This window comes from Fundulus heteroclitus, chromosome 9 (assembly GCF_011125445.2).
Source record: "Fundulus heteroclitus isolate FHET01 chromosome 9, MU-UCD_Fhet_4.1, whole genome shotgun sequence".
Classification (NCBI taxonomy): Eukaryota; Metazoa; Chordata; class Actinopteri; order Cyprinodontiformes; family Fundulidae; genus Fundulus; species Fundulus heteroclitus.
Window position 1 is genome coordinate 37,212,050 of NC_046369.1, and position 123,174 is coordinate 37,335,223.

Here is a 123,174-nt window from a genome sequence, read left to right on the forward strand (position 1 = left end):
GACCTGAACCTTTGACCTCCCCTTGGTCTCTGATGATGCTCCAATGGTTCCCTGCTCAAGGCTGCCAAGCGGTCTGTATAGCAGGGTCCATTCCTTGTAATTCCCAGGCTTCTAGATCACCTGCCAGAGTGTATTGATTTTTGTTTCCCCAATCTCCAGCCGAGAAGCAAAGAAAAGATTAAAAACACTGTCAGTTTGAGGTTGAATAAGAATCCTGCGTGGGGGAGATACCTTGGAGACCAAGGGGTCAACGCTGAGGCATGGATATCTCTTTACTGGTTTAACCCTTTCTTGGTCTGTCGTTTAACCCAGTGTTGTGCCACACAGATATTACTTTAAGATCTTAAATGCACACTGACATATAGCAAAGCCAACAATCGTCAGGTGTTAACTAGTACCAGTATCACCAGCAACAGTAATCTGGATTTGGTTATGGATCAACCTTTATTGGTGTCTGTCAATAGTACCGTCTGTTCATGTGACATCAGGAGGTAGAGAAAAGTGTTATAGGACATAATAAATGGATCATTTTGTCCAGTCAAACAGAGGTTACACAGGATATTTCAGCTAGGCGAAGTTCTTTGACATCCCTGCCACAACATTCTAACATTCATGAAAAAAACTGTATTTTTTTAATTATTTGGTCTTAAACCAATCCCCGTCCACTAAAACCAGTCCAGGACAGGGTTAGGGTCATAGTTAACTGTTGCAGGGCAGTCCAGAGAGTGGAAGAACATAAGCCCCATTTACACTACCCTTTTTTAACCGTGCCGAGAACAGTCCGAGCTCGGTAACTGAGATAACTATCAAGTGTAAATGGAACGCAACTGAACTGCACCGTGCCAGACACAACCGAACCGTGCTAAATCTAGTACTAGTTTGATAGTAGGGCTTGGCCCGGTTCATCCGTGGCTCGGTTCTCAGATAACAAAGAGCATGAGCAGACCGCGTCACCTCCTTACAGTCAGCTGACTAAACAGTTCTCTAAGCACAACAAAAGTAAGGAAGACTTAAATAAAACCGAAAAATATATAATAAAACATGAACAACTGATGAAAGCAGTTGAAACAGTTGATAAGCCTCCGTAATCATGAAATTTCAGACATTCAGAAAAATACTCGCTTCCCTACCATGCCACACGATTTCCAGTGATGATTCTGCTTAGCAGTGTGATTAACCTCAACGTCTGTCGTTGTTTCCTGCGTGTGTAAGCCCTGATTAGACGTTCATTTGTCTCATCCACTTCCCAAAAGCCGACTCTGTCAAATATATTTACCAAAGGTTGCCTTCTTCGCCTGACTCCACAAACAATGAAATATCACAATTATAACCAAACATAACTCCCTGAATGTTACGGGCGCTGCCATTTTTATCTGCTTGATTTCCTCCTTCAATCCTAGAGAGCAGTAGTACCGTAGATCGTAACTAGGAGGCGAGGAACCGTGCTAGCATGATGCGTAAATGGTCGTAAGAACCAAGCTCGGCACGGTTAACTGATCCAAGCTCGGTCCTAACTCGGCATGGATCGGTTTAACAGGCTAAATGTAAATGGGGCTGTAGAAGAGATAATCACTGTTCACAGTTGCAAGCACATTTGTTTCTAAAGAAAATTAGCATTCTTGCACAGCTTTGTCTTGTTTTGCTGTTGATATCGTCATCTAAACATGTTGCAGACAAAAAGCTTCCAGGAAAGCTGGACTCCAAAGTCCTGTGGCTGCAACACAAGCTCAAATAATCATCTCTCCACTCTAATGCTTGACAGTTGGTATGATTTAATGTTGCTAAATCGCTGTGTTTAGTTTCCTACTGACATGGTGCTCAGCAGCACGGCCAAGCATCTGTACTTTGCTCTCATCTGTCCAAAGGATGTTGTTCCAGAAGTCTTGTGGTTCATTTAGATGCAACTTGATGAGCCAAATTTATCTTCTGGAGGAGAGGCTTTCTCTTCTCAACCCTGCCAAACAAGTCATGTTTGTTCAGTCTTTTTCCAACTGTACTTTGACATAATCTGTGTCCTTTAACAGGCTAAATAAGGCCTGTAGAAAATCAAATCTAGCTCTTGTTTTTTTTTTGTTGTTTTTTTACTTTTTTGAGCGTAGCAGATTCTGAACTCTAGGCTTGGATTTTCACTCAGTTTGAGGGAAATGTTTTATTTTTTATTTTTGCTCTAACATGAAATATTTTTTGGGAATGGCCTCATAAGCCCTCTCAGGTTGATTAACAGAAACCTTGAAGTGTCGAGGGTTATTGTTGACTATGACCTTGGCATTGTGATAGCAAAAACGTTCTAGAGCATCACACTGCAGAAGCTCCTGCTTCCACAGAGCTGCTCTCACTCACTGATGACCTATTTATCAAGTGCATCTGTTTAGCAGCACCTGGCTCCTGCTTTCTATCTTAGAGCAGTGAGTCTTTTGCTTAGTTTTCCCACATACAGCTTTTTCAGTTTGGTTTTATACTTGTTAGATAAATAATGGCATGGTTCAGGCTGTTGTGTTTCTGGAGAAAATTTGCTTCATCCGCTCACGTGGTGATATGTGAACCGCTAGAATTTAAAGGGTGCACTTTCTTTTAGCCATGACTTTTCATGATGTAGCCGGGGGGGAAGAAAAAGTGTAATTCTGAGTCACTCTTGCTTCTGCGTCTGTTTAACATTACAATAAAGCTACTTCTAATTACTGTTCCTATTGTTTTCCATCCCAGGGAGTTTGGAATGTGTGCTCGTCTGGGTTGTGTGTGTGTGTGTGTGTGTGTGTGTGAGCTTGGCATTTTGATCATGTCACTCAGGCCCTGTTCATCTCCGTGGTGTTGAAAAGGCTCCTTATTGGCCCTGACCCTTCATGAAATATTGTGTTATCAGCGGGGCCCGACTTGCCATAAGGCATTAGGGCCGGCACATTTCTCCTGCTCCCCATCTCAACAACTCCCATGTGCTGGAAAAAGATCACAAATGCAGCGCTGTCACTGCCTGTCTGCTCTGTTTACTTGATTTCTATCCATCTATGGTCGAAGCAAGAATTTGCAATCAAATCAGACTCCGTTGATGCCTATCAGATATCACGATGGTTTTTAATATATTTACTTCCCTTCCAGTCTAAACAGCTCTGACCTAATTACAGTGCAGTGAATTTTTTTTGTATGGGAAAAACACAATCCCAATCAACCTTGCCCTACATGTAAAAGTATACCCCCCCTCCCCCAAATTATTAGAGACTGAACAACTGTTTTAACCTGATGCTACATCATTTCAGTCAGATTTAGGTCCACCCTTTAACTTTAAACCTTAATTTTGAGAAGTACCGCTGGTGTGCTGTAGTGCATGACCCAAGTGTAATGCTTCTGTAGATCACAATCCGATGCCTGGTCATTCTTCTTCAGCATTTTCTGCTAAGGAGCCGAATTTATTGTTTCATCAATTACAGCAAGTTGTGGAGGTCCAGAAGCAGCAAAGCAGACCCAGACCATCATATTACCACCACCATGTTTGACTTTCTGTATGTTTTTTTTAAAGCTGTACTAATTATACAACAGATACAACAGGACACAAACCTTCCCAAAGTACCTCTTCAGTCTTGCCAGTCCACAGAATACTTTCGTCATAGTCTTTGAGATAGTGAAGGTGGACTTTTGTGTTCTTCTTGGTCAGCAGTGGTTCTGGCCTTGGATCTCTCCCACATAATCCTTAACTATGACCTTAGCTGAGTCATCCCAAGCCTGCAGAGCGTAAACTGTTTCTCTGGGCTCTTTTCTAAACCTCCTGGCTGTGTTGTTGATGCGCTGTCAGAGAAATTTTAGTACGGCAGCTACTCCTGGGAAGATTCTCCACTATTCCATGTTTATTCTGTTTGTGGATAATGGCTCTCACTGCGCTTCACTGGAGTCCTCAATGCTTAAAACGGCTTTGTAACGGAAATTGATCCAGCAATGTTGTTAATCACAGGTAATTCATGAATCAATAGGGGGTTTTAGTTTTTCACATTTCTCCCTGAACAAACGAAGCCATCAGTCGTGACCTGCTTTTTGAATTTATTCAGGTTATCGCTGTCCGATGCTTTAATTGGTTTAATGATCTAAACATTTTAGAGTGACACAAAAAGCTAAACCAGACGAAGTCTGTTAGGGGCAAACACTTTTTCATAGCAGTGTAAGTCTCAATATACTCGGATGAAAGGCTAGTGCATGTACAGACTTTCTGTTCTTGGGACTTGAATTACAGGTGAAAACTGTAATCAAAGATGGCAGTAGACATAAGAAAACAAATTACACTCTGACTATTTCCTCAGATGCTGTCACAAAAGGTTCAAATGGCAGACATGGTGTTCAATTATTTATTGAGTTAGTTGATGAAATGTCATCTTTGATGATGGGATGTTCACAAGGTAGGCTGACGTCTAAGAAGTTTAACTGACACGTATCACCGTAGCATTGCCAGAAACGTGCACTCTTCTTTAAATATTCAAGGCCTACATAAGGAGGAACATGGAGTTCCTTTGTGCTGCCTGTCATTGTTATACACATGTCATCTGGGGCAAATTAACTGGCTAGATAGCACTTTCCTTCAGCTCACTGATTAAAGAGAAACAGCATACCTAAAAGAAAAGGCTCCTATTCTTCTTTTATGTAGCCACAGCCCAGAATGCAACGGTACAACTCTATTTTTTGTGTGTGCGTTGCATTGTTATGTGTGGTTTTATGGTGTGTGTCAATGTCACTCCATTAAAGCTTTATGGGTCACAGGATAGTGCATGGGATCAGAGTAGAAAGCCCTTCACAGTGAGCATTTAACATGATCATTTATTGTCTCATGATCACTGGAGGTGTTACATTATACCGTCAATTTGTGAAATATGCGGTAACTGTTGCAGATATTGGCATCGAGACTGAATTAAATGTACCTGACAGGATGCATAGCACCATGAAAATCCTACAATTTGCAGAGCATAATATTGCGCTTTCTGTTATTCACAGGAATTTGCCCTCAGGCAGCTTCACGCGCTTACAGTCTCACACAATATGCCAGGCCTCCTCAAAGGGCATATTAGTGTTTGCTGCCGCATATTAATTTCACATCCTAAAATGAGTGAGTGGAAACAGCCCACCATGTTTCTTCATGCTTTTCACTCTTACCCTGGAGGGGTAATATTACAGGAACTATGAGTCCTGTGTGTTATTTTTATGTATTGGACATGTTTCTCTCCCTCTTTATCCCGAGTAATTGTGTATTTCTCCCCATCAATCTGTCACTGAATACCTACAGTGCCTTGCAAAAGTATTTATTTCCAGAAATTTGTCACATCACAACTGCAAAAATTAATGCATTTTGGGGTGGGGAGGAGGGGGGGGGGGATTTTATGTGGTAGACCAGTACAAAGTAATGCGTAATCAGGTATAGGAAGACATACTACGTGGTTTTCGGCACTGTTAAATAAAAAGTTAAAATCTTTTGCACACATCTATGTTCTGCCCATTTGTTTAAGAGAGCTCAAGTTCAGTTAGACTCGACGGAGAGCGTCTGTGAACATAGACTGTCAATTCTTGCCACAAATTCTAATCAGGACTTTGACTAGGCCAATCTGACAGATGCACAGGCTTTAATCTAAACTGTTCTGCTGGAGCTCTGGCTGTATAGATAAGCATGAGAAGTTAATGTCTGCACGCTGTGAGCGCTGCAACATTATCAAACTCCGTGATCGGGCAAACAATCCTGGTCCAATAAAAGGATTCCGATCCGATTCTGACTAAACGATTAAAACTAGCGAATACGTTGGTATGGTCTGATTTACATGAGCAAAAAAATATGCAGAAGCCCCTATTTTCTTCTGAGTAGACCGTAGATTTATCCAGTGTGCGTTCCTGCCCCGGCAGTCCCACTGAAAAGTTATTTTTTGCTACACTGACGTGTCTCCATATGGCTGTACAGGTGTGAGGGGAAGGTATGTGAGGAATCTATCACTGCTGCACCACAGCGGCTCCAGCTAATTTTGTTTGTGCCATCCTCTTCGTTAGAACGTCGGGGGCTCAGGGAGTCCGTGGAGCAGAAAACGCGCACGTAGAGGATCAATGGGGGGAAAAAAAACATGCAAGCCCGTGTGCACAAAAAGACGAGAGAGTGCCAAACAGAAACACACATCACAAACCCACATACACATGCAAACATTATAAATACACAGCTCAAACCCAGGTGGAGTTGGTGCAAGCTGTTTTTACTGGCAGCGGCCCCCCCCCCCCCCCATCACCAGCTCCCTCCCTCAGCCCAGCCCTGTTCAGCAAAGCTGTCACAGCAGCAGCTCTCATAATGAAGGGTAAAATATTTTATTCAGATTTATTAATTTGAAAATGAAGCATGCCTGTCGACGGAGGGACAGTTCTTCTCAATCTGTCAGCGCGGAGCCACTCTGCGCTGACACCAGGATTCATTTGTCTTGTCGGCTCTGACAGTCGGATTCTCCCAGTGCTCTGCGGAGAGGGATCGCCCAGGGATTTTTTGAGCTGGATAAAACACATTCCGACAAGGAACAGCCTCTTTATTAATGCAAATTAGGCCAGAAAAATTCCAGTAACAGCTACTTGGCTCCAGAGTCCTGGCTCCATTCTCTGTTTTTTTTTTTTTTCCTTCTTCTCTTGTTTTTCCTGTTTGGAGGAGGTGGTGGCGGGGTGTTATTAAAAGCAGCCTCAGTGTGTTTGTGAGAGCCAGGCCTGCACAAGGACCTGTCACACCACAGCTGTGACACTCTCCACACATGGGACCTAGACCAAATTTTCTACCCTTTCCTACACCCTCTTGAGGCCTTTCCAGGTATATTTGCACACACATCCTAACAATGCATTCCTTCTTATGAAAACCAGATATGCAGCAGCAGATTCTGAACCAGAAGTTAGCAAACTTAAATAAAAGGTCCTCCTGAAGAACTAATGATGAGCAAATCATTTTGATAATAGCAGGAAATAGCACTTTAATTTGGCTAACTTATTGTAATGATTTTTTAAAGTACCTTTCGTTACACATAATAATTAAGGAAAGTAAAGAAAACATCCAATTACTGAGGTAAAGGTCACAGATTCAAAATACACTTAGAATACACACCAATAACTATACACACCGTCATGTGATAAAAGGCAGTGTATGTAATCAATTATTTACTAGTTAGTTGGTAAAATCAGGGTTGTATGATTTTTTTTTTTGTTCACAATTTCCTGTAGATTGGCTTTTGTCCATTTACTAACAATAAAGTAATTTGCTTTGTTCAGATGATATATATATATATATATATATATATATATATATATATATATACAGTATATTTTCTGCAGATTTACACAATTAATACAATAACACAACTAATAACTAAAGATGAAATTAGTTTACAATTCTAAAACAAATGAGTTTGGGTTTAATTTTTTGCATTGTTTATGAACTTTTTTCATGGACCGTACAAAAGTATAATTTTAAATTCAAGCTTAAAATATAGCAAGTTTGCTTTGCTTTAAACTAGATGGAATCTATAGATCTAAATCAGAGCTAGAACTGAAACATTGACTGGTCTACAGCCCTTTTTACACAGGCTCTGTTTGGCCCGACTCTACTCGGCTCCCCCTGCTTTGTGAGTATATCAATTACAGTTTTCTCAGCGCCAGCCCAGATTTTTTGCCCCTGTTCAGGAGTAAGGCTGATCAGAGTAGGGCCGAAATGTGACGTAAACAGACTGCTGTTCACTGAAGGAGCAAGGAGAGACAAGCAGCTATTCCCCAATGAAGTTCAGAGAAAAGATAAACCGAAGAGTAACAACATTAATATGAAAGGAGTGGTTCTAACCGAAATATAATTTTACTATTTACAAACTACATCCATACAAATATCCAACATCCAACCAATAAGAATTATTTCACTGTGGTCAAAAGTTCGAGGTTTTGCGTCTTAAAGTTCTTATCATCGTTGTCACCATGGCAATGACAAACCTCCTTCACAATGCCCTAAATTTTAACTCGGAGCAGATCGGACAGACTTGTCACCCCTTCCTCTTTGCTTCTGTCACCCACAACCACTGCTTGTTTTTTTATTTTAATAGGTTTATTAATCTAAGCTACAAACAGGTTGACATTTAGACTTCTAAGAAATATTTAGGAAAACTTCAGAAAAGAACTTTTTAGACCAAACATACTCTGTCAGCCTAAACATCTATGGATATTGTTTACAGGTATTTTCCTCCCAAAAAAAAAGCCTCATGCAGTGGTAACAACTCACACCTCCTAATGAAAGGCGAGCTGACTCAGCATAAATGACTACAAAAGGCCGTTTGTAGATGTGAATCTCACTCTGCTGAGGATCTTTGCCTGCTGATAAGTGTCTAAGGATGAGTTTACAGCTAGCTTACCTCCTCTCTGTTGTGATACTGGTTTCAGTTTATGACATGTGGACCAAACTTACGGAAAGAGCTGATCTCCTGCAAACGTTTAGCTTTGAAACATGGCTCCTGCGTCTAGCTCTCTCTCACTCTCTCTGTCGATTGAGCTCAGTATGCCCTGAAATCACAGTGTGAGCTGGGTCCAAGTTGATTGGTTTGGATCCGGATCGCAGGTTGGACATTAGGAATTGCTGCCCTCATGTTCATTGTTGTTTACTGTGTTAATACTTCTTTATTTTATTTTTCTAGGTTGGGTTTGCCTCTTTGGACCAGAGGCCAGAGGACTTATGACCCATGGCTGACTTGTGCTTCTCTTGATGAGTGCAGGCGAGTTGTTGTTTTATTTCGCCGAGAGTCCTTTGACATTTATCTCTCTTCACCTGCTCTGTAATGGTGATGCAAAGTGACAGGGTCCTCTCTTCTTTCTGCTCAGTTCCCCCCATCCCCACCCTCCCCGCCATATCCTCGTCTTCTTCATCACTCTCTCTCGTTTCCTCTTGCACCAGACCCTCTTCCCCACCTCCTCTGCACTCATCTTTCACTTCCCTCCAAACCTCGTCTCAGCTCCAGATACGCGTCTCCCAGCCCAGACCGTTATTGGTGCAATGGCTAAGTAAATTGAAGCCAGTGAGCGGGGGACCCTTAAAAAGGTAAAGCCTTGTCAGTCAGAGACATTTGACGGGAGACAGCTCAGGATGGGGACCAGAGGGCGAAGACGTGCATGATGGGATTGCCTCCTTATAACATTTAAAATCGGGACAGGCTCGCCGATTCTTCAATTACTTAAATGGCCGAGATGGGATGGGATCGTGTGCTGCCACTGTAGCTTTACTGTAATGCTCAGATTAGTTAATTGGTTATCCTCAGGAACAAGGTAGAGGCTGTATTTCACTCAAGCCGACAGGAGGCATCACTTATTCTAAGTCTTCTTGTCGTCAATATACTGTAACCCAGCAGGGCTCCTCTCTGGCCTCCAGCCCGTTGGCTTTATGCTTCCTGGAAGACAGATGAAAACTCACTCTGGCCAAAACACGCTATTGCTATTCAAGAGATCTTCTGCTGTGGAACAAAATCTGACCAAACACGACTGTGAAAGAGGAAGATGTTTTGATATGATTAATATTTCTAAGATCTCCAGTGTCCGGATGTCCCTATCTGGGTTGTTTTGTTCCTCAATAACAAGCCAGGTCACATGACACATTTAGAGACAGGAATAGAAGAGCTTTCTAAAGGGCTAAAAACACACATTAGACAAAAAAAAATCCAGTTTCAGCAGATTAGTAAAACTAGTGTGCACAGCCAGTTCTAAAAGCCCTGTGCATAAAAACTGGCCTTTATTTTATTGGCAGCACATATTGCATGGCTCACTGGTGGTGCAGCAGACATGAAACCACAGACAGAATGGCGACAACTATAAGTTCAGGATCCATCTGGATAGATCAGGATAATTGGAAGTGGACATCCTTATCCACTGTATTAGCCAGAGGATTTTAAATATTTGACCTCCATCAGTTCATTAACACGGTATTGGAAGTTGCCCCCATCCTGCCACCTAGTTTCCCAACTGAAAGCCATCGTACGTCTACAAACCTGCTTTCTCCCACAGAGTCCGCTGCTCCTCGAGCCACCCACTTCATCAATTGCCTTCATAATTTTAAAAGCCTTTTTTATGTTGTTGTTTTTCTCTCGTATAGTAAATGAAGCCATAATTTAATATTTTAATGCATGTTAATGTGTTGTTTAACCTTCTACCAACAATCAGGCGTCCCTAAAAGGTTAACCTTGAACGTGAGCCAGTGCAGACAGCAGCACAATAACTCGTCAGTATTCAAAAAAAAAAAAAAAAGAAGAAGAAGAAGAAAGAAAATGCCTCTGTCTAATGGATTAGTGGTTGATTGCCCAGCTGCCTAGCCCCATCTCGAGGTAGATGCTGTATATATTGGATAAGCATTAAAACCAGCATTTCTCAATTTTCCCATCGCTGGCCCCCAGGGTCAATGGATTTCCTGGTCAACAAAATGCTGAGTCAACATTTGCCTCTTAATTCATCCCGGCCTTCATTAAAGCGCCATTTATGTTGCCTGCAGCCCACCGGCGCAGAAGTTAGACACGTTGGATGTAAACTAAAGGGAAGATCCTCAGAACGAAGTCAGGCGACCTTTTCATTGGCTTAACATGTGACTGGTGACACTGTCCTGTAAGCTGCTACATAAACACGGCAGATATGCTCTGAGGTGAGGATTACAATTCATAGAAGGTGAAAAGTCAAACGGCATGCGGCTGCTGCGGTGTGAAGTGGAACAAGTCGGCCGGTAACCTTTTTATAGAATAAAGTAATCAGGTGGAAAAGCAAAGAAGAAACACAACCTAATTTTGGCTAAAAGGGGAAACCAGGAACTGAATCTCTCCTGTAAATTCTGACAGTATCACCTTAGATATTTGAAGTTGATATTTCTGAGTCAGTATGCACTTTGTGACAACATAATTCCTCTATTTAGGATGGTTTAATGATTTTAACTCATTAGTTACTAAAGTTTATAATAAAGGAACCAACTAGGCTTTCCACAAAAGCTTTTAATTCGTCAAACAGCTAATTTCTCCCCCGCTTGCAATCAAATGCATCAGGAATTGTTTTTTTAGAAAAATGCCACACAGTGTGCGCTCCCAATTTGTGTGATTAATTGCACTGAGCGTAGAAAGGCGCACGCTTGAGATACAGTGGAGGAACTGGGACACCATGAGGAGATTTAACTAAATCTGAGCCCATGTATAAACCATATGTAGTGTTTGCTGTTTGCTCCAACTCAAAATGTTTGGTCATGGTAAGCCTGGAAGAAAAAACTAGAAACTAAGGTAAAGTTTCATTTTCCAGCAGGACAACCAAGCAAAATTTAGAGCCAGTGCTACAATGGAATGCTGCAGATCAAAGCATATTCATTTGGCCTATGGCCTGGTTAAGTATTGAAGCAGGGTCACTGGATTGATTCCATTTATGCTGCCATCAGCTCTGATCAGCTTCTCTTTCTCTGCTGAAGAAAAGAATCCCTACAATGTGATGCACTGACTTTGGAGTGGTATGGACTCATAAGCAGACTAGGAATCAGGAAGATTGTTGATGTTAAGGACTATAGGAACGAGAACGGAAATGATTCAATAAATTTCACTTCTTCATACCCCTTTTCAGACATAATCACTAAACTATACATACAATATCATTCATTTCATTTATCAATATTTTTACATAATGTTTTTATGTGTTAAATTTATAATTTTGCTGGATTCTCTTAAAATAACTAAATTAATCATTAATTCATTCATTCATGCTTCCACCACCCTGTGTTTCACCAGGGGAATGGTGAGATCCAGGTTATATAGTGCACAAGTTTGATGAGAGTTTATTAAGGGGTGTCAGAGTAAAGGGGGTTGAATACATATACATGTCAGATTTTCAAAATTCTGCTGTGGGGGTTTTCAGACCCATTCGTCATTTTCCTTCTGTCTCACAACCATGCTCAACTTTGTGTTGGTCTAGCACATGAAATCTCAATAAAGTTCTAGTTATAACCTGTGGAAATGTGGAAAAGTTGAATAATTTTAAAAGACACTGTAGTTGCATTGGTTTTACATGCGTACGATATCAGCAACACTGCTGTGGGATAGTCTGACTATTAACAGTAAAGCTCACAGATTCCTTCCTACAGTTTTAGTAAACTTCTGTAAACACTGCAATATAAGAAAACATTAGTAGTGGTGGCTCTGTCTCTCTCTTTATCTGCAGTGGATTATGTGTCTATCTGCTGGTTGTTCCCCAGTTTATCCTCCCGTCCTCACATCTGTCTTTGTCCCTGCTCTATAACCGCGGGCCCCAGCTCTAAAAAGGTGCATGTGAGATGCCTGTGATACACTACTATGACAGAAGTTGAGCAATGGGCCTGTCTTGTTCTGGGGCCCCTGCCGAAGCACAGTCCCCCTTTGTTCTGTGATGTATCGATCCATTCAGACCTCCTCCCGAATGTACTCCGCTGGCACTCGCTCTGCTCAGCTAAGCTTGTGCCATGGATCTTCCTCTAATGCTCACTCTCATGTGGCAGCCAGATACAGAAAAATAGAACTGCCACCGCAGACTTAAGGTCCTCTCCGGGTTCCTCCTGAGCAAGAACAACTTTTGTGGGCAAATCAAAACACGCAAGAGAGAAAATCTGTTAAACCTTTTCATCCGCCCTTTAGATAATTCAGGCAGATAAAGTTAATGGCTCCTCAATGTCTCCGCGAGAATACATAGTGTTCTTGTAGAAATTAAGGTTTGTGGGGAGACTGCTGGTTTTAAAGCCTTCAGGCTTCAGCTTGTGTAATTCTGCTTGGTCACTCGTTAATATCAGCAACCCTTCTCCCTATAGGTAATGCCGACTCATTAAAAGAGTTGCAAAGAGTCCTTTTTAAATAATAAAAATGTGAATGTCTTGACACTAATGTGCACCCTGTTCCCATCTAATAGTACTTGGAAAAACACCTCTTGGTAAGTTGAAGAGAAACATGCTTTTTATAACCATAACCATGTGCTAGTGTTTAAATGTGTTGGTTTCGTGGCACAGCCCTGGCTTTGCAGCCTATTTTCAGCATAGTTAGGGTCAGGGCTTTCCAAAAGTTTAACCCAAACTTTGTCCACTCTACAGAGGGATAAATCATATTTTTGGAGCACCCGTTTGTGTTCAAGTTTCAACCACCTCACCCAAACCATCCCCTTCAGATCAAAGGAGGTTGATTAGAAAGGTGAGCAGGAGTTACAGTGAGGCTTTTTAAACTTAGGCCCACTGTATCAACTGAGAAGCATGGTGGTGGGCGCATCATGCTGTGCAGTGGTGGAAATCCTCGCCTGGGGCATCAAACAATAGAAAGTTTTCTAAGGGCGTGACAGAAAGATTGTAATTGTATCCTGTGCTTGTGAACACCCCTGTCTGATACAGCCCTGGGCAACTGCCCCTGTGTCTCAGATGCCGTGGGTCTTTTTGACCAGTTTCACCGCCACTAGTGCATTGCACACAGTGAATGGAATAATGGAGAAAGAGGGTTTCAATTTTTCAAATTCACTTCAAATCAACAGCTATGTGGTTGAAATCCTTTGATTTGACTGGATGTTTCAACTTGGCAATATTTCCAAATTCTAACAAAAATCTGTGACTTTGCTTAAAAGTTAGATACATGTCAGGAAGCCAACCAGTTTAGATGAGCTCTGTCATTTCTAATGGGAAGAGAGATAAATTCCCCGGACAGAACTATGTCAGGACCTTGTTGAAGGCTACAAAAAGTGTGTAGTTTTTCTTCAGCTTGCTGAAAGACATCTGTATGAGTGGGGCTGTATGTATGCACAGTGGCCTGCAAAAGTGCTGCTGGAAAACCTCTCCACAGCATGATGCTGGTGTTCTTGGGTTGATGGGAGGTGTTGGGTTTGTGCCTGCAATAACATTTTCCTTGGTGGGCAAAAGTTTAGTCTCGGTCTCATCTGATCAGAGCAACTTCCTTCATACATTTGGGGAATCGGCCCCCTGCCTTTTGGCAAACTGAAAATGTGTCTTCTTATTTTTAACTCTAAGTAATGGCTTTTATCTGGACCCTATTCCATAAAACGCAGCACTATGAAGTGCACGGCTTATTGTGGTTCTATGGACAGATCCTCCAGTCTCTGATGTGGACCTTTGGTCTCTGTGCTGCCTCCCTGATGAACGCCTCCTGATCTGGTCTGTGAGTATGAGTTCAGGCAGGTTTGTTGTGATACCATGTGCTTTCTATTTGAAGATGAGGGATTTGATGGAGTAAAGATTTGGAGGGTTTTTTTTAACCCTAACCTGACTTGTACTTCTCAACAACTTTGTCCCTAACTTGTCTGGAGAGCTCCATGGTCTCCATGGTGTAATGCCTCTTGCTAAGTGGTGCTGTAACCTCTGGGGCCTTTCAGAAAAGGTGTGTTTGTACTGATAGATCATGTGGACTTCATTTACCTAATTATGGGACTTTTGGAGGTCATTAGTAGCACCAGAACTTTTTTTTTTCTGCTGCACCAGAACTTTTAAAGGGCTTCATAGCAAAGGCAGTGGATATTTATGCACACAGGAATTTTCACACAGCAAAAAAAAAGCGTATGAAAACGCTAAATCTGTGAGAAAGGCTACTCAAAACCAATGAAATTATCTCCCCGTGCAGCAAGATAATTTCACTTGACAAGATTTTTTGATTTAAGATTATAGTGTTGAACAGTTAAAATAAAAAAAATAGCTCAACAAATAAGACAAATTGTCTAACAATTTCTATAGTTATGTTTATTTTGTCTTGGCAAGAACCAAATAATTTGTAGGGCAGAGGTTTTTCCTTTTTTTATTTTCATTTACCCAAGGCACTTGACTTTTCACTAACTCATTCATTGCCCTTTTTCTTTGTAAAGTGACTTGAAAAGACACCTGTGTGTGTGTGCGTGCGTGCCTGCGTGCGTGCGTGCGTGCGTGCATGTGTGTGTGTGTGTCTGATCTGATCCTATTTAAATGAGTTCAATTCTGTGTGTTTTCCACACTAAAACCATCTGGCCAGGTACATCGTTGCCACAAATAAATTCCTAATTTATGGCCATGGTAGGTGTGCATTCCTCTGTATGTTTTGATCCATTTTTATAGCTAAAACAGGGGAGCGTCCATGAAGTGGCTTTAAGTCCTAATTTATTACAATCAAAGGAACTGTATGAATTTGTTCCATTAGTCTATCCTCCAGACAGGCTAAAAGGCGCTTGGGATGAAAGGGGGGATTTATCTGCAGACACTCATCACATGACGTGACCCATGGCCTGGAGCAGAAAGGTCCTCTCACTCTCAGGTACCATGGAAACCAGCCCACCTCTGTCCCTTTGTCCTCCACTCGTCCTCTGCACTGTTCTAGTAGAGGCTTATTAGTCCTGTTGAATGTCTGGGTTGTTGTTATACAAGCTGTTAGAACTCTTGCTTTCTGGCTCATTCCCTTGTATACTTTATGTAATAAACTGGAGTTTGTTCATGTTTGCTTTGATTATCCCTTAAATATGTCAAAGAAAAAAGGACTGGCCCCAGAATGGAAAGATGTAATGTTGTAAAGAAAGTGTTTTTGTCACATAGAAATGATTCAGATCATCAAACATATTTGAAAATCAGTAGAAGATAATCAAAATAAATATAAAAAACTGTTTCGAAATGATTTGATATATCAAGGAAATAACTATAAAAATGCAATTTTTGGACATACCTCGGCCTCGGTCAGACATGTACAATCAAGACCTTACCTAAACAGAACCGGCTAAAAGAAATCAAGCAAGATATCCTGCCCCAATCTAAAGAAATTTCACATCAGATAATAAACCAAGTCATTTATATTTATCAGCCTGGAAAGGCACTTTGGGTCTCAAGAGAACCACAGTGAGAGAGTCATTATTCAAAATGGAGAAAAGGTGGAACAGTGGAGAACCTTTGCAGTAGAGGCCAGTCAGCCTCCCAAAATGAGCCCAAGAGGGCATCACTGATTCATCCAGGAGGTCAGAGAAGCATCCCGAACAACATTGAAGCACCGCAGGCCTCGCTTGTGTCAGTTGAGATCAGAGTTCATGATGCAACACAGAGCACACACAGCATTCCTTTTATAAATGTTTCAAAATCAACTAAAACATTACAGATGGACAGGTCAGGATTATCTGCAGGTGTGGCTGATGTGAATATAGATATAATGAATGTAAAAAAGAAAAAAAAACTTGTAAGAAGAGTGGATCAAAATTCCTCTACAGAGATGTAAAAGACTCGACAGATGTCAGAAGTGATTTCCTGATTGTGCATGGCAGATAGTAATCAGGCCATGCCCAGGCCTGATTACTGTTGTTTTTGATCCAACAATGTGGCTAATCACAGTTAATTCATCATTTAACATTTGTTAACATCTGAAATATTTAAGGAGTGACAAAAAACAGGAAGAAATCTGTAAGAGGAAATACTTCTTAACAGCACTACATTTACTCTGCTGTGGGTGAGCCTGTTAAAGAGGGAAAGGAGACAGGCTCAAAAGGCTGGGCATTGTACATACAGGTATCTGTTTAAAAGTCACACTGGGTACCTTGTAGTTAATGTTATGTTTCTAACAGGTGTATATCCAGCTGTTGTCACTGCTGGTGTTCCTCACAGCTGTCTACACGTTTAAACATTAGCTGTTGGGATCAATTCCAGGAAATGCGGTGAATTGCGTACTTTTAAAAGGCTGTTGTCATGTTTCAGTGTTGATCATGTCCCAAATACAGAGAAAAGGACAAAAAATGCATGATGACTACTTTTAATGATAAGCAGAACTCAAGAAATCCAGCACAGACAGGCCTCAGGAACAGACTGATGATAACAGTCTCAACCATGGACTCCATCTGAATACCCTTATAGAGTAAGGACTCCTTAGCCAACGTGGAAATGCGTCCATGATAAATGAACAATTTTAAACATTATTTCATCCCATTGTCTATAAGACGTGTTAATGATCACATGGTTTGGAATGAGAAGATTAACAGGGGAAGGACAAGGACCCCTAGGTAGCCACATCTATGGTCTCTTATGATCTACAGCAACAAACTAGGAAGCAGTGGTGTTTGAAATTATTATATTCTTCAAAGTTGATTTGCACGGTTTAATGTGATCGTTTTAGTCAAACTGTGATTTATGAACTGTTGTTATTATTGTATATTTATTTAGTTTACTGAGACTCCTTCTATTAGTGATTGAATATAAGGTACTGTACAATGCAGCTGATCCTTGTATCCAAGGCAAAGTTTTTTCAAGGGAGATTAATAAAGATATTTTGACTTTAAATTCTTTCCGAATAGTGCAGTCCATAAGGAAGAAGGTATAAAAGTAGCCTGCATGCTTCCTTCCGCTGCTCGTTTTGCCTAGGAGCCCCGTAAGAAGCCTTAGGGTCTCCCACAATCCTTTGTGTGACATGTCGTATCTGCACAGCACTCTCACGAAAATCAATGAAAATGTCTGAGAGAAGTAAGCGGGCACTTTGTAGTTCATTTTGGACGGCCAAAGGTCTGGATTTGACTCGCATCATCCACACGCAATGATGTCCGAGATAAAGGCTGTCCGAAATTGACTCCCCCTGATAGAGTTCTTACTGTTGACCTCAAGAAAGATCAAGTAACAGGAGCTAGGATCAGGAGCTAGAAGCTATCAGGGTATTCAGATGGAGCTATGGACTATTTATTAATTATTTAATAATAATTTATTATTATTATTATTTTATCATTATTGAATCCTTCATTTACATTCGGGTGAGTAAATGACGAGGACTAAATGAAACTGTGGGAAAGTACTGACTAAAACCAGATAACAGAGAAAAACAGAACACTAGAATAAATAAAAATGAAAACATAGGAAAATAGCCGTAAGATCACTATTACCCCGTAATTCCACATCCTCCGCTCATCCTCCGCTCATCCTCCGCTCATCCTCCGCTCATCCTCCACTCCTGTACATGTCTGCTCCGTTCCAGACCACCTCCATGAATCTGGGAAAAGCAAAGCCTACTACATCTGCTGTTATGCCGTCTAGCTCCAGTCCAAAGATTCTTGGAGCCAGAGGAGAGCATGTGTGATCATCATCAATACAAGCAGAATGCAAATCTATTTGGAGAAGATTACCACGTTTCAAATTAATTGTTAAATGACAAATTTGCTTCTTTATTTGCTGCTAAAAGAGTGGCTTACATGCAATATTTAAATAAAACAGTTAATGTTATTGTGACTATTTTAAAAAATGTATTTTGTGGTTAACAATTTCTATTTACACCATTTAACTTTGACAAACCGGAGGTTGTTGACATTCTTTTTCCTGTTTGCAACGATTGCATTTGTGGAGCTTGACCTGGCTGGAGCCAGATGGACCGGAACCGAGCAGAAAAATGGACTTGTTCCGCATTTTTATGGTGAACGACAGAGAGCATGTCTACTGATGGTGACGTTCGGAGTAGTCACGGAGAATGTGGAACCTTTCTCATTAATTAAAACAACAACATAGTCGGTCAGACGTGCACGTACGTGAACAGAACGGAGCGGTCACAGAGGATGTGGAATCTGAGGGTTACTAAACTAAACTCCAGGTCCAACAGATGGTGACAGCAGCGTTTACAGTAGAGAGGCCATGTGGGAAAAAGATCTGCAGAAAAAAAATGAAATCTGTTTTTGAGATTTCTCAGATGGTATTTATATGATTAGACTGGAATGAAACATATGCACTACATGTGCCAAATGCTACTAAATACTAAATTGTGCATATAAACTGGTTACCATTACAAGAGTGAAAGATTGCAGTCAGATCAGGGTTTTAAGGAGGTGGTACTCACCAGGAGAGACAGGGACACTTGCCAGATGAAATTAGTGGAACTACTCAAAACCAGTTTCCTGATGGAAGGCTATGTTACCGACAATAAAAACGTCCTAAGTGTGGTGGAGGACCTGTGATTATGTGGGCTTGTATCTCTGATGAAGGCCCTGAGAGGCCTTCTTTGAAGTGGATGTCATCACAAGCTCTTTAAAAATAACAGGCTTTAAACAAACAACTGCTTTCCTCTGCTAGAAGACTGAAAATGAGTCATCATTGGGTCTTTAGATAGTATGGCGATGTAAAATCTATGGTCAAATCAACACAAGAAAGGGTTCTCTAGCTACAAAATAAACATTTTACTGGCTTTTTACACATTGTTGAAAGGAGTGCCAATCAATGTCTTTGTCTGTAATATTAGCAGTACTTGTTGACACATCAACTTTATACCCGCTGTGACTCTTCTTAATTCACCTAATACCGCTTCCATTCTTAAAGGGGACATGTCAACTCACTTGTACTCGAAGCCCAGTTGAATTTAGCCTGTCCAGGAGTTGCGTAAGCACTGTTGTCTTGCAGCTTAAAGGTCCTGGGTTCAAACCCCGGGTTCGACCTGGGGTCTTCCTGCATGGAGTTTCCATGTTCTCCCTGTGCATGCGTGGGTTCTCACTGGGGACTCTGGCTTCTTCCCACCATCCAAAGACATGACTGTCAAATCAGTGGTTTTCAATCTCGGTCCTTGAGATCCACTGTCCTGCATGATGGAGAGGCCTCTGCAGCTCTTGATGGCTGTTGAGACATTAATGAAATCATTTGATTTAGGTATAATTGACCAAAGACACATCTAAAACACGGAGAACAGTGGGTCCTGAGGACCAGGATTGAAAACAACTGATCTGAATGGCTCTCAGTCGGTCCCTGTGTTGCCCTGTGATAGACGGGTGACCTGGCCAGGGTGTACCCCGCCTCTCGCCCGCTGACTGCTGAAGATAGGCACCTCAGAAATTTGGACAGACAGATCAAGCTTTTTTGTAAACAGTTTGGGCTGAAAGAGTAATGGAGGCTTTGGGAGAAACGGCTGGGCTGCGTCTGGAGGAGGAGGAGCAGTTAGTGAATTGACAGAGAGAATAATGATGGATCTTTCCTGAATGATGCGCTTGGAAAGAAGACGTACTATGCCAATGGCAATAGCTGAAACAGGAGGGGAAAGGTGATCCAGCGATGCGAGTCATTCTGAGGAGTTGGTTTGGGGAAAATTTGACTAGGTAGAGTTGTATTGTTGACGGTCTGAGATTGAGTCATTGGCTGAGTAGAGAGCGGTGGATAGCAGACAGCTACTGGAGAGGAAGGAGCTGTGGGAACCAACCGTGGATGGCTTTCTAGGAGGTTATTGTCACAAAGGTTTTCTCGAAGGTAGAATAGAAGGAGGTATGGAGCCCAGAGGAGAAAACTAAAACTAATTTAAGCTAGTAGAAACTAGGGCTGCTGGAAGATATGGAAAAAAACTAAATCAATAAAATAGAAATCCTATTGGTCAATATCGATAATTATCAACAAATTCAAAACATCGATTTTAAGTGCAGCCCTGGCCGTTTTATGCTGTTGCTTAGCAACCTATTTTTATATACAGGACACTGAATTCAAACTCAACCAATTACTTTTTTACCAAAACTGCAAGTTTAAAAAAAAGAAAAGAAAAAGAACGCATGCTCTCTGAACTCTTTGAAGGGGGCGGAGCTTGGTTCCTGGGTCTGCAGTTTGTGACTGGTTGGAAGGGAATAATGACTGTAATATTAACTAACATTATAGGCTAGAATGCAAAAGGAAGAAAATCTGTTATTCCACTGAACGTTCCATTGACCCTTTTTCTAACATCAATATACGTCTATCGATCAATATATATTGATATTGAATTACCGACTGTGGGAAGGTACTTCTGGTTCAATTCTAATTAGGTAGTAGGTTGATCATCAGGCAAAGAAGTGTCTTCTCACAGCTTCTTGTATCTCCAACAGGTTGATGAGAAGATCCCCATCAGGTGTGAGCTCTGCAGCTGGCGGTCGCACCCACTAACAAAGATCCTCTGCTCATGAAAGACCTCACTCTCACACACAAACAAAGTCACACCCCAAGATGGGGACAGCTCCACACACTAACTGCTGCAAATATATAGAAATTACAACCCAGGTCAGAAACAGCTTGCAAAAAATGTCACACAGCATAAACCAAAATGTAAATCTGGCTTTCCGTTTTAAGAACATCTAATTTTCACCTACTTTTCAGGCAGACTTTCCTTTACTCGTGTTCATTTAACATGATTAACACGTCTGATCTGATCCATAAATTTTAAGGGCTCTGAAGAGGTGAGACCAGTGCTGTAAAATCTAGTCTAACTCAAATTCAAGAATCAAGAATCTTTATTGTCAAAATGAGACCATAATGACATTTTGTTGAGACTGATTATCAGTAGAAGTCTTTCATGAGTTCATTAAGGTTTGAAAAAATGTATTCTATTTGTTTAGTTTTATTCACGGCAGGTTTTGTCCATTGCTTGTGTCCTTGAGCTTCTGCAGAGCAGAGGTGTTAGAGCCATGGCTGCTGTTGTGTCCCACACCGGGGTGCTATATTTGTCACCACAGTTAGAGCTCCCTCTAGATACTTTTATTAGTTGTGATCGTTTCACAGAATCCCACTTGGGTAGGTGGCATCATGCTATGGAACATTCATATATTCAGCTCTACCCTCCGTATCGTATCGCTGATATTCCTGAGACAAATTACAGGTTTATAGGAAATCGATTAGAATTTCCTGTTTTATCACCGGTGAGCGGCCGATCATGCATCAAGCAGGCGGTGAACTGTTGAAGATCACCGCCAGTCCTGTGATTTGTTTGGCTTCCTGCGTAGCCTTGAGGAACCAGCGTATATATTTAGATTTCTAAACGCCCTGCTAACATAACTTAGCAGATGTTGGGGTAGTCATATGGATGTTGGTGTAACAGAGACCCCCTCAGGTATTCTCATTATTCTACTGCTGAGCAGATGGCAGGGAAACTTACCACACTCGCTATTATCCATCATACATATTCTGCACCCAATTTACATAGCCGGTGCTTTGCAGGAGCTCCTGGAGGGAGAGTCACTAGCTCCAAGATAGCACTGCAGCTCCACCTGAGGCTTGGGGAGACAGTCTGAGAGATGTCACTGCCGCTGCACCTCAAACTCAAATATGCTAATGGCGGTACAGAGGAACTCCAATGGGTGCATTCCAGCTGTATGCTTTGGAAGGAAATCAGCAGCCTCGTGATTCTTACATTACAGGAATTGTTTTAGCATAAAACTACCTTCATAAAAAAACATTCAGACATGTTTCCAAAGGAAGGTGTATCGCTTCTTTTTCAACTTTTCAGCTAGACAATTTTGCTCACCCTGTCATTGATAAGGAGGAAAAGTTGATATTATCTAAGTTAATGGAATAAATATCAGATAATAATTTGGGGTCTTTAAGTATTAATTTTTTGTAATTCTGACTGCATGTTTGATCACTCCTCTTGGCAGAATTGGTGGTCTTTATTTTAATAGGTTGCTTTTCCTGTACAGAAAACTTTCAAGCAGAGTCCATGGATCTGCAACGGGGTAAAGACCAGGGCTTTTACAGAAGCTTAATGTTAGCTTGTGTTTTCATACCAAAATCAGTTTCTAAACTTTGTTTGGCATAATTGTCCTGTTCCTGCCATTATCTCATTCCAGGTTTCACCCATCTAGCCTGTCTGCAATGGCCTTGTAATGAGCCATTCGTTTAATTCAGGTATACGTTACCAGCGTAACATCTAAAACAAAAACTCTAGAGAACTGGGGATGGCCGCCTCTGATCTAACTGTTGATTTGAGGAGAAGATGAAGGATCTGGAGGACGTTTTCTATCTTAATAATTGCATCCACTTTGTGCAATTCATCTGTATTACTGCCAGTAAAACAGGCCCTCAGCATGATGCAACTACCACCATGCTTGACAATTGGTGCAAGGCAAGCCAAGTTTATTTATATAGCACTTTTCAGTAACAAGACAATTCAAAGTGCAGTATTCTTAAGTTTGAAACCTATTTTTAAATTCTTTAAAGGTTATTTTTGTCCCTGAGGCCAAATACCTCAATATTTTCTCAATAATATCTCTCATTTAGCTGCCTGTATTGTGCAAGTGGGCAGCTAAAAAGTTCAGCCCATCTTGGAGGCATTGATTTAGGAGCAGGGGCTCTTTCTCGGCCAGCACCTGCTCAAGCCACGCTGATGTAAAACTCACTTCTCCATGAACACTGACCCTTGCTCAATTTGTGGGTTTTTGGTCCCTGTGTTGTTCTGGAACATCATAATGATTTTTCTCTCATCTGAGGGGTGCGGTCTGGATCAGCCGCTGGTGGAAACCTGGCCACAATTGGGTGTTTCTGACAGAACAATGACTCATACACACCAAAACTGATTCTGGGATGGGTAAATCAGACTGATATTAAGATCCTGGAATGGCCCCAATCACAACCCTATTAAAAATGTATGAACTAGGCTTAAAAGCCGTCTCCACTCCAGTCAACCAACCAATTTAAATGAACTATCTCTTTTTATGATGAGAGGAGTGGTCAGATATTCATGGTGGATTATGCCAGGACCTTTATTTCACAGTCTATACTGAGCTGCACTGTGTCTAGGAATACTGTTCAGTCAGTCATCTGGCTGCTAGATTTGAAACAAAGGACCAAACAGTATCAGGTCATCTGAGTTTACATTACTGCATGTCTGACCTATCAGTCCAAGCTGGAACATAGCTATGTAATATACTTTTGTTCCTCAATGAGTCATCGCCACCATCTTCATCAAATTTTCTAAATATGCATGTGTTTATGTGAGGCTGAGTTCAAGCAAAACCTGTTAAATTTTCCCACTCCTGATTTCTATGTATTGTGGATCCTTGCTTTAATTGTTTGGATGCATGCACAATGTAACAGACTCAATTCCCTCTCCTTGGCAGATATTTTACATTTTTATCAGAGGACTAAAGGGAGAAGTAACATAACTAAAAATAGAAACATGTAACATTTGGAGGATGGAAATAGTCAGAAAAAAACTCCTCTAGAAACCGCGTAACTGAAGGAGTTTATTTTTTTCACACTATGGTAGCACTGAGGTGAGGTAAGAGTCAGTACAATTCCCATTGTAATTATTTTGTTTAACACAGGGTTTATAAACCCTGAGGTTATGTTCTTGCTGAATTGTTTTTTCTAAAGCCTTATTTTGAGAGCTCAGTAATGTTCAAAGTATGGTTGCTCCAGCACCTGAGGAACAGTTTTATTACAAAGTGTAACTATAGCTAAATGTAGGGTTAGGACTGTACAGTACAGTGTTAAAAAGTCAAACCCAACTCAGATAGCCTTTATAGGCTCTTGAAGAAGTCTTCCTGTGCATAATGCAAGTCCAGTATCATGCATCCTGGACTCCCCGGGATGTATGATAGTCCAGGACAGTTCTCAGGCTGCACAAAGCTTCCACAGGAGGGTTGGGGCTGTTTGAGTTTTGTTGAGGTAGCACCTCAGGTTCCTTGGTGGGGTTGATGCACACCTGTGTGGCTTTGTTACTAGATAATTAAATTCTTGAATAGCAATGCTTTCCTTGTGGCAAGACTAATACTGCAGCATGCGCACACTGGCTCGCATTGCTCCAAGAAAATACCTGCAAAACTCTCTACATCCAGCTCCCCGTTGGTGTAGGGCTTCCCAGCTGGGGAGGGGTGCCCACTACCCTGAGCTGTGACCTGGCCTGGCTGTGCTGATTGCTGGGAGACTGAGGAAAGCTGGGAGTTTTCCAGGTTTTGGTTTAAATGCAGAATAGTGGAGAATAAACAGAAATGATAAGAAGGAAAAATGAAAGGATTGAGCAGTGGCTCATAGGGTTTACATACTTTTTATAATGGCTGTTCAAATAATCCCCCCCACCACCACCTCTCTCACCCCTCCCCCGATACGGCGCCCCTGAACAGATGTGATAGCAGCAGCTGCACGTCCACAACTATCGCCATTGCTTCTTCCTCCATTTGATGTCGAGAGGTTTTGCGAGATTTCTCGTCAGACATCTGAATGTTCATGAGAGTGAAATCTGTTTGTGTGTGTTGTGCTCACCATGTCTCTGTGCACCACACACTAAAACCAAACCTGTAAGAGCTATGATTTTTCATCGTCATGTCACTGCGGGGTCACTCAGGTCTTAAAAATCCACCAACAATTTTAAAATCTTTCCGTGTGAACCAGGCATAAAAGCGAACAAGTGAAAAATCTTTTTAAAAAGTTCAATGCAAATTTAAAAAAATTCTATATTTTGAGATCTGAATTGTGTGTGAGAGGCCAAGTGCCCTTGGGAGCCCCCTGCTGGCCTGGGTCCCTCAAGCAGTTAGCTTCTGTCTTGGACTCCCTGGGGTCAAAGAGGGGAGCTGGTGGGGTGAGGCCAAGGACGTTCGTCATTGTGTATTTTTTATATATTTGTGCTGTCCAGAGCAGTTTGTAAAATCCTCGCATCAAAATGAATCCATATTGAGACGGCTAAAATCCCCAGCAGCGTGCGTTGAGGCTTCTTCTAGCCCCGCACACGTGCAAAGCACCGTTGCCTGTCGTACATGTGTAGCTACCCAGCCCAGTGATTTGCAGAAGTGTTCAGACTTTGGTTTTACACTGGAGCTTATGTTTTCCCATCCAACCCTCCTCCTTCTCCTCCTCTTCCTTCTCTGAATGGTTCTTGGCGGAGGGGAGCAGCGGTGGCGAGGCAGCGCTGGGCCTGAAGGGCACTTTTCAGCCTGGCCAGGCACACTCGGGTCTTGCTGCTTGGCTGCGCCACATGGGTCACCGCCTTACATTAGGACCCTGCCAAAGTCAGCCAAGCGGAGCCCTGCCACGTACCTGGAAACTAACAAACAAAATCTATGCGGCCCCTCCAACAAAGCAAGCTCTCCTGACTGTGGGATTGTCTGTAATGTTTATATCATTGATATCAGAATGGTGTCTTTCCTCTGTTACGTGTCTCATTAGTTGATTGATTTTCTGAGCCGTGCATTTCTATGCGCATTATCTAGCTAATATTCATAAGATAATTGGAGGGTGGCCAACAGTTGTGATTGGAGCGCCTCATCTTGGCACGGCGTAGAAATTAAATGGCCTCCTGTGGAGAGAGTGTGGTCTCCTGCTGAGGTCTGAAAGAGGGTCGCTGTTATTCGGAGTTCAGGCTCTATCCATCAACAAGCTCTTCTTCTCCCTGGTCGCGACGAGGCTGCTGCCACACCAGAGCGTCTCCTCTGCATCCTACATTCCGATGATCTCGAGGCTCCTCGAGGCGGGGCCAAGTCCAGCGCGTTCCCAATCGTGTCGCGCGGGCGGAGCCTGACTCTCGCGCTCTCTACGCTACGTCGCCGCCCGCCTGGCCAGCCAGCCAGCCAGCCAGCACTGAACATGACAAAAAGCGAGAGGATGGAGCGAGTCGAGTAAATCCCCGCTGTTTTATTTCTCCCAGCAGCCACTTTTTATTTTTTTATTTCTGGTGTTGCTTATTCTGGAAGGACAGCGCGGGGCTTTGGGTACAGGGAAGCGTGCGCATTAGTGGTTGACAGCCGCTGTGTGTGTCGTTTCCAGCGCGCGGCAGTTCAGGTCAGATTTCACATTCGGCTCCGACCAGCAACCGGAGAGGGCTCGGCGCTCCGCTCCGCTCTGCCACCTTTCTCTTTTCGCTGTTCGCGGAGCGTCTCCGGAACGCTCCGACGAAGAAAACCCCGGAATTTATTTCTCCAACCCCCTTCCTCTCCTCCGTCCTCCCTTCTCCTCTTCTTCTTACTCTATATATTAGTGCAGGAAATTAGCAGCCTGGGCGCCGCGGAGAGTTAGACAGAAAACGCAGGGTGGCCGAAGACATGGACGAGCAGCCCAGGTTGATGCACTCTCACACGGGGGTAGGCATGGCGGGGCACCCCGGCCTGCCGCAGCACTTGCAGGAGGGCACCGGAGGAGCCGACGGCGACGGGAGGAAGCAGGACATTGGAGACATTTTACAGCAAATCATGACCATCACGGACCAAAGTCTGGACGAAGCCCAGGCCAGGTAAGGGACGGGCTCTGGGTGTCAGAGGGAGGCGGCGGGAAGCTGGAGCTCATTTTTATTTATTTATTTATTTATTATATGCTATATCTATATATAAAAAAGAAAGAAAAAAAAAACAGTTTAATAAATTGAAAACAGTTAATTTAAAGCTCAGAGTCTCAAAACCCGACCGTTGAGTCGGGCTCAGACCCGTAATTAAAAAGATAAAAATATGGCGTTTATCGCCGACGTGTCGTCAACTTTTAAAAAATCTCTTTTATTGGGGCACATTCAGCGGAGACGGCTACACAGCGCTACCGAGAACCAACCGAGCCTCCACGGCTAGTTACAACTTTGTTACGAAGGACAGAAAAATGGGTTTAAAAATGTCATCCGTCGTGTATTTCCTTTTTTATTCTTCCTAAAAGTGGGAGAAGCAGGAGGAGCCAGGTGGAAACAGCGATTTAAGTGGCTGCGCGGCTGCATTAAAACCAGCACAAATCACTACCTGTCAGTTTTTTGGTACTTTTTACTAAATACACGACGAGCATGTTTGAGAAAGGTGGACAGATTAAAACATGTTTATTTCATCCGATCAACCTAAATAAAAGTAAAGCGATCCCACTTTATTCCGGGATCCTGCACTATAGTTCCTTTATATTCACCAGCTCCCATTTCACTATTCATCATGTGTTCAGAAAATATGAATTAATTCTACACAGATCCACCGATCCAATGCTTTACCCCCATGATCTGCGTGTTTTAATATTTTCTGTAGTTTCCATACTAAACCAAACCTGTCAAAACGATCCTCTTAAAATAACTGCCATGCAGTCGAACCCATATATATATTCCTCCAGACAAATGTTGACCTTTATTGGCGTCCAATTTCATCCCTGCATATTTATTCATATTGACAACACTGTAAAAAAAAAAAGGAAGACAAAAAAAAAAGACAACCGGGAGGAGCTGATTATTGTAGGTTAACATTTCTGTGCACACTTAGTTTTTCCCGTCGTCAACTACTTACATCACAGGGTCGCATTTTAATCCGGTTGAGCTCACGTGTTATTTATGATATTTCCATTTTTCCGACCTGTGCTGTTATTTCTTTTCTTTTAGGTAATAAGACGAGTATTACCGCAACACAAGGCTAGATTCAGCAGCTCAGATGATGTTGAAACTCTCCGTGTATCTCAGGGATCAGAGGTTGGAGCTGTTTGCACAAGATTTTCTTCAGTGCAGCCCTACGCTTAAAACTGATGGCATTAGGGAATGATAACTGTAGGCACTGCTGTGCCTACAGCATAATTTAATAACAATGCTTTTATTGTTTTAAAACAGAATTAATACCGTGCTCTGTTCCATCCCCGTGCTGGGCTCTCTCTCTCTTAACGCTTTTCCTGCCCTTTGGTTTGCTCATGAATGCCACTTCTCTGTTTCAGGAAACACGCTCTCAACTGTCACAGAATGAAGCCAGCCCTTTTCAACGTCCTGTGCGAAATCAAAGAAAAGACAGGTAGGTCCGTCCAGCTTCCACATCACCAGCGGGCAGACTCCACCCGGCTCACGCCGCTGTTTGAGGGCCCACGCAGCGTGTCAGACGTGTGTGTGTGTGTGTTGTTTTTGTGTGTCTCTTAAGCCGTCTCACACCGGGAACGTTGGACCATGGCCTCCGACGGCCCTCGGTAAATACTGCGCCTTGATATGAAGGCAGTTTGTGGGGCAGAGTAGCAGAAAGTAGGGAGCCGGGTTGTCACAGGCGCGCTGCCGTCTCCCCTCGCGAGTTAACTGTCAAGTCGGCTCAATACGTCTGTCTCTATTATGTTTTGTGTCTCTCTATTAAAGCGGCTGTGAGGCAGCGTGTCAGCAGAATAATTGCTTAGAGAGTAGAAACAAAACGTAAGTCGTGTTTCCGGGGGGGGGGGGCTTTCTCCGCCCTTCGGTCTGACCGCGGCTTTCTTCGACGCCGGCAGAAAACTTGCCGCTGCCGGGATGCTGAGGTGCTCCAGTGTGCTGGCTCGCTCGGAGGGCCGCGCGCTCGCTGCGTTTCACACTCATTAGTGCGTGAAATCAAAGCGAATGGGCGGCAGGGGTGAGAAGAAGTTTTTCATGGCGGGGGAACGCTGCCCTCGCACACGCGTGACCTTACGGGGGTCGTCGGTGGCTGTGGTGTGGTTTCTTTTGTTCGGGACCCCTCTGTCACCTGCCGCTGACACGGATGCTTTCATCAGAGCTTATTTCACTGCCGAACCCACTCCCCCCCTCCCCTCCACCCAGGCAGGCACTTTATCTCGACTTGGCCGCAGCCTCAGGAGAGAGAGCAACAAGCGGAGGAGGGGGGGGGGGCTGCCTTTTGAAGCCTGCTGGCTCTCGCTTCTTTCTGTTGTCTTGGTATGTTTTTGGAGGGGGAGTGACACAGATACGCGGGATGTTTCACTCCCCTCAGCTCGCCGGAGTTCATCCAAAGTTCGGCTGAGCCGCGCGTACGAGGTAACTTGGACCTCTTCCTGCCTGCGCAGCCCGTCTCCTTCCCTTTCAGCTGGTAAGCTATTAATGCGAGGTGCGGCTAATGGGGCTCCGCGCGGGAGACCGGCGGCTTGTCGTCGTGTGGGAGGCTCGTCGCAGGAGCTGCGTCCTGGCTGGAATGACGTTCAGACCTGCTGCGCTTTGAGTCAGGTTCCCGCTGCTTGGATACGGCTTCTGTTTTCAGAACCTCCTCCGTCCACTTCTGTTACTGTTTTTGGTGCCGCTGTTTAGATTCGATGTCGGTCCTGCGAGAGTGAAATGATGTTCTCAACATCTTAGCTTGAAAGTCGTCTAATTGTTGAATATAAATCCCTTTGTTTGAAAGAAACACAAACGAGACGGTTCTTGTGTCTGCTACACGTTTGGAGAACAAGTCACCAAACAAATCTTCACTTTTAGAGACCAAATGACAGACCTGAAAATGAAAAGGCAGATTAGCATCGCTTACAGGCGTGGATTTGGCTATAATTGGAAATATTAGGATCCCTCCCTTTTTTTTAAAGTAAAATATATTTTTATGCATTTTTTTTCTCCAAGATGAAGGCCAGATGTTGCTACATCTACTTCTCTTTGTTTTCTTTATTTTCTCACATGGACATTTTAGCGTAGTCCTTATTTATTGGTATGATTTGAGTGTTGTGTCTTTGCTGCTTCCTTTATTTTTACGCCACCAGGTAGCCGTGAAGAAGTCAGGTTCTTGCTGATCGGTTCAGATCTGCGTGCAGCTTTGCCTGCGACTTAAACGGGGACACGGGTGCGTTTCGGCACGTCCGCGTTAAAGCTTGAACCTCGCTGCTTTGCCTCGCCACAGTCCGGTGGGTTGCCACAGTCCGGTGGGCTGTCACAGTCCGGTGGGCTGCCACAGTCCGGTGGGCTGCCACAGTCCGGTGGGCTGTCACAGTCCGGTGGGCTGCCACAGGCGGCGCCAAAGTGCCCGGACTTTTCTCCCTCCGTTTGGCGCGGGCTCTCTCTCTCTCTCTCTCCCCACCTGTTGCTGCGCTCTGCCTGTCAGCTGGCTACACTTTGCCCTCACTTACAAGAAGGGCAAATTGGGCTGTTTGGAAATGATTGCCGTCGTCACGTGTGCTGTCGCTCTGATGAACATAACGCTGCTTTAAACCTGCGGGCAGTCAGCTTGGGATTTATTACGCAGTTTTGCTTCAGTTTGTGTATCAAAACCAAGCCAATGATTAAATACCTCAGATGCAATATTGTAAATATTTGAGCAGCTGTAAGAGTAATTGTTGCTTTTCTGTTTTAAATAAAATGATTAGGTCACGGCGTGAGTTTCTGCGTTGCCGTTTTTGGGCTGAGTGCCGTGATATTGTGAAACCGTGGCGTTTTCGCTGAAGGCTGTCCTGCCTCATGTCGGCCCGTGCCTCGGCGACGCGGCGGACACAGCGAGCGGAGGCAGACCTCGCCGTCTCGGCCGTGGCGGCTCCTTGGAGCTGCGGCTTCAGGACAGCCTGTCCTCCTCTCTGTCCTGCCTGCGTGTATTTTCCATCGCCGGCTGTCCCTGCAGCAGCTGACAGCACCTGCAGCACACAATGCCAGCGCTGATCTAGAGCCTGAACTTCTGACCCGCCCTGTGTATTTTTTTATTCGGAATGGCCGACAGAACCAGGAGGCGGTGTAAACAAGCACAATAGGGGAGGACAGGGGAAGGAAGGAACGCTTTATTTAAACTATTGCCTTCCCTGCGCGCATGTGTGTGTGTTTCTTTCCTTTTCGTTACAGTACATCTAGCCAGCTTCATTGCACGCCTGTCTTGAAGGCTGTTTTGTGTTTTGTGGCGTGGGGCAGCGATAAGAGGTGGACGAACACTCCAAACGGGAAGCTTAGAGCCGCGGCTCTCGTCCGGGACCGTTCTGTGAATGCCGGTGTGTTGTGCTTCTGTCAGACACGTTCCAACAACGTTAAACTTCTTCCCCAACGCTTTTAACGAACTGTCAGCCCTGCACTAATCAAACAATCCCTCCGTCGCTTATTCTCCAGTTGTGTTTCGTCCGGGCTTCTCCCCTCACTTTTCTCATGATTGATGAAAAGGGCCCTTTAGATAAGCAAACGGCTGACAAACTGATTTGGAAAATGAGCCGCTTTGACCTCTGTAAACACTTCGTCAACATCATAAATCTCGGGCCGTGTCAAACAAAGCCCCTCGCTGACCGAGCCTGCTCTGCTTTGACTCTCTGTTTAACTTCTTGCCTCTCAACCTCAACAAAAGGCCGGTGTTCTGGAGCGGCGTGTTTGTGCAGTGCACGGTTTCAAGCCTAGGGGATCGTGCATTAAGAGAAGGGACTAGCCGAGTGATGTAATGTTGTTTTTGGAAGGGTGAAAATGGGGTGTTTTACAGGGGCCACTCCAGCGGTGTTTGACAGCATGAAATGAGCCAGGGGTCTGATTGCGGACGGCGCATGGAAGCCCTGTACTGCTACAGCTTGTCAGACATGCTTGGCATCTGCCTGTTTGCGTGACAGCCGCTGATCTCAGGTCAGTAACAAGTTGCCTACACGGGGATCAGATGTGAAGCTACGTCCAAGACGCCGTGCAGCCTGGGGACTTCATTGGGAGAGTGATTGATGGAAAAGAAGTTGGTGTTAGCAGCATTAAGTAAGGAAGCATTTGTTTTGAAGCAAACCTGCTTTTTTTTCCCCCCTCCGTGGTTGGAAATGTAGTTTTTGTTCCTTCTGTTGCTGTTCCAGACCAACCTGAAGCTGCTGTTAAAGGCTTTTGCCAATGAAATAAAACTAAATAATCCTCCCATCACTCAGTCAGCTAAACAAAGCAGAAGGTCACGCTCAACACTTATTTCCTGATGAATTATTTTGATAAGTCATCAGCACTGATTATAATTTTACTCCTGATTGTCAGTCTTTTTTTTAAATAAAGCTTTAGCCTGACAATAAATATCAAGTTTAGCCACTTCTGATTTGACTGTTAGAACTATAATATAAGCGGTCTCACTCTCTCTCGCCCTGTCGCAGCCTCAAAGAACCATAAACCTGCCTCGACGTGTCATAGAGACACGTCTGACTTTACCTTGAACGCCTCACTGATTCAGCAATGAGCCAACATTGCTGAATCAGTGACAGCTTCCGCACACTAGAGTTTGGGAAAAATGGACTTTTATGGTTCTTGACAGAGTGGATCAAGAGAAAAGTCTGGTCACCAGCTGATTTCAGAGCGTGCGTATCAGATGTCTGATCTGTTGACTTATTTTCACTAAATGGCCAATAGTCAGTGGTGTTGTGTTGCATATGTAACGTCAAGTGAAGTGGGCCATGACAGAACCCAGGTCCAGCCGTGCGTTGGCAGGTTCCTCTTGAACAAGGTGTTCTTCGCTGTGCTGTTGGATCGATGCATTGGCTGGTTGGTGAATCTTGATAAAACCAGCTAAGTGACAGAATCACCTCGGGTGGTACAAATCCACTTAGGGAAGTCACTTGCAGACTATTAGACAGGGAAGAGAGGAAAGCCTCGTGTCTTCTGAAAGGATTCAGTGAATAAGTATCAGTGATGGAACCAGGATGGCGATCTGGTCACATCCACACAGAGCGGCCGTGTTTGCGTGAAAAACAGCCGCATCTGCACGGCCCGCCACCGGGAAGCCACAGGTACGTTCCGGCGTGCTGTATGGCAAACCGACAGAGAGACGGCGTCTGGGCACTTTCAGCTTTTGTCTGCCCCATACACCCCCCCGCTCCCCCGCTCCCCCGCTCCCCACCCCTCCACCCCTCCAGTTGTCTCTGCCGATCCAGCAGCGGGTAGGACAGGCTGCAGCTGCTTCCCCGGCCGTCCGCTGGGCGAGAGGAAGAGCCGAAGTCCAACTGCGCGCTGCGGATGGAGACAAAGGGTGTCAGTAAAGCCACAGAATTGTTTTATTATTTTGTAGAGTCAGAATCACAACACTATCAGTCAGTGACAGCGCTGGAAACGGTGAGCTAATGCCATTACAGTACAGAACAATGTGCTTACATTATACATTATGCAAATTGTCAGTCCCCTAATTGATACGTGTTAATCATGTTAAGGAGCTTAATTAGAGGAATCTTTCTGTGCTGTGAGTTGGTAATTAACACTGACATCAAGGGAAGTAATGCTGGGCTTCTTTTGCCCTCATTTGAGTAAGAGGAGGTACATTTCATTTATGAGATGTAGTATTTGCTGGCCTGATGAAGGATGCTCCTCTTCTCTCCTGAAGGCCACTGAAGTGCACTTTGTAAAAAGAATTTCCTTGCCGCTGTGAGCAGCTCTGGGCGGCTGTAGCAGCGCGGAGATTATCCAGTGAAGGTAAGATCCACTTAGACTGGTAAAGGAGCGCAGGTCCCAGTCCTTTGGCTGAACGGCGCCTGGCGCTGTCGCCGGCTGCCATCCGCCTCAGTCCTCAGTCTCAGCGCAGCCTCGCTCCCTGCAGCTTTCTTTTTTTTATTATTATTATTACCATCACACCGACCTGCTTAATATGTCGCCAATTTAATCAAGTCTGCAAATTTGTTATGCACGTTAAATTGAACATGCGACGGCGCATGGGAAGGCGGTTGCCATACCAACCCCCCCAGGAGTTCATTTTCTATAATGCAGTGTTTGGAATCTCATTTCCTCCACTCCCCCCCCCCCCCCCCCCCCCCCCCCCTGCTGCGGCTTGCAGACGCCACCTCCAGGCTCACGCTGTATGCTCCCTCCCCCCCCCCCTCACCCACCGAGGCGGCTGGGCTACAGCAGCTCTCACACACTCGGAGGCAGGGAGACGGTGCGGGGGAGAGGGAGGGAGAGCTTTCTCTCCACGTAGTGGAAATGACACAAATTAATATATGCCGCTTAAACCAGACCAAGATTAATGGTTCCCTTTCGCTGCAGCTTAGTCCCACTGTCAGTTGCCGGGTGCTCGTTGGACAAAATCAACACTAATCAACATTTATTCCACTTTTGCCCTGGGCTCTCAGGAGTCTGGCAGCACTACCTTAGCCGCCCTCCCACCCTCCTCGCAGCCCCTTCCCACCTAGCAATCCACCCCTGCCGTGGTCCGTCTCGCTACGCTTTTCACCTCTCATCCAGCTCCTCCATACATCATCCTCCTCGCACCGTTCAGCTCCTCAGAGGAGAGAGCGCCCCCTCCTATCAGGCCACATTAGAGTCATGATAGATTTTCTCTTTTCATTTGCATCTGATATTTAACACAGCAGAGCGGTTGCGCTGTCACCTCACAGCACCGGCACGGGCCCGTTTTGTTTCTATCTCTGTTTGTAACGGGATCTGCACTCAGTTCCCACTGCATTATGAGAAACAGGATATGCACTTACCCCACGCGGGTGCCAGCAGTGTGTTCGTACGGCACTTCATTCTCCAGGAGGTATTATTTCAGATTTCCCACCAGCAGGAAACTGAGCTCCTGCAATAATATAGAGCCGTCACACGAGTGTTTGCTGAGTTCCTGGAGAGCTTTCTGTAAAACCACGCCATGATTGTGTGCCATAAATTTCTCTGACTGGCAGCAGTGGCAACCAAAGATCCAACTCCCCGCTCCCATTACAGCGCTGCGATAAGAACCCCGCGAAGGCTCATAACGGGTCGAGCTGATGCAGGTGGCAGGGCCGCCGCCGCCGCTGCTCGTCTCGTTCTCATTCCACCAGCTCTGATTTAAAAAAAAATGATAGTGGCAAACAGAGCTGGGAGGAACGGTATATTGAGTTTTAAATTCATATTAACTTCAAGCAACCTGTTTGAGATATGAAAATGCTCACAGCCTTTTGATTTGTCTCCCGTTGCAGCGCTCACTGTAGTTTGCTGGTGCCACAATGAGCTTCAGCCTCGCTTAGGATCTGTTTCTCTTTAATGCCGGCGCCGGTGTTAAGTGGGAAGAACCACCGCTGCTTTCCTCTCCGATCCGAGCCAAGAAAGCTGACTTTGTGAGTCAGGGGGGTAGGAATTAGGCAACGGTCCGTAGGAGACAACCAGCATGTAAATACCGCGGGGTTAAAGTTCCTGCCCAGACACTTCAAACAAAAACGTATGACATGATCTAATTCATGATTATTCCAGGTGTAATAATGTTATAGTTGATTTTTATGGTGATGGACAAACTAAATCCGTAAGGACTGGCTACTGAACGTAGAAGGGTAAATAGTCAGGCTATCTGCTCTGGTAGAGCCTGCACTTGGCTCTTTCATCACATTCCTCTCAGAGCTCGACAACTGAAAACCGCATTACATCCGTAGCAGTGATGGGTGGAGCTCCTTTAGCTCCCACACCATGACCCAGCATGCTTTGTGCACCCAGAGGGATTCCCAAGCAGCTGAGTTTGTCTTTCTTGCAGGCGAACTGGACGAGTAGTGGCTTTCTTTCAGCCGGCTGACCATCAGTGCACAGCAACACTGTGGAGAAGAAGAACACTTTCTCTGATATATTTCAATCGTAGGAACGGTAGGATGGAACGTTCTAGCGGTTTTTGGAACAGTACATATTTTAGACCCTAGGTAGTGAGTATAATAAGAAATGTGGCCCAAGTGGACCTGGTGGTTGTCCTCTGCTGATACACATACAGTCAGAGGAGGGGTGATAGGCAACCATCGTGCAAATAGGACATATATGCATGGTTTATTTAAAGAGAAAATTCAGTTTACTAAATTTGAACTAAACTCCATTAGATTGTAGTTATTTATTCACCAAGGTGTCCTGAGCAGTGATGTATCAAACAATCGTACGGTGATTGATAAATGGTGACAGTGGCTGCTCATAATCCATTTTTTTTTGGTTGCAGAGTGAAAAAGTTTCTGTGGAAAAATAAATAAAATGTGTTGTTGCTTCAGCCACCGACTCCTGCTAAGAGAGGCTGCTTTGCTGCATCTGTTTGCAGAGTGTTGCATGAAAGCCATGACAGACAAAGCGCCTCTCGCTGCAGGTCAGATTTATTCAACGTCCACAAAGGTGGTCTCCGTCCTGTTGCCGTATCCCCCTCTGAAGCTGAAAAGTGTGCGAGCAGCTGAAGCCTCTCTTCCTGCTTTGCAGAGATATTTAGCACGGTGTTGTCCATCTTGTCGGACTTCATGGCCAGAGGCATTGTCACGGCACCAACTGGCCTCATTGAAGTGACACGGAGTGCTTTGTCAGCTCCGTGTCTCAGGTGCCAACGTGCGCTTCCTAAAATAAACTGTCACGCCGCGTGGCAGGACAGAAAGATGTAATAGGAGTGTGTTGGGGCCCCCGTGCCCCCCTGAAAGGAAGCAAATGTTCCGTAGCAGAAATGTCTTGTGGCTTTGGACGCCTTCCCAGCCTCGTCACCAACAATGTGGTGAGGAACCTATAGCAGGGAGCGGGATAGTTTGCAGCATCAGCAGGGGTCACAACATGCTTCTCTGAGTGGATAACGCCTTTTATGTAGACACAGTCGTACTGCAGACCTGTTAGATTGTGACAGCTCCTTCTTATCTGCAGACATCCTCTTCCAGAAATAGCTCATGCTTGCTGTTGTTAGCTCCTCTTCCTGTTTTATAAACGTCTGTCATAAACGGAGGATGTGCACTCGGTCGGAGTTACTTTCAGATGTCCGGAGGCTGGAAATAGTGAGCATGTGTGGCAGCTCCAGGCCTGTGTGCCTGATCCCTGCTTGCAACCTGTGTGTTCTTAACTTCCTGTAGCGTTTATAGGACCAGTGAAGTAAAATCAAAAAATGGCTGAAATAGTCTTCATTAAAGAAGACAGACAAACAGAAGGATCCTGCAGGCTGACAGCTAGAGGTATAGTGATATTTTACTAAGAACAGACTGGTGTTGGATAACTCTCCATCTAAGCAGGCTTTTGGCCAGTAAATGCTGAACTCGGTTCATTAGGTGCTGAACATCTAAACTGTTTTTTCTTTTTTTGTTTGTTTTTTTAGATATTGTTACCAACTTATACCATGTTTTAGTATTTTATTTTTTAATGGTATGGTAATTGATTTTTTTTTGTGTTATTTTTTTTTATCACAAAGTCATCCAGAATTATATATATATTTTTTTAATTCTGCTTTCCTATAGACAGCCAAAAGCAAAAAACTGGAAGCATGGAATAAAAAAGGAGTGAGAACAACCAAGGTTGGCGTTCTGGGACTAGACAAAAATATGGCACGTGTAGGGGGTGGAAGTGTTTCTATCTGTCCAGCACTAATGGGGAAATTGGAAACTGTTTTATTTTATTATAGTTGTCTGTGTTCAGCGTGCCACTGCATGCTTTAATTTGCCTGTCAATTTGCTGATGATACTAGCTTTTACTACTGAGGGACAAATAAAGAATCTTTCTAAACTAAAGTAAATGAGTTTTAAAACAGACTATATTTTTCCTGTGTGAACAAGGATCTGGTCCTTGCAGATGTAATCAGCAGCAGCAGTCCTGTACAGTTTCTGTCTTTTAGCTAATTTTGCATTACATTTTCTTTAGTGATCTATTAGGAACAGGGTAGGTTGATATGAGTTCCTACTTTTTCTGCTGGTTGCTTTTCATTGCTTCACTACTTTTTTGGTTTATTGAGCTGTCAGCTTTCTTTATTCTTACCGCAGTAGAACGGAGCATTGCATGGTTTGGAACCTGGCGCACCTGGAAAACACATGTTTATGTGTGAGCTCAGACCAACAGAAAAAGAGATAGCGCTAGCTTATGTCATCCTGGAGGTTTACTACATCACTGTTTACTTCACTGGTGCTTTTTGTGTTGGTCTCAAACACCAGTGTTGTAGCTTTAGCTTGTAGCATTAGCTTGTAGCATTAGCGCGGCTAGCGTTAGCGTGGCTAGCATTAGCGCGGCTAGCATTAGCGCGGCTAGCTTTAGTGCGGCTAGCATGTGGGATCGTTCATTTCTTTTTTTGCTAGGGAAAGGTCCTCCTAACAATGCTTGTGTTTTTCCTGTCGATAAAGAGCATCGCATGTTTTATTTTCTGGATGTTCTCGACAAGTTAGCAGAGTTTACAGGTGTGTGTCAACACAGTGATAGGTGGAAAAGACATCTACAGTGACCTCAGGGAAGGAACTGTTGTTACTTGTCAGTCTGGGAAAGGTTACACAGCCAGTTCCAAACATTTTGAAGTCAATTATGCTACATTTAAAAAGATTAATTACAAGTGAAAAAACACTGACTATCAATCTTACCAGGAATAGGGGTACCATGTAATTAACCCTAAGGTCAAATGGTGTACTCCTTAGAAGAAGTGTAGAAAACTTAAAGAGTTCCATTTTAGACTCTACAGACCTTCGTTAGCATATGAAATGTTCCTAATATTTAATTACAGAACAACAGAACATGTATAGCTGTTTCAATTTGTAGTACTTGGGCAGATATATTTATCTATCCATCCATCCCCACTTATGTGTACGGTCTTGTGGGTCTGGTTGAGAGGCGGGGTACATCCTGAACAAGTCGCCAGTCCATCACAGATACACACAGGACAAAACAACCATGCACAGACACACTCACATCTAAGGGCAATGTAGAATAACCAATGACGATGTCTTTGGACTAGGAGAGTACCTGGAGAGATTTGAACCCAGGACCTTCTTGCTGCATGGCAATAGTGTTACCCGCACCACCATTGTAACACCGTGCGTCAGAAACAATGCTATGCTGGGGAGGTTAGAGAGCCAGAAAGAAGAGAGAATCAAAATGAATTCACAGACCTGTGAGACTCATAGGCAAAGTTCACACTGCAGGGAGATGTGACCCAAATCCCATCTTTTTCTTGGCAGTTTGAACAGTCCAATTCTGATCTTTTCAGCACCCCAGCCCCAAATCGGATACGTATTAGATATTTTTCATGCATTCGCAGTCTGAACGGTCATGTCGCAGTTTATCCATCTGTTTACGTCCCTCTCCTGTCTCTCTACACATCCACACACAGCAGCAGCAGTTAGCGCTCCATAAACGACCGCTGTTAACAGATGTGCTGCTTTCGTCTTAACTTACTTCGTCTTGCTAAGACGTGATCTTATTATTGTTGTAGGCTCCCATCGCTCAACAGCTTTCTAATAATAAGAAGGAGGGACGGCGGCCGGTATCCGAGTTTTTTTAAATGGGTTTACCAGATTTTTGTTTGTGTTTTTTAAACAAAACTTTATTGAACACTTCTAACAACAATTACATTCACCATTACTACTGTAATCAGCGGCCTGCTGTGTGATGTCTCCTTCAGACTGAGGTATGATGCATTTAATAGGAGTGAGAACGACCACCCCAAAAAAAATCAAATTTCAGTGAAACATCAGAATTGAGCTTCCAGACCTGCAGTGTGAACGTAGCCCCAGTCATGCAGAGTATTATTGACTTTTGTTGTGTGTTTTCATACATTTCAGGTTAGCTTTAAGCTATTTTAGAAGCTGGTGCGGTCCTGAGCATTTTCTGATGTCCTGATACGTAAAAGCACAGATTCAGACCGGGTGCAGGCTGTGTCGTTTATACCATGGCACCACAGTGTCGTGGACCCGTGGGTTTCAGACATCAGTTAACAGCCAGCTAGAAGCTCCTCAGAAAGCAGCTCCGTTGGGTTAATGTTGAAATAAGTGACCTATTTTTGCACTGCAAGCTTATAGCGTTTTAGTTTATGCTCGAACCAAAAGCACAAATAGTCCATGGACGTAGAAAACAACTGTTCATTACTCTGCCTATGCTTGCATACTTCTCGTTAGATGAAACGAGACAGCAAGAGCATCATCACCAGCTCAGGGAATTTCAGAATTTTTCACCATTCTCTTGGGTTTCAGCACCAAATGATTATCTATTTTATCAAGACAGCCAGGAGAATAACTGGTGATGAGATGAGTTGCTTTTCTGGAAGCCAGCTGGCCAACGTGTCGCTCCTCTCCTAGCGGCTAAATCCCTTCAGTCCTTCCACTTGTGGAAAAAAGATTTTGTTGATAAGTTAATATTCTGACAACAGAGATGAGATAAAGAGGTTTTAGGAGTTTGGAGGATAGTGTAACCTTGATAAAACGCTCATCTCACTGACACTGATTTTCTCCATCCATCTTCATCTGATAGGAGGTATGCAAATGGTGCCATCGGCTGGGAGTGGAGTACGGGGCTGTTAAATGGGCCATTTCAAATGTTCTTTGTACCACGCCGACTCTACCCCCCACCCCCCAAGAAGAAAAAAAAAAGAAACCTGTCAGCTCGGCACAACTGAAGTCTTTTTTGGCAACATTTTCTCCACCTTTATCTTACATCTCCTTCTGTACCCCCCCCCCCCCCCCAACACACGTTCAATTTTCCTCCCATCTCCAGCTTCTCCCCTCGCCTCTCCTTGCGCGCCATACAAATTAGGCAGACGCTGACAGTGTCAGAGCGGCTAGTCATGAAATATTAACAGCTGCTAGAGGATTTTACATTGCTACATTTCTCTTCAGACTGTGAAACATTTATTTGTGTGAGTTCAGGAAGGCTATTACCCTAACAGCCCCCACCCCCACGTTGTAGATGACATCTATCAAGCTCTCTTTCCCCCATCCATGGGCTCTGTTTCACTTCAACCATATTTGCCTCACAAATGAAAGTGACGGCGGTGTTTTGATCCGCGCCCACCAAACACCATCCTGGCTACACCACCTCTGGGTAGAAGGTTTTATTACAGCCGGGTGCTCATTGCCCTGGAATGCTTGCAATGATGTGTTTGTGAGTTGGGTGAGACTTGCAACATAAGGATCATTCTTTCAATGTTTGCATGCAAGGTGAAGCCGGCTGTTCTAAATAATAAATGCAGCGCAGTAGAATCTCAGAGCTGTTTCTAAGTGGCTACCACGCTGTTGAGCTTCCTTTCACACACGGTCTCCAAGCACATTTGGCTTGGTGGGCGGGGATGGCCCCTGTCTTCCTGCCCTTTTTGTTGGATGGCCTCTGTGAAGATGGAGCTGTCAATCATCCTGGCGGCTCGCTGAATCCGGGGAGAGGCAGCAGCGCTTCTCTGTGAAGGACTGGAGCGATGACTTCAGTTGTCTCGTGTGGAGCCTTCTGTGGGCGCAGCGTTGGTCTTTAATTAAAAGCTGCCTTTCAGTTTGGTGGGGAGGGACACAGATGATAATGTCCAGATAGTTATTCTGAACAAAGCATAGGATCCCCATAACAACTAGAGACCCACCAGTCACAGGTTTAATTTTTTTAAATTACATTTAAAAAAGATGTATCTATTTCTCTTTTACTTAATCTTGTCTGGTTATGTGATTGTTTTGTTATTATTTTAATACAAGGCTGTTTTATTTATTTTTAGGTCAGGGATTTTACTATAAGTTTACTTATGTCGTTATAGCCTCCAGGCTGTGGGACAGAGGGCTTTTGCACGAATTAAAACCCAACTGAAAACAGTCGTCACATTTGTAATGTACCCGTTTGCTCAAGTGAAAATCTAGAATGGTACTAAATAAGAAGATATTTACAAGTTTTCTAAAAATGCCATAAGAAATACAGCTGGGTGTTTCTTAATATTTTAGAGGGAAATGATCAGATTGAACTGTTAGCTGTGTATTTTCAGGTTTCTGAATGTCTGAGTTAACTATAATAATAATAACGTTTGGTCAATGTTGTAATTGAAAATAGGAAAATGATTCAAGGAGACTTTTATAGGTGAAAGAAAAGCCTCCAGATTGACCTGAAGGACTTCACTCTAAAAGTGCTTTGTCTCGTAGCCGCAGTGTTGCCACAAAGCAGTCTCATTATTTGCAGCGTCGCCCTCAGGGCCTTAATGTACCGCTTCACAAATGAAATCTGCTACGTATTCGCACGGCTAGAGGAAGCTGATAAATGCTTTTTAGGCTGCAGGACAAATTTGTGCCATCTAATGGGATATATATACTGTCTTACTCTCCAGCCAACTCCTGAGACTAAGAAGGAAATCAGATATACATTTCTGAATCTCTTTTCTTTTTTAATGTTGAAAGAAAGCGTAGGAAGTGAGGTAATGAGGTGCGTCCTCCTCTCTTATTACGTGTGGCTGGGGCTTCCTCTCGCGCTGACTGATGATGATGTGTGGCACAGGTAGCTGTCAGCACGGCGTGATTAATTAAAGGGAAAACTGGGCCAATTTGTCACGTTGTTCTAACTGTGGTCAGAGAGCAGGGCGACCTACACAGCTGATGCCTCCCTTCCCACAGCTGGCGAACTGGTCGGGTCCTGCTGTGGGAAGTCTAGTCGGCTCCCAGGGAGCTCCTGTGAGCTTGTTGCTGCTCAGTGCAGACTTGCTAACTGTTAGGAGGTGTGTGCTTTGGTAAATGGTGCTTTGCACTGGGCCTCAGCAATGGAAGCGTGCTGAGCAAGGCAGACTTAATGAACAAGAGGGAGATCCTTTGAGTAGGCCTGACACCATAACAAATGTTGCTGGACGATACATTTTTCTAAAACTTATTGCGATACATCATATTATTGTCATTTGGAGACCTTTTTCAACTAATATGATAATGGCATAATAACGTAATTATGTCCTCTCGACCTAGCGGCTCAGACAAAAACTCCCAGCCAGCAGCGGTCGTGTTGGGCTTTGACACCGATTCCATTTTCTTCAAACCAGCGTTTCTCTGACTCTCCTTCCCGAGGCTCTCATGTTAACTTTGAGCATGTCTACCTGACACAAGCGGGGTTTCCCCACCCTATTATGAGTCACGCCCCCCACCAGGCTATGCATTGTTTAGTTTTACAGCCTCGATGTTTGAGAGCAACATAAAAGGTCAGTGAAGTTCCCGTCTGGAAGAAAACCTCCCGCTCAACTAAGCTAGCCGTTATTAGCTTGACGCAGACTACGGCTAAGGGCTGCACCCCTCCTTCGAGCTGATGCATCACACAACGCTCCTGGCGTTTCAAATTTCCCATTCCACAGCACCTCCCACAGCCCACCAGGATTACCCCATTTTCTGTGGAACCCTGGCAATATTTAAGTCCTCCTACACCGAGGAAACGAGAAGGTAGGGATGAGCAGACACCAATGCACCGTACTGAAACCTTTTTGTTATCCAGTCTCAGAGAAAGGAGGCAAAAACACAAGAGGACACAAGCAAGCATGCGTACGCAAATTATTTTAATTTATCATGTGATTAAAATTTATCGTGCGATTAATTGGTTTATGGATTATCGTGACAGGCCTACCTTTGAGTACTGGATTTGAAACCTCAGAGAAACAGTAGAAGCTACATTTGGCTTTGTGTGTTTGCAAAGCAATGCCTTCCTCGTAGACTCGGTGAGACCTCTCAGCTGCTGGCCGTAACTCCCGCTGCAGGCCCATGGAGGAGAGCAGAAGCCTTGTTTGTGTTGGCCTGCACCGTTGCTCCCGGCGTGCAGCCTGGTCCGCGTCTGCAGCTCTGTCAGACCCATCTCCGGCCGGGTCCACGTCACAAAGGCAGGCTCGCCATGGGAGAGACAGGTGTCAGCAAGGCGCGCTCCTGCCCATTCTGGCCACACGCTCATCTGGCTGCAGCGGAAGGGAGAAGGGCCATCTTGGCAGGAGTGGTGGCTTGCTCCCCAATAGTCCCAGTGCTGAACCATGACTGGCGCTGGAGCTATTTCTGAACTGCTCTGTTAGAAAACCGGTTTGGGTTTCCACAGCCAGAGAACCAGCTTGGTGGCAAGTCAAGACGTCTCTAAAACTGTCCCTTCCAGTCAAAGTTGGATCCTCTTTCCTCTGACATATTCTGGCTTCTGTTGATAATAACGCCACAGATGACATCTTAATTACTCAAAAATATAATCTGGCTTTAATTAGTAATATCTCTACCAATCAATGCTCTAATATCCCTATCATAATTCAGTAACCCCCAAATTCCACATCCTCTGTGACTGCTCCGTGGTGTTCACGTACGTCCACGTCGGTCCGACTCCAGCCAGAGAGAAAGAGCCCACTGTTTCATACTGAAAGTCCTATAAAATAATGGTGAGGTGTGGGTTTGAAATATCTATTAACGTAGGATAAAACACTATTCAACTATTTTAAAACCATATAAGGTTTTGGTGGCCAGTGTACTCACCCATACTTGATTGAAGTAAAAATATGCCGAGTCAATGTATAATCAGCACCAAAGAACTTTTCAGACGCTGTTCAAAGGATGAATGAGAAGTTTGTTTTGTTTGCGACTCCTTTATATCCCATTTTTTATGCCGTGAACTCGTACCTCTCGCTCTGGCTCTCCTCGAACTCAAAGAAACTCAGAGTGGAGCAAGATGGAGTAACCGCGGATGCAGTGGGCGTTGCCTTTGACGGACTCATGGACAAGTACAGGAGCGGAGGATGTGGAATCTGGGGGTTATACTATTTACAGCCACATGTAGCGTTTGTGAACGCCTCACCAGCTGATCCCAGGTTGGTAACATAACTGCAGCAAACTGGAGTTAAACATGGCAGTAGCAGCATTTATCCACTCTACCTGGCCTCTTTACAAACCCAACCATGGTATAGAACCGAGTCAGATATGGTGTTTATGGACTCAGCTAAAAACAGTGGCTACCTTAACTACAGTGTGGATGGATGATATCAAAACAAACAGCTGGAGCTCTTGTTGTTCCAGTGCCGACCCAGCATCGGTTTTTATATAGTAGCTCTGTGGGTTTTGTATTAAATGAGGTCAAACTAACTCTAGTTTCCAACAAGCCGTTCACAACATTAGAATTTGTTGTCTTGTCTCCTGACAAGAGCAGTTCTTTCCTTTGGCCCGGCTCAGAGTTGGAACCAGTTAGAACCATGGTCTCATCTGGGCTTGCAGCAGTGGAACAGAAGAAACTGGGCTAAACGCCTGAGTTTAGCACTAGCACCGGTTTAGTGGATGGAGCGTCCTGATGTAGAAGTGTTGCAGAGTGGGGCCGCATCCTGACGGGCTGCTGCAATGACTGACAGGTTTATTGTGTTCTTTGAGGAACACAAATAAAAGAGACTCATAAAAAACGCCTTCCAAACAGACCCCACTCATCCATACTCAGAGAGCATCACTTGTTCCTTTCTTTGCACAGAGGCTCTGCTTCAGCTAACAGTGCCCTCTGTTATTTCTATGATGGAGCTTATGCAGGAGTTTTCAGTTTGGGGAGTTAACAAGATTTCTGTTTTGAAAGATTTGCATGACAGGGTAAGCAGAGGTGTGGCGTGTCAAAAGAGCTAGATGAAGAGTCACCCGTTATTCAAACTACTAGATTTGTACTGCTAGTTTGCTGACAGCTTGTTGCACTGTGATATAACCACCATGGTACTGCAGGTCAACAGTGTATCAACAGGGTATTTTCATAGCATGAAGGGCTAATTTTTTTTACAATATATACAATATATGATCAGGTCATATTTATATCGTATTTAAATGGTAATTCATATTAACCAGTATGAACCAAGGAGTAAACATTACCGTCTATAGCCACAAGAGGGCTCGCTAGGCTTGTGAAAACTATTCTGCTCCTGTACCACTTAAACATTAATTGAACATTAACTTATAGACAACAAAGACTGAACAGATGTTTGTATGTTGTTTCACTGTTTCAGTCTGCGTTCACACTGCAGAGCGTTGCGAGGTCCAGCTCAAAGGGCCCAGACCACGACAGAACTGTTATCGGAATGTCTGTGAAGCTAATAACAGCTAGCGCTAGCTTACAGCTCTGTTGTCCTGGCAGGTTACAACTTGGCTGATGGACGTGAGCTTTATGTTGTTCTGAAACATAAAGCGGTGCTACAAAGCATGTAGCACCGCTACGCTCACAGTCTAATTTAGGCGTAATTTAGATAAAATCTTGCTGGTCGGAGCTGCTAAAAAATGGTGGTGTGGTCAGGACAAGGGAAAGTGACAGCTAGCTTGATTTGACATGCTAAAACATGCAGACTGACCAAGGCGACACTTGTGGTTTCATCATGGATCGGTCTTTGAGGTGGAGGATTTGTCACCCCCTTCATCATCAGAGGTTGAGGGAAGCTTTGAGGAGCACAGCGGGCTTGAGCCTTTCCAGTTCTAGCTGCTGGTTCAGCCATGCCCGAAGCCGGTGCTGCTAAGGCAGTGGAGGACATAAAGCCTTTCTGATTGGTAAAGTGATGTAAGCAGTATCACTGTCACATTTGACAGTTAATCGTAAGTTGATTGTTTTCATCCTTAAAAGGAACGGTCCTGAATATAGAACAGAAAAGGTATTTGAGAACTTGTTTAGTTTTATACCTGCAAGAGGTGCAGCAAGATCTTTTGCCATCAGATCTTCCTAGGAAAGGAAAAAGTTCTTGAGCTGTCCCATTGTGTTGAGCCGACTCGTAGTCAGGCTGCCACATAACAGCCAGTTATAGCAGCGCTGCTGAAGCCTCCTGCGCTGGTAGCCATTTGGGTCATACGTAGAAAGTAGAAACTGTGACAGACAAGGTACGACTGATTTGCTGGGAGTACCACGAGTTGCTAACTGTTAGCCGCTAACAACTGCTCCTGCTTAGGAGCTTCCTGCTGTTGCTAAACCATAGGGCTAGTTCACAGTTTCTTATGGTGTATTTGATCATCTCCAGTTCAAAATGTAGAATATTTCCACTGATCAAGCCACAACTAGACAAGCTCTCTGTGAATAAAGATCCGATAAACACAGTTCAAGATTCACTTCATGCTTCTTTGAGTTATGCCGTCGTCAACCAAAAGCATGGTTTCTTATGGTTCGATTAATGTTTAGGGAAATATACCTTGTCTTCTGGAAAAAGAATTGGAATCTGCATGTCAGACCCTAAAGGAAACCAGAAATTAGCATTGGCCAGGGAAAACCCGATCGGTCCAATACATACAGGATGTATGCCACTAAGGGTGCTGAAGGCTTCTTTCCAAAGCAGAAAAAATGTGCAAACTTTCTAGGAGTGGTGTTTGTAGCCGACTTTGTTAGAGCAGGAGCAACAAAGCATGTGTTCCTTTGTGGGACGGTTGCTCTGGTATGTACACAGCGGAGCTCAGATATGACTGGATGCTGAGCACAATCTGTCAACCTGGCTTTATGGATGCTTTTTAGAGCAGACAGACGAAGGTAGAACAAGATATAGTCCAAGAAGACGTTTTCCTAGAATGTTCCTGCATATACTGTGTGGGATCTGGCTGCCACTGAGGTACATTTTAATTCCGTTCAAGTCCTGGAAGCCGAATGTCATCGTTGTGTTCCCATCCTGCACCCTGTTTTCTCTCTCCCTGTTATTTTTGCAGTCATCTAACTTCATCTGGGCTGAAGCGCAGACAGAGATCGCTGTATTCTTAATGTCTTTCAGCAGCCATATTAAGAGTGCAGTTTGTACGGTGGCTGCGGGGTGCAGAGGTTGTGGGGTGCTGTGGCATTAATAATTTAATTGCAGCCCCACGTCTGCATGCCGCAGGAGCTCCAAGTGATGGATATTTTTAATGATACGAGGAGCGAAAGCCTGGGAAGATCAATGCGTGCGCAGACTTGCACCAGCGTGCGGCGCGCTGTGTCTGTCAGAGCCAATGCGAGGACGATTTTGATCCCCCCTCCAATATTGTTTCTGCTCTGATCTTTGGGGCTGAAGGTCTCCGGCCCAAACGAGTCTGTCCCTTTCGCTGCCGCTGTCAGCGCTGACAATCCTCATGTTTATTTCATTTTGCGTCTGGGCTGTCTCGTTTCCCTATCCTCCAATGTCATTAACGCTCCGAGCCAGGACCCCGCGCTGCTGCGCCTAATGAATTCCTCTGCGGCTCCTCTCTCCCCTCCTAGTTACCCCAGCTCAAGGTGTCAAATTAAAGCCGGCTGAGAAAAGAGCCGCGCAACGGTGTTGGTGAGTGGCTGTTTGTTGGAGGTGGTGACTACCACCGCTTTAGTGGCCATCTCCTGACCGGTGAGGGAAAAATGAACTTTTAATCTTTCAATTAAGAACCGAGCCAACGACAGACAGAAGGTCTTGTGCGGCGCGGCGATGAGCTTAAAGCTGCAGCCCATGTCGGCACGCTGCTTTCACCTCCGTCCTGTTTATGCTCGCTGGCATTGTTCTGCACTTGATCATGAGTGGTTTGCTGTTAGCGCGGTGGCTCTCCGGGATAATTTGGGGAATGAAGTCAGCAGTGAGCATGCCTGGGTGACTGCTAATTGCGCTTTATTTAGCTGTCATCGTGAGGAGTGTAACGAGCCTCGACGTGTTATGGAGCTGTGAGGCTGCAGAGGGGAAGCAGCTTTCCTGCGTTCCTCCCGCTCTCAGCGAGCATTTATCACGGGTGTTTGTATTTTACCGACTGTACAGCAGAGACGCACCAATCAGTTAGCCAGGAAGAGGAGTGGATCAGTCTTGGCTCGTTTGGCTCGTATTAGTGATCAGTGGGTTAAAGACTTTAAGATCTGCTCATTGAATGCATCAAATTAAAAAGTTGCTGCGTTTTCAGTCTAAAGGCTCCAACCAACAAGATTTACTTTGATTCATGTTGTTTTCTGCTTAAGAAATATCTGACAAAGGCTATACACATGCAGTTTGATGCATCAGTGTGAATATTCTTGTTACTCCAGGACTCAAAGGCCCATTATTTCTCTTCATGATTTTTAGGAAAAATGTCAAAACCCAAGCTCGGTATTTGGTGCATCTGTACTGAACAGCCTGATTTTGATGATACATAGCAAACGTATGCTGTGTGGATTTTCACTGTAGGCGAGGCCACAACTGCTTTGTGTGTAGATTTCCCAGTGGAGATCCTTAGGAAGTGACCGCGGCGTGGTCAGTGCTGGGACATTAGAGATGCAGGCCCTCCTGTGTGGCTCCCTCTGCTTCTGTGACAGCCCTGCTAGATGGAAAATTGTCAATCAATTCATCAGAGCAGCGCGGGTGGCTTCTGTGGTGAGGAGCGGGAGTTGGGGGGCTGGGGTGGGGGGGGCTTACAAGAGTGCGGTGCATGATTATGGCTCCCTACTGCAACTGTGGCTGATGCTGCAGAGCGCTAAAGGAGTGAGCTACTGCACACCTGTCATCCAGCATCCCCCCTCAGACCACAAAGGAATTCCTGGCATGAATCCTGTGGGATTCTTTAAGCAGCCTCCTTCCTCGCGTTCCTCGCCACAGACCATCGTCGGCGCTTGGAAGTCCACGGCTTGTTAGGCTGAAGGAATGTGCCGCGTTAATTAAAGACGCGTTAATAGGCTCCAAAAGGCCGCGTCTCCACTTTAGGGGAGATTTGTGGAATCAGCTTGGATATATTTTAATTAAAGATCAATTAAAACATAATGAGGATGTTATTGAAAATGCCCGGCAGGCCTCTGGATCCGGACCGCTTTTCAGGAGCAGAGGGAGATTCCTGACTCCTTCCTGTTTCCAGGTTTTGGAGAAAAAAGAAGAAAGGGAAAACAGACATTCGCTTTGGGAGGGAGTGGCCGACGTGTTGGCTTAATTAAATTTCTTTTCTCCCACACACACCCCCCTCCACCCTCACCCGTCCTCTCCTCTGTTTTCAGCTGGCAGAGCAGCAGAGTGGCTCGGAGACACGGAACACTAGTTGTGCTGGCAATTATGTTAATGGGATGCTATTAGGCCATGATTCCGTATGAGCGATCGGGGAGAAGAAGAGCCCCGGCGGCGGAAGATGATAACGGAGCGTGCGCCTCGTTGATACGGCTCCAGCAGGATGATTTGCATAATGAACCCTCCCCGCTAACGAGGGGTGTGGCCTCGACACCGAGCCACTTAGGAAGCTCCGGAGTCGCAGCGTGAGGCGAGCCGACACTGAGAGCACGATGTGACAAAAAGATTCATGGACTTCTCTGGTGGCTGTGAAAGCCATTTTGGCACAAATGGAAGGGTAGCATGCATATCCTCCTGCACGCTGCTTTTCCAACTTCCTCTACATGCTCTGCTCAGTGTCTCCTTCAGGGAGACATGACAGGGCTTTTTCTTTGTAATGCACTCTGATCTTGAAAAATAAATGAGGACGTCTCCATACTGCTGGCTCTTGGTCACATTTAGCCACCTAGCTTGGTCGCAGTAACACCCGAGGTGATTTTCTTTTTCATCTGCGAAGTATTGACTCCTATAGAATATTGTTATTTCTGGCAGCTCTTCTCTAAAATGCCTTCAGCTTCCATAAATAGGAACAAATCAAATATTCATTATGCTGCCATTGTCAATTTATTCATGTTCTTTTTTTACTTTCAACCTTTCTCTTGAGAGTCATTTTGCATTTTATGCGCGGCGCGCACACATCCGTGCTAGCCTTCTTCCTTTCTCTTTTTGCTGTATGATTCACGGAGAGCGAGGCAGGAAACCACCCAGGGGCACCAAAGCCCTGCGGATTCCCTCGGCAGCAAAGAGGAAACAAGCAGAGCTCGTTGATGCCGCAATGTTTGATCGCTCATTTTGCCTAATTTAGAAAACCTGGGCTGCACGCTGATACCGTTGACCCAGATCCTAACAAGTTCTCATTAATGTGATCCCACAGAGTGGCGTGGTCCTCCTTCCCCTGCAGCCTCCATACACTATCTGTAGGTCCGCGCGCGTGGCGTGGCGTGGGTGTGCGTGGCGCCTGTAGACGTGGCCTCGGGATGCGACGGCGCTGATCTGGAAGCCCAGGGGAGGACATTAAACACCCAGAGAGCCCCCTCAGGCTGCTCTCCCCTCCGCTCGTTCTCAACCTTTCGTTCCTCCTTAATGAGAACTCCTCCTAATTATTTCGGTGGCTGGAGCGTGGGGACACAGCCAGAGTCGCCGCCGCCCGCCTCCACCCGCCTCCACCCGCTCTTAGACGTGACCGCTATGCTGATGAAGGCGGGGGATCAATAATTTAGGCCCCGTTCCCGATGATGGGATGGAGGGGGGGGGGAAGTGATACATGGGAGTGGGACACTGGATGTTAAAGGCACATCTCCAGCTCCAGTCAGAGTTAAGTAGGAGCCCCTAAATGTGTTTGCTGTAAGCAGCTGACACATTTCTGTTTACTGGAATCCTTATTGCTCTCTCTCTCTCTCTCTCTCTCTCTGAGCTAAGCCTGCATCTAAGTGCTTGTTTACCTTGCTTTCTATATCCTGTGTGTGATTATTGTAGTCTGCAGAATCACTCCCAGAGCATTCGGTCCGCCAGATGATTTGCATTTGAAATATATGTGGATATAATTGATTTAGAGGCATGAATATTGATAGCATCTTATCAGCTTGGTGCCTGTGCCTCAGAGCGCTGCCAGGAGAATAATGGTCCTCGGAGCATTTTTCTGGTCATCTTGCTCTAGTGAACGCACACATAATCTTTAAGTGTAGAGAGCCTCGGCTCCACGGAGCCTTTCCATCTCCCTCTGGGGAGGCTTCCATGCATCTTTTAAGGACTCCTCACATCAAGGAGGCCTTAGCAGAGTACCCTGCAGTCTCCGCCTCAATTATTAAAGCTGGGATTCTGATGCTCTTCATTTTCAACTTAGCCTCGGAGGAGGAGAAGAAAGACAGGCTCCACATGCAAAGGACCCTAACCATCCCCATCCTCAGTTCCCATCCCTCTCCTCAAAGGGAGAGCAAGATGTCGACGATTTTCAATCGCAGTTTATTAGAAGGTTCTCTGTTCTTAATGGAAACTTGGAGGAGGTTCTAAAACATTCATATGGAGCTCATATCGCAGACATTTCTGCTTCAAACAGAATGATTCACCGCAGTTTTCCAGCGCCGCTCTCACTGTCACTGTGGGAGAGAAAATGGGTCTGCATCCAATTATAAGCCGGGACCCGTTCGCTCACAGTGTTTCCTTTGATTGATGCGTTGCGGCCTGTGATCGCAGCTCTAACGAAGTCCAAATGGCCTGGATTGAAATGTTACTTATTGACTCAGCCTGACAAACAATAACATCAACAACAGACGGCAGTGTCCTCTGTGCTGGGTGCCATAAGCCTGGTAGAGATGAGAGATGAATCCACTTTAACACAGGCCAGGGTCTCTTCTTCACACGTTATATAAGAAGATTTAGACGTTAGCTTTAGTTTGGCTGATTGCAATTGTACTTTTCATAAACTTCATCTGTTGTCTGTGTGAATTTTGACTGCCTTTAACTCTGATTAAATATTGATAGCTTTGTGAAGCCGTGTGCTGTCCTGGGTACTTTATTCTGAGCCACAGTCTCCCTCAGCAGAGAGAAAGAACTCCCATTGATTTGGAGATCTTTGTTGATTTATGCCACGAAACAAGAAAGAATTCTGACATTGAGCTGATTTCCAGCTGAGGTGTGAGAGAATCTGAAAAAGTACATCTGTGAGTGTGAGATAGCTTGCCTGTCCGACATCTGTCACACTCAGTTAATATCGTCCTCCAGGAGCATAAATATCCTGTGGTTGGGAAAGGACGGGGGACTAGGATGGCCTAATTGGAGAAAGATGTATTCAGTATCAACAATCAATCACAACCGCAAGACAGACATGGGGTTGGAAAGCAACTTGACATGTTTTTACATGCCTACAAACGCAGATGAGAAAGACACTAAGTGTAATGTCTGTTTGCTGTCACTGTTCAGTCCATCCATCCATCCATCCATCCATACATACATCCATCCATACATCCATCCATCCATCCATCCATCCATCCATACATCCATCCATCCATCCATCCATCCATCCATCTTTCAATTCAGCCAGATCCAGTCCCTTAATATTCTAATTCACCTTATTTTGTTGAATCTTGTCATTACTCCTGTATGAGCTGCCTTTTGTGCCAATATGTTTTTTAATTATGATTATGAACATTCTAATAAAAATATAAATAATAATTTGAAACCCCAACCAAATATCATCCACAACAAATACTTCTATTCAAAGTACACTAGGGTTTTGTGATGATTGTGCTAGTATTACTTAATAATTCATTAATATTTGGAATTGAGAATTATTTATCATTAACAAAAATTACCAGAAGCATTTGGATGTTCAAACTTGTAGCAGAATTTCAGATTTGCCAAGTCCTAGTTACTGTTAATAATTGTGATTTATAACTGCAATTAGTAATTTATAATTATTGACCTATCCACCATACAATGTAACTTCTCAACTGTTAACCCAAAAAGGCGTAATTCAAGCACTAACCTTCGGACAGCAAATATCTCCTATATAAGCACAAAAGACTTTCTCTTTATCGATGGGAATTTATCAAACCAAATCGGCCCAAAATGATCAAAACTGTTAGGGTCACAAACTCCCTAAGTAACAAGAAAGACAAATGAGCAACTAAAAGTGTAAACATTTAGACCAGCTCTTTCTGGACAATTACGCAGGTAATCAGTTCGGTTCCAGCATGAAAATCACACAGAGGTACGTGAATGGCAGCCCTGATTAGCAGGAATAACCGTAAGGAATTTAGGTGAAATAAACAAATCTTTGGATCAACTTGGAGTGTCAGCAGGAATGGAACATTAATCTGATAATTAATGCTTATGATTGATGCTGGGCCAGAGGGGGAGAGAGAAACCAGGCAGGAGAGAGTTGAGAGGAATGCTGCGTGGCTGTAGTTTCTTATCCGCTAACAGTTAGCTCCCCAGACAAAGGTCATAAATCTGAATTGCAACGCAGGAAAACAGCACAAGGGAAGAGAGAACCAAAGAATGATCAGCTCAGCAGCCCCAAGACCCAGCTACAGGACTAGGTACATTCAAAACGGACTCTTTGTCGGCCAGTTGCTATGGGTTACCGTAAGCAAAACACAGTAATAGTCACATTCACTAACTTTGCATATAAAACTCGGCTCGTAGTGTGAGGCAATAAGTTCATACTCCAAGCTCTAAGTTAGTCCTGGACCATCGTACTTCTGAAACCTACTCCATCCTGCCCAAGCTAGAAAGAAAAATAACAAAATAAAAGGCATTTAATTTGTCAGCATCTTCTGCCAGCTGGGGATGGACTTCTGAGGTTGGATTTTTGGAACCACAGCGTGTCTGCTAGGACTTAAGGCAGTACAGCTTTACTTCAGTTCACAAATGAAAAATGATGAAAACCGCAGTTAGTCGACTGGAAAACACATGAAGGTTGGTCCTCAGGAAAATCTGTGATTTATTTTTGCCACCAGGATCGCAAACTGCTTTGATCCACTGGACTTCAATCATAGAGGGGTTGGGAATCAGCTGGTTCCACACAGTTAGACTTAGGGCTGGGCGATAAATCGATTTAATCGATTAATTCGAATTAACAATTCTTTAAGATTTCATTTTTGGACAATCTGGATTTTATTTTGCCAATACACTCATTGGGTTTCCATGAAGAGAACAGCATGTGATGCTGGATATATGTTTAGGCAAATGTATTGTCAAAATATTGTTAAGTGGAAGCTTTTTTTTAACATAATACGAGGTACTTCATTTACTTATTTACTTTTTTTTTTAACTTTGTTTGATGTTCACAAGTGCAGTGAAGCCTGTTCTTAGCTCAATGTGTAATACCACTAGCAGCAGATGTTTTGTTATATTTTCATTGTTTATAATGGCATGGCTGCCATCTTGTTTTACAAGCATGTTTCACAGCTTGTTTTTAGTTGCACTTTGAATTCAGGTCAACTCCCTGACGAAATGCTTGACATAAAAGCAAGGTTTTAAAATAATTTCTTTAATTTCTTTTTATGAAACAAAAAGGAGGAAAAAAATCGATTAATCAGATTTGGTATGATAAAATCGGAGATTTAATTTTTAATCCATATCGCCCAGCCCTAGTTGGACTAGTTGGACATCTAAGACTCCTGGGACATGTAGTCCCAAATGTTTCTTTGCTCGTAGATCCAACAAGCCCAACTCTTAAGAATAAATATTTAAAGGCATTGTTCTTTTTCATTTTTTTTACTTATTTAAGATAACCGCTACTTCTATTTCAATATAGGTACGATGCTAAAACAAATGACATAACTAAGGCTGTGTTAAGGTATAAAGTATATTGTAAATGTACTGTGCTTGTTAATGAGAGGATATTTATTTATTTATAGTGTTGAAAATCGACTTCACTGAACCAACAGAAATTGCGAGGGAATCAGCAGACGCCATCTTTCTGGATTGCATCCACAAATGAGCTTGAGCTCACCACCACCTGCGTCTTTCATCCAGCACTGCAATAGTTGCCACATACTGAGATAGCACCACTCAATCCCTCTCTCTCTGGTTCTTCCCTCGTCTTTTCTCTGAACAATTGATCTCCTGCTAGTGGAGTTTTTTTCTTTTATTATTTTTTGCCCCTCTTTCTGTGATTTCCTGATATCTTAGGGGCAGATCAGCATCTGTCTGAAACAGAAACATCTTAGACTATAGGATGGGTTGAGTGTGTGTGTTCTGACAGTATACCACAGAGCAGGTCTGAAACGCTTTGCTCTTGGGAGAAGGAAGCTATCCGCATATAAGAAATGAATGAGGTAATGTGCTGGGAGGTAATGGGTTTATGCAACATACTGGAACACAGAAGCTCATTAGAAGAGTTGAGCCTAAACGCTTTTGCTGCTAGCCTTATTCTCTTTGTCATAACCGACCGGTAGAAGCCTGGAAACTCAGTGCTGGAGGAGGGGGAGCTGGGTAGGCAGGGGACATTTTGGGAGGTGGAATCTAATGCTGGGAACCACCAGGCAGGGCAATGGGTGACTTACTTAATGTATGAACTGGCCTGGATCCAAGCTACAAACAAGCCATGTCGTTTCTACTGGCAAAGAAGGACAATCAATAAGAAAGCACTCAGTATTAATAGAACATAAGTGAACTGTGTTAAATGTGTAGACATGTCTGGGTCAGTAGGGACTCATCTACATTTCTTAAAATGCGCATCAAAATATGTGCTTGATACTAAAAGGTAAGCTCCAAGTACAGTGTTGTTTTTCCCGTTTCAGTTCAGACAAGGTGCTTATACAACCTCTCAGTAATTCAGAATTATTCCATGAAAACGCATCTTACAACACCTCGCAATGCAAACAAGTCTGTTTTATTCTGGTATACACTGCAAAAAGGGAACAAAAAGTAAGTACGGTAATATTTTCTCGAAATTTGTGTATTTTTCCTTGATTTAAGCAGGTAAATAATCTTATCTGCAAATGGAATGAGTATTTTAACCCCTTGAATAAGATAATTACATATAATGCACGTTAAATAAGATGATGGAGATGAGTTGTTCCTATTTTAAAAGCAAAAACATTGTTCCATTGGCAGATAAGCTTATTTACATGCTCAAATCAAAGACAAATATACTCATTGCTTTCTGTTCCCTTTTTGCAGTGTAGACAATCCAGTTTAATCCTAATTCATTTCAACACAATCCAATTCCAGTATAATCTGATTTAGATTCTAATCCATTTATATGTAGTCCAGTTGTAACACATTACAGACAGCAGATTATTTTGAACACACTCTGGCTTCTTGAGCAAGCACAGGACAAAGATGGAAAGGAAAAACTGCTTTAACGAGTAGAAACCAGGTTCAGGATGAAAGGCCATCTGCTGATGATGTTGCGGAACGGGGTAGGAGTGCAGAGCATCATGCTTGAAGGAATGTAGTGAATGTAGTGTCTGTCGAGCTAATAACAGCTAGCACATTAGCTTGTTTACACCAGACCGTTTAATGTCAGTCTCAAATATCGACACATTTGACGTAGACAAACAACGCTTAGCCTGGCATGGGGGCGAGTAAATTACATCGTCATATTAGGATCATCAACATAATTGACTCGTAGGTAATTCATTCTTTCAAGATAGAGATTTGTTAAAAGTGTTAAAATTAAAATAAACTGAGTAATTTTCATCTTCCCAAGTTGCCCCAGAAGTTTATTCAGCAGTGCTGCTGACACGTTGACAATCAGCCACTCCTAAGCTAACGTTAGCAGGTAGGGTTAGTGGGTAGAATTGTCTTGTTACTGAAAAGTGCTTTATAAATAAACTTGCCTTGCCTAAACAGGGTTTGAAATGGTGAAGTGATGAAAACACCAGCCCACACCCATCCGCTCATTGTTCAGTAGTATCAGATTTTGAGGCTAATGATAAAATAATTGAACGTAAAAAAATGGAGGACTCAGACTGAAGATGACTAGTAGAGCAGTGTCTCTGCTCTGTCTTCTCTATCCCCCAGTTGGTCGAGGCAGATGACCGCTCACACTGAGCCTGGTTCTGCTGGAGGTTTTCCTCCCTGTTGAAGGAGAGTTTTCCTCTCCACTGTCGCTTCATGCTTGCTCAGTATGAGAGATTGCTGCAAAGCCATCGACAATGCAGACGACTCTCCCTGTGGCCATAAGCCCTTTCAGGAGGAGTGAATGCTGCTTGTCAAGACTTGATGCAATCTGCTGGGTTTCCTTAGATAGGAAACTTTTTGATCAATCTATATGCTTTGATTGAATCTGACTTTGTAAAGAGCCTTGAGTTGACATGTTGTGAATTGGCACTATATAAACAAAATTCAATTGAATTTAATAGAGCAGGAACTACCGTATTTTAAGACCATAAGGTGTACTGTAAATGAACGTGTTTACGTGTGTCTATGTCCACACATAAGGCGCCCCGGGTTATAAGGCTACTAAATATATTACCGAATCACTCCGCCTCTTCACCTACACAGCTCTCTCCTGGGAGGGAGAGCTATGCGTCTCTGTCTGGAGGACAGAGTAGTTGGACCACGCTGCCCTGTTTCTAACATAAGGCCAAAATAAACGTAACCTTTAAAGTTTACATTGAATTAACTTACTTGGTCTATTGTTGCTTGCGCGTACTCAGAGCACGGGCTGCCTTATATGAATGCACTTCTAGTTTCGACATTACGGTCAGGCAGTCTTGTAGACAGCTCAGGGGACCCATCAGGTAATGACACAGTGGCGGCTTTGTTGCTTACTAAAGTCGTACTTACACATTTTAACAGATTTTTGAGCGCATTGTACCACATCAAATCAGTCAGTAAGTACAGGGGTAATCATATACTGTATAAAGCACACCGGATTATAGGGCACACCATAAATTTTTGAGAAAATTTAAGGATTTTAAGTATGCCTTACAGCCCGAAAATATGGTAGTCAGAAAGCCTAGCAAGCTACCCTGCTGACAGAAGCACAGAAACTGAACAGAGCTGCTGCTGTTTACGGTTTCACAGACCAGACTCTGTTTTACACTCTAAAATGTTTTTTTACTGTAATCAAGACAATGAAAAATTGTCACTGAGACCACAAACAGCTAAGCATGTGATCACACTGCGTCAGTATCACCATGTCAGAGTCCCTTCAGTCAGGAATTTTTTTTTTTTTTACGTCATTTCAGCCTTTTGGGAATTTACACGGCACTCAGAATGTGGCGAGGGTGAGCTAGGTTAAGAAAAAGAGATTTTATGTTTAGGTTGCAAAGTCAACATAGTGGTATGCTGTTGAAGAGAAAGATGTGTAAAGCCACTGGTTTATTTGCAGCGACACATTTTGAGTCTTAAGTGCATCAAAGTCTGTGTGGTTGGATGAGTCACAGCATCAGAGCATGGCCACAACATTCCAGTTTGGACTCAGTGAAAGTAAGAATTGCTGTACATCATCATAACACAAATCCTATCTGTCTAGTTATTGATTCAGTCGTCAACCAAATATGGTGGGTTGTTTAAAATATCCCCTTTGGTTAGAATGAGATCAATGGGGTCACAGCACAGGAAATGTTCTGAACAGAATTGAAAGGCTGAGGTTCACACCAGTGGGCAGAGCATCATCTGAGGGAATCTGTCAGGATTTTGTTTACCGATGAACTTCAGGACACACACACGGGACTAAAAGTTTGAGAGTCTTTATTGCAAGGTTGATGGGTGGAGGTCTGATGAGGAGCTGGTTGCACCGAAACTGAGTGAAGGTGATGGCAGGAGCTGACGGACCGGAGACAGAGAGTCCACCCTTGCTTGGTGTAGCTCGGCTAGTAGGCCTCGTAGCACTCAGGTTAGCAGTTCATAGAAGACACCAGGGCACAGAGCTGAGCTTCACCAGGGCGGCTAGTCAGGTTAGCAAAACTTGAGAGACACCAGGGCACAGAGCTGAGCTTCTCCAGGGCGGCTAGTCAGGTTAGCCGAACTTGAGAGACACCAGGGCTCAGAGCTGAGCTTCTCCAGGGCGGCTAGTCAGGTTAGCAGAACTAGAGAGACACCGAGGCTCAGAGCTGAACTTCTCCAGGGCGGCTAGTCAGGTTAGCAGAACTGAGAGACAACAGGGCACAGAGCAGAACTCCTCCAGGGCGGCTAGTCAGGTTAGCAGAACTTGAGAGACAACAGGGCACAGAGCAGAACCTCTCCAGGGACAAACAGAGAACAAACAGTCTTTAGAGTGACTGACTGGACTAACCTTAACAGGAGCAAAAACAAAGCTTCCAAGGCAATCGGGGACTGGCATGGAGAGGTGTGGAGTGATGATGACGGCCCAGTGCTGAACTAAAGACAGAGGGAGGTTTAAATAGAGAACTGACAGGTGACACCAGGGTCTGACTAATTAACCAGCAAATGATATCAGGTGTGACTGACTGCTGAGGAGGAGAAGTGAAAATTGACAGAAAATAACTGATGACTGAAAACTAACAATAAATAAAGTCAAACCTAACCCAAAAGAGATGAAAAAATGAAAGTAACAGAAAAACAAAGCCAAACCAAAACTCAACCATGACATTACCCCCCCCTCAAGGCCGGACTCCGGACGGCCTAAAATCAAACAAAACAAACTACAAAGTGACGAACCAGGGTGGGTGGAGGGACGGCAGGATGGCGGGCAAGAGTCATAACCAAGCTGATCTAACCTGGGTGGGTGGAGGGAAGGTAGGATGGTGGGCTAAAATCAAACCAAAACTACCCACTAGGGCGAACTAAAAAGGATGTCTAACAGATGCTGGTAGGCAAAACAAAAGATGTCTAACCGACGTTGAAAGGCGAACAATCGCCACAAGGCAGAACAGGCGTACGACAACGCCAGAGGGCAGAACAGGCGTACGACAACGCCAGAGGGAAGAACAGGCGTACGACAACGCCAGAGGGAAGAACAGGCGTACGACAACGCCAGAGGGAAGAACAGGCGTACGACAACGCCAGAGGGAAGAACAGGCGTACGACAACGCCAGAGGGAAGAACAGGCGTACGACAACGCCAGAGGGAAGAACAGGCGTACGACAACGCCAGAGGGAAGAACAGGCGTACGACAACGCCAGAGGGAAGAACAGGCGTACGACAACGCCAGAGGGAAGAACAGGCGTACGACAACGCCAAAGGGAAGGAACGGGCGTACGACAGCGCCAAAGGGAAGGAACGGGCGTACTTAACGCCAAAGGGAAGGAACGGGCGTACTCAACGCCAAAGGGAAGGAACGGGCGTACTTAACGCCAAAGGGAAGGAACGGGCGTACTAGCGCCAAAGGGAAGGAACGGGCGTACTAGCGCCAAAGGGAAACCCGCCGGGGCGTGAGGAAAACGCCGGGGCTGGGGAAGAGAACGTCGGGATATGAGGGAAGCAGGAACGTCTAAAACACCTAGGAACAAGAACGGAGGGCGTACTACACGCCGGGGAACCGAGAACAAAGGGCGTCCTAACACGCCGGGGAACCGAGAACAAAGGACGTCCTAACACGCCGGGGAACCGAGAACAAAGGGCGTCCTAACACGCCGGGGAACCGAGAACAAAGGGCGTCCTAACACGCCGGGGAACCAAGAACAGAGCGTGTCTAAACACGCCGGGAACACTAAATCTAACGCTAGAAATCTAAACACCAGGGAAACAGGAACAAAGGGCGTTCTAATATGCCAGGAAACAAGAGCGGAGGGCATCCTAAAATGCCAGGAGACAAAGGGCGTTCTAACACGCCAGAAAAACATGAAATCTACAGAGGTCAGAGGGCGTCTTAATTCCGGAGAATGGAGAGCGTCAAACACGCCAGGGGACTAAGAGCTAGGGGGCCAAAACAAAACTAAGAAGCGCTGGGACCTAAAGAGCGCTGGGAAACTACAGATCTAAACCATAAACTAGAAAACCAGGCATGAACTAACCTATAGAACAAAACCTGAAGAACTAGGGTAGGGATAACTAAAGAAAAACCGAAGCAAAAAACTAGAAAATCAAAATAAAACAAAAAAACTAGGAAAAAGATCAAGACATTCAAGAAAAACTATAAAACTAATGCAAAACCAAAACAAAATACTAAGCAGAACTATGAGACTAAGGCTAAACTAGAAATAAAGGCAAAACAAGAAAACTAGAACATGAATAAGTAAACTAATGAGAAAACCAGAGAACTAAGGCTATAAATGAGGAAACAAAGCAAAGCTTGGAAACTAAGGCAAAACCTAGAATCCTAAAACGGAGCAGGAAAAACAAAAGTAAAACAGAGACTAAGAACTCTAAGAAAACAAGAACCCCTAAATAACTCTAAAACCCCAAAAATCCTAAGTAAATCAAAAACTGAAATCGAGCCCAAAAAATAACAGAAGGCACTGGCCTTAAGGGCTCAGGCAAGAACGGCTGCTAAGCAAAAAAGAAAAAGTCTTCGTGGAGGTCGTCCAGGACGAGGCAGGCGGCGGAGCAGCATCGCCCGACTAAACCCTCGAGGAGGGCGGCCCCGACGAGGCAAAGTCAAGCGGCCCGGAGACCGCAGTCGGCTCCGGCCGAACAGGAAAGTCAGAGGCGGGCGCCGTGGTGGACGGCCCCGACGAGGCAGAGTCGAGCGGCTCGGAGTCCGCAATCTGCGGCTCTGGCCGAACAGATCAGTTGGAGGCGGTGCCAAGCTACAGGTCTCGGTGGAAACCGAGGCCAGAGGCGGGTCCTCCTGGACTTCCTCACGAGGCTTGGGTGGAGGCAGGTCCTCCTGGACCTCCTCACGGGACTTGGGCGGAGGCAGGTCCTCCTGGACCTCCTCACGGGACTTGGGCGGAGGCAGGTCCTCCTGGACCTCCTCACGGGACTTTGACAGAGGCAAAGCGGCTCCCTCGGAGACCTCGGGCTGAGGCAAAGCGGCTCCCTCGGAGACCTCGGGCTGAGGCAAAGCGGCTCCCTCGGAGACCTCGGGCTGAGGCAAAGCGGCTCCCTCGGAGACCTCGGGCTGAGGCAAAGCGGCTCCCTCGGAGACCTCGGGCTGAGGCAAAGCGGCTCCCTCGGAGGCCTCGGGCTGAGGCAAAGCGGCTCCCTCGGAGGCCTCGGGCTGAGGCAAAGCGGCTCCCTCGGACTGAGGCAAAGCGGCTCCCTCGGAGGCCTCGGGCTGAGGCAAAGCGGCTCCCTCGGAGGCCTCGGGCTGAGGCAAAGCGGCTCCCTCGGAGGCCTCGGGCTGAGGCAAAGCGGCTCCCTCGGACTGAGGCAAAGCGGCTCCCTCGGAGGCCTCGGCTTGAGGCGGAACAGCTCCCTCGGAGACCTCGGCTTGTGGCGGAACAGCTCCCTCGGAGGCCTCGGCTTGTGGCGGAACAGCTCCCTCGGAGACCTCGGCTTGAGGCGGAACAGCTCCCTCGTCGGCCGACGGGTCTGTTTTAGGCGGCACGGAGCTTTCGGCGGCAAGCAGAGCGGAGCTTTCGGGCGGAGACTGAACCAACTCTTCGGTTACTTCGGGCTGTGACGGGCAACAGGCTTTGGCGGGCAGCGGCGCCGGGCAACAGGCTTCGGCGGGCAGCGGCGCCGGGCAACAGGCTTCGGCGGGCAGCGGCGCCGGGCAACAGGCTTCGGCGGGCAGCGGCGCCGGGCTACAGGCTTCGGAGAGCGGCGCCGGGCTACAGGCTTCGGAGAGCGGCGCCGGGCTACAGGCTTCGGAGAGCGCCGAGGTTGGAGGCGGATCCTCCTCTTGAACCTTGACGGACCCTCCGCGCCGGTGGTTCTGCTGTCTTCGCCGGGAGGGGACAGATGAGGAATCCGAGGCAATCTCGGGGGTGGCAGCTGGCCAGCAGGGCAGAAGGTCGTCTCGGTCTCCGTAGTAGAACTCCCACAGCTGGCTCTCCTTGATGCGTGGGGGTCTGCTAGGTGGAACGATGTGCTTTACTCGAGGGGCCAGCTGTGAGTCATGGAGATGATGACCGAGACGACGAGAGGCTGAGCGGCTTCCTTTCCCGGGCTCTGAAGTAGCCGTTACCACACCCACTTGGACCACCAGGGGAGTAGAGTTGGCCCGGATCGGTGGCGCAGGGTTCCGGGCAGAAGCCATCCTGGCGTACCTTTCCCTCATCTGACGTTGGCACATCTCTAAATATGCGATGATTTCCGGGTCGTCAACTCCTGCAGGTAAGTCCCGCATGGCGCCTGAGTTCACCTTGGGACTGGGCCGTACTGTCAGGATTTTGTTTACCGATGAACTTCAGGACACACACACGGGACTAAAAGTTTGAGAGTCTTTATTGCAAGGTTGATGGGTGGAGGTCTGATGAGGAGCTGGTTGCACCGAAACTGAGTGAAGGTGATGGCAGGAGCTGACGGACCGGAGACAGAGAGTCCACCCTTGCTTGGTGTAGCTCGGCTAGTAGGCCTCGTAGCACTCAGGTTAGCAGTTCATAGAAGACACCAGGGCACAGAGCTGAGCTTCACCAGGGCGGCTAGTCAGGTTAGCAAAACTTGAGAGACACCAGGGCACAGAGCTGAGCTTCTCCAGGGCGGCTAGTCAGGTTAGCCGAACTTGAGAGACACCAGGGCTCAGAGCTGAGCTTCTCCAGGGCGGCTAGTCAGGTTAGCAGAACTAGAGAGACACCGAGGCTCAGAGCTGAACTTCTCCAGGGCGGCTAGTCAGGTTAGCAGAACTGAGAGACAACAGGGCACAGAGCAGAACTCCTCCAGGGCGGCTAGTCAGGTTAGCAGAACTTGAGAGACAACAGGGCACAGAGCAGAACCTCTCCAGGGACAAACAGAGAACAAACAGTCTTTAGAGTGACTGACTGGACTAACCTTAACAGGAGCAAAAACAAAGCTTCCAAGGCAATCGGGGACTGGCATGGAGAGGTGTGGAGTGATGATGACGGCCCAGTGCTGAACTAAAGACAGAGGGAGGTTTAAATAGAGAACTGACAGGTGACACCAGGGTCTGACTAATTAACCAGCAAATGATATCAGGTGTGACTGACTGCTGAGGAGGAGAAGTGAAAATTGACAGAAAATAACTGATGACTGAAAACTAACAATAAATAAAGTCAAACCTAACCCAAAAGAGATGAAAAAATGAAAGTAACAGAAAAACAAAGCCAAACCAAAACTCAACCATGACAGAATCATGTTGAGTTTGTGCACACTTTACTGCATGCTGTAAAGTGTGCACTAATCTAAGTCAGCGGATAGCCTGCTTAGTGCGATTGAGACATTGTTGAGGGAGTTTCTGTCTGTCTGGGTAGGATTTGTTTGGCTGACTGGCAAGGCATGTATCACCAGGTTTCTGGCCAGCACAGAGACAGAGTTTCCGGTCTATTTCCAGCGCAGCGTGTTCATTCTAGGTGACTGGGGGGCTGTGTGTCATTAAAGGCCTGTCCTCTGCCTCTACCCGAGTGTGAAATGCTGTGCCTCCGAGATGCTGGTCTGCGTTTGCCTGTTCAACCAGTTCGCTGCAGATCGGGAGTCCTGGCCGTAAGTTTACAGCGCTTCGCTTACATGTTGTTATGAGGTTGGAATTCAACATTTGAAGAGCCTCCAGTGCTCTGTACCTCATCACATCAGAATTAGAATCAACTTTTTTCTCCAGGTTTGTGGGTACAAACGAGGATGACTTTGGATTCCAACACTGGCTTTGTGAGGAAAGAAAACAGGCAAACGAGCAGAACAGCAAACTAGCCTTTACAACAAAAAACATTTTACAGGGAACGGTAAGAGCAGATGCAGTATGGACAAGAGAGGTTTTAATCATACATTATCATATTGTACAACCACATGTCCCACTAAATGTCTAGTGGGATTTTGTTTAATTCCAAATATAAAATCTGAAAGTATGGCTTGCTCTGTTTACTCTGCTTAAATGAAACCCGCTTTAAACTGGACAGAAATTGGTAAACAGAGGCCTCATGTGTGTCGCCTCCAGTTGTTCTGTGGAGGCCTCAAGAGGCCATGGTAACTCTGGAGGAGCTGCAGAGAGCCGCAGCTCAGGTGGAACAGTTATCCCCTATTTTGTGTTGATCTGTCAAATAAATTCGGAATAAAATACAGTGACGGTCGTATTTGTAATGTGACATGTGGAAAAAGTTCAAAGCAATAGGCATCGTAAACTGCTGCTGTCGTTTATTACCTTAACTGTTATTTAGCCTTGTTATTATTCTACATTATTTGAGCATTTTTAAATAACACCTCTGAAATGAAACGCGTATCAGCTAGAAAAGACTGCAGGCTTCCTAAAAGGCTATCCACACTTCCCTCATTATCTGTCAGTAAGGAGCAACGAGCCTGTTGGGACATATCACAACAACAATAAAGTCAGCCAGTTACCCCCTTGTTGACTGTTTAAAAACCATTTTATTGTTGATTTAAAGAGATAAAACTTTACTGGGTAAAAAGACACGGCGCAGAGAGCTGTATAGTTTTCTTGGCTCCGGTTTACACAACCTACATTATAGGCCTTTTATGACATTTAAAACTTTATTGGACAGGACTTAGAAATCTGGGGGCAGTATATAAAATGAGGAATTTATTAGACTTTGTGCCCTTTTGCAGCTTATGTTTGAAATATTGTCCACGGAGAGGGACGGGCCCAGCCGGCGGGGTTTTAATGCCGCTCTCAGTCAGTAATGATGTGCAGTAAAGAGCAGGTAGCAGATGCAGAAATAAAAAGAACATGATATATCAGTATTTAGGATAACAGATGTGATGTGGCATTTTATAATGCCAATAATCCTCTAGTGACCCTGCGAGTCTGTTATACCTGAATGATTAGCGCAGGGAGAGAAGCTGCATGCAGTTTGATCCAGGGGCGGACAAAATAAGATTGTATCTTCCTTCTGCTCGCTTTTGCTCATGGGAGATGTTTGACAGAAAGTGACTGTTTTTGTGATTTTTGCCATGGAGCAATAAATAAATCTGAATCTGAATCAATATAGAAGGTTATATTTCGTTTGGGTCGCCTTCCAATGATCCTCTCAGCTCAAATATACATGAGCTGTGCTTGAGAAAGGCCGGCGAAAGCGCCGCGCTATGCCTGAGACTTTTTCCCTCAGGCAGGTGTGCATCCCCAGCCACGAGAGCAGAATTTAAAGGGAGCTGAGAGGATGGGCTCTGCGGGGAAACCAAAGCACCGAGTCAATAAGGCCTGAATCTTTTATGAAGGAAGAGGTATTCAGATCACAGCTCTGCTGACAGCAGGAGAAGGCTGCTGCTTATATGAGGAGACAGAGTAGTGGAGGGTCTAAAGTCTCACCCAGATTTACCTCAGTCCTCATTAACATTGGAGCCGCTGCTCATTACAGCTCACAGCTCAGCGTATGGATGCTCTCTCATGCTGTTATGCCAGCAACACCGTGGGACAGCAACACCGTACAGCATCACCAAACACCTCCCAAGGGTTTTTTTTTTTTTTCACAACATAGCCCATGTTAGTGGAGAGATGGCAGCAGAAACGAACACATTTTGTGACTATTGAATCCTAGAATATCTACAGAACTGTGTCCTATTCTCATTTTCAGACTTCACTCAGCAGAAAGCTGCATGGCTCTATTATCTCGTTCATATCCAACTGTAAGGCACAGATGATGCCAAAACAGACAGCTGCATGCAACACAGCCAACCGGCTTAAACACTGGTTGATTGCATCAGCTTCACCGTTGGCTTCAGCAGAACACCTGTAATCAAAGGAGGAGCGAAGAAGCCTCTCTCACTCATAGGAGAGCTGCTGAATGTCCAGTACCTGGCTGATGGTGCTGGGCAGGTGGAGATAAAGGTGCTGTTTTCACGAGACTCACAGGGAGAGGATGGCACCCCTGCAGCAGGATGCACACAGCTCGTTTTCCTTCAGTCAGCTACAGCCACGCATCTATGATTACTTAACTTAGTTTATTCCAGGCAGCACAAGACATTTAAGATAGAAAAGCTGGTCGTTATGCTAGTTTGCCTCAGCTCAGTGGGAGGAGGCTATCGCCGCGTCAATTTATTAATGACGTGTTGGTACAATGGTCAAGCTTTATAATTTAGAAAATAATTCAAAAGGATGAATTTACTAGCTTTGCAAATTATAATTTTTCTTTTTTTTACATTTTATCACGTTCCATCTGGAAACCTTAGGGTAATTTATCAGGATTTCATATAACTGACCAGAACAAAGTATAGGAAAGCTATGAAAAGGATGCATGGTTTTTAAAATTGTACACAAAGCTGTTTTTCCTTTTGGCTTGGATTCAGGCGTAGTGAGTCAGTTCTTTATAAGAACAGCCTCCACTACCGCTGCAGCAGGTTTCTAGCAGCTTTGATGAACTTATCCTTGTTAGTTTAAAAGCTCAATTTTAGTTAGATTGAAGGGAGAACGTCTGCAAACATCAGTTATCCAGTCTAGACACAATTTCTTTATTCTGACTTCAGTCTGGACTTTGACTAGGCCATTCTAACATAGCTATGCTTTGATCTGAACCGTTCCATTGCAGCTCTGACTGTCTGGAAGGAGAACCTCCATCTCAGTCTTAAGTCTGCATCGTTGAATATTGTGACGACGGTATCAGTTACACACTTTGCCTTGTTGTTCTCACCTTCCTCCCTCTTCTCTTTCTTCTGCATCATCACAGAGTCATGACCGCTCTCCCTCATCTTGGTACCTTGGTTTTATTTTATTCTATTCAGGGGCACTTGAGTAAAGAGGGCTGAATATAAATGCAGGCCACACTTTTTAGATTTTTCACTACTTTGTGTACAGCATTACATCAGATGCTAGTGAGACACATTGAAATTCATGGTTGTAACATGGCAAAATGTAAAAAAGGTCTTAGGGTGTGAATTTCTTTCAACAGCGTTGTATATTCCAACCAAAAGGAGCTTAATGGAAGTCAGTGGAAGATGAAATGTGAGTTTAACCTAAAAGATGAGGCGTTCCTAGGTCAGCATATTGTTGACGTACTCAGATTAAGTGTTGGCTTTTCATTGAAGATGCTACTGAATGAAGTGAAGGACTCTGTTCACACTCCATCACCGCTGTGTGGCCACGCTGACTCCTCTCGGATTTCACCGAGCATGGCTGGGCTTGTTTCTGGTAACACAGTGCGTCTGAGTGGCTCTTGTTTACTAAGGCTGCGTCCAGAGAGATTTCAGGCTGCTATTGATCAGAGAGCCCCCGTGTTTCTGTGAAGCGTGAGCCGAACAATAGCTGGTATTGTGCGGAGAACCGAAAATGGCCCATCAGCGCTTAATCAAATTAATGCACACTCGCCACCGCCAAAATCTAATTTGGCACGCCGGAGAAATGCACAAAGACAACAAATGACACGGGATGAAAAGGGGAAATATTCATTTGCAAGGGGAACAAATATAGCGGGGGCTGTAATAGATTTCGGGGAGAGCAGCGTTGACGCTGGCCTGCTCATTCATGATATGGCCTGAGGACACAGGAGGGAGCAGGTGCAGCATCGCAGAAAGGTCGAGGTTGGTCTTTGTGAATGTTGGCCAGCTCTACCGGGGCCTGGGAGATGTCCACAGCAACAGACCTTCTTTATGTCCTTTTCCTCTGCTAGGGATGCTCCGCTGGCTCACGCTGCAATTAAAAGCAAGTGTCCATCAGAGGCTATCTCTGCTGTGTGTAGCCCATATGTTTGGCTGCTGATAGAGCGCGGATTACTCTGTTTGGGACGCAGATAACAGGCTGTTTATAACCTTGGCAGAGTCTGGGGCCTAATCTGGCTGGAGCATATTTCCCCCTTGCTCCCTGATAAAGGCCTGTTAGCAGGTTTATCACACGGCCAGATAGAAGTCGAGGCAGAGCGAGCCGAGCGCTGCGCCCAGTCCAATCTGGCAGCGAGCACGCGGTCCTGCTGCTTTATTTTTAGATCGATTCGCCACCCCCACCTCAACATTGCAGTACAAGGCCTAACGAACAAATTAAAAGGGCAATGCCACTGTAGCATTGGGAGCTGAAGACACGTTTTCTCCTAGCTACGTCAGCATATAAATCTCAACATCATTAGTCTGGATTAAAAAGCTCAATCTAATGTTTTCAGAAGCCTTTCTGCTATTCTTCTTTTGTTTTGTCTCTGGGTTTATTTAAAGCAAATAGCCCTCACCGCTGCTTTTTGTCCTGCTTCCGCCTTACCGAGTGCAAGTTTGCTCTGCTATTTTCTGTATCCCCATCATGATGGCTCTCTGTGTAGGCACAATTAGAGCGCGCACTCTTTTCACAGCCAGAGAAAATTGCCGTCCGCTGTAAATTGCTTCTCCGGCAGCTTAAAGAAGATCTCCTGTTACCCCCTCATTCAGTCTTTCTCGCTGCCCGCTCTCCCCTTCTTTCAGGAAAATTGCTTTCTCGCAATCAACAGATTGCTTGCTGCACTTAAGGGTAAATACAGGTGGACTGGAGTATTAGCATAACATTATTCAGACATGCTGCAGGCCGTTGCTGCTGCCTCTAAGCTGTGTGTGAGGTGAAATGAAGTGCTGCAGAACTGGAGCTGAGATTCTCTGAGGGGAACTACAATCGGTTCAGAGGAAGAGTGTTTGGGGGGGGGGGGGGGGGGGTTATCTCGGTTAATGTTTATCAGGATCTTGTTGTAGCGCTACTACAGAGACACTGAAGGTCAGTGTGGTCAGTGTGACCTGAGCGTCCACCACCAGGCTAGAGATGCACCACCCAGACCTTACCTGGTCCATGACAATGTACCCTTACCCTTCTGAAGTTTGACCTCTCCTGGTTTGTTTTCTACTTTAATCCTTGAGAGAGAGCGGCTGTGCAGCAGGTTGTGATTTAGCTGGTAGTTAGAATCTAACAGAAAACGCAGAGATTAAGGATTTACTGGATGGTCTGCATACGTGTCGCTGGTTTATGTCAGGGTGTGACAGGGACTCCAGTCACCATGAGGCTGTCCTGCAACTTTTAGATGGTTCCCCCTTCCAACACACGCTTTATGCGTTCATAAATCTGAAACAGTGGGACTTCTTGGTTTTGATGCGTTTAATTAACATGAAAGCAGAGAAGGCCGGAGTCCTTGGAGAGGACTCCTCTCTATGGCCGGCCTGATTCTCTCCGTCCATGCAGAGACACCGACTGTGTCCTCCACCGTTACTCCACCCTTTACTTTTTCTCCTTCTTGATTGGCAAGCAGGTTTTCCTCTTGACCTACATTTACATCTGCTCCCTGACCCGAAGAGAGCCCTGGTAATGAGCGGCTCGCTCATCAGCGCTGAACTTGTGCGGTGTTGATCTGGGCTACAGGGGGGTGTTTGGCCGTGCTGCGGTTGCTGCGTCCCTTGGGCTTTGTGCGTGGAGCTGCAGGGAAGCACAGCGACTGTGCTCCCATCAGACGCCTGCCTGCCTGCCTGCACTGCCACCCGGGCTATTCTAGGTCATCTGATTACTCTCCACAGTGATTACTAATCAGGGACTTGTGCTAATGTGCAACATCACTGAGGCGGAGAGCCGAACGCATCACCAAGATCCCTATCCTATTCATCACAGGGCATGTCCTCACTTTTCTCAAATACTGAGACGAAGCCAAAGTCCGCTCAGGAGGATTTCTAATGTAATCCACATTGAGCCTTTCACAGGAACAGTCAACCCTGGCAGCAGCTTGTACACAAACACAGAGACCCCCCCCCCCATCTGAAAACCTCAAGGTTATGATGGTGCAGCAGCTAGCCAAGCCAGCGTCCTCTTATCAACACCCACTTCACATCTAGTATCTGACCACCTGTCTGCTGCATAAGAGCAGGACAAATCAGCCATCTCTCTTCTTCACTGCATCACATCGTACATGCGAGCATTAACCAAACTCCGGTGTCGGATGTGTAACATGTTATTGAGCATCAGGACACCCCGCCATGCACAGACACAGGGGAGATTGAATTTCTCTGCACAGAAATAGAAATTTAGACCTGCAGGAACAACTCTAAAACGTGTTTCCTGGTTTCATTTCCTGTCTCTTCGCTGTGGGATTTCTTTTATCAGCAAGTGTGATATTATATGAATAATCTCATTTTCCTGACGCTTTCTTTTTTGCCGCTTTCATAATGACAATTCCCCGCATTCCAGAGTTTGATGAACACCCTCACTCCTTTAAACATCACAGATAAAAAACCATCCATTTTGGAGAGGAGGGAAATGAGACATTCACCTGGAAATTGCCCTGGAATTCCATTCATTTCACTGGCGCTTTAGTCCGTCTCATTTCAGATGTTATTGCTCCCGTCTGTGCTGAACAATCAGAAAGGAAAGCCTTTTGAGTGGCTGCATTAGATGGCCTTTCATTTTCCGGGGGCCTGCAGTCATAATGACATAATGTTGTGCACAAGCCTCTGCAGGCTCCTCACGTTATCGCTGAGGATTCATGCTCGTGTAGCTCCGCTGTTCCCGATGTGTAAAATACCAAATCCTATTATTTCCCCGGCTAAATAACGCCGCTCTCAAAGGCGTTGGGTGATGTTTTAATGAGAGCGCCGTTTCCCGACACTCGACTGTATCTTCTCCTCTGCATTTCCTTAAACTGCCAAGTGAGAGCCCCATTAATAATTCAGCTCATTAAAGTGTGTAATTAATCTGGAGCTGTGTAACAGGAAGAGACTGGGGCTCCAGGAGAACTCTCTCCAGGGGGCATTGGAGGGGGAGGGGGGGGGGGGGGGCAGAAAAAAAAACAGTGGGCTAAGAGACAGCACAGCCTGCTGCCATGGCACCAGTTTCACAGTCCCACCAGTGCAGCTCCATCACCCTCCATGAGAGCTTTAGCCAGTTCAGTGTGGGTGCTGCACAGGGTCCTGGGTCTCAGCGTGGCTTCCAGTGCACATGCTGATGTGGGATGATGCTCTGATTTTTGCTTTTCAGGCTGTCAGTCTGTAGTGTTTCTGGAAATTGTCATCAAATATAGATATATAATATCTCTAGGTTCATGGTATAAGGGCAGAAGGCAGCAGACGCTGCAGAGAGACATCAGCCAGCATAGGTAATGGCCATCCTGAGAAGAATCCTGTTGGTTAGGGAAGAAAGGCGAAACATGTTTGATTTTTTATTAGGAGTTGAAGCTGTTTTTCTCACACGCTCACAATCAGTTGCAAATATGAAACCTGACAGTGTGAAGTAGGCCGTTTCTACTAAATGAAATCCAAATTATTATCATTCATGTTCCCTAAAAAGGGAGAATAATTCAAGTCAATTCAGTTGATTTATATAGCTTTGATTTACAACTTAAAACATTTTGAGGCGCTTTACAAAAGAAAAAAAGATCAAGTTTGCCTACAGAAATATTTTGTCAGCTCAGCCTGATTATGTTGGTAGACTCAAAATCAGTAACATGTGAGGCTGTATGATTAAAGGAAAACATTGTGAAAAAAATATTGTGTTGATAATTTCAGCTATGACTAACCCACATTTTTCTATGCAGTTACTTTTTTTCCATCATAATCTAACCACCTCTCATCCTAAGCTTTCTGATCTTGGTCATGGAGATCTAAATTAGTGTTGGATGTAATGGATAGTTAGAGTCCATCTTATGGGAATTAAAAAGGGATTTCTATCATACCTGAAATTCTATAATCTTTTAAATGTTGCATGTAGGCATGTTGGAATTGCGACTCTGCACAAATTGGTGATTTGATATGTTGTCCTGCTTCAGTTATATGCATTCCAATTCAATCCTAGTTTTAAAACAATGCAGTCAAGATCAGTTTGTTATGCCAATTGGCAATAAGGTTCCTATGTAAGGAAACCCAGCTGATTGTATCAATGCACTGACTTTGCAGCATTCACTCCTCCTGGACAAGCAAGTGGCGACAGTGGACAGTTGATTGCCTTGAGTCATTAACGTTGTAGTGGTCCAGCTTACTGAGCATGCACATGGAGACAAAGCAAAGGAAAAGTCCCATTTAGAATGAAAAATTCTCCAGCACAGCAGGGTTCTCACCAGCACATTCAGTGTAATGGGCCGTTTTTACAGTTGAACCGATACGGTACCGATACCTGGTACCTTGGAATCGATACCGGTAGTCAATGGTACCTATTTTTGGTACATTTGTGTGTTTATGTAGTAATAAATGTTGGTTTAATAATAAAATCTATTTTTTTTTCTATTTAACATTTATTTCTCAATATATAAACTGATTTGGAACTACAAATGAAACTTATGAAATAGTTTATTAATTTTATTACATTAATTGAATCCAGACCACAAAAAAATAAAGTTATCAGAGGCATATAGAGTGAACAAGGTGACTAAGAGACTGAAGCTGTGAATGAATCAAATTCAGGGAATTATTTTAGTGCAGATTTCAGAGAGGAAAAAAAGCTATATTAACAGCATGATATTTTATGGCTTTGTAACCCAGGGGGGATACATTTGCCGTGTGGAAACGGAGCGGCTCTCTTCTCTGCTCTCTTTGCTCTGTAGGCGGGTTTCTGGACGAGGCAGCTGCTTGGAGAGGTGGGAAGGAGCTCACAGCAGCGCTCTTGTGCGTGCAATGCTGTGTTCATGTTCGGCATGGAAAATCACCCTCTCTTCCACTCCCTCAGTGTCGCAGTGATGCGTTTAGGTACCAAAACATGGTACCGTTTTACTTTACGTGAATCGGTACATATGAAAGTACCAAATTCGGTACTCGTCCCGAGAATTTACAATCTTTACCTTCTCACTACAGATGTCATCCTAACAGTTTAGTCTAATCTGTCTGGTTTTAGCAAACCCTATGCTACCTAGAAATGAATTCATCTGATCTTGTTGTCAAATCTCAAACTTTAAATGTCAGCAGATCTTTGTTCATCTGTTGAAATGTTTAGTCAAGATAAATTTCCTCTTGTTACTTTAGTAGCTCCCTGAGACTTGGCATGTCCCCAGCTATCAGCACCTGAGCTAAACAAAGCTAATGGACCTTCAGTTTCTCGCTTGAACTCCTCGTGTCAAAGGTGCCATCCAGACGCAGCAGCAGAGACCCGGGTAGTTTTTCTCTCAGGTGTTTCAGGTAGTCTCGGTAAGCAGTGTCATTCACTGTGAGCATGCCTGCTGCCACTCAGGAGCCCTCAGCTGCTCCAGATGTGGATTAATTTACTGCAACTTGGCTAATCATGGTGATTAAGGATTAATTACTGCTAATCACTTTTACATAAACTGGTTGGCGGCAGCAGAGCCGCGCTCTGAGACTGATGCCGCACACACACACACACACACACACACACACACACACACACACACACAGAGAGCAGTCACCCAGTCAGTTAGATGGAATGGGACAAAGCTAAAAGCTGCCAGGCTTTCCAGTCAGGGCTTTCTCTGACCCTGTTCTGGAGCAGTTTTTTTTCCCTTGAGCTCACCAGTCAGAGCCATTTAACCTCTAATAGCTGGCTACTACCACTGAAATATGACCGCGCTGTTTATGCTGAATGTATGGTGTGGAGCTCAGTAGAGTCTCAGCAGTTCTAGATCGAGTCATCCCGGGCTTTTTTTTTTTTTTTTCTCCTTTTAGCTGAGGAGACGTTGTCAATATTCAGCGCAGCCGTGGTGGCTAGTCACGCTAAACAGATACCGCTGGCTTGTGTGACTCTGCTGCTGCACGAGATAAGAATGTGAAGGAGCATAACCACTGTGACTTCCATTAACACAGACTGACAAGGGAATCACAGGGACATCAGGGGGTCCGGGATGAGGCTGACAACACAGCCCCCACCGCCCCGCCGCCTTCCCCGCCCCTCCCGCTGGAGCTGAGGGTGGCAGTGTGGTCACCTTCCCTCCTTGGCCTGGTTTCACACTGTGACATGGTCGTCTGCTTTCCTGAAGGAATGGCTTTAATAAGGTAGAGCAGAACAAGGCGACTGTTAATGACATGGCAGGCCCAGTCAACACAGCGCCTGAGGGTATGGGTGGCCTCAGTCTGGTGCATGCTGCTGGACGCTCGTGTGGCGCACACAGGACACTCGCCTGGATGCTCTTAGACTGCCACCCATCCTCAATGTGTGCGTTCAAAACCTTGACTCCAACCATCAGGCTTGTTGTCCTTTCTGTTGATCTTTAAAATCTTTAAGATGACACGGGATTTGGGTACTTGGAATAAAAAGGAAACGAAAGATAGATTGCATTAGAGCAGATGTTTAACCCCTGGTGTTTAAGCTGAGTTATTTCTAGTATAATACGTAGAGATGCATTTTCCAATCTTTAGCTAAAGCTTTCGCCTGCCATAACCAACTCCAGCCAATTGGCCCAAGGTCTTATAAGAAGAGCTAAAAACGGCATTCACATATTTCTTTTGAGCCTTGTAAAAGAATACTATTTTAAAACAGACTAAATAATCGTAGATTTGCATTTTTAAACAGTTTTTTGCATTTTATATTAGCCCTTAGTATGCCTAGCATTACTGAAAATTGCTATGTGGGTCGCATCTGTGTTGATCCTTGCTTTAAGATTATGAAATGGCTGCCAACGTTTTCCAGCCTGTTAAATAACAGAAAGAGGTTGGACGTTCAAAAGAAAAGAAAAACAGGAAACTTGTTATCAGAAATCCAGAGTGTGATCTGCCTAGAATCTCTCACTCTTTAGCTTCCTGAATGAACTTCAGATAGGTTTATCAGGCCTAGTTAACACACAGCTCGATATCAGAGAAAAAATACATTTTCTTGTCCATTTTGGCCCTTCATCTACATGAAAACTGAGTTTTACATCACTAAAAGCAATTACTTTATTTTTGGACTATAAATCACACTTTTTTTACTAGTTTGGCCGATCCTGCAGCTCATATTCAGGTGCGACTTATATTTTGAATTTAAATGGTAATTCATATTAACCAGCATGAACCAAGGAGTAAACACTACCGTCTATAGCCACAAGAGGGCTCTCTATCCTGCTCATGTACCACTTAAAATAGGGTGACCAGACGTCCCCGATTTCCAGGGAGCATCCCCATTTTTGATGACCTGTCCCTGGCAAAGGTTGTCCCCAGAAATGTCTCCAGTTACAGTGTTTCATGAGGGAGTCAAAACGTTTAGCGCAACGAGGCGTAATTTAGACAACTTTCAGCGTAATGGGCCTTTACGCTGAGATGTGCAGGATAAAACCTTGCTGGTTGGAGCTGCTGATTTACCCCATAAATAAATTGTCTTACCAGATGAAATGTCAGTTTTTAGCCTCAGATTGTGTGAAATAAATGTCTAAATAAATGTATTTAGTCCCGTGCAACATATATGTTTTTTTCCTCTTTATGATGCATTTTCTGACCGATGCGGTTTATATTCTGGAGTGAATTATAATCTGACAAATATGTTATGTCTGAAAACTTTGGCCAAAGTGGAGATTTATACAAACTCTAAAAAAAATAATAATAAATGACTATGTTCAGGGCCCGTTAGCTACTTGGTGGCTAACGCAGAATGGGCTGGGTGCTTACATTGAAGGAAATATACTAAAGACCTGGACCAACCGTGCAAAAATGTAGTAATGATGCCAGAAAGGTCCTTCAACCATGAGGTCGCCTGCTCAATAGTCAGTTCTCTGAAGGACTGCTTACTTTTTACAAGTTCTTAATTTGCAAAAAGTAAGGAATTGGAAATCACGTTTTCAGTCCTAATTTGCACCTCTGGACCCATGATAAATGATTTTAGAAGACACATGAGTGGATGGATGCTCCAGGCCACTGGTGTACGGATTGTACTGAGACAGAATGAGGCTCACTGCTCCTCTAAATAAGTTCCAGTCATGTTTTAAACAGACGTGAATGAAGCTGAGGCAGAGTAGAGCTGTATTAAAGTTAGTGTCATCAGTACAGTGAACAGTCACTGTGGCAAAACCGGCACTTGTCCGTGTAGTATTTTAAAGGGCTCAGTTCTAAGAAGATCTGCTGCAGGGCTGTCACGATTCATCCAACTATTTGAGGACCTCGATTCATAAAATTCATCGGGGCAAAATTCTCTGCTTCGAATCTTCGCTAGATTCCGTTAATCTGTTCTGCGCGGTGTTCTGCCCGGGTGGCTCCCGCTAACCCTGGTGTGAGTTTGTCAGATCGTCCTGTAGTCCAACTATGAGGGATAGGCAAAAACAAAGCATCTGGCTGCAGTTTAAAGGTACTGAGAACAACAAAGCAGAATGAAAGTAACTTTATGAGCAGGTTCTGCTACAAACCTGCAGAGACATATCAGAACTGGCAATTTACATGATAGCTTGATTCTGGTTCTGCTCTGTGGATTTCTTTGCAGTTTTTTCTGTAACAAAAAAACTGTAAAATATCACATCATTCTGTAAATTTACTCCTGTTTTTTTTCTTCTTATCTAAATATGCATTATTATTTATTAATAATTGCACAATATTTTTCCTTTTCTGATGAGTCTTTCTCTTCTGCTATACAGCTTCACTTTAAATGTTGCTTTTTTCAAATTGATTCATTTTGTGTGTAACTCTGTTACACACAAACATCTAACAACGTCTAACTCTGTCTACTTGTTGTTGCCACTGTCCCACTGTGGGACAATAAAGGTATTTATATGATATATAATTTTATATTATATTACACAACTGTAAGAATGATTTCAAAAAGGCAGTACTTATAATGCCTGAATATCAATATTAGCTGTTTACGTTCTTGATGAATATATAATTATTTTTATTTGTTGTCTGTGGTTAACTAAAAAACAAGCATAACTCAGCCCTTAAGTACACTAGAAGGACTTTATTCTATTTAAATAGAAGTATGGTTTTTAATGTAAAAAAAAAAAAAAAAATTCCAGAATGCAATATGCAAGTGAAACCTGATGCACATTTTTGTGACCATTTTCACTAGCGCAGCAGCTCCACTGTATTGATGTCAGGTCAACCAGAAAGGGCTGATGTTAGAACTTTTTTCTAGCTGTAAATGCATCCTTTTTATTTGATTATTTAAAAAGGACTTAAAATGTTATCTTACTAGCATTTTCTTCTGTTACTCATAAAAGCATTTAAATGAAAAATCTACAGAATGTGTCAATTTATTACTCCGATTATTCGATGAATGGTCAGAATAATCGATTCCTAAAATAATGGCGTGTGACGGCCCTAATCCGCTGGCGGTAGGAGGGAATTTGTACGTATGTGAGATCAGGTGATCCCTTTCTCTGATGAACTGCTGGTGACAGAGCAGAGTGGTCACGCAGAGGATGAGAGAGTAACAGAGCGCCTTAATGTGAAGGCTGTCAGCTCGGCTCTCCTTGGTTTTCACCTTCTGAAGAGCACAAAGCCTTATCGCTTTAATTGACTCCTTATCTTTTTGTTAATTTCCCCTTTAGTGCAGTAGCTTCCATCTACCATTTGATTTGTCATTTTACATTAGCTTTTGGATGGCTGACAGTAAGCGGCGGTATAGATCAGGATGTTACACAAAAAAGGCAGATCTTTTTTTTTTTTAACGATGCTTAAGAAGCTCAGTTCTCACCTAATTCCCCTTCTATTGACCTCTGGTACTTTTCATTACCATTAGAACACAGCGCCTGACTAGGTCTTTGTTTTTGAAGTGAATGCACTGACTTTGAGCATATCTAATCATAAGTGAGTGAAATATATGATGTAATGTTCCTGTTGCTGACAGGAGCTGAAAGAGTTGAATCTTCACAAAGATAAACAGAGGGGACTTAAGGAGAGCAGGATTTAATAGTTTGATGCCTGTCATCTCCCTCCTGGTGTGTGTTGGTTCTCTTTCCATCCCACTACACTTGCGACTGTATAATGAATTATGCCGATGTTGAATTAGCATGTAGCTGTCGCTTCAGCTCGGGTGCTCGCCTCGTGACAGGACCACCGTAGCACAGGCCTGCGCGGAGAGTGGGGGCTTCGACTGTGATTTATTAAGCGCTGGAGCCACAATGAAGTGTGCCTACTAAAGCACCGGTGCAAACAAATAGGGCCAGGGCTGTCACCGCGCTGTCACTGTAAATTCAAGCAGACAGGCCGACCACTGCCTGACCAGAAAGGGTTAATTATGCAAAATCACTTGGCTTTCACCAAACAGGCGTGTGGTTTTAATGATGAACCCTTTAAGGCAAAGACGGCCGCTTTTTTGGATTCTAAAATACTGTATGAAGACTTCCATTTTCTTTTGTCGATTTTTGAACTGAATTTGATGTCTTAATTCTGAGCTCCAAATTTGTAAAGCTCTGTCCTGCCGATACCAATTTTAGCCGATTACAATATGTTTCTAAGAGCCATAATATAACACGCGGGGGGTAACCCTGGACTGATGGAGACACTTCTTTGGTATTATTTAGACCAGCTGTGAGTTTGACGTTTCTTTTCAAACTAATTTTATTCTGTTAATGACTTATTGTTTTACTTTTAATGTAACAATCACAAGTATATAAACCTGGGGAACATGCTTGAACATCTGAACAATAGAAAAATAAATATTCGGTAGCTGACTTTTAATAATAACATTGATGGCAGCCACATTTATCATGCTCAGAGAACACAGCCTAGGAGAAAGCAGTACATTCCTGAGGCTAAAAATGGTTTAGCTTGTATCATGTGACGGAAATCAGTTGTCGTGTGATCAGGGGAATGCTGGTGTTTTATGTGTGCACGTGTGTGTTGGGTGATGGTATTGTGAATCCTGCCCGATGCGGCCCACTGATTTCTAATGCGTTTCGCAAGAAAGAGCAGTTGTTGTTACACAGCTCTGCAGCTAAGCAGGATTTCAGTTTCATTGCAGAAAAAAGGTTATCTGTTGACATCACTGTTTAGAGTGCAACCTGCAGTCAACAAGCCTCTGGAGAGAAAACTGTTTCAGCGCTCTAAACTAACTTTTCTCTCTGGGTGCACTGGTGCACCTAAGAAAATAATTCACATTTAACACCTCAGTTTAACATGTTCACTTTTGTTTTGTTTTTAAAATCGCTGTTCATATATAGATAATATTAATTTGTAAAACATTATCTAATAATCTGGTCAGCATTAAATTCTTTATTGACATTCTATTGGTGCTTAAAGTGCTTCACTGTTGCAGATACAGGAAGTTACTGTGTCTTTATTAGTTGCTGTAACATTAGTCTTGTAGCATTAGCTTGTAGCGCTAGCTTAGCTAGAATGTGGTATTGATCGGCATTTCGTTTTTTTCCTCCCCGTCTGCCTGATGGGGAAAGTACCTCCGAACAATGCTTTGTGTTTGCCTTGTCAGCTAAAGAGGGTGAGGTGTGTTTCTTCTCTGCATGTAGTTGTCATGTTAGCAGTGATTGAAACTTCCAGGAATGCCTCACTGTTTTGGTCAAGTGAGTGGCTGCAGAGGGGGTGTGGGGGGGGTCTAACCCTAAAGTGTCTTTTTTCCTGCGCGTCAGAGCAAAGCTTCGACACCAGGCATGTCCATCTGGAGGCAGAAATGACTTGATGTTGTCAAAATAATGCAAATAAGGTCATTTAGTTTGTTTCATGAAACGACAATGTGTTAATCTGTTTAATATAAGAGTTTATAGAAGTTTCATTTTCCTTGGCGGGTTGCAGTAGTGCGACCTCAAATTTTTTTTTAGCCACCGATTCCCCTAGTGACAGCTTCCACTCCGAAGGTGTGTGGTCAGTGTGATCTGTTGGCACAGTTGCAGTGGGTTCACTCATTGGGATTGGAATATTTAAATTTCAACCGGCCAATCATCGCTCAGCACCAGTGAAGCCTAAATCAGCTGATTCTGATCACCAGACACTTTCTCTGTGCTTCCTTCATTTTTTGTCTAGGGTTGTCACGATACTAAAATTGAAAACTAAATATCGATACCCAGGAAAGTAATGGATGCTCAATGCCATTTTTGATACCACAGGATATAAAAATTACTAATAATTAGGCATAAAATATTTTATTGACATGAACAACTCACCTTTTTCAATCTTAACATGGAACATACTTTGTCAACAGAATCAAAGATGCTAGTTAAATAAGTGTGCAAATAAATGCTAAATAAATAACCCAATATAACACGTCTAGTAGCATGCTAGCCAGCTAATCACACAACATTTATGGGGACTACTGGTCACACTACCATCAGTAATAGGTTTAATGTATTAAATTAAAATATGAATGGGAACTTCAACTAATCGGTCGGAATTCATCATGAAGGCCAGAGTGTCTGTCCTTGAGTTGTTTGGCCAAGTTTGTTGTGGTGCTTGACCTTGTTGCCACCATTTTAAAGCACTGTTTGCTCACAGGCTTGTCAAGATCTTTGGGTTTTCCTTCTTTGATTGCCTTATATGCTAAAATATTTAGTACCGATACTAGGGCTGGACGATATAGAAAAAAAGCATATAGATAAAATAGATAAAAATCCATATTGATAATTATCAACAAATTCAAAACATCTATTTTTAGTACAGCCCTGGCCATTTTATGCTGTTGCTCAGCAACCTAGTTTTAGATACAGAACACACAAACACTGAATTCAAACTCAACCCTTTATTCAACCAACTTTTTGCCAAAATTGCAAGTTTTTAAAAAAGAAATAAAGAGCGCTTGCTCTCTGAATCCTTGGAGGGGGCGGAGCGTTCCTGGATCTGTGTTGTGATTGGTTGGGAGGATGTAACGACTGCAATATTAACCTACATGGCTAGAATGCAAAAGAAAGGAAAACTGTTATTCTATTGAACTTTTTATTGACCCTTTTTTCTATCATCAATGTACGTCTATTGATTGATATATATTGTTGTTAAATTATCGTCCAGCCCTGATCAATTAGTATTAGTGTTGTATCCAGATACAGCGTTGAACGTCTATACTTTTCAGAGTATCAATATTTTTGACAACCCTAATATACACAGAAAGTTTTATCATTCTAGATGGGGACATGGTTTGACGGTCTATATGAATGGGGTGATAGCTGCAGAGCTGATCTGATCTGAAAGACAAAGTAAAGCCTGCTATTAGAGCTAAAAGTATACCACTATTGACGATATTTCCATAGGCTCAGTTATCCTGCATGAGAGGAAGATGAAAGCCTTGCTTTCCCCCACATAAAGGCTGACTGCAGAAAACCTGCACTAATGCTATTACAACCTAATGGTATTTAATCATGTTTAAAAATGGTAACGTGCCAGATGCTATTTCAATTTTCTAAACATTTATGATTTGATGAAAATAAACAACTTTTGGCAAGCAATTTATTCCCAAATAATCTTAATGCCTTTTTGACGTTAGTGTTAATATCCTGATTAGGCACCTTTAATCTGTAGCGAGCCTGACTATAATTCCCCACCCACTCCTACTCTCCAGTTTTTTTTTGTTTTTTTGGTTGGGTAGTCCAGGAGTCTCCAGAAATGTCCGACTTGTTGATCTGCCCCAATACGATGTCCCCTAAGCACCGGTAAAAGTCACTTGTGGCTGATTGTCCCCGCGCTGCTACCCACAACACAACGCTGTGTTAAACTTCTAGAAGCACGGGGCCTCCAGCAGGGTCGCCACCGGTGGGAGCCCAGGCATCCAGTCTGAGTCAGAGGTCTCTGTGTATTATGGCCCATCTCTGACCGTGACAGAACAGCCCTCACGTCATTAATTAAACATCAGGCTTTCCCTCAATCAGCTGATCGTTGTGACGGGCTGCCATGCCAACACTCCCTGTCAACATGCCTGTGAAATCTAGAAGGGGATTACAAATGGTAATGGTTTTTGACAAGCTGCCATTTGCCTCTGTTAATCTGATAGGGGAGGATATCTGGACTGCAGAGCATGGTGGGCCGGAACTGCGTGAGTCTGATATTGTTGTGCCATAAAAAACGAAAACATTTTTGAAGATGCAAGCGGTGTCCTGGAAAGAATCTTAATCCTCCTGTCAGGCTTTTGATGCAACCCCAAATATTGTCACTGACTAAGAAGTGTATTTTTAGATTTGGATCTTCCTTCCGTTTGCTGTCAATTTTTATGTTTTTTTATTTTTCTTCCACATTTATGAACTGCTGATATGTTTGGTGGCGTGATGTGACAATCTATAATGGATCTGGGTCCTTCCTGAACAACACCAGCTACGTTGGCCCAACGCACCAACCCTCCTTTCTTTTGCCATGAAATATTCTCCTTAAGAGTTTCTTTTTTCAAGTCTTTGTTTAGTTGAGATTCACTCCAAACTTGGAGCTGCTCTCAATGATTGAACTTTGCTCCAGTTAATATTTTAACACCCACACCCATCTTCAAATGAAGCCACGAGCCAATCTTCTGTAATGACTAATATATAGGCAGCAGGGATTCCTACATGTGTGCTCTTTGAAAACAAGCAATGGAATGTATGTCCGTTGCAGGGGACGGGGTTGGGGGGGCTGAAGTAGTCTTCTCTGCCCCAAATAGGGATGTAAATCATCCACCAACATCATATTCTGAGGTTATCCTAGCAGAGCAAAAGCTTTCCCCCTCAGCTGTGTGGAAATGAAAGAAATATTCGCAGATAAACGAGCACGGTCGAGACGGTTAAACATCCAGCTCTCCAAAAGCCAATTGCCCCGAGCTTTTATTAAAGATCGATTTGATTTGGAAAAGGCCAGATGTTGTGAGGTTAAGCAAATGTCACGTTCTCCCGTTCCAGTTTACATTTCCTGCCTTCTCCGTCGGTGACATTTTGTCTCCGTCTGTACCCGGAGCACTAAAAATACAAAAATATCCAACGTCCTCCTTCCAGCGTCCCACCACAATCGTGCATTTTGCACGTTATTGGTCAATTCATCAACAACCACAACCGGTGTCAAACTCCTGCGGTTGCATTTGTATCAACATATGGAATAAAGCAAAGCAATAAAGCTGGGTGCCCACATCCCAGTGAGAATTGCCTGTCAACACTGAGGAGGGGGGGAACAAGTGAGCGGCTGACAGCAAGCCATCTTTGAAACACCTCCAAGTAGGAAGTGCCATCCATTAGAGACATACAGAAAGCGTATGATGACCTATGGAGGGGGGTTCTGGGTCTGACCCAAATCAGCCACGCTGAGATAATTGTTTCTCCCTGGGAGAAGCTTCCCTGTTTGTCTGCGGGTGGCTAAGTAGGTTCAGCAGAGAGCCCGGCAGACCCAGGGCTCGCAAACATTAGGATGAATCAATTAGGCTGCCATTAGCCAATAAAGTGGCCCTGAGTCGTGTAATTATGACCCACAGCAAAGCCAGTTTTATGGAGGCACATTATCCCTTTTTCTTTTTCTTCTCCTCATTTGTTTGAGGTAATCCTTCCATTGTTGTAATTATGTGCTTTGGTTTCAGAGCAGAATAAATAAATCATCATCCGCTCGCCTCAGTTCTGAACACCGTTCAGCCTGTGGTTTGGTCCATGTCTGGGGGAAAAAAAGTCTTTTTTTTTTTTTTTTTTACTCTGTTCAATTAGGAATGAATGGTGCTAAGCAGAAAGCTACGGTAGCTTCGCTCTGAGCCACATTGTGTGATGGGAGACTGTGGGAAGAGCTGATCTTATAGGCAGGCAGCTACTTAGCTTGTTCCCAGCTCCGAGGACGCTGTGTAAGTGTGACAATGTGCTGTCAATGAGGGATGACAGTACACAGCCAACATGGCGTAATGCATTGTTCCTTCCTGGGTCCCTCCTGACAGATGCTCTCCAAGACAGCTGGATCAGCAGCGAGCCCGGCGCCGGGATCTGGGCCGCACCGCGCTACCAGCGGAGCGGGTTTGTGATGTGAGGCTGATTAGTCAGGCTATATACACGTGTCAACAAGCCAAGTCTGGGGATCGCATCACAGCTAGTTTGTGCTCATTGTCAATTGAAGACCTCTTCATTCACCTAATTTGAGCATAACGCGGCGGTAGGAATAAGCGGCGGAGGGAGTCACTTGTTTTCCATTTCTCCCCTGACCTTTCTTATTTAGCCAGGGAGGAAAAAGACTGCCGGATAGTTTCTCTCTGTCTCCTTTCCAAGACATCTCCTAAGAAATGACCTTCTCTGCAACAGGCGCTCCTAGAAGACTGATGCTGGAGGAGCTTCAAGCCAAGTAAAATAAACACTCTGGGAATGTTAGGCAGGAAACTTGGCAGCCATGAGGACGATTGTTTTTGTGGACACGGAGAATTTTTACATTCCCTTTCCCTTCGACTGCCGAGATAGTTTATGGTTTATGGGTAACAATCAAGCCTTGAACTTATAACTATAGCAGACCTTAAAATTGTTTGCCTGCATGTCGTACCCTGTGCTTAATATTGATTATGTGAACTTAAGATGTGTATTAGGAAACATACAGCCTTCAGCATTCTCTCCTTCCTATCAAACTAGAGATGCACCGATTAGTCGGCCACAGATGGACATGGGCTAATTTTCTCTACATCAGCTCTAGTGTTTCAAAGAATAAAATCACATTCAGAATTTCTTTTCCCTTTTCATTAAATGTATCTAAACTAAAGCCTCCCATCAGTCAACCAGCACCACGGCATTTGGTTTAACTCTGTGGAGTTCTTTTTTTAATCAGGTAGGTTCAGGAGGTATTTCTAGATCAGGGTTCCTACACATTTTTATTAGAACATTCCTTACTTTTCCAGATTTCCTGTGCTAGATCATTTTCCACATTTTTATAACATTCTGGGCACTTGAGTACAACACATGAAACCTGACCTTGCTTGAATAGCAGTCTGCTCTTATTAGCTGCAGATTCCACAAATAATGAGAACACACAATGCTGAAGCTTCTCAGACTTCCCAAATAAATAAGCCATAGAGGATGTTAGACTAAATGCAGATTGTGCAAAGCTATGGTCATTAGACAAATTCCTACACATTTGTAGTTTGGTTGCTTTGTTTGGTAGTTTAAATATAACTTAAGGTCCAGTTCAACCTATGGCCAATTTGAAGCTATATGGCGCACAAAGAGGTTAATTTATTTCAGTGTTCATTCAGTCAGTAACTCCAAAACCAAAAAACAGAAAGTAAAGATGATAAAAGCAAGAAGTGCATAAGCAAACCACAGATAACGCTTATCATCTAAATAGAAATGCAGATTTTCTTTTTCTCCCACTTTACCAGACGTCTCCAGAACGCGTAGCGACCCTGTTCCATGCATAAATGGACATATTGTTCTGATTCCTCCATTTTCTGTTGGATTCAAAACCACTGCATCTTGTCAAACCTGCAGCACAGTTTTCTCTGTGTTGTCCTTAAAAGAAATCAGTCAGGCAACACTGGAATTGGATAATCAGACCTCAGAGAGGAGCAGAAATCTGAAGCAGATGGGTGCAGCTCTACCTTAAAGCTGCATACTGTGTCCAGTTTAGGTTCCATCCTGATTTTTGTTTTTTGTTTGGAGTGGGGGGGTGTCTCCTAACAACACAGCTCGTTTTCCTCCCCTGGATGCTGCTGTGTGCCCTCGTTTAACTCCCTCTTCATTCAGGTTTTGTTGAGGCGCTAACTGGAAGTGTGCCTCGGTGCTGGTGAGCAGTCCAGAGTAGAGGGAGCAGCGGGGCCACCGCTGATGGATGTTAACTAAAGCCGACAGGCAGGTTTAGAGTTTCCGATGGAGCGGCTTTGATCGGGTCATAACGGGGCTGCGCCGGTGGTGCTGTGAAGGTAAAGCCTGTGTGTAGATTAGGGAAGTGGTGACGGACTCTGGATAATGAGACGGTGTGTTTTTACAGTTCTTCCATCCCAACAGACCGCCCCCCTCATCCTCCTCCTCCAGCTTTCATCCTTCACTCAATCTACCGCCTGCTGAGCCCACGGCCTGAACCCCTGACCCCTTCCACTCGCCATGAAGGGGGCGGGGGTGTGCAGGCGTGAGCCCTCTCCTCGTCTGCTGCTGGTACAGCCGGCCTCGTTCTCATCCCACTGACCCCCTGCTCAGGACCGCCAACCCGGACAGTCTGGGGTTAATGCACCAAGCACTCCCATCGGCTGTGAATTAATGAAGTACTCCCTGCCTGTCCCTTTTCATCCAGTGACAACGAGCTGTACACTTTTAAACAGTCGTCCACACTCGCAGCCAACAACGTCAGAGTCGGCGCTCATGTTTGGATCTGTCAGGGACCGGCTGCACTGTTTCCACTCTGGGCTCAGTCTGGATCCTGGCTGAACACATTAGAGCAGCTTCGTGTTGAAATGGACGGCTTCAGGATGGAGGAAGAAGAGTCTGAGCCAGGGACCGTTTTCACCTCAGAAAATGGAAGGTGGGATTTTAATGTCCTGAATGGCAAGGGAGCCCTCTAGTGGCAGGCAGGGTCTCCCATCCGCCTTACCAACCGGAGCTCACACACACCCTGCTTCATCACGCCACATCGGATCCTGTTGGCTGATGTGAAATGGAACGCATATCCTCTGTCACTTCCCACTGTGTTCAGCCATGTCTGTTTTACTCTAAACAGGCCCGCTGATCTGCAACAATCATTAAAGTGCCTTTTGACGAACAGCTACAACAGTAGCAGCTGAATGATAGCACACAGAGGAAAAGATAACGTGTTCCTGAGTGCTGAAGGACCCTGCAGACCAAACATCACGTTCTGTTGGTTTCCCGTCCCCTCCATCTGCTGCTGACCTTTCTAATTCATCCCTTGTTAAAAAAACTGTAACAAACGTCCCATCAAAGTCTCTGAAAGTCACATGTAGCAAAAAGTGTCCAGTCTGCAGTTTACACAAGTTTAAATGATTGTTTAAATCTTTGTTTTTATGTAGCTTGGTTTACGTTCAATGAAGTATTCAAAAACGTCGTTTAGGGGATGGTACAATTTAGAAATCATTTAGTAGTAAACAACTTTCTGAAGATTGGAGAGTTTTGTTCTGCAGCTTTTGAAGGAGGGATGAAGTATTCTGTTTTACATTTTATACTGAGGCTTAGGGACTTCACCTTCCCTCCATTTATAGCTTTTCTTTGCCTCTCTGTACGCTAAACCGGTGTGTGTGTGTGTGTGTGTGTGTGTGTGTGTGTGTGTGTGTGTGTGTGTGTGTGTGTGTGTGGCAGCACTAGGCGTGTAGCAGCGCTGTGTGGCTGACAGCTTGTTACGGTGCATCACCCCAGCTGCAGGTGTGACCTTTCAGAGCTGACCTCTGACCTCCTCTTGTCACCACAGTGCTCAGCATCCGCGGCGCCCAGGAGGAGGAGCCCCCGGACCCCCAGCTCATGCGCCTGGACAACATGCTGCTGGCAGAGGGCGTGTCCGGGCCAGAGAAAGGCGGGGGCTCGGCGGCGGCGGCGGCTGCAGCGGCCGCCTCGGGAGGGGTTGGTGCCGACAACTCAGCGGAGCACTCAGACTACAGGGCCAAGCTGTCCCAGATCAGACAGATCTACCACACGGAGCTGGAGAAGTATGAGCAGGTGAGAACGGCAGAACAGCGTTGATATGAACCACAGACGTCTGCTTATAGAGGCGCAAATCATTTCTCATCCTTTCATTGGGTAGTAATTCTTTACATGGTTTTATCGTCTGAGTGGATTTTTCTGCTATAGAACAAGGGCAATGTGGGTCATCTTAGAGAAATTCACCAAACAATCGTAGGCTGAATCAGGGTTTCGATCCTTGAAAACTATCGGGACATATTTTCCTCTTTGAAGCTGCAGTAGGGAGTTGTGAGAAACCCATGGACTTAGCCTAAAAACTGGAACAAGCACAGCTTCGGAGCTGCAGCCCTGCCTCCACAGCTCCTCCCCCTCAGCAGAGCCAGCTGTGCTGCTCCCATGTTCACCTATCTTGGTTTTCTGAGCAGGTGTCACTCAAGAAGTTATTGTTTTCCTTTAAAGCCGCTTGTTTCTCCTCCATTTCTCCACACAGCTGCAGCCCACCGGCAAAATTGAGCTTAAATGACAGAAGCACTGAGCGGGGGGGGGGGGGGGGGGGGGTGACCAGTACGTGCACAAGAATGACTGACACTGCTAACAACCAATCGTATCCAGACACTCCTCCTAGCTCTGATTGGTTGTTTCTGACCGGGAGCGTTTTTTTTTATGACCTGATTGAGCAACACAAAGTAGTGCACCATAGTTAAGGTGGTGCAGAAGAATAGATGGTTTTCCAAATGGTTTAGAAATATAAATGTAAAAAGTGTGGCATACATTTGAGTTCAGCCCCCTTTACTCTGATACCCATAAATAATATCTGTTGCACTCTATTGTCTTTAAAAGTCACCTATTTATTTACCAGAGTCCACAGATCTCAGTATAAATGCAGCTGCTGTGTTTCTGGCCTTTGTTGGAGAAGATTAGAGAACAACCAGCATAATGAGGGAGGAAGCTGTGGAGGATCAGCGGTCCACATAAACTGACTGATCAGGAGAGCAACTACTCATAGCAGCAACTTAGAGGCTCATGGGAACTCTGAAGCAGCTGCAGAGATGCACAACTCAGGAGAGAGAAGCCATCGACCCAACATCTGTTAACACTACACTCCACAAATCCTGCAATTATGGAAAAGTGTCAAGAAGAAAGTCATTGTTGAAAAATAGATTTAAGTTTGCCAAAGGCTAAACGGAGGATACAGAAAATAAAACACTCTGCTTGGTGGAAAACCACACCTGCACGTCACCCCAAAGCACTGTGGTCAACTTCTGAGCAAGAAAAGTCGCTGTTGACTGTTTCTAATGTTGCTAGAAGTCACTTGATGACGTCATCTCTTACTTTGCTTGTAACTGGGATCCAGGCTGTAGGACTGAGAAGGAATAGATTAAAGTTTAAAAACACTGAATAGTTGTAGAAATACAAATGAACTTTCTGAAATAATTTAGAAATTTTAATATATTACCTACAAACATTCTTTAGGTCAGATTTAACTAAAAGTCAGAGTTACACACTGTGGACAAGGTGAATAAGTGACTGAAGCTGTGTGTGAATCAAATGCAGAGAATTATTTTAGTGCAAAAGCTTCAGAGGAAAACACACATTGCATTGAAAATGATATTTACATTATATTTATATCCCGCTTTGTAATCCAAGGCGGGATCACAGGCGCCTTTGTGCATGCGTGATCCATGTGCAAGTGGAAAAAGAATGGAGGAGCTCTGCTCTCCTCTCCTCTCTGCTCTGATAGGCAGGAGTTAGCAGGATGAGGCAGCTGCAGCTGTCCGTGCTTTCACGTGAAGGTGCTCAAGTCACCAATGACAGAAAAAAGTTGCTAGATTTCTCCCTAGTTACTTATTTGGGGGAGGGGGGGCAGTAGAGGTGTCCCAAAAGTCACTAAATCTAGTGACAAAGTGACCCATCGCCTTGGTGAAGTAAGCAGGATATGTTTGGGTACCAAGCGCGTTTGTCGTATTCTGAGCATGAAAAAGACCGTATGCCAGGTCAGACCTGATAGAAATTGCTCTTTCCTTTCCGTTGCTCTTCTGCGTGTTAACTGAGTAATAAAGTGGCAAGCCTCACATACTCTGTTTTCTAAACGTACAGTACATGGGCTGTCAGCAGGGATTCACCTTTGATGGTTTTTATCTCAGATTACTCCACGCTATATGCCGTGTGTTGTGGTGCTGTGTGCATTCCTGGTGTAGCCTTGAAAGGAACAGGGGCTGACGTCCTCTCATTGCCATTACATTAGATCCATTGCTTTCAGATGAATGTGATGAGCAGGCAGATAGACAGACGCAGACAAAGCCTGACACGGCTAAATCCAGGGAGAGAGCGACAAAAGAAGCGGAAATAAAGAAGAGGAGACAGTACGAAACAGAGTCGGAGTGTAATATCGCAGCACATTCACGCCTGGTGTCACACGGGAGAGTGAATGAAACGCTGCCGCATCTTCCTCTCCCTGGGCTGCCTGTGCTGTGAAAGGATGTCTGAGAGGAAACAGCTGTCACTGGTGTCTCTCAACGCACTTCACTCACAATTTCTGTTAAATATGAAACATATAAGTGCTTATACTCCGTCTAGGCTTTTTGGGAAAGCTCCACCCTGCCCTACATGGAAGCAGAGAGCTGGATTTTGCTCCTCTCTGAGCTTTGCTCTGCAACAGATGTGCCACAGGCTTGTTGACAAATTGAGGTCTCGTCTGCAGCTCTGGTTGACTCGCTGGAGCCTGCTCCCTGACAGGACTTTGTGCCTTCTCCACAGGCCTGTAACGAGTTCACCACCCATGTGATGAACCTGTTGCGGGAGCAGTCGCGCACACGGCCCATCTCGCCCAAAGAGATCGAGCGCATGGTGAGCATCATCCACCGCAAGTTCAGCTCCATCCAGATGCAGCTCAAGCAGAGCACCTGCGAGGCCGTCATGATCCTGCGCTCCCGCTTCCTCGATGCCAGGTGCGTGTCCTCGTCTGACTCTGTGTAATATTTGTGTTCAGGCATGCTCTGTGCTCTAGATAACCTCCCAGCTGAACAACAACACAAATAGCTCATCCTGTGCATTCCCTCTCAACCATCTTATGCGTATGAAGGGCCGATGCAGCAGACCTGCAGCGCTTTTTGCCGCGTACCACACACGCCGCGGCCGGTTGGCATGTTCAGATACCATTTGGAGCAAAACACCCAGCAACGTCGGCCAATAAGAGCTCCCTGTGTTCTGCGCAACACTAACAGTGTCTCTTTTTTAATGTAATCGCTTGTTCTCTTTGATGCGTGCTTTGGATTTGCATACATTTCTCCGAGGATAAATCCCACTCAAAGCCTGGGTTGGAGGCATAACATTTAAATGAGGCGTGCGCTCCCGTATAAAGCTTCGCTATCTATTCTCTTGCAAATGAATGTGGCGGTGCCGCAGCAAGCGAGGGGAAGGGATGGGAAGAGCAAAGCTTTCACTGGTTGAGAGGCACTGGCATGCTCTGCTCCTCTGATTAATCTACTGGCTGCTGGAGCCCATGCTGCGCACATTTCCATATTTTCTTGCGAGCTGTTGGAGCGGGGGACAGAGGTTTTAGCACAAATCTCCTCACCCAGCCGATACATGCAAAGAGATTTTCCCCCGGTTCCCTTTCAGCTTATGTAAAGCCCTCCTTGGATGTGGCGCTGGCAGACATGACCTGATAGGTGCAGAAAAAGATGGAGGGGTCAGCCGACTCAAAGGCAGCAGCCCTCCGCTCTGGTGTGTCGGCAGACACACATGTTAGTGTTCATGGAGGATCTGTTCACACTGTTAGGCTGTCAAACATGGTAGCAGCCTGGAATCCTCATTCCAGCATGTTCACAACAAAACTGATTAAAAACAGGGAATAATGCTGAGTTTCATTTAGACAGGTATTAATAAGAATTACAAACAGCGTTGCTCAACTCCTGTGCAATGCTGTTTGAGTGAAGTTATCTGATTATCTAATCCTGAAGGTTTGCTTTCAACCTCAAAGCATTGCTAATTAAAATGGGCAAGTTGATCTGTCATTGTTTATGGTCAAAACTTGATGAAATTAAATATCTTTGAATACAATTATCGTGTCCTGTTCACAGGTATAAGTAAAGTATACCTATAAACTGGTGTACGGAAGCCTGTGTAATACTGGGTATGTTTTATTTTTAGAGCGTTTTTTGTTTTTAAGGAGCTTGGATGGTATACAGTGATAGGTTTTTACTAAAAACACTGTAATGGATATTCCTATATGTTTTATTATTACTTTGATCGTTATCGCAACAAATTATATGATTAACCACAGAATATAATGACCAAATTCATGTCCATATCACCCTTCTGTTCTGCACACCACAGTGCTGTCGTGCTCAGTAACCTAGAATCTGCGTTCTGATGAGGCTAGTTTTGTCAGATTAAAAGTACCATTTGTAAATATGTAATATTCTAGTCTTAAATGTGTTTTCATCAGATGAAAGCAGAAAACCATCATAATTGACAGAAATAAAGGCTGGAAACATCAGTGTGTTGGGCATTAACCTATATAATGTGTTTTGCTTAGTGAACTACTGAGTTAGTGAAATAATAAGTGAACTTTTTAATGATATTCTAATGAATTGAATCTGACTGTTTTCTGTGTGAGAGCATCTGTATAAAACCTGAAACATACATCAGTGATCTCCAGCAGAAACTGCAGCAAATCTGCAACAGACTGGCTGTCATTTCCAGCCATTTTAAAGGATTGCTGCTAAAAGTGCCTCTCCAAGCTGCACAGTAATAGCTGTGTAGGTCTGGTATCAACAGCCATGGAAAAAGGACTGTTTCAGAGCAGACTACAGGCTGGTTGTTCAAATTAGCAGTGGAACAATTATTTTCTGCTGCGTCTGATCTTCCCTCCTTTCACAGGATTTGGTGGAAACAAATTACCAATATTTTCTAGAGTGCTTTACAGAAGGCTTTATTTGTGGTGTGATCTTGTAGACTGGACCCACAGATAAGTTTAGAGTGTTGGTAGAGGCCGTCTCCACATAAACTCACTACTATTCACTGTGCTTGAAACCAGAACAACACCAGAGCCACTTTCAGGAGTTTTCCACACCTGTCTTCCTTTAAGGTGACTCAGTCGCCTTTACACTTTAAATGTGTGATGAAAAGGTAATTAATGACTGAGGGCAAATGGAGCGAACAAAGCTGCAGAGCATGTTCAGAATGAGCCCGGTTCTGGTTCTGCTGGAAGTTGCTTCCTGTTAAAGGGGAGATTTCCTCTCCACTGTTGCTACAGGCATGCTCTGCATGAGGGATTGCTGCAAAGTCAACAACTGTCCACTGTGGCTCTACGAGTGAATGCCACAGATCATTGACTTGATGCAATCTGCAAACTTTGAACTAGGGCTGAGCAATATGGCATGAAAATAAAATTATTTCACAATGCATCTGATTTACGATTTTAATTAATTATTTTTCTTTAAAAAAAAAACAAGAAACAAGGGAATATTCAAATAAACTTTGTTTTTATTTGACACAAAAAAAAATAACAAACCAAGATGAACTTCCCTATTGGGCTTGAAGTGCAAACCTTAAAATAATATTAAATAAATAAAAGGTTCCTTTTGAACAGGGGTGTCAAACTCATTTTGGTTGAGGGGCCGCATACAGCTTAATCTGATCTCAAGAGGGCCACACGAGTAAACTCATTGCAAGATTAAAGGGAACTAATAAAAGTGGACTTGTTGTTGATTTTTATATTAAATGAATTTCACTTTTACACAATATATTATGTATAACCTCAGCGTTTTTAAGAAAAGTATGTGCAATTTCAACAATACTTTTACTCAGTTAAACATTTACTTAAGTACATTATGCATAAGAACTGATCACAGTGATCGTACAATGTTGAAAAACATTTATTCACATTTTTTTGGAACTTATAAACACTGTCCTGCATGACAAAATACTTTAAACAGACAAAAATTAAGAAATGATTTAAAATCAATTTTCCACATCTGAAGCTCAGTGCTACCATCTGCTGATTAAAACACAGCGCCCGTCGTGGACAATATAGGAACTGCAGATTTTCAATTAAACAAAGTACATGTTTTTTTCAATAATTGTTTTATCATTCTCTTCCTTTTATCTCCTCTTTCTATCTCCTTTTGTTTTTTCTTCTTGTTCTTCCTTTTCTCTCCTACTTTTCCATTGTAGTGTCCATATCATTTGAGATATTCCCCGCATGAATCATAATTAAACTATTCACATTCATAAATCAAGCGGAGCACTATGGCAAAAGCAGTACTGCTCCACTTGTTAAAGTCAAATCTGATGAGGTCTTTTTGGCATTAAGACAATTCTTATTGCCACATTGCCATACAGGACATTGAAAAAAAGAAAAAAAATAATTGTTGAATAATGATAATGCATTTAGCCACCGGCCTGGACTAAATTGTTCGGCGGGCCAAAACCGGCCCGCGTGCCGTATGTTTGACACCCCTGCTCTTGAACAAAGCTGAGAGTCCCGATTGTGATTAATAGTGCAATAATTTGCCTTTTCACCTAAATCACACAGCAGATGCCTGTGCCTGTGAGACAGCGCTGAGGGAACACTAGCTCTGGCAGTTGTTGTGAGGCAGTAACGGCAGACAGATTGCTGCTTTCAAGTGAAGCTACTAAATCGGCAAAAACAGAAAAATTTCACTAGATTTGTTTCTAGTCATTTTTGTAAATAAAAGTTGCTAGATGGGTCTGAAAAGTCCCCTAAATGTGAGTTGGTTCGCTACGTAGGAACGTCTCTAGTTTTCCTTCACTAATGAGAACAGAGCAGTAGCCACCAGTAGCTTCATACACTTCATAGCAGCTTCACAGCGAGAAAGACATGAGTCGGAAGAGTTGTTTTTTCAAAATAAAGTAAATTTTAACATTTTGTGATATTTAAATTCCTTTTAAACTCTGATTAAGGTTAGAATAAGTGACACATATACAGAAGCTATGCTATATCATATGCTTTACATTGATTTAACATATATTTGAATATATTCTGAAGGTGTGGTGGCTTTTATTTTGATGTGGTGGTACGCCACTATCAAACACATGTAGGGTAATCGCTCCTCTTAGGGTAAAAAACTTTTCTCTTTAGAGTATTTCCACAATAGATTTTCCTAAACATATATTCAATATTGCAAGCTTTTACCAAAACAATTTCTACTTTCAGGACTGATCTATATGGGGGGAAAAAATCTTAATTTTCCAAAAATTTAATCTTCATAAATTGCGAATTAATCAATAAAATCGATTTATTGCTTTGAACCAACCTGAATACTAAACTGAACTTGACTGCATTGTTTGACAGCTAGGATCAATTGGACTGAATGGAATTGGCTTGGGTCGGGTTGGGTTGATTTGCCTTTTCTTGTAAAGTTCCTTGAGACGACATTTTTTCTGACTTGGTGGCATATCAATAAACTGAGTTGAGTAGAATTGAATTTTGATGCTGGGAATGTCAACACCACCAGCAGCTACTGGTCTGCCATTCATATTATATTCAATTCAGTGGAATATCAGTAAAAACATGCACACAGATGTTCTTACAACAGAAGGCAATATATGCATTGGTGTGTTAGTCAGCCACTGTCCCCAAAATACCAAGGCCTGCACCTACTTCCCTATATTTGCCTGTAGCCTCACTGAGTGAACAAGCTCTCTGGGATCTATCAGTTTTTCAAACATCACCAATCCAGTTTGTCCATTTATAGCTGTATAAGCCTTAAACTGAGATCAAGTCAAGTAGTTGTTTGCCTATTTGGTTCACAAAAGGTGGAGTTAAATGGAACCCGTCCCCACAACCAAATTCATAAATTGGAAATAAACTCTGGCCACATTTCTCGTACGGTAATAGCAGAGATGTAATACATCAAATATGTATTTATGGCTTTGGATGTGTTTTAGATGAGCCTCAACAATGTCACTATTACAAGAGTCATTTCTTTATTACCTGTAGGAAACAGCCGTGTTAATTTGGCAAACTTCAGGGTTGAATCAGATTTCCCGCTCGTACTGTCCAAAGTGCTGTGACTGACCTGTTGCTCTCCTTGTAGGCGGAAAAGACGAAACTTCAACAAGCAGGCGACAGAGATCCTGAATGAGTATTTCTACTCGCACCTCAGTAACCCCTACCCCAGCGAGGAGGCCAAAGAGGAGCTGGCTAAGAAGTGTGCCATCACGGTGGCCCAGGTACGAGCAGATCAGTGGCACCTCACACCACGCCTGGGAACAGAGCGTACAGAGAGCTGTGAGACAAGGACCGTTTTAACTGGAGATGCTGTCAGCGTCTGGACAGGAGACCTAAGAGAAGGTTCTCAAGACGGCCCTTCTCTTCATCTAGCTGTGCCGTTCATTAACACAAATACGCCTCATCCTCATGTTTAGAATAAAACCAGCAAAACCTGACAGGTTCCTGTTGAAGAAATGCAAACTACGCATCCAGAACCCTCATGGGTTTTATTCATCACATTATATCCCAGGTTAGATTCTTTTTTTCCCTCCATACTCCACCCTCTTTAACTGCAGTTCCAACTGCGGGTCTTCTACAGCTGTCAGTGATGGAGTCCACCTCTGGGTACGTTCATCTCAAAATAAACCCAGCTGTTCTGTTTCTGGCCTCAGAGGTCTGCTAGAGAACGACCAGCATCATGAAAACCTCGGAACCCAGCAGACAGGTCAGGCAGGAGGCTGTGGAGATGTTTAAAGTAGAGATCCACAGCTCGGTGGGAGAATCTGTTGACAGGACAACTTCACTAATCTGCCCTTTAGATTGAAGCTATTGTTAAAAGAAAGACATTAAAGCCCTGCGGTATTTCCAGATTGCTAGAAACCTGGTAGAGCTCCAACCCTTACAGACGACCTGGCTTAATGACTAGACCTGACAGACCGACGCTTTCGTCCTACTGGCTGCATGTGCTGGAAAACTAACACTGCACAACACAATGAGCCCAATGAAACATGGTGGCAGTGGATTTCTTCAAACTTTTCAGATTATATAAAAAAAAAAATATTGGAACCATGTAGGAACTTCCTTTCATTCACTAATCTGCTTTGTGTTGGACCTTCAATCAAATGTGCTAAGGTTTTGGGTTAGAACCCCTGCTGTTTAAATAGGAAAATAGTTCAAAGGATATGAATACTTTAGCAAGGCAATGCAGCTGAACTGTCTGACTAGTCATGAACTGAGCTAAAACTGATCCTTTGATACACTATCAGGTTACGCTCAGTGGATGTACTAAAGTACCAATTAGGATGAAGAGTGGCTACAAGAGCATCAATGTCAGTCAGTCACACTATAACACCTTCTAACAACGCTTGCGTTGACCAAAGTTTTGTTACAAAAAAAAAAAAAAAATAGAAATACAGTGCACAATAAAACAGACAGTATCAGGTCGAAGCTAGAAGTAGAAATACGTTAAAAGAAAGTCAAAACACTTAAAGGCTAAGCCCTCTTTAAAGAAGTGGCTCTTGAGTTTGGCTTTGAAACATCCTGAAAGAATCGTAAAAGTATTTTGGATCTAAACTGCAACCTCTGGTGGAGTGAACCTACAGCGCACAGATGTGGGCTGGGGGCATTTCGTTATAAGCTGAAGTAGCAGCTTCATGCTTCATGCTTCGTAAAGCAGTTATAGCTGCATATTACCAACTATGTCTGTGGGGTGTATTGTTCAGATTATGAATTGCTATGTAGCCCATAAGTATTTTTAGGGTCTAAAACTCAAATGTGGCCATGAAGTGTAAGTGTGTAACTAGCATTTTAAAATCTGATTAAGCTTAGAAATGAACCTGAGTCTAAAAAGTGAACGTTTAAGAAAGAACACAGTAACGGTGGGCTTTCAGCATCTAACAGCAAACAGTGCAGCTGAGTGAGGCACATGTCGACCTGCCATAACTGGTACAGGTACTCATCACCCCACTGACGATATTTGACTTGTGCCAAAGTAATTAAAAAATCTTGTTTTGTTTTGTTTGTTTCATCTCTGCACTTCAGCAACTCAACTTGTTTCAATGCTGTGAGAATTGATAATAAGGAAAACGGTGACAACGCCAAGGTAAACAGCAGTTTGTGTTGTGAATCCATCATTTGGGAATGGATTGTTTTCTCGGTTGCCTTCATTAATTTCTACCAAATGATCTGAGGATGCAGCTGGGCTCAATTGTGGAAGCTGCTCAGTAGCGCGGTGATTTGTGGAGTTTCAGTTTCTCGGCTATAACAAAGGAGAATGTTTACCTACTCTGTCTATTAGAAACTTTGCAGGATTGATTTGGTTTTCATTTTAATGTTGTTTATCATTAGGGCTGGGATTACCCCCCTGGCTTCATCTGGGAGTCCATTAGCCGTAATGGGCGTTAGCGGAAGTTGACTGATTGGTGCTTGCGTGAGTTCTGATGATAGCTGCAGTCGTGGTGACATAATGAGACTGTTATTGGCAATCATTCCATTCTGGCACTAATGCAGATTCACAGCACCAGTCTGTGTAGCCCATGCTACTGACAGAGGCTCTCTGCAGTGTTTCACAAGCCATTAAAGGCCATTCAAGCTAAACACCGCCATATTTTTTAAAGAGGCTCTGTGTGATTATATGTCTCAGGAAGTAAACTTTGTTCCCTTTTTTCCCCCCTTGTCTGCTCAGGTTTCCAACTGGTTTGGGAATAAAAGAATCAGATACAAGAAAAACATTGGTAAGTTCCAAGAAGAAGCCAACATGTATGCCGCGAGAACTGCCGTGAATGCGGCTAATGCATCCTCACATGGGAGCCAAGCAAATTCACCCTCCACTCCAAACTCTGCAGGTGAGACAGGAAGTCCCTGGCTCGGCTGGGGTTAGACATATACTTCCTCTCTGTCCATCAGTGTAACACATTTAAGGCTTTTTAGTGCTGATACTGTAAAAGGACTAAATAGGCCCCTATTCTTCAGAAATCATGCCCGTCACAATAATAGTGCACTGCTATTTGCATAAATAGGGTCAGTGTTTGTCCGTAGAAAGAGTCTTACCTCCTACATCCACCTAACAGCTCTGAGCAGCCTGAGCCCTCGTCCAGCCTCTAGATCCTTACTGTCCTTTCTTCTTGGTCTCAATTAACCCCATGTGTGCCCTTTTAACACTCTTTTCAATGATTTGTAATGCCATTCAAAGGATAAGTCTGGTGATACCAAACACTTCACAAATTGAGTTCTCCACCTTAGCCGTGATGTACAGACAAAAGTGTTGGCACCCTGGTAAAGGTTTAGAATGCCTTGAAATGATTTAACCCTTTTATTGCAGTAGCACAATCTCCTGCTCAAATATGACAACCTTCAATTAATGTCCAGATCCCCCACCCCATGTTACGAAAGGTTTTATTATTTTTTAGCATAATTATTGGGACCCCTGCTGTTAAATACATCTGCACAGCCCTCTTTTGCTGAAACGACATCACTTGATCTGCTGCTAAAACACGGAGCCGGGACCTTTGAGTCTCTGAAGATCAGGGGGGTCCAAAGTGTGGCTGGTGGACCATTTTCTGAGTTGGCCCCTGGAAAGACTTCTTGTGGTTCCTGGCTACAGTTCAAGAGAGAAACACATTCTGGCTCACCAGCACAGGCAGGCAGATTTGTAGTTTTCTGAGCCAAGGTTTTCCATGACAAAAGGAAAATGTTAGAACAAGACAAGGACGTGTTTTCTTTGCTTTTGGTTTTTTATTTCATGTTAAATAGGATTAATACTAAACAGCTCGCTGGCGAGTAGACAGCGGTTGCTATGGAGACTTGGTGACAACAACATGCCGCTGGTTAATGCCGTTTTCTATCAGTGAGCTTTTTTTTAAACTTGCCTCCCATCCTGCTCACTGTGCACGGTGGCTAGATGCTCATGGGTCCCTGCCCAACCTGGTGGCACACGGCTCATGGCATAAAAGACCAAGCTAAAGATTACTGATTAGAAGTTAGTAGAAAGTGGCATCCTAAAGCAATCATGCTTCTGTTACATACAGGGACTGCATGGGGTGTCAGTGATTGTGACACCAAAGATTCTGGTTAAAGCAATGCATTCTCAACCCCCTGCTGTTTAAATCTACTCCAATTATATAGTTATTTATGAGTATTCAATTATGCTAACTGCAATAAAAGATGCATTCATTTTTTTAGGCTTTTAACTCATCTTTATTGGGCATCCTTACAAATAGGTGTGTCTGCATATGGCAGTACTCACCCAGACAGCAGATCAAAGTGACACAGTACTTTATGATGCACATGTTGCCGTTGACTTATATACAGCAACAGCTGATCGCTTTGTCATATGTTGGAGAGGAAAAATATCATTTCACTTTCCTTTTTAAACTTATGTTTAGGTAGAAAATGATTGGCCCCTTCTTCCTATTTTGATAATCCCACTTAAGGCCCCCACCAAGCAATAAAAAGGTGAACGTTCATGACACCTTTACTAGTGGATGAACCCTAAGTTGCCTTGATGAAATAACTTGTAGCTATGCTCAGTATAGCAATGCTAAACCTCACCGGGAACTGTTCCTATGATTGACATACAGGGGAAATTCAATCGCTGTATTCATTGATCGAAACAATGAATACAGTTATAAAGCCAACAAAAGAAACACCAGACTTGTCTTTTAAAGCTTTTCTGAAAACTGTTTCTGTTTCTCTCATGCTTTAAAACAAAGGTTGTTAGCCTAGCTTAGCCTAGCATAAACAGGGAGCTGTTCTGTCTAAGTGACTATGTAAGGTTGAGATAAAATGCACCATTCTGTCACTCGTAAATCTTGCATCATATTTGAGAAAAGGCATTGGTTTGCGATGACAGAAACACTGTTTTGAGTGATGGTTACATACGTAACAGCCAAGGAGAGCATGTTCCTGTTTGCCTAACAAGCAAATGAGCTGCTCCCCCTGTGTTTAATGTGAAAGGCCAGACTGTATTTTTCTCCTGGCCTGTGCAGCTGCTGCGCTGGCTAACCTCTGCATGCCGCTCCTCCTGGCTGCTGCCTGGACGGCCCTTCTTACTTCCCCTGCTGGCTCTCTGTGACTCCACTGCTCCCTCTCTCCTTTCAGGTTCTGCTGGCTCTTTTAACATGTCAAACTCCGGGGACTTGTTCATGAGCGTGCAGTCTCTCAATGGGGACTCATACCAGGGGGCTCAGGTGGGAGCCAACGTGCAGTCGCAGGTAGGGCCTGGTGCCTGAAAGAAGATGGGGCAGGGCAGGGCAGATATACTGCTGTCATCAGCACCTAGAAGACCGCTCTAATTGTGAGCTGTACTGCTCTCACAGTTAGAACTGCAGACATTCCCTCCTATACCTGAGGTATATTAGTGTTAGCTTGCCACAGGACACCATTTTCTGGCTAAGCAGTGAAAAAATGCCTTATTTATTAGGGGTTCCTTTGTTGGTTATTTTGATGTTTTGAGTTTTAATTGAACTTTCTTGGGACCTGTTAACAGAAAGGTACAAAAAGTACTTCTGTGTTTCATGTGAAAACAGAACCTAGATACATCTAGCCCAGTCCTCTGCAGCACATGTCTTTGGACACAAAACTCATATACTCTCACAAGTGTGGCATGAAGACAACATTTTACGGGATTTAAAAAATTTCAAATCTTCTATGATCTTAGAAAGTCTTTGTTAGTAGTGCTGGGCAATAAGTCGATTCAATCAATTCATTCAAACTTAAAAAATTTTAAGATTTAATTTTTGGAAAATGTGGATTTTATTTTACCGATGCACTCATTAGGCTTCCATGAAGAGAACAGCCTGCAATGCTGAATATAGGTTTAAGATAATATATTGTCAAAAGTTTTTTTTTACCATGATACGAGGCACTTTAATTTACTCATTTACTTATATTTTTTTAAGTTAGTCTGACGTTACCTAAGGGAAGTGAAGCCTGTGCTTAGCTCACTAGCTGCTCACTAGCTGCAAACATGTTGTTATATTTTCACTGTTTACAACAGCAGGGCTGCCATCTTGTTTTACAACCATGTTAAACAGCTTGGATTTAGTTGCACTCTGGATTCAGGGCAACTCCCAGATGAAATACTTGACATAAAAGCAAGTTTTTAATTTTTTTTTAAATTCTTTAATTTCTTGTTGTGAAGTGAAAATGAGGAAAACTAATCAATTAATCAGATTTGGCATAATAAAATCTTAGATTTTATTTTTAAGCTGTATCGCCCAGCCCTAACTGTTATAGCTGATTCTACCAGTAGTTATTGTGTTGCTCATTACATTTAGCTGTAGGAACTATAGTTTGAGCTCAAGGCAACCTTAACTTTTTCATATTCATATCATGCTAGGCTGTAAATCGGCTACCTTTCTGTTAAATGTTCAAAATGTTTTCAGAATTATTATGTTGGAATGTTGTGAAATAACTGCAATGTCACAAAAATCTTCAATGTATTTTATTGGGAAGGAAAAGGATTCAAGGTTTAAATCATTTGGCAAATAAAAATGTGGAATGTGTGATGTGCATTTGTGCTCAGCTCCTCCGGGCCAAAGCGTTATAGAAGCTGCTTTCAGTGCAGTTATAGCTGCAGGAGTCCAGGAGTGCCAGCCTTGTCCTGCTGGAAGGTGAGGCTCCGCCCCAGTCTCAAGTCTTTTCCCTTCCTCCCATCAACTCTGAGCAGCTTTTCTCTCCCTACCAAAGGAAGGCATCCCCACAGCATGATGCTTCCACCACCATGCCTCACTGTGTGGGCTATGTTTTCAGGATGAAGTGCGGTGTGAGTTTTCCACTTTTCACCTTCACTTTCCAGCTTAGCCTCGTGGCTGCTGTGTCTCTTACATGACCTGCGGCTATTCTTCCTATTGTTTTTTTTTCTCTCACCTGAGCTCTGGATCTCAGCAGCTCCTCCACAGTCATTATGGTCTTCTTGTCTTCTCCTCAGATGAATCCTCCCCCTGCCTGGCCTGTTGGTTTTTATGATAGCTGGATGTTATTTAGGTGTATCTGAGTAAAGGGGCTGAACATAAAGGCACGCAGCACTTTTAGAGTTTTACGTGGAAACCCTTTTGAAAACCATGCATCCTTTTTCTTCCACCTCACGCTTACTTTGTGTTGGTCTGTCCTATAAAGGACTATTCCGAGTACGCTGATTCCTCAACCTATCACAGGCCGATTTATGTGTTTTTATCCGTTCCATATTCATATTTCCTGCCTTCAAAAAGCGAGCATTTCTCCATCTGGAGCCGCCTGTTTTTGATTGGACGTGGTCCTGAAGGACAGACCACACAGCAGCGTTGTTGTTTTCTTGCCGTCCGTCCCTCTCTCTGGACTCCTGTGTTTTTCTCCTGTTTGACACTGACCTTGCTTTGTCTGCTGTTTGGGAATGTTTCAGGTGGATACCCTTCGCCATGTTATCAGTCAGACAGGCGGATACAGTGAAGGACTCACAGCCAACCAGATGTACAGTCCGCAGGGCATCAATGTAAGCATTCTTCTTCCCCCTTTCTCTCCATACCAATTATTTTGAAGCCATAGGGCTCAGAATGCCACTTAGTAGGACTTGTCTCAGCTCCATGGTAACCTATTTGATTGCCTGTGTATCGCTCGTGCCACGGGCAGCACTCTGCCCAGAGTGCTCAGGCGTGGTGCCGGCCACGCACGCAGAGCAGCCGCCTGAGCCTGTCATGTGCCATCAGGCCCGTCCAAACACCCGCAGCCACGTACGGCCCGCACCATCAGGTGACACCTCGCGCTCCCTCTGTCCACCTGACCCGTGATCAGCCCCGAGCTCCCACTGATGCTCCCCAGGAGGCAGCGTTAAAAATAAAACCTCACACTGCTAGAATGCCTTCCTCGTCTGCCACAGGGGTGTGCTCCCATCTTGTTTGTCTTGTTTTGCAGCAGAGTTTGGGTGTGGAAGTGGGAGCTGGGGGTTGGGGAGGGCTGTTAGCTGGCGGCGGCAAAGACTAGGAAAATTCACAGCGACAAGCTGTGTCGTAAAGGGGAAAATCGATAAGACAGACACAAGGAGAGCAGAGTGTGGACTTGGGACAGCAATCCAAGCGCATTGCTCAGATCATGTTCCTGCCACATTAATGGCCCTGACAGCGAGCCGCGCCGCGCCGAGAGGACGAGGACGGTCACAGCCGCGGCTGGGTTCCTCCGCTGTCGCCGTCGTGCCTCACTGGCCATATGATAATCAGATGAAATGTCTCCCGCATAAAAACATGGATGTGTATTCAAATAGGCTTCCTGGCTGCTCGGAGCGCATGCCACAGCCAGCTGCGCTAACCCTGAGAGGCCACTAGCGTATTCAGGCCCTGTTCTTTCCCAGTCCTTTGACCTCAAAGATGCAGTTCTCCTTGGACGCCTGCCTGCTCTACCACATCTTCCACTGCCACAGTACGCCGTGTTATTCACTGTTCTAGCCTGTAAAGAAGCCCTGCAATGCATAATGTAAGAGCAGGAGATCTGTCAGCCAGCCTGTTTGCCTGTGATTTATGTGTGTGTGTGTGTGTGTGTGCGTGCGTGTGTGTGTGTGTGTGTGTGTGTGTGTGTGTGTGTGTGTGTGTGTGTGTGTGTGTGTGTGTGTGTGTGTGTGTGTGTGTGTGTGTGTGGGTGTGTGTGTGTGTTGGCTCACATGCTTTTTTTCTTTCTACCCATTTTTTTATGCTGATATAAACTACAACTCTTTTCTTTGGCCTTCTCAAGCAACTCCTGGCGTACTGAAGTTCCAGAATAAGCCCATCTGATAAGTCCCACAGCTTATACCCCTGTGGTGGATGGCAATCCCTAAAAGAATAATTAGAGGAACCATCAGCATCACTGCGTGATTCCAGCCGTTGGTTTTTGTTCTCTCACAGTAAAGTCAGACTGCCTCTTGTTTCTTGTAATACTCGTCTTAGTGGACCGGATTTTCTGATCAGTTCTGATCAGCTGCTCTCCAAGTTGATGTTTACGTCACTGATTTAAAATGAACAAGAACCGGATGCACAACTTTGAATTCTTTTGGTAGCCCTGAATAATCTTCTGGTAGGTTTCTGGAGGCCAGGGCCATTCCAGAAGCTTAATGTTAGCCTGATTTATCCTTTCCAGAAGCAGTTTGATGTGTATTCTGGTCGTTGTCCTGTTGGAACACGCAGTTATGACCACGTTTCAAACAATGAAGTTGAAGAATTAAGAAGCAGTCCTTATTTTTATTATTCCATCCCCAGCAGTAGCACAGCACCATGCTACCACCATTATGCTTGACAGCAGGTATAATGCGCAGGATTAAAGGCACCTCCCCCACCCCCATATCAGTAACAGCCATACCAAAGATGTTATATAGTAGGGTTGTCTAAATAATTGATGCTCGAGAGCAACATAAAAGCTCAGTAAACCTCCTGGATAGCATAAGCTAACGCTAGCTGTCATTAGCTTGACGGACACGGACAGCCCACTGGCCGGGTTCTGTTGGTCTGAGCTCCTCCGTGGAGCTGCTCAGCGCTGCTCCACAACAGGCTCCACACGCAACGTGGCTGCTTTATGTGGTTGAGGTGCACCTTGCTAAGGTACACCACATTAAATATTGGCAGAACTGTATGTATGCTTTTAGCCAACATGAACAGTCATTTCACATATTATTGCTGTTTCAGAATGCTTCACATAAACAACACAAAGCTCAACATGAATAGTAAAGGAGCTTGCTGTCAGTGATGAGGGAGGGACGCTCTAATGTCTGAGCGACGGGGCCGTTCCCAGCATCCTCTGCTGTTTTCTCCTCAGAGAGCTGTATCTGAACATGGAAGCAGCACACTCACCCTCACTTCTGTTTCTCTGCCAGGCAAACGGTGGCTGGCCCGATGCTCCCACCCCCTCATCAGTGACTTCACCCACAGAAGGACCCGGAAGTGTTCACTCTGACACCTCCAACTGATCCTCCACCCCCTCCCTCCTCCGTTCTCTGACTCCCGCCTCCACTGCCCCTCCAGTCTTCTTCCCCCCAAAATTGAAATCCGGATCCATCCTGCAGGACTGGATGTGACTCGAGGCAGTTGGGGTCTGGGGACAATGCTTCCACCATTAAGGACAAAAATCTTTTTTCTTTTTTCTTTTCTTTTCTTTTCTGTCTGGACCTCCACAGCAGCTCTCCCAGCCTGCAGCGGGGACTCCTGTCTGGACTTCACAGTTTGTATAGGTTCCACTCCATGTCCAAGTTGCCTCTTTGTATTTGACTTTCTATGATGAATTCATTCTGTACGCTCACAGTCAGCAGCATCAAGCCCGACGTCTGCTTACATAAAACACACCCACACTACCTCTGATTTCAACTCCAACACAGCAAATGTTTAACATCCTTCTGCTTTAAGGTCATTTAGAACAATAGCAGCTCATTTCAGGTTCCTGTAGTCCCATTTTTCTTTATCTGGTGCCAAAGTTCAGCCCTGGAGGGAAATTTGGGTTCGCTTTTGTGTCCTAACTCAATTCCAGCCATTCTTCTACTACAGCATAGTTTAAGTGTCTTGCAAAAGGATTCATTTCCCTGAACTTTTCCACATTTTCTCTGGTTACAACCACAAACTTTGGTGTCATTTTTAGATGGATTTTATTTTATTGACACAATCTTTAATGGTGCATAACTAGCAAGAGGTTGAAGAATGTATGAAGTTATTTTACAAATAAAACTACTGCAAACTTTCTACTAATAAAAACTGTAAAGTGTGTTTTTGTATCCACCCCCCATGAGTCAATACGTTGTAGAAGCCCGTTTTACTGTAAATATCTGCAAGTATTTTGGTTTCTTCCTCCACCGGCTTTGCTCACTTTGGCCCGTTCCTCTCAAACGGGCTCAGAATAGCTCAGCTCAGCATCAGCTGGACTGGATGGAGAGCATCTGTGATGCTGCCTTCACGACCTGACACTAATTCTCCTCCAGTCTAGACTTTGACTAGGCCATTCTAACACCTGAATTTGATGATCTAAACAATCCTGTTGTAGCCCTGGCTGGATGTTTAGGGTCATTGTCCTGCAGGAAGGCGATCCTCTGCCCCCGTTTCAATTTTGTTTTATAAAAAAATTAAATATCTAACACATTTTCCTCCCTGCTTAAAAAAGCATCCCCACAGCATGATGCTTCCACCCCCATGTTTCACCATGGGTTTGATGTTTGTGGTTGTAAAATGACAACATGTGAGAAAGTTCCAGGGTTCTAAATAGTTTTGGAAGGCACTGTTTGCTGGGTCATGTAGTAAAATGAAAAGTATTCAGGCCTAAACTAAAGTGATCCAGAAGTACCAGCGTGAATTAAAGGATTCAAATGAGCGGTTTGTAAATCATGCACACGTTGGCTGGCGTTTACAATAGACCCAGGAGAAAAAGTCTCAGAAGCTACACAGTGACAAGGATGGGTAGAGCAGGTCAACATGAAATAAAGCACAATGAGGCCTGCTGATAGGGAGAGAACATAACCATTAAAGTCCTACCCACCACTACCTGTTCAGAGACTGAATGGAAGCATATCAGGCCAAATACTGCTGCCAACCAAATCTGAGTGTCATACTGTTGGGGGTGGGGGGTGGAAAGTATAGACACGTCTTATGGAACATCACACTGAGTACAGCATACACTGGACAGGTTTACTGCCGCATCGAGAGAAAAACAAAGGTTTCTCCACACTCTGGGCTGAGAATCCAGAGAAAAGCCTCACTTCAAAACAAATGAGGGCCGTTTGGCACATGTGAAGCTTGTTCTCTGTTCTTAAAGAGATACTACACTTATCAGCAAGAATGGATCCAAAATGTGAGCATCCCTTTGTGCCCCACCACAGGAACATGAATATGCTGTACTTTGATACCAAAAAGCTTTGAATATTAACGCTGGGATCAGCTTTAGAAGAATTGGATCCTCTAAGCGAGGGTCTCCTGATGCTCCTGGACTCTGTATTTAAAGCCAAATATGAGCTGTGTGAATACAGAAGGCTTTGTAGGAATCCAAAAAGAAGCGGCGACCCTGCCGGCGCACGCAGTTGTTCTGTCTCCACTCTGTGAATAAACCATCTGCATCTCTTTCATTTGTTATCGCCTCAGCCACCACTGTATGTGATTTAGCCCAAGAATTCTCTGTATACAGTATGTAGATATGCACCTTTACTCTTCTTTCACATCTCTGGAATTGGATGGTAGCTGTTTTTTTTTTTTTTCTTGTTTTGTACTCAGACCACAGACTGAAGCCTGCCGTCCTGAGGATGTTTCTAGCAGAGACCTTTGCTTTTAGCCCAACAGAACTTTAACAGGGAACTGAATTCAGTCCCCACAAGTCACGAAACTGCCTGAAAACCACGTTTTGATTATTTTCTAAAGATGTCAGCGTGTTGGTATTTATTACACTTTTGAAATCATGGACTTCAGAGCTCCAGCGTTGCTGTGGTAACACCAAATAAGCCCCCCCACCCACCCAGCCCACCTCGACTCACCTGCTCAGTGTTAGAGCCGAGGGGCCGTGCAGCGTTCAAGAACCTGCATCACTCATGTCTTCAGAAGGCATCGGACAGAACTGACAGCGCCGGCTGGCCATGCAAGGAAAACACAAGAATTGTTTATTTCTTCTTTCAAAGAAGCCGCAACACTTCTCCTCACGTTTGCCTGTCAACTAGTACTGAAGCTTCATGTGATGATGCTTTTTGAGTTTGGGGATATAAAACGGAAAGAGACACGGGAGGAGAAAAGGAACGATTTGTAAAACATGAAATGTTTTATTTGTTGCATGTCTTTTAGTTCTTCAATAAAATAACGTACTGCAGTGTTTTGAATGTGACCGTCTTTTTTTATAAGGATTTCAGAGTGAAATCGTGGAACCTTTTTCCTGACAGGTTTTAACTTTTAAGATCTCTGATTATGTAAAAAAAAAAAAAAAAATGAAGGATCAAATGGGGAAATAGTGTCTTTTTAATTACTAATCAAACCATGTTGTCTGTGGAGAACATTAGCTGGAAGGTGTTGGTTTTCTGGTCTGTTTGTATGGGCAATGCGGATCCCAAACAAATAAATTTGGGCTTTTTTGTTCTTCTTGCGTACATTGCTGTTTTGTCATTTTTCGTCTTGGTACACAGCAAGAGCTGCTGGATTATAGATTTAAAACATTTACATTTTTATGTATTAGTTGATATTGTGGAAAGGAGAGCCACGGCCTGTTGGAGGAGACATCTGCAGCGACCCGAGCCGCAAAAAAAACACTGGGATGTTTCTGGAGGCATGGGGATATGAAACAATATGTAAGAAAATTAGGGTTTAGTCAATTACCATTGATACCATTCATAAGGCTGTTTATTTGCCTTTAGATGGAGCCCCATCTGTAAGGACATTGGATTTATTGGGTTGAGCAGCAGAGCTGAGTTGAGTCAGAAAAAAAACCTGCTGAATCCTCTGCCAGTGCTGCTTCTTCTACTACAGACTCTTGATTGTTGTTGATTAATGAATTGGATAATTAAAGTTTGAAGAAACCAGACATCTTGTATTTGTAATGTAACAATGTATATGAAACGGGCTGGGAGAACCGTACACAACCACTGCAGCCTGGTACCTTTCTCCTCCTGCTGGTATCCAGCGTGGTTACACACTACTTTGGGACGGCATCGCAGTCTTCAACTAGAGTTTGTCACAAGCCAGCGGCAGCCGGTGTGGTTTTGTTGGCTCCCTCTGACATGAACAGCACACCTAAGCTGATCCCACAAGTGTTCAACCTGGTGGAGGGCGTTTAGGTCACAATGATCGCAATCCTAGTTTATGTTGTAGTAAGATGTCACCAGAACAGTGCCTCCTCCAAAAGCAGGTTAGCATTAGAAGAGAGGATTTCAGAGGTTTCTCTTGTAACTCTGGTGATTAACCCATCCATCCATCCCAACTTTGGTCAAGCAATAAAGGAACAAAAAACCTCTGGGTTCATGCTCCTTTCAGCCATCCTTTCATTGGAAACTTTAGTCTTAATTAAACGCAGTATAACATGGCTTCATCTCCCAAATTCTCTCTGAATATGTTCTTTCTTCTTAGAAATGTTTAGCTAATCATCTCCATGCACCTCCTCATGACTGTGTTCTGGGGGAAAAATGTGGAAACACTGTCAAATGACCCCATTAGAACTTAAAGAACCACTTAGATGAAAAAGAAATGGTAGGATGTTCAGTTATGCTGTCTAACAAGGACAATGTTAATGACATTAGTGAACACTGGAGTATGAGTCAATCCACTAATATATCATTAGACTTTTACCTGCTAAGTAGTGAAGGCATGGCTAGACCTAACCTGACAACAGCCAGATGCATGTCTCACTCCGCCTAGCTCCACTCACATACATCTGGGACATCGCCCATTTAAAGTGATTTCCCCAACCAAATTTATGGTCTGGCCAATCAGGACGCAGGGCGGGTGTTTCATGGATGTGACGTAGTGGAGAAGCCACCGTGAGATTCCAACAACAATGGCGGCTCGCATCGAAGAAGCAAGCGTTAGCATTGATGCTGCTATTTCTTCCGTGTTGTCCAATCTACCTAATATTATTTCATTAAAAGAACATCAGAGAACGCCTCTGAAGGCTTTTGTTGGTGGAAACCATGTTTTCGCCCTTCTCCCGACCGGATTTGGCAAGTTTTGTTTGCGGAGCGGGGGGGGGGGTGGACGACACGTTTTCCGCGGCCGCCTCGCAAAGATAGAGCTGCGGGAAACCCTGCACTAGAGCCGTAAACACATAAAAAAAAAAAAAAAAGGTTTTTTTTTTCCTGCGTCGGTCTCATCAGCGTCACGGGTTAGCTTCGGTGTGAGTGGTTGAAATATCACATCGATAAAGATGACAGACAAGTGGCTTATCCAATCATATGCAACGAGTTTTGATAAGGCCCAGCCTTCAGTAAAGGCAATGCCTATGGCCGTGTCCCAGATGTATGTGAGTGGAGCTAGGCGGAGCGAGACATGCAGCTGGCTGTTGTCAGGTTAGGCTAGACCTAGCTCTGTTCAACATTTACACTTTGAGAAACTCGTAGAGTCAATACAGAAAGGCTGGACGTACATATCCTCTCAGGGCATGGTGTGTGCCTCTTTCTCCCTCCCCGGGACCTATGCTGGTTCTGCCAGGGCTTCAGGTGGGGATGGCCTGGTGGGCTTTCAGGTTTGGGGGGATTGCTCAGGCCACATCCTAGAGTGATAGGTGGCCTTTGGCTCCTAGGCTGACAGCAGCTACGCTGGGCTCTGGTGGGCAACCCTCCCTCTGCCTCTGCAGGGTCTAGCTCCCCAGGTGGGATAGTACTGTCCTGCTTTTGTCCCTCAGAGCTCTGGCTGTCGCGGTGGGTCGGTGCCAACCAGGCATGTTGGGGGCTCTGAGGGTGGTCTCCTCTGCTTGCTGCTGGGCAGTCTTGCTGCAGGGGCTTTACCGGGTCTTGGCGCACTACGTCTCAGCCTGTGCCTCTTGGGCCTGGGGCTTGCTGCTCCTGTGCTTCAATGACAGCCTGCCCTGTATGGCCGCTCTGGGTTGCAGGCCTACCGTACGGGTCATCCTTACAGCCGTGTACCTCCAGGGGACATATTTGCTCACACACACACACCCACTCAACACAAGCACACTTATTTCCACACACAGGGATACCAAATGGTTGAAGGTCATGCAAACAGGTCACAATCAATGTACGCTGATGCTAGGTTGAGTCTGACATGAATGAGGTCAGTCATGCAATTAGGATACAGCAGATCTCCTTTTTGTAGAGCAAAACCACGCCGGCGCATGTAGCTAAGCAACCAGCTTCTCTTTTGCGTCTGCCTGAAATGCCGTGACACATAAAATGACCATTGGAGATAGTCACCCCTCCTTCACCACTCCCCCCCCCCCAGTCCTGCTGAACAAATAAAAAGAAATTAATCTTCCTAATCTCACCAAACTCAGTTGCCCAGAGGTTCGGTTGAGGCTTTCGAAGGATTGAGGCAAAGAAAATACTTGAAACTTGTCCTTATAGGAGCAGGAAGAATGACGAGCATGGATAGAAATCTGTTCCATACTTTTAAGACTTGGCTTTTAATGGTGTCACAACGTAAAGCATTACAGATCCAGCACACCATCCACATATATTCTATGCAGTTTAATGTCTACCACATTTTTCTAAGTAAAACAGGAACGCAACACATCACCTATGTCCTGAAAAAAAACTGACTCAGACAGGATAGTGTTTTAAAATATCTCACTTAGAGCAGAAATATGTAAAAAAAAAAATAAAAAAATAAACTTTAACAGTCATAGAACATAATGTGCTGTAGTTGTGTAACTGGAATGAAAACGGGTAGTTTTTATCAGACCCCCCCCCCCCCCCCCCCCCCTCCACCATCCCTGGTGGTTGATGTCCCGTTGGTTGGAAACCTTTCTGGACTTTACCGTAATATCTTCTTTGGACAGTTGGGTTTCACACGAACACTGCGTTACGTTTACAAATTCTGCCAGCATATCTGCCATGATGGCAGAATGTGTTGAGATGCTTATGGGGTAGTCAGAAACTTTAGGGAACACCCTTTATATTGGCAAGTTACAGCAATTCTAGACCTCAGTCACTTTAGGAAGTTTTCTGGGTCGAACCTCCGAGCTTCCCTCCCAGCATGCCTTGGTCCACAGCTAACCAAGGACTGAGTTAGCCCAATTAGGCGGATTCTAACCCGCACACTTTTACGTGATATGTTGTCTGCCACAAACTTCTCCTCCAGACTTTAGCAACAGGGTCAGAAGTCACTGTGAGACATGAGTTAACACATTGTGGGCCTGTCAGTCCAACACCTCTGGATAACTTTGCACGTCTGACTTCCAACTGCGCCACGTGGCACGGAGGCATTTTATCGCCGCGAACAGAGCGCCAGAGCCCGGCCCAGCAGCCCAGGGTGGGGTGGGGGCGTGGGGGGGGGGGGGGCATTTTCACAGTTCCCGGAGTGAGTGAAAGCTGTGCAGCTCCTGGCAGACAGGCGCCTCCTCCCCCTCCACCACCTTTCCCCACACCATGAACTCCCTCCGAGGCACAGCTAATGTGCATTCCCCGACAGAGGCGGGATCCACACTTATCTCTCTGCTCCAGATAAACCAGACAGGATGTCTGATTCTGAGCCTCCGATTCATCCCTCCTCTGGAAAAAAAAAAAAAGAGGGGAAGAGGTTTAAACATCAAATTGTGGATTAGGAAGAGGTTCCCGGGAGCGTTGGGAACCAGAGAGCATGACAGAGACCGTGGGAGTGACATATGCAAACATGATCAAATGTAATTACATGGATGGGCCTCCCAGTTTCTGTCCAACACCTTTTCTAGCCGCTGTTTGAGGCTGGAAGTGCTGGACGGCTTTAATTTATTCATGAGCTCCTGCAAAGCAAAAGCCATTGTGAGGCTGATTCAGTCAGAGCAGTAAAAAGGTGCAAATCCTTTTTCAGAGCACAATCACTGGATGTTCTCTTTCATTCCTCGCTGCTTCAACAAACAAGCTGGGCATGATGCTGCAGCGTGACAAATGCCACACAGGCCTTTAATGACCATCACTCACTTTACACAAATATGATGCAAATCCCACAAGCCACAATACCTGAGCTGTTTCAGGAAGCTTCTATTAAAAATGTCAAAAGAATGCATTCCTTTAACATTTTAAAAAAAAAAATCTAAATCTAAGCCTAGTTCACTGCCTGTTTGTTTGCCAGTTTTTGCCTCATTATGTGTAATGTGAACCAGAAAGGCTAAAGACAAATGGTGCCGTGGTGACAAATAAAATATTCTTGATTCTTCTTAATTATTTTGAAATGACACAGTGAAATTTGACAGAAATGAAAATTGTATTCATTTATTCCACACTCAGTTTTCCTCCACACTGCGTTGGAAGAAAGAACGTCTCCATTCTAGAGATTCTGGGCTTTAGAACTAACTTGAAGAATAAAAAAAAACATTTAAAGAAAACGCAAAGACATGAGCAAGAACCTCAGAGAAACTCTCCCCGACAAGGAGAGGTGCTGCATTCTGTTTGAAAAGTATGAACAAGTGACTGAGAAGTGAAAGAAGGGAAGATGTTTAAATGTGGATGGCAGGTTGGGTTAGGACCAGATCAGACCAAGCCTGACCTTCAGCATCTTTGTTTTAGGTTAAAGGAGCTTAAATCAAACGTTAGCCATAAAAGATGTCCATGGAAGGCTGGTGTTTGGAAGAGATGGTTGCTAGGCTAATCTGGGAGGAATTAGAAGCTCATTGTCAAACAACCTGAACCCCCCCACACACACACACACACACACACACACACATCTCCAACGCTTCTGACACCACTGCAACTCTATCTATGCCCTGGAGGCTGAGTCTGGCGGGCAGCTTTGTTGCAGACTGGTCACGGGTCTGCAGTCTACAGCTGCAACGTCGGCTTCGTATTTTGTCAGATTTGTGAGGAATGATGGAGATGGAGTATTATCGTTAGTGCTAAAAGCTGTTTCAGACTTGTTCCTGTCCATTGCTGTCAGCTGAAGAGATCCCTCTGAGACAAAGGGCCGTTTAGTTTCAAACCGGACTGTGGCGTACGGGCTGAACTGGTTAGAGACAGGCAGCTCAGAGGTAAAGATAGGGGAGGTGGAAATTTAAGAATTGATTTTTAATATTTTGTTTTCTTACTATTTAAAAAAAGAATGTATGATGAGAATAAACAGAGGCTTTGTAAATTTGCTGGACTGCAGGAAGTCATCACTCATCAGGTTGAGTAGTTGTCTGGCAATCAGAAGGTTGTTGGTCCGATTCCAGCTTCCCCTTGCCACATGTCGATATGCCCCTGGGCAAGGCACTGAACCCGAATTTGCATCTCGGTGTATAAATGTGTGTGTGTTAGTGAGAGCGATTGGGTGAATGTGGCTATAGTGTACAGCGCTTTGTGTGGTCAGTATGACTGGAAAAGCGCTTTATAAGTTCAGTCCATTTATCAGATTTCCCCACTTTTAGAAATGAGCGAGCAGCAACAGCTGATAGTTTAGAAGTCATATCGGGACAAAGCCTGATCAGGTCTATTGTTGCTCCTACAAGGCTCAGCTCAGAGGAAATATGTCATCAGTGATAAAAAAAATAAAGACAGCACACATGTTGAGCTGATGAGAACACCAGAGGATTTATTCTTCCACAAAAATCAACAGCACTTCAAACTTTTAGTAACCCATCAATTATCTAAATGTCCATTTTGACTTATGTGACCGTAGTTCAGTCCAGAATCAAAATATCATGGCCTCGGCTTCTTTAAGGTATTTCAGTCATTACATTCACGATTACACCAAAATAAAATACACTTTGTTAATCATGTATCATATTTCTCACGTATCAAACTGTTTTTACTGTTTACACTTTTTAACATTTTTATCATTAAATTGAAGACAGTATTTATAACATGACTTTTTAAAATAGTTCAAATTTTAACATGAACACATATTTACATTTTTAACACTTCATGGGTTTGGTATTAAACAAAGGGTATATATGGGAAATATCACGTTGTGCCACTGCCAGGCAGGGTGGGGGATCTATGATGCTGTGGGCCGGTTTATGACGCTGAACCCGGGTCAGGTCTTCCAGCAGGGTAATAATGACATAAAATCAACCTTCTTTCACGGCCATCTCAGTCCCCAGACCCGAATCCTGCAGAGAACCTGAGGACTGAGGGGAAAAGAAGAGATCACCAGAGAGGAATTGTCAAAGAACCTCTTCTGTATGCTTCAACTCTGTAACATTTAAAAGGGGGCGGTACAAAGTGTTGTCACCAGGGGAGCCAGAGATTTAGTTCAAAATAATTCTCTCACAGGATGTTTTCCCCTCGGGATGAATTGTATCAGAGACGATGCTGCTGCAATAACAGATTCCTTTATTTGAGGGTGTTTTCCACATCATTACCTGGGGGGCCAGTAAATGGAATCCCAGGGTTCTAAGTCCCAATCAGGCATGACCTGCACTAAATGTCATCTCATCAGCAAAGCTTCCTGCCCGTCATCCTCGACAGACAACAGGTGTCGATGCAGGAAGGGAAGGTTGTGCAGGAACGGGGTGAGGTGGCTGTGTTCTGGCCGGTGGAATCAGTTCAGCTTGGCAAAGTGTCACTTCTCATCATGCTCAGACCACCCACAGAAACGTAATGTATTCCTCTGATCCCAACTTTAGCTTAAAAAAAAAAGAAATCGGAGATTGAGGTGTATCATCAAATCCTTTCAGGCTGCCTCAGGTCTCCAGGATTTGAATAAGAATTTGGAGCATATCTGAGTCACTGCTGGGTGTGGGAGTTTAAAGCTGGGAATTGTTTCTTTATTTTGGCCTGAAGCCTCCATAATAAGTGGAACGTGGACCTAATCGAGTTCTCCATTAAAGGACAAGTGCAATTCTTTCAATGCATGCCAGAGCAAGCTCTTATTGAAGGAAGAATGAAAGAAAGTTATCTCTGTGGAACATGAATATATAGAAAACAAACAAAATCTTCTTACTTCTCATAAATGATCTAGGAGAGTCAGTAGCTGGAGTAACCGTCACATTGATCTCTTTACGACAGGGACATGACTGGTTAATTGTATGTTTCATCTGATAGGTTTCGCCGGTTTTTGATTAAAGAATTTGACCCATTGGTTACATTAGAGGAACATTTAAAGAGAGCTGCTGGATTTGCTGCAAGGTCAAATTCATGTTTAGTTAATTACAAAAAAAAACAGCTGTATTTTAGCAAATTAAAGATGCTGTAATCATCTAGGAACTAAACTAACATACCAGTAACAGTCAGGGTACACACACATACCCGCTGGTTGTGCACTGCTTTTGTGAGTCCAGCTGCAGGATGCACAGCCAGGTAGAATTCAAAAGCACATTTGTCGTCATAAGCACTGGCTTGAAAATGAACACAGCAGGAATAATAACAGCTAAATGTTCCTTATATGTTTAAAAAAAAAGTTTAATAAGTTGAGGGTTTCTCCCTGTGATGGACTGGTGACTGATGAAGGGGTGTACCCTGCCTCTCGCCCAATGACTGCTAGAGAACAATGGTTTGTAAGTATGATCATTATTAAAATGCAGACAAACTGTTATGATTTGGACCTGTTTGTGTCTTTGGGGCTAATTTATTTCTCAGCCACCTCCCAGTCACTACTAACTCATCATAATCAGCGCCACCTGCCTCTGACTAATCATCATCAGTCCACAGTCAGCCAGTGCCGGAACGTCTCATTTTCCCCAGAGTTCATGTCGCTTTGCCTGCTTCCCCTGTCGATCTGTTCTCGCCCTGCCCTCACTAGTTTACCACACTAGTGCTTGTGTGCGCTGCCTGCTTCAGCGTGTTCATGTGGGATTCTGTGCCTGCTCAGCCCTCTGCTGGGACTCATCAGCTGTTTGTTCTGGTCACGACCTGGACTGCCTCAGACTACAGATTCTGACAAGCCACCCGTTCATCTGTTTTCTGCCATCTTTACCTGGTCACCCTGGTTCAAGTCATTATTCATCTGGTCATCTGCCTGTTTCCACCACCATCTCAATTAAATTTTAATTGTATAGTGCCAATTCACAACACAAGTCATCTCAAGGTACCTTACAAAGTCAAATTCAATTAAGTCATCCAGACAGATCGGTCTAAAAGTTTCCTATTTTAGGAAACCCAGTAGATTGCATCAAGTCTCGACAAGCAGCATTCACTATCTGAAAAAGCGTAGAGCCACAGTGGACAGTCGTCTGCATTGTCCATGGCTTTGCAGCAATCCCTCATACTGAACATGCATGAAGCGACAGTGGAGAGGAAAACTCCCCTTTAACAGGGAGGAAAACCTCCAGCAGAACCAGAACCAGGCTCAGTGTGAACGCTCATCTGCCTCGACCGACTGGGGATTAGAGAAGACAGAGAAGAGATACGAAAAGCACAGAAGCACACATTGGTCCAGGAATCCTTACTATGTTAAAGCCGGGCGTACACTGTACGAGTTTTTCCCCTTTTCGGGCCGATTCTTCAGTCGTGCGAGCATTTTTTGAATCGGGCCGAATTTCAGCTTGATCGTAGAGGGGGGGAGGAGGGGGGACTGGCTTCTCACGAGTACCTCCCGATCAGGAATCGGACGATCGTGAAAATCAAACATGTTTGAAATTCAGTCGGCTGTCGTGAGGTTTTCGTGAGCGCATCCTGCTGTTCAAGCAGAGCTACGAGGGGGCGCCCTCCCCTCCTCTCCGTCCCCGCCAGCGGAGGGAGGGAAGCGGGCGTCCCTGAAGCAACCTCCGGCCGGTGTTGGGGAGGGCCAGCCGTCCGGTCCGCGCAACGCGGGACCAGACGGCTGGCTAGGAAAGTAGATGGATCATCCAGGTGGAGTTTTGTCTTTATGCTCCTCAGCTCTGGAAGCAACGATCTGAAAACCTGAGATGTGCAGAAACTGCTCGCTCTATAAACAAAGCTGAAACATCCCGTATGATGAACACTGAAATGTAGCACCAGTAGTATGACTGACTAAATGGTACAAAAGTAATAGAGAGCAGCTGCAAACAGTCAAAGTATGAGGTTTTAGTCAATGTTCCTGGGAGTAGCAGCGATCATGAATACAGAGGTTGGGTTTCCGACTCATAATACTAACTTTAGGGGCTGTTCCAGTTAAATTTTCGTTAGAATTTTGAATGGAACGCACTATAAGCATTGATGCTCCGACCTGTAGTTCCAGCTAAGTGGGAGTAGAGAGTGTCTTTAGCAGCGCTTCATGTCGATTTACCTTCTCAAAGGAGTTTTAGAATCCGTTCCGTCGCATTTGCTGACAGATCTGTTGTTTTGACCATGTTTCCTGCAGGGCCGCAGGATCTGCAAGCTAGCTCTTTAGCTGCAGACTTGTTTGCGTAGGTAGGCATGTGCACAGTGGTGGTTTCTGACATGGGCCACATGGGCAGCCACCCAAGGCGGCTTCTCTAGGGTGGCATCTGTTCCCCCCCGGACTGACAATGTTCACAGCACGTAATGTGATACTCCACCTGTGGGTATTTGGCGCCCTCCGCCTGTAGCAGATCATGTAGCTTTCTGCCGTGGTTGTCTGACAGACAGGTTGTAACAGAAGGGGGGAGGGAGCGGGTGGGATGGGGAGGCGCTCATGCTCCACGGCCAGCTAGAATTGTTTACTTGTATCTGGCAGAGTGACTCGCGAAATGATGATTACCATACTTTTTTTCCATTGATTTTTTAAAACCCCAAAGGATCGGCAAAAAATGTCAGTGTTGGATACGAGCTTGTAACCAAAAAAACTTTACCATGGAATCTGACCAAAGACACCTATATGTAGTCTCTACAGTTTCTCGCCAACACTTGAGTAGCCAGACCTGCTAGCAGCAGCTGCGTCGTCTGTGCAGGCAGGCTACGTTTATTTGGCTTTTTCTCAGTGAAAAAAACATCATACAATCCATGAGGGGTGTTTATGTGAGCTTCAGTGTTGCCTTGTCTGCTTATTATAAGCGACATTGGGCTTGTTTTTCTCTAAAGTCAATTGTAACTGCTGTTGCCCTTTTTTTTGGGTTGTTTTTGAACATGAAGAAGCTTTTATGGGCCTTGGTTTTTTGCTTTCTGGTTATCACACAAGATCTATTAGCCGGGTTAATATCACCCCCCCCCTCACTGACAAGTACAAAAAATCCTGCCGTGTAAAAATAACATGCTAAGTACAGGCATTTGTGATTATTAGAATCAACCTTTGTATTAGACTGTAGTGGTTTGTGTGTTGGGCTTATTTTAGGCTGCCCTGTGTGTGTGTCAAAGTCCTAGGAGGGGGGGAGGGGGGCTTCACTAATCCTAATCCATTCGCAGCTTTTACTTCTTCTGCTGGGGTCCAAACCAAAGAAGTTTTTGATTTCTGTTAATAAATCTTTCTTATTGCCTCTTCTGTCTGTGAGTCTCTCCAGGTTGAATTCCTTTAACATTCAGACATTCCAAGCGTTTTTGTCACAAAAGTTCATTTTTAAAGAACATAGGAGTACGTGCATCCTTGCTTGTCACTTGTCTCCCTGCTTCCATGCTGTAACACCAGCTGTCTGTTCAGGGTATATATGTGCTTACACACAGATGTTTGTCCCCATTTACACACAAAAGCACATCTCAGCACGTTATTTTCCTATTTTGGCTCTCCTTTGCATTCCGTTCTAACTTTAATAGACTAAAAAAAAAACTAAAAGACTTCCTTCATGTTCTTATTTAAAGTAGGCTTCATGTTAGCGGTTTTAAACAGCTTTTCTTCCTCAGTGACAAATGACAACAAAAAAGGAGAGGGAGGGAAGGATTACACAAACAAGCAAAAAGAGAGAAAAGAACAAAAGGCATTTTTTGCTTCTCTCAAAGAAAAACACAAAATAAAAATGTAGATACAAAAGATGAAAGCAGCTTAGTTCCATGATTAACAATTAAAATAATCATTAGACATGTTACATTCAATTATACTAATTGAAACACCCCTACAGCTTCTACTAGTAGCCTATTGCTCTAATTATGATTAGAATACTAAATATGTAAAAGAATATCAACAATACTGTGCAGAAGAAGAAAAATCTGTTTCAGTGTTTCAACTTGATCAGTTAGATGAAAAGGTTTGATTTTGCTGGGCAATAAGAAGGGTTTGATTTCATCCATATGTTGACAGCAGATTTTAATTTGGGATCAAATTAATAAGAAAATGTCCTATAACCCCCCACCACATACACACACACACACACACACACACACACACACACACACACACACACACACACACACACACACACACACACACACACACACACTTACTTTAAAGGACATGACAGGAGAGACTAAAGGAAAATAAAGCATACATTTAGAAGAACTGCATAAAAGAAGCTGATGTTGATATGCAGATTTTAAAGGCGCCTTTATATATAGAAATGTAATTTTAAATTTTTTTCCTATCAAAATATAGTGTAAATAGGGCAAATATTCATTAGTCAGATTGTTTGATCTAAAGATGCTGTGATTTTGATCACAATGCCAGACACCAAGAAAAAAATCCCTAGTCTTTTTACCATAGAATATGTAGAAATAATATCAAGTTTTAACTGTAAAGCTGCAGATCACAAAGACACTTAATGTCACCAGAATCTCATGTGGTAATGTCGTTGTTCAGTGTACTTTGGATGCAGATGAAGAAAAAGATGCAAAAAAGCTTTTCAACAAAATACATTTCTCTACATCAGACCAGAATACCCCTGGCTGGCCGATTTAGGCTTAAGGTAATCTACATTTTACCAACATGTTTCTTCTGACTGGAAGTCGAAATATTACCATTTTAGAGCAGCCCAGGCAGAGTGCTGCCTCCATTCTGATCTGTGAGAATCTGTGGAGGGAGCTAAAGATTAGGGTGATGGCAGGGAGGCCTTCCAGCTTCATCAAATCCGGAGGAAAAATAAAAGCTGCTCAGCAGTTAGAAGGATCTCATTGATATAATGCAAATAAAAAATGACCATCCATCATTCAATGGAGGGTAAATATTTAACATGCAATTTCTCATAAAATGTCAATACAAATAGATTGTTTTCCAATATTTGATATTTTTAAAATATTTTTATTATCTTTTCAGAGATGTGTCATTTCTTGGTTGAATGCAAATGAGTTGAATCTAAACCCACAGAGAGCATGAATACTTTTGGACGACACTGTAAACCTAAACTGTACAATTACAAACACACGCATGCATGATAAACCTTTTCTACAGCAACACAGCTGTGGTAAAAAACTAAACTAAGTGAACTACATGTTTGCAGTCACACAGAGAACAGCCTTAAACAGTGTACTGCTGTTACTAATGACCAGGCTCATAGAATGTTCATTTGCAGCATATTTGGCATCAAATTTCTGCTTTTCTGAGCTGTGAGAAGTGAATTATAACCATTACATTCTTTCAGTGGCCTTTTGCATTAGAGCAGCCAAAATGACTTATTTAGGTGTAAGAAGGACCAAATTAGGTCTCCACACAAGGTTTAAGCATTGTTTCCACACACCTTAGTTTATTCACTGCTCTCTTCTGTTTTAGCGCACAAAATCGTCTGAATCATGTTAAATATGAATTTCACCGAGTTTAAACAGTGTTCTGCTGTTACTAATGACCGGGCTCATAGAATGTTAGTTTGCAGCATATTTGACATCAAATTTCTGCCGTTCTGAGCTATGAGAAGTGAATTATAACCATTACATTCTTTGAGTGGCCTTTTTCATTAGAGCAGCCAAAATGACTTATTTAGGTGTCAGAAGTACCAAATTAGGTCCCTTTATAAGGTGTAAGCAGTGTTTCCACACACCTTAGCTGTTGGACAGCTCCCATCTGTTTTAGCGCCCAAATCGTCTGAATCATGTTAAATATGAATTTCACTAAGTTTAAACAGTGTTCTGCTGTTACTAATGACCGGGCACATGGAATGTTCATTTGCAGCATATTTGGCATCAAATCTCTGCCTTTTTGAGCTGTGAGAAGTGAATTATAACCATTACATTCTTTGAGTGGCCTTTTGCATTAGAGAAGCAAAAATGACTTATTTAGGTGTAAGAATGACCAAATTAGGTCTCCCCACAAGGTTTAAGCATTGTTTCCACACACTTTAGTTTCTTGACTGCTCTATTCTGTTTAAATATGGTTTTAGAAGTTCCCACATCGCTGTGAAACCATGTGCTGGGGTGCTGCAGAGATGAGCAGAACGTCGGTGGTTTTGCAGCATGTTTTCTGTTGGCTCTTTTGTTTATGATTTGGCTGTCATCTGTGAACAGGAGTGTGACCTTGTGCAGCTTTGAGCTGT

The 123,174-nt window shown here is 44.1% G+C and overlaps 1 protein-coding gene across 8 annotated transcripts; it reads left to right on the forward strand.

Annotated features, from left to right (window-relative positions):
- The first annotated feature begins 26,007 nt into the window (after positions 1 to 26,007).
- On the forward strand, positions 26,008 to 109,456 carry LOC105915943 (pre-B-cell leukemia transcription factor 1). 8 transcript variants are annotated; one of them, XM_012850225.3, is made up of 10 exons: positions 26,016 to 26,437; positions 26,634 to 26,885; positions 28,310 to 28,383; positions 88,246 to 88,490; positions 91,212 to 91,402; positions 96,521 to 96,656; positions 99,101 to 99,260; positions 101,515 to 101,627; positions 103,796 to 103,885; positions 106,229 to 109,456. In XM_012850225.3, exons 2-10 carry the CDS (start codon positions 26,698 to 26,700, stop codon positions 106,319 to 106,321), a joined length of 1,290 nt encoding a protein of 429 aa, XP_012705679.1. In that variant the 5' UTR covers positions 26,016 to 26,437; positions 26,634 to 26,697; the 3' UTR covers positions 106,322 to 109,456. The 8 variants fall into 8 exon arrangements, with proteins under 8 accessions (XP_012705681.1, XP_012705679.1, XP_035997497.1 ...); XM_036141604.1 differs by having other exon boundaries at positions 26,017 to 26,885; XM_012850227.3 differs by lacking the exon at positions 101,515 to 101,627 and having other exon boundaries at positions 26,008 to 26,885.
- Positions 109,457 to 123,174: the final 13,718 nt, after the last annotated feature.

What these genes read in the sequence shown, in the direction of transcription:
- LOC105915943 (XM_021309378.2), top strand. Translation starts at nt 28,947, where the DNA reads ATGGGCGGCAGGGGTGAGAAGAAGTTTTTCATGGCGGGGGAACGCTGC. An exon ending in GTCTCCTTCCCTTTCAGCTG is followed by an intron (nt 29,410 to 88,245) that starts GTAAGCTATTAA and finishes TTGTCACCACAG; the next exon opens with TGCTCAGCATCCGCGGCGCC. An exon ending in AGCTGGAGAAGTATGAGCAG is followed by an intron (nt 88,491 to 91,211) that starts GTGAGAACGGCA and finishes CCTTCTCCACAG; the next exon opens with GCCTGTAACGAGTTCACCAC.